General features: G+C 39.1%; 1 protein-coding gene across 1 annotated transcript; it reads left to right on the top strand.

Moving 5' to 3' along the window:
* The first annotated feature begins 45,481 nt into the window (after positions 1-45,481).
* On the top strand, positions 45,482-103,563 carry ST8SIA4 (ST8 alpha-N-acetyl-neuraminide alpha-2,8-sialyltransferase 4). The gene is made up of 5 exons (XM_032206125.1): positions 45,482-45,610; positions 50,100-50,231; positions 60,195-60,452; positions 71,139-71,432; positions 102,781-103,563. The coding sequence occupies exons 1-5, from the start codon at positions 45,498-45,500 to the stop codon at positions 103,061-103,063; spliced, it is 1,080 nt and encodes a 359-aa protein (XP_032062016.1). The 5' UTR covers positions 45,482-45,497; the 3' UTR covers positions 103,064-103,563.
* The last annotated feature ends 40,616 nt before the right edge of the window (positions 103,564-144,179 follow it).

The raw sequence follows: 144,179 nt of genomic DNA, 5'->3' as shown, positions 1-144,179 counted from the left end.
ATGGACCAAGATCACATTGGTGTGCCAGGTTTCAAGGCAGAGAAAGGCATTTGGGTGATATAAAACTGTTGTCATAACTAATGAAAATATCTGTCTTAGTATAAGCAGGAGATCAGTTGAGATAAAATACTGAATGCTGCTTGCATGCAGTACAGACACACTCAAAATCTGTGCTGCAGTGTAGTGCAGAGAAGCTCCAGGTAGATTTGAATGGTTTAGCATATTTTCCAACAGCCTTCCAACTCCCCGGTGTTATCTCCAACTTACCTCCAGCTTAAGTTTGCATTGCTTCTGGTACCTAATGACTGCATCTGAAGTCTGTTCAGATATCCTTCACAACCAGGCAACATACAATGTAGGCCTCCTCATTTAAATTATACTCAAGTGTTGGTTTTGCTCCTAAGGCTAATGACATCAGCAATAAATTCTCTTCATCTCTTTCCCTTCTACCATCTTTTTCCAGCCTCTGCAGTCTTTGACAGATATTTCTAGGAAACTTTTAGAAGACCAGCAAGCTTTATGCTGAAACTGGCCAGCTTTTTCTACTACCAGTAATGCTATAGCCACAGCTACTTCTTTTAAAGTCCCAACTTCGCAGAGTGAAAAGTTCTGGAAGACAAAAATGACCACCATTTCGTAATTTGTTTAGAAAACAATTTTGAACTACTTACTGAGACAAAAACCATTAGTGACATCCACCCTTCTTTATCCTAGTGACATCCACCCTTCTTTATCCTAGAAGATTGCTGCAAAAGCATTTCTTAGAGTTTCTGTAATCTCCTTTACTTCTGAAAATCATAAAAGAATTAATCAGTCGTTCAGACCTTGAAGGATAGCATAAAGGAATTTAAGGCTTTACTTCTGTTCAGAGAATAAATCTGGCTTAGATGCTGCCAGGTGGGCATTTAAGGGTCTGACTGATATGAAAAAATGGTAATGCATTACAATTTTTAAAGTACAGAATTAGGTACTGTATCCTCTCCTAAGCAGGCAGCCCTGCTTGGAAAGATATAGCAGAGGTGAAGAAACTCAAGAAATTATGGCTATGTTTATGTACTTTAAACAGGGCAAGGGAAAGTTCCCAGGCAATGGAACACAAACCTGTCTACTTTTAAACTGCTCTAACAATCCATTTTTTTTTTTTATTCCTTTATTTATTCTGGGCTCTTATCAAGAGGGCTTTGCCCTCATCTTTCTGCAAGTGTTTTAGAAGTTAGTGTGGGGTAGGAGTCCATTTTTAGTCGGCAGCTATGACACTCATCTTATTAAAGAGAGTTAAATGGTGCAGCAAGTTTTTCAGTGCTAGTTGGCCTCTGCTAAGAAATGGTCTTGTGGTTAGCTTACTAATACAGCTAATAAGTCTCCAGCATATCCTTGAATATCCAGCAGCAGAGCACAGATGGGACTCTTATTGTACCTTCTAAGATATTTGCAAGAGAGTACAATAGTACAAAATGCTCTTCCTAGGGGAGAATTTTCCCTGGAATTGCAGCAATATCTATAATCACAGAAAGGAAATTGCACCTCTTTCTGTCAATGACTTGAACTAAATAAACATTCAGTTCTTGAAAATTGGTCTGGTGGCTTGTTGTGACTGGGTGCAAAATTTTGGCACAACCACAAAGAGTTGTTCACAGCTGAATTACATTCACCTTTTTATACAAGAAACAGGGCTATAGACAGGGAACAAGTACTTTGTGTACAAATGTTTTTGGTTTGGGTGCATTTGAGAGTTCAGATATGCCTGAGTCCTTTAAGAGAGGTGAGGCCAGAGATGAAAGTTGGAAGATTCCAGAGATGATGGCAGAAACAGAAGAACCAAAATACCTCAACATAAATTGCCAAGCAGAGAAGCAGACTGATGGTGGCTGGTGCTGGAAATTTAAGCTTGAAATTTAAACATGGTAAGAGGGAATGGACATAGCCAGATAGCCAGATTTGATTAAAGATTATCTTATTTTTTTAATAAGAGAAAGCCGCATCTGGACAACTTGATGGATGTAGTTACAGCTGATGGAAGACTAGAAGGGATTTTGTTGAAAGTACAGACTAGATAGAATTAGTATTCATTTTGTAATTACTTTTTTTTTTTTTTTTATGTGTAGCATTTAATTTTCAGAACCTGGCAATCAATATAGTGGGTTTGGGCTAACTGGGGGAAACTAAGGCAAGGTAGATGAATCATTACAGTTCCAGAGACACTGCAATAGCTACAGATGAGTCTTCTACACTGGAGATGGGTTTGTTACTACCCTGCTACTGAGCAGCAGTATCCAGTGCTGTATTTAGTATTCCTGACAATGCCTATTTGAAAATGTATGCTAAACTTTGTGCATGGCCTTTTTGGACTAGAATTTATGTTTTCTTTAGATGATTGAAGTTTGTTCACAGGATTTATAGATGCATTTTTACATATGTATTCCTTGGTATGTTTCCCAGTTGCATCTTCTCAATAATGGAATAGCACGCCCTGCTGTGCTGTTGAATACAATTATTTTCTCCTGTTTTCTGATCTTGAAATTGAGTTCAGCAACATAGAGCTGTATTACTCTTTATGTGCACTAGTTAATCCATGGTAAAAAAAACAGGAAGTCTTCTTTTCTTTTATTTGTACATACTTAAAAAATATTACATTGGCCCCCATTTGTGTGCCTTCCAATTTGTAGTATATTTAACATTACTATGCATGTGTACTGCTGTTTTGTTGTGCTTTTTTTTTTCTCTCTTTTTTTTTTTTTCTTCTCTTCCATTTCTTGCTGTTCTTGTAAAGCTGAGATTCTCAAGGATGTTTGATATTGTGATCAGTGACAGACAAATAAATAGCCTTTGGAGGATGTGTGCATAGCTAATTTTCCTGAAGCAATGCAGAAGTTTGTGACACAGGAAGGAAATTAGCATTTCCAGAGCCAATAACACTTTAGCTTGGTTATAACAGTAATACCTAAATAATTAGAAACTATTAATATTTGTGAAAAGGTGGTTGTGGGAGCAAAGCTGATTTTTTTTTTTAATATACATTCTGGGTCTTCAGTGATGTAATCCTAGGCTAGTGCTGCATTGTGGTGTTTTCACTCAGCTGAGCAGCTGAGCTCCACCACAACTGCTCTCGCACTCCCCCTCCTCAGATGGAAAGGGGAAGAAAATACGATGAGAAGGGCTCAAGGGTTGAGATGAGGACAAAGAGATCACTTAACAATCATGGGCAAAACAGACTCAGGACAGGGAGATTACTATAATTTATTGCGTATTGCTATCAAACTAGAGCAGTGAGAAACAAACAAACAAAAATACTAAACACACCTTCCCCACAACCATGTTCTCCTCCTTCTTTCCCTGAGCAGTGAGGACTGTAGTCAGTCCCTGACGCTTCATCTCCACCATTCCCTCACAGTCCCTCTCTGCCTCTGCTCCCTGTGGGGTCCCTCTCAGGGATGCCGTCCTTCCCCAACTGAACCTGAGGGGGCTGCACGCAGGCAGCAGCTCTTCAAGCACTGCTCCCTCACGGATCTGTCACACGGGGTCCATACATCCATCCCCCAGGAGCAAACTGCTCCAGCACAGGTCCCCCACGGGTGGGCGGCAGCTCCCCCCAGACCCCCTGCTCCTGCGGGGACTCTCCATGGGCCGCAGCCTCCTCCAGGACACATCCACCTGCTCCACCGGGGGCTCCTCCACCCATGGGGGGGCTGCAGCGTGGAGATCTGCTCCATGTGGGACCCATGGGCTGCAGGGGGACAGCCTGCTCCACCAGGGGCCTCTCCCTGCACAGCCCGCAGGGGAACTGCTGCTGCCTGCCTGCAGCACCTCCTGCCCTCCTGCGGCACTGACCTTCGGGTCTTCAGGGATGCTTCTCACTTGTCTCTCCCAGCTGCTGTTGCCCAGCATTTTTTTTTTCCTTTCTTAAATCTGCTCTCACAGAAGCACAAACAAATGGCTTAATGGCTCATCTCTGGCAGCAGCGAGTCCCTTTTGGAGCTGTCTGAAACTGGCCCTTATCTAACATGGAGCAGCTTCTAGATCCTTCTCACAGAGGCCACTCCTACAACCCCCACTACCAAAACCTTGCCACATAAACTCAATACATGCATTTAGTTGCTTATATCCTGCTAGTTTCAGTACACAGTCAGAATTAAGCTCGGACTTTAGATATTTTCTAAATGGTGGTCTCTTCAGTTAGTAACCATGCTGTTAACATTGCTCTTACCACTTAGTGATTGATTAATGGTCTTTAAACTGGAAGAGAAATGGAAGAAAAATGTTTTACTGGAAGAAAAACCATCAGTAGCTAAACAAAACTCTCTGTCCCAAAATAGGATACATGCAAATGCATTTATTAATTTGTACAGAAAATCTCATCCTTGTGAAATGGAATTTCTTTCTAATAATGATCATGGAAAACAGGAAAAGAGAAAATCTCATTAGAATGAAATCTGAGTTCTCTTACACACAAATAATTGTGTATTCAGGATCAGAATTTGTCAAGAAATTTCCATAATCCAAATATTTTTAAGTCTGGCGTATAAGAAATATGTACAAATATATAGTTAACTTAGGAAATTATAGGTAAAAATGACTTTTCCAGTTTTAAATTATTTTTCATATAGTAAAAAACTAGAATAGTTAATGAAAGATCTGAGTTTCAATAATAATAATAATAATAATAATAACACGCTACATCTCTCTTGAATGATATAACAAGCAGTTCAATGATTAAGACAGTCCTATAGAATATGAAGATTTAGGATAAAATGTAATTTTAAAACAAATAAACAACAACAAACACCACTGAAAACAGGGATGCTCTGACCCCAAGATTAATTTTTCACATGCCTGGTAAGGTATCCACTGTCAGGAGGATTTTGAAAAGAATTATGTTCAGTACTAGGTAAACTAAGCCAGAATTTTCAGGTGGATTAGGGAGTTCTGTATTAATAGTTTGCAACTATCCTCTCTGGCTGCCAGGTAACTAAGAGACCTTGTAGCTGCATGGTAATGTTGAGGTATCTTTGAATGCCATATTTCTGTCTCTGCACCTATGTAGTAGTGCTGTTACTAGGAAAAAAAAAATATGCAATCCAATGATTTAAAGCCTTGGAGAACCATTGAATTAACTTTTAAAAATCTATCATTACCTGTCAGCTTCCGTACAAATAGTAATTTCTGGAAAATAAGCAAACAGAAATGTACATTGTTAAAAACAGACAGACAACAACAACAACAACAACAACAACAAACAACAACAAATCTTTCTTACTTTGGTTGAAAAATTAAAGTACACTTGAACATGAAAATATATATTTGAGACAAAATAAATTAAATTGATCTGGATGGTGCTTTAAAAGCAACCTTAAAATATTAACTTGAATTGAACCTCTTTTTTAAAGGGAAAATAACACCCCCCAAAAATGCTAATAATATTGGTAAACGTGTACTTATCTTTGTTATAATTCAATAAGTGTTAAGCTCACAAGACATTTTCAGTCTTGGGGAAAGCATGAACAATGGGATGGAATACAATGTGAATCTTCAATGTAAACTAATGTAAAGTCTGTGCTTCTGTTTGTTTGTTTGTTTTGTTTTTGTTTGCTTGTTTGTTTGTTTTAATTAACTTTGGACCTTGAAAAACAATTGAAAGAATTTTTCACCAGTTTTGTAAAACTGCAATATTATAAAGCCTGATAACCAATTTACTTAATACAAAACTCTGATTTCATGTGATTATTTAAAATGTGTTATAGTTTTTCATCAGAACTTTAAAGTATCATTCTACAACCAAAGATTGCTCACTTCTGTGATCTGTATGACATGGCTGAGCAGCAGGCGTGACTCCCTTTACAACAGAGCAATGAATTCTCCTTCATACTTTTGAAACTGGCACACTCCATACACTTCAGTGAAATAAAACTGCTGTTCTAAGAAATATAGAAAAGAGCATTTCTAAGAGAATGGGGTCAGAAGTTGAGTTAAAATTTACTCAGAGTGTTTCATACAAAAAAATAAATAAATAAATAAATAAAAATAAAAAGCTACATCTCAGCTATATAAAATGTTCAATCTAAGTTACAAAAGCTAGTGGCAGACCCAAAATAAGATCTGGCTTCTTATTGTGGAACTTACTGGCAAAATGAAAGTATCAAAGTATAAAATGATGATCTCAGACACATTGATTGCTTCCTGTGCTGCTTTTGAACACATGCTCCCCTGATTCTGTTACGCAGATTTCTGCATGGGAGCTTAGTTTCAGCAGGAGCTTTTGTCAAACAGACTAATAAGTTTAGAGCCGTGTCCCAAACAGGAAGAGTGTCTGCTTTAACTCCTCAGGGAGAGGAGGGTAATCCAACAAGATCTCACTTTCTTGGTGAGAACATAAAACAGGAAAACAGGTACTTTACTACCAAAAGAAAACTACAGTAGCACCGTAGTTCTGAAAAATGCTAGTTCTTCCTCTGTGCTGAGGAATAGCTGGAGGTACTGTTCTAAGACATTCACAATCAAATTCTGCTTAGCAGCTGAATGCTAAGTTCTTGGGTGACTCTTGCTGGGTTTCACTTATTGAAACTGACCTACTGTAAGAAGTTGTCCTCAGATAAGCTCATTAAAGTTCCTGGTATAAAGACTATCAGTGTTTCCATGAAACAGAGCAGAATCTTCCTAAGAATGACCACAAGTCCACAAATTTTATTGTTTAACAGTCAGTGACTGAAAATATCACTGGTGCATCTGATAGGCATCTGGAAAGACAGATGCATATCAGAAGCATAGCTTTTTTGAAAGCCCTAAGCCAAAATGACCTTCTAGTTACCTTGTAGTCTCAGGACTTCCTTCACTTGCGTCATTCTTGCTTAATTCTTTCTTACTTTTTTTTTTTTTTTTTTCCTTTCTTTTTCCTGAATTTAACAGAACTATATCAATGCACATCAGCAAGAAAATTGGTTTTCTGAAAAGCTGAGAAAATGAAATTGTCTCAGTATTTTGTTCCTTACTGCAATGGTACAAGCATTTACATTACTGTTTTGGGTCAATTAACAAGGGAACAGGAGTTGTGCTGAATGAGAGGTGAACAATTGTTTACATCAACACTTTTCTTATAATTACAGCTTCCTTAGATGCTTCTCAGAGAAGATTACACCAAGAAAGGATGCCAAGTTGAAAAATATTTCTGCTTGCTAGAGTTAAAGATCTCAGCTAACAATGAACCAGCTAGCATAGGAAAAATATCAAAAGTAAACCTGACTATTTCTGAAATGACATATTATTTATAAAGGATACCTTTCAATAGACTACTAGCATAGGTTTTCCCAAAGCTAGGTAGAAAATGTTAACAAAAGCAATTCTTGTTTTGTTATGTTCTGTTTTGGTTTCCTCAGAGTCTCTATTTAACCTGAATTTAATTTCATTTTTGTACAATTCTCTCAATTTCAATCAAAAGCTTCCCAAAGGGACATTTTTTAAGTGCCTAGTGTTACCTTTAGATTAAAGTTAACTTTAGAATATTTTCAAATTTTATATTAATATCATTTTATGTTGATACAATTTTGATTTAAATTTTATCTTAAGCTATTTTGCTGTGAACATTACACTGGTTTATTTTATCACAAATAGGTGGCACTTAGTTACAAAAAAAAAAAAAAAAAAGAAGCTGTTTCTTTGGGTCACACATGTAAAATAACAAGAACATAATATAATATTTACACTATCATATTGCTATGTGGTCACTGGACATAAACATAATGATCCTTTAAAGCATAACGATAAAATATTTTGAAATAAAAGACAAATTGCAATGTGAAAATTGAGGTTTTTCACATTCCCTTTTAAGAGACATTCTTAAATATTTATTAGCTCTGTAATTAAAAAAAAGGTGAAATATCAAGTAAAATATCTGGCACAAGATGGAAATTCTGAATTTTTAATATTTTTATTTTTAATTGAGCAAAATTCAATTTTTTAAAATAATATTCTAAATTTAGAAGTAAAAAAAAAAAAATCAGACAGCATGAAATGTGCTGTAAAAATAAATTAATAACCTTGTAAAGTAGCTTTTATGACTAGAGCACTTACTCCAATCTTATACATATATAACGGATGTGGAAGCAAGTTGTCGTCCTTCTTTTTCTTCCTATTTTTGTTTTGTTTTGTTTTGTTTTGTTTTTCATATGAATTATGATTTTCCATTTTACAATCGATCCTTTATGACACAACAACCTTTTTGTATTGAATTATTTTTGGCTATGATTCAGTTTTTGAATGTTTTTGAATATGGTCTAAAACTACTTTTAAAATAGAAAATGTACTATGATATCATATTTTAAAGATGACAACAGTGGCGAGTAAATCTTGATATTTACCAAGACAATATGGTCAAATCTTTTTATTTGCCTAGGCTTCCAGCTATGAAACTAGTCACTGATTTAGTGGTGGAACATTTATTATTTTTTAAATAGAGTACCTTGAAATGGTTTTATGGATTATATCTTGTTGCTTTGCAGGAAATTTATTTTTTTCCTAAACAAATATATTTTAATTTAAAGCAAATGTTAACTTTCTTTTCTTTCTTCCACTGTTAAATATTTTCAACTAAATTTGTCAGTAAATCCTTTGTTTAAGTAAAAATTAATTTTATTTTACAGTTGTGGACAAGAAATATAACTTCCTTGCGCTTCTTTGGCTGCATCACTATAGATTTATATATAATGTGTGAGTTCTTTTGTTTATGCATTCTAATATCTCAAATTTATTAAAAGAATTATAATAAAAGAAATGCTCCAAGAAAGCATTTTTCTTGGAGCTAAGTATTCAGTAAAATAAGTAATATGAATCACAATTGTACAGTGCAAATGTGGTTGATCAAATGCCACTTCTCAAGCTGGCCTGTCTTTTCTGAAATAGGTATTTTAGTTGCATTAAACTTGCTTATAAAACAAACCAAAAAAAAATGTTAACATTAATGAGATTTCAGAATGAAATACTTGAAAGTAAGTATTGACTATGGAAACTTAGCATGACTGAGTTCACATATTGTATTTTCCACAAGCCTTCCTACTTCCTTCAGTGTTCATAGTGGATACCGTTCATTCAATGACCTCCTGTTCAAACTATGCTCTGTGGACAGTGTCAATAACCTTCTCTTGAAATTGCTGTGCTATTTTTCCTTAGGATTTCACAGAATCACAGAATTGTAGGGGTTGGAAGGGTCCTCAAGAGATCATGGGATTCAACCCCCCTGCCAAAGCAGGTTCCCTAGAGCTGGTTGCCCAGGTCCAAATGGGCCTTAAATATCTTCAAGAACCTTCAGCAACCTCCCTGGGCAGCCTGTTCCAGTGCTCCATTGCCTTCAACATGAAAAAGTTCTTTCACATGTTGGTGCAGAACTTCCCGCGCTGCATTTTGTGGCCATTGTCCCTTGTCCTGTTCCCACAAACAGGGACAACCTCTGTGTTCCCACAAAAAGAGGTTGCCCAAATACCTCTGTATCCTACGCTTAAGATATTTGTAAGCATTAACAAGGTCCCCTATCATTAATAAGATTCAAATGTTAATTAATCATTTTCATATCATAAATTTCAGGTGAGAGAATGACATTAAACCCATTTTGCAAAGATATCAACATCTGGCCACTAAAATACATTTGGTCCTGGATGAGGTGCTAGGAGCAGGGGCTTTTGCATATTATTGTGTTCATATATTCAAAGTACAACTCCTGTTGACTTCAGCTGCTTCTGTAAGTGCTTGGCACTGTACAGATCATAATCCATGCATATTGGGTTTAAAATCCTATATTATGAACCCTTGGTCTCCTTCCTTTTCTCCTCTTACAATACAAGCAAACAGACAAAGAAAAAACAAGGTACCTCCTCTCCTGGCTTGCACATTATCTTGAGCACTTAGCCTGTGTCAAAACCTCCAAGGGATGATGCTAGCTGGCTATAACACAGGATAGTTCTTCAGCTCATGACAAAACCCTGGAAATTTGTACATATTTTATACTGAAATATTCACAAGACCTTTACCACAGTTAATCAGGAAATATGGCTGGGCTTGAAGGAAGGAATCCAAAGACAAAGGGAAAAGGATCTAGATTTCCAGGGCAGTGTTCACTTATTTTAACAACAACTTAGCCTTTTTCTTGCTTCATTCTAACAATAAATATTCTAGTCTGTTCATTCCATTGTTCTGTGAGACCAGGACACATAGAATGAGATGGGAAAAAAAGGTCAGGCAGTAAAAAAAACAATCAAAAAAAAAAAAAAAAAAAAAAAAAACTATTTAACTGTCTAAAAGCAATTGGAACTAAATAAAAGTACAAGCAACTTGATGGTGATACTTCCTAGTATTAAAGTGCTTAGCTCTACAAACAGTAGTATTCTCACAATAATGATAATATTCTATCAACATTTTTTGTGTGTGTGTGACAATGGATATTGTCTCATGTGACCACTGTGGGTTGGAAAGACAGTGAAATGGCTTCTGGATGCAAGTAACATTGACATTTTTCTGCCTGATGATGTTTTTTCACTAACCTAACTGGTAGATAACATAACTTCTGACTACCATAAGCTCTGGTAGCTTCATCATTTGATTAATTTTCTTTCAGATGTAGGGAAGTAGTTATATTCTAATGGACATCAACAAAAGATAATGTATATCTCACACTACACAGCTAAAACAAGCAAACAAAGAAACAAACAAAAAAACAGGCTGCTCTTATAAAATGATTCAGAAGGCATTTTGCAATATCTTTTGATATCTATAGTTTTAATTTACATACATAAAATGAAGAGTGGAGAAAACTATATAATTTTTTTTTTTTAAATGTCATGTTAAATGTCATAAAATATCATAAATCATTAGTCTTTTCAGGTTTCTTGCTGGTAAACTGAAATTATTGAAGGAGCTTTTGTTCAAAAATCTTTGCCATGTAACCAAACATTATGGGCTTTGATTTCTTTATCAAGAAATCACCCCAAAGAGATTTGGTTGAATAGAAATTAAATCAAAAGTCTTTTAAAAATATATTTTTTATCCCTTTTGAAATACATGGTACACCGGAACTGCAGGGATTTACTCTCATAGTTGATGCCCCTCTTTCTTTGTTGTCTTTGCCACAAAGAACAGTTCATTACAAGGCCCTTGCATTCCATAAGCAATGAAATCAGTAGCTTATTTTTTAACCTGTGAATGTGTGAGAACTGGAAAGGAAATAATATAATAAAATAGACAGAAAATGGTTGCATTGTACTCATTTTAGAATAGGAATGGAATCAGACTTGAGCACAGGCTATGAGATTTTAATCTGCTTCCACAGAAGAAAAGAAATCAGTACGCAACTATAAAAGGTGCTATAAGCATAAGAATGGTGTTAATATTTAACTCTATGGGGGAGAGGGGGATATGTTTTCTTGATACTTTACTTAGCTTAAACAATTCCTTCATCACAAACCTGCAATTAATGACAGTCTTATCTACCCTGCTTTGGAAGCTGTAAGCCTGATCACAGCTTCAAATTGGCATTTCTATCGTTGCACAGAATTGTAGAATCAGAGACTCACAGAACAGTTGAGGTTGGACGAGAACTCTGGGCATAATCTGGTGCAACCCCTAGCTCTAGCAGGCCCTCCTACAGCAAGTTGCCCAAGACCATGTCCTTTTGAGTACCTACAAGGGGAAGACTGCACATCCTGTCTGGGCAAACTGTGCCAGTGCTCTGTCACTCACACAGGAAAGTGCTTCCTGATGTTCAGATGGAACCTCCTGTCTTCCAGTTTGTGCCCATTGCCTCTTATCCTGTTACTGTGCACCACTGAAAAGAGCCTGGCACCGTTGTCTTTGCACTTTCCCTTCAAGTCTGTATACACACTGATGAGATCCCACCCTGAGCATTCTTTTCTCCAGGATGAACAGTCCCACCTCTCATCTTTCCCTTATAGGAAAGATGCTCTGTTCAATTTGTCATCTTTGTGGCCCTTCTTTGGACTGTCTCCAGTATGTCCATGTACTGGCAGGCCCAGAACTGGATACAGTTCTGCAGGTGCAGTCTCAGTAGATTTTGGATGCCTAAACTCAAATGAAAAGAAGGCAAACATAAAAACTCTTAAGAGTCCTCTAACACAAGAAATATATGTATTTCTGCTTTTTTTTTTTAACCACTACAGCACATCACAAGTTGTCTGTTCCCATTTTGGAGTTGGCACGTTTTTTTGAGAAAGAGAGAAAGAGAGAAAGAGAGAAAGAAAGAGAGAAAGAGAGAAAGAGAGAAAGAGAGAAAGAGAGAAAGAAATAGAGAGAGAAGGAAGGAAGGAAGGAAGGAAGGAAGGAAGGAAGGAAGGAAGGAAGGAAGGAAGGAAGGAAGGAAGGAAGGAAGGAAGGAAGGAAGGAAGGAAGGAAAGTTAGCCATATATATACATATATACTTATATATATGTGTGTATTTGTGTATGTACATAAATATATAGCCATAGTAGTATATAGTATTCAAGCTTCAGGATTGGTCTGGAAATAGGAAAAAGTCCTGCATAGTAGTGAGCTGAAAGTGCAGAAAACTGGTACTTGATGGAAAATGACATTCCAGCATCCTGCATAGGTACCAATAACCAGGACAGATATAACCATAAATAGGGAGAAGAGATTTTGTTGTATTTGTTTTGAAGAACTGACATTTTATATGTTATTTTACAAAGAAAACTATACATATTTTTCCCTGGAGTAAACTCATCCTAATAAGGATAATCCTTCATTTGATGTTACAGTTTTACTTATCTTCTTATATTTTGCACTGTCATAGCTTTCTGCAGTGTCTACAGCAGGGATCGTAATTTTTGTTGTTGTTGATTCTAGCTAGAGTGTACTTTTGCATTAGCATCACCTGTTTATTTTTAATATAATTCTTGCACATAAATACTTTGTTGTTTAGGTAGTAAGATGAATGGTGGAGTACTTTGGCTGCAAAATAAAATGTGCAAGGTATATGCAAATGTGTATCATCTGGAAGGATAAGATTCTCTCTGTGCTTTATTTGGGTAGACAATCAACACCTGGAGAGGTAACCTGACTTGAAGGTAGCACCTAAGAAATCAGTATTGACATTGCTCAGTAAGATTGTCCAATGAACTGAACATACATGTAGAGCTGTACAGTATGCTTTTCATACCTCCCTGGCCCCTTTCATTTACGTTTCCTGTTCTTGGCTGTTTTATTGCCCATGTGTGCTTAGAAAGGCTTAGGCTGATTGTAACAATGTTCCATCTCTCTTTGACAGATATAAAGTCCTCCTCGACTTCACCTTTACAGGAATAGAAGAGAGGCTGACTGGGCTACAGTGCCCTTGTGAGGTCCCTCTTGGAGCGCTGCATCCAGGTCTGGAGATCCCAGAACAAGAAAGATGTGGACCTGGTAGAGCAGGTCTAGAGGAGGCCTGCAAGAATGATCAGAGGGCTGTAGAACCTCTTCTGTGAAGAAAAGGTGAGAGAGCTGGGGATGTTCAGACTGAAGAAGAGAAGGCTCCAGGGAGACCTCATTGCAGCCTTTCAGTACTTAAAGGGGGCTTAAAAAAAAAAAAAAAAAAAATGCTAGCACAAGGGGAACAGTTATAAACTAAAAGAAGGGAGATTTTTACTAGATGTTAGGATGAAATTCTTTAGTCAGAGTATGGTGAGACAATAGAACGAGTTGCTCAGAGAAGCCATGGATGCCCCATCCCTGGAAGTGTTCAAGGCCAGGTTGTATGGGGCTTTGAGCAACCTGATCTAGTAGGTGGCGTGCCTGCCCATGGCAGGTGTTTGGATCTCTATGATCTTAAAGGTGCCTCCCAACCCAAGCCATTCTATGATTCTATCATTTCTGAATATCATTTTTGCCTAAAAGATATCTACCTCAATCCTGCTCAACCAAGGGAAATCATTCCTTTCTTCAGACCCCAAGCTGTTGATAGCTAGAAAGCAGTCTGAAGGAACATTTTATTTTAGGCTTTCCTGTTATCAGTGCAGTTAGTGTGTTGGCTGCTGTTGAGTCCATTAAGCTCTGTGCTTATCAGCTTCTGAAAAGTAATGATATCTTCAGTATTTCATTGTTCTTCTGTGGAAGCACAGAGACCAGAATTTTTATTGCTGTCTTACACAGGATACAGATCTACATTTATTTCCTTACAGGATGTTTCAAACCTAAAAGACATTATAATGACGGGCATGTAGAACATTGCTTCAGCTTTATTGTAAACAGAAGAATTGGCCAACAAGACAATCCAGAGTGAGCTGTGCTCTGCAGAGTTGTACTTTTCATTTGTGAATATTCCAGGCTGCAATCACAGAGTCACAGAATCATCTAGGTTGGAAGAGACCTCCAAGATCACAAAATCCAACCTCTAAGCTCTACTAAGCTCTACATCTAAATGTCTTTTAAAGACCTCCAGGGATGGTGACTCCACCACTTCCCTAGGCAGCCCATTCCAATGCCTAACAACCCTTTCAGTAAAGAAGTTCTTCCTAATATCCAACCTAAACTTCCCCTGGTGCAACAGTAACCCATTCTCACTCATCTTTTCACCAGGCATGTGGGAGAATAGACCAACCCCCACCTTGCTACAGCCTCCTTTAAGGTACCTGTAGAGTGCGGTAAGGTTGCCCCTGAGTCTCCTTTTCTCCAGGCTGAATAATCCCAGCTCCCTCAGCCGTTCGTCATAAAACTCATTCTCCAGACCCCTCACCAGCTTCATTGCCCTTTTCTGGACTCTCTCGAACACTTACATGTCCTTCTTGCACTGAGGGGCCAAAACTGAACACAGCACTCGAGGAATAACCTCAGCAGAGCCAAGTACAGGGGGACAATCACTTCCCTAGACCTGCTGGCCACACTGGTTCTTATGCAAGCCAGAATGCTGTTGGCCTTCTTGGCTACCTGAGCATGCTGCTGGCTCATATTCAGCCAACTATCCACCAATACTCCCAGGTCCTTCTCTGCCAGGCAGCTTTCTAACCACTCATCTCCCAGCCTGTAGCTCTGCTTGAGGTTATTGCACCCCAGGTGCAGGACCCAGCACTTGGCCTTGTTGAACTTCATACAGTTGACTTCAGCCCACCGGTCCAGCATATGCAGATCCTCCTGCAGAGCCTTCCTACCTTTGCGCAGATTGACACATGGCCCTAACTTGGTGCTGTCTGCAAACTTACTGAGGGTGCACTCAATCCCCTCATCCATATCATCAATAAAGATATTAAAGAGAACTGGCCCCCTGGGGGACTATACTAGTGACCGGCCTCCAACTGGATTTGACTCCATTCACCACAACTCTTTGGGCCTGTCTACCCAGCCAGTTTCTAACCCAATGAAGTGTACACCAGTCCAAGCCAAGAACAGCCAGTTTCTTGAGGAGAATGCTGTGGGAAAAAAGCCTTACTGAAGTCAAGGTAGACCACATTCACAGCCTTTCCTTCATCCACCAAGCATGTCACTTTGTCATAGAAGGAGATCAGGTTCGTCAAGCAGACTGTCTGACCTGTCTTTCATAAACCCATGCTGACTGGGCATGATAACATTCTTGCCCTGCAAGCACTATGTGATGACACTCAAGATAATCTGTTCCATGAGCTTCCCTGGCACCGAGGTCAAACTAACAGGCCTATAGTTTCCCGGGTGTACCTTCCGACCCTTCTTGTAGATGGGCATCACATTTGCTATCTGCCAGTTGACTGGGATGTCCAACCAAGCATTTCTCTAAGGTTATACTTCATTAGAGACGGGATTGCTGAAAGGATGAGGCGTGAAGGTATCAGAATGAAGGGATAAGATATTAAAATATCTTCTACTACCAGAACAGAATCAAAGCTGTATTCACCACACTTAAAAAGGGCTGTGGGAGGATCAAGGAAGCAAGACACCATTGAGTTTGGTTTCCATACTAGAAAAATTGATTGAAATATTAAGGGAGGTGTGTGTGTGTGTGTGTGTGTTGGGGGGGGGAGGGGAGTTGAATTTATTGATACTAATTGGTACATAAAAATGTGATACAATTGACTTCTTTTACAGGGTAAAATTATACTCTATAAATCTATGACCAGTCTTTTGAAGGAGTCTATGAGTATGCAATTAAGGATGATCCAGACAATTTACTGCTCCTATATTAAAGCAAATCTTAACATATTCAACACTAAATACACTTAGGAAAAAACTTACCTGTCATAGGATAAAAAGATGATCTTCATATATATTAACAACTGATTGGGAGTCATAAATGGCATGTCTGATCATTCTAAGAAATGTACAGTGAACCTTTACAAAAGGAGTTTCCCTGTGGTCTCTACCATATGTCTCTGACATTTCAACCTACTCTTTAGAGCCGATAAGACCTTTAGTGGAAGTGAGAAGTGAGCCAAGTGTGGCTGGTTGACCTCATCTGGCTGAAAAACACCCACACAGCCACTCATTTATTCCCTGCACCCCTGCTCCATAGGAGGAGTGACAGAATAGGAAAAAGAGTGAAAATAATTATGGATCAAAATACAGACAGGGAGACTGCTTGCCAATTACTGTAGATGGCCAAATGGGCTCAACTTTAAGCAAGTTTATTGCCAGTTCACATATTTAATTGCTGACATTGGTATTTGGAAACAAAAAGACAAACCCTAAAACACATAGGGAGGAAAATTAGATTCATGAAGATTATACAAACTAGATTTAATAGGAAAACAAGACGTACCTGTAAGTGACACAAAAGAACCACTGAATGTGAGTAATTTTAAAAACAGCAGGGAAACACCTGTCAATCATCCCATAGGAACTAGGAAGGACTCCTCTAAAAAGGTGATGCAGGCCACAGCCCAGCTGAAGTACCTCTATGCAAATGCATGGGAAACAAGCAGGAGGAATTGGAAGCCACAGCGCAATTAGAAAACTATGATCTAATTGTTTTTATGGAAATGTGGTGGGACAAATGACATAGCTGGAATATTGGAATGGAGGGCTACAAGTTTTACAGGAAAGACAAGCAGGGAAGAAAGGATGTAGACATTGACCTCTATGTTAAGAAATGAATAGATTGTGAAAATTTGTTTCTGAAAAACAGCCAAGAGCAGGTTGAGAACCTGTGGATAAAAATTAAGGACCAAACCAACAAAGGACACCTTGTAGTTGGGGTCTACTACAGGCCACCTGATCAAGGTGAGCCTATGGATGGGCATTCTTGCTCCAACTACAGGAAGCACCATGCTCACAGGCTCTCATCCTCCTAGGGGATTTCAACCACCCAGATGTCTGCTGGGAAAGCCACGTGGCAGGTGATAAGCAATCCAGGAGATGCCTGTAGTGCATTGAGGACAATATCCTCATCCAGGTGTTATACATGTTAATGAGAGGAGAAGATTACTGGACCTGGTACTCACCAGTGCAGAAGAGCTCATTAAAGTGGTTAAGACTGAAGGAAGCATGGGTTGCAGTGACCATGCCCTGGCTGAGTTTGTGATCTTGAGGGATATGGGCCTGGCTAAGAGCAAAGTCATGACTCCGAACTTCAGAAGACCCTGCTTCCAGCTGTTCAAAGAATTAGTGGATGAGATCTCATGTGACACAGTCCTTGGGGAAGGAGAATCTGATCAAAGCTGGCAACTCTTTAAGGGAATTTTTCTTAGACCACAAGAGCTCTCTATTCACATATGTAATGAATCAAACAGGGAGGGTAGGAAACTGGCGTGGCTGAACAAGGTCCCGCAGGTCAAACTGAGGCAAAAGAAATAAATGCACAGATGGTGGAAATAGGGCCATGTGCCCTGGGAAGAGTACAGAAATGCTGTCCATATGGGCAAGGATGGGATCAGGAAAGCCAAGGTACTGACAGAACTAAAGTTGGCGAGGAATGCAAAGAATAACAAGAATAATGCACACGTTCTACATGTACACTGGCTGCAAAAGAAAGATTAAGAAGAGCTTGACATCTCTGACAAATGAAGATGGAGAACTGGTAACAGATGTGGAGAAGGCTGAGGTACTTAACAACTTCTTTGCCTTGGTCTTCATTAGTGATCAGGCCGTTGTGAATTGTATGAAGTTTAACAAGACCAAGCGCAAGGTGCTGCACCTGGGTCTAGGCAGTCCCAGACAGGAATACAGGCTGGGAGAACACACTGAGAGCAGCCTTGTGGAGAGAAACTTGGTTGTTCTGGTAGACAAAAGGCTCAACATGAGCCAGCAGTGTGCGTTTGCAGCCCAGAAGGCCAACTGCATCCTGGGCTGCATCAAAAGAGGTGTGACCAGCAGCTCAAAAGAGGTGATTATGCCCCTCTACTCCACTCTTTTGAGGCTCCACATGGAGTACTTTGTCCAGGTTTGGGGCCCCCAACACAAGAAAGATGTGGAATTGTTCAAACAAGTCCAGAGGAGTGCAACAAAGATGATCAGAGGGCTGGAGCACCTCCCCTTTGAAGTAAGGCTGAGACAGCTGGGGATGTTTAGCTTGGAGAAGAGCAGGCTCTGGGGAGACCTCACTGCTGCCTTTCAATACTTAAAGGGGACATACAAAAGGGATTGAGGGTCTCTTTACTCAGGTGGATAATGATAGGACAAGGGGGAATGGTCTTAAACTAAAAGAGGGAAGGTTTAGGTTAGACATTAGGAGAAAATTCTTCACTCAGAGAGTGGTGAGGCACTAGAACACCATCCCTGGAGGTGTTCAAGGCCAGGTTTGATGGGACCTTGGTCAACCTGATTTAGTGGGTGGCATCCCTGCCTACAGCAGGGGGAATGGAACTGTATGACCTTCAGTGTCCCTTCCAACCCAAATCATTCTATGATTCATTCTTTGATTCAAAATACCTCCCACATTGCCAGGCTCACTGTCACTCCAGACTTCATTCTTCTAACCATTATCATCACAAATTACAGTCTGTCCCTTCAACAAGCGGTGCAAATGGTTTAGAGTCAGGATACAGCAGTTTCTCTCTGACACTCTGTTTTGCAGTTTTCCCCCAGTATGTTGTGTGTTCTCAACCCTGATGGGAGGGTACCTTCCTCGCCATGGAGCACCTCCTCTGCTGGCCTCAGTGCTCCTGCCATTTTTTCTCAACACAAATTTCTTCCCATCTCTTTTCCTTCTCCATTGTTTTTTTGACTAAACTGGCTGCTGCTAGACTAAGGAACAGGCTAATAAAGCAAACATTGTGTCTGGGGTCTGCTTCTCAAGGGAAGCTTGTTGGTGAGACCTTTTTGCTTCACTCGTTGAGGCGATCAGCTCTGGTGCATGCTGCAGTGGGGAATTTCAGAGCTGATGAACTACTAAACTCTCTGATAGTCTTAGTACACATTGAAAACGTAATCTTTCTAACATGTAGTATTTTTCTTTGGCAATTAGATCCCTGTTGTGTCTTTTGAATTCCCAAATTAATTTCCACAAGTTAACATGGAATCAGTAATTAAATTGAGAATGCGTACTTTTACTTCCATCTTGAACTTTTAGCTTTTTTTGACCAAAAAAGTTAATGACTAGGTAAATTGAAAATAAATTCCATTATGGTATTTACTTTTTCATAGCCCTGCTAGAGTGCAGTCACTGCTGAGTATATGAATCGTTTCAACTTGTTGTGTTTATTCGGTATTATAGTGTACTTTTTCCATTGAGAGATGTTAAGGTTATTATTAATAAATACGCAGTTTCAGAGTGGTGACCAATCTGCTTGAATTTTGGTAGCAGTAACATGCAGAGTTATGACAGCAGTGAAATGTAAATTTTGATTTATAATTCAAGGTTGCATTCTCTAACCTCTAAAGGTTGGCAGAGATATTAACTTCATTGCTGAGAGAAAGTGTGAGCATGTATAATGTGCATGTAATAGAACAAAAGCTCCAGTCCAAAAGTATATGAAGCCCATGTATTCTTTTCAGCCATTTGATATTTGTTTCATAACTGTCAGACTTTTCCTTCAGTAAATGGCAGGCAGTAAGACCGAAGATGACATGCTGCAGGTATCAACAATATTCTTATTAAACTGCTTACTCACCTCTGCATGTACTTCAACTATGCAAGCAGTGTAGTTAAAATACATACATATTTGTCTGTGTGCAATTATTATTTTTTTCCCCTCTTTGTATTACAATACGATTATAGCAACACTAAAACACTAAAACAAACAGCAAATTGTTTTTTAACACTGTTATTTAATTGAAGGTTTTCTATGATATGCATATGATTTGTCAGCATCATTTATCAGCATTCTCCGTCATTTATCAGCAGTCCTGGCTATCAGGGGAGGTCCCAGGCAACTGGCGGCTAACAAATATGACATCCATCTACAAGAAGGGTTGGAAGGTACACCCAGGAAACTATAGACCTGTTAGTTTGACCTCAGTGCTAGGGAAGCTCATGGAACAGATTGAGTGTCATCACGTGGCACTTGCAGGGCAAGCAGACAATCAGGCCCAGTCAGCATGGGTTTATGAAAGGCAGGTCCTGCTTGACTAACCTTATCTCCTTCTATGACGAAGTGACATGCTTGGTGGATGAGGGAAAGGCTGTGGATGTGGTCTACCTTGACTTCAGTAAGACTTTTGACACCGTTCCCCACAACATTCTCTTTAATATCATTATTGATGATATGGATGAGGGGATTGAGTGCACCCTCAGTAAGTTTGCAGACAGCACCAAGTTAGGGCCATGTGTCAATCTGCGCAAAGGTAGGAAGGCTCTGCAGGAGGATCTGCATATGCTGGACCGGTGGGCTGAAGTCAACTGTATGAAGTTCAACAAGGCCAAGTGCTGGGTCCTGCACCTGGGGTGCAATAACCTCAAGCAGAGCTACAGGCTGGGAGATGAGTGGTTAGAAAGCTGCCTGGCAGAGAAGGACCTGGGAGTATTGGTGGATAGTTGGCTGAATATGAGCCAGCAGCATGCTCAGGTAGCCAAGAAGGCCAACAGCATTCTGGCTTGCATAAGAACCAGTGTGGCCAGCAGGTCTAGGGAAGTGATTGTCCCCCTGTACTTGGCTCTGCTGAGGTTATTCCTCGAGTGCTGTGTTCAGTTTTGGCCCCTCAGTGCAAGAAGGACATGTAAGTGTTCGAGAGAGTCCAGAAAAGGGCAATGAAGCTGGTGAGGGGTCTGGAGAATGAGTTTTATGACGAACGGCTGAGGGAGCTGGGATTATTCAGCCTGGAGAAAAGGAGACTCAGGGGCAACCTTACCGCACTCTACAGGTACCTTAAAGGAGGCTGTAGCAAGGTGGGGGTTGGTCTATTCTCCCACATGCCTGGTGAAAAGATGAGTGAGAATGGGTTACTGTTGCACCAGGGGAAGTTTAGGTTGGATATTAGGAAGAACTTCTTTACTGAAAGGGTTGTTAGGCATTGGAATGGGCTGCCTAGGGAAGTGGTGGAGTCACCATCCCTGGAGGTCTTTAAAAGACATTTAGATGTAGAGCTTAGTGATATGGTTTAGTGGAGGACTTGTTAGTATTAGGTCAGAGGCTGGACTTTGTGATCTTGGAGGTCTCTTCCAACCTAGATGATTCTGTGATTCTGTGATATTTCTATGAGCATGCATTGCCCATGTATGTTTTCATATAAAATATTTAGTTCTGGGATGAACTGGGAACATCTATTTTCTCTGTGGGGGCAGTGATATTCTGAGACAAGGCCTGACATCATGTGCACTGCTGTTACACCTCCATCATCTTGGCTGTGGCAGTTTACGTTACATTTCTGCAGTATATTCACCACGGTTATTCTCCTCGGTCTTGCCATTGGCCTACCATAGTTTGAGTTTGAAAGACTTTTTAAAAGTTGATAATTTATCACTTAATTACAGTTGTTCAGTTCATACCATCATCACTTTATGGCTTAGACCCAGCTAAAAACCCTTAAGTTCTTAGGCCTTGAATAATTTTTCTGCTTTGGAAATCATAATAAACATTATCTCTGATAGAAAACTGTCTTACCTCACAAGTAGATAGTGATTTAACTATTTTTTGTTAGTATTTAGTTCTGATTTCATATCTCTCCATATTCACTTGTTCTAAGAACTATGGCATGATATTCCTTCAATTTTTGTTTTCTGCCTGCATGTTTTCTGTTTCAACAGACATTGATTTTATGTTCCTCAAATCTATTTGTGGAGTCTGCTTCTCCTATAGTAACTAATTTATTGAAAATCTTTTGTTATTAGGGCTCATCAATCTAGCAAATAAAATACCATTAAAAAAAAAAAAAAAATTCTCTGTACCTTTTCTTAAGATGGGCATTTGACCTTCCTCTTCTACCTTAGGAACTTTAAAAATTATATCTTTTTCTCTCTGCACCCCAATCCACCCACCCCCCCAAAAAAAATTGTATTCATCTCCATACTTTTATTTTATAAAATTGTATTTTGATATTTGGAAATTTAATTTGTGCTATGTTTAGAAATTCTGTTTCTGGATAATAGACTGAAATATTCTATTCTATATAACTGAATGTTTTCAGTCAAAACTTTTGTTTACTTGTTTGTTTGTTTGTTTGTTTTGACCCCCAAAGGATTTTCAGCTACTTGGATTCCCTTATGAAAACTGTTTCTTAATGCAGATTATATTAGTACTTTGGCAACAAAACACTACTTATGTTTGGCTTAATACAAAGGAAAATTCAATTTGAAGATTACTGTCACTGAAAGTACCTGTGCTGTGCATTATCTTTTTCAATATGAATATGAATTTTCCAAACTGGACTACAACTTTCATGGGACAGCAGAAACAGACTTTCAGTCTGTATCACAGTGACTAGGGAAAATAGAGTATGGTGTAGTGTAGGAGCCACCATCTGTCATCAAATTTTAACCGTGCAGGAAAATAATGCAGTGACCTCTGAAAAATAAAGATCCCCATCAGACACTACAGCAACATTTCCAAAACAGAACTTTCTAAATTTTCACTGAAAGGTTTGTTTTCCATATACAGGAGACAGTGAGGAGGGGGGCAGAGGGGGGGGGGGGGGGGGCATAGGGGTAGTGAAACTTTTTTCAAATATGCCTTCCCAGAAATATCTTTTTGATGCATTATGGCAGTTACTACTCACATACCCCTGAGCTGCAGACATGGTTATCTTTAATGTTCAATATGCATGTCATGCTCCTATCAGTAACTTTCAATGAAAGCGTAAGGAGAGTATTAACTGGAATGCATTGACTTTATGACATGTTGTTATATAAAGGTAAAGCAATTAAATTGTGCCATGACAGTGCATCCTGTCAAATTGCAACTCTCAAGCAGATGTTTTACTGCATTCAATCTTTTTATACTTCATTGTCATGGAAGTAAATGAAGTTTTTAAAATGAGAATTGTATAAGATACATAAAAAGGATTATTACAATTTTTAAAATATCACTTTATAGACAGTTAGCTTGGTAAGTGATGGCATAATAATGACAAATCACCATTTTTCTAGAGTGCTCATTAGTGGCAAGACTCTCTACAAACCTTAATTTCCCTGTTACTAGAGGGGAGAAAAAAAAAGGAAAAAAAAAAAAAAAAAAAAAAAAAAGAGGCTGGTAAGTATCTGCCATATTTCAAAGGGAGCTACCAGCAGCAGAATAGCACAGGTATTTATATGTTTTTAATACAACCCAATGCTAATGGCTTTTGTGTGGTGACTATGTGTTTCCATTTTTTAACTGTGTGCAAGTGTATAGGACAAATTCCATCAGAGACAAAAGAGTCAGATCCCTGCCTTGAACAGGAAAAGGAGATACAAAAGACTATTTTGGGTAAGCTAGATGCATTTGGATTGGCTGGGGTTGATATTTAAAGATCTGACTACATCTCACATTCAGAGTAGGTCATGTAGAGACAAACTTTGTAGCGGTAGGGATGGTAACCAGAAGAGACTGGCTCTAGAAGCTGAATCAATCTGTTTGTAAGTTTGCTGTGGTTGTCTTATATGCTTATATGCTTCTGGTCCTGACTCTGTGTCACTCTCACAGTGTTTCAGTAATGTTATAATTCCAGAAATAAATTCAGAAAAGTTGGAATTATTTTCACATAAATGAGAGACAAAATAGTTCCAAAAATAGGTGTTATTCCTTCTTTAGCGGGTATGCCATTTGAGTGCTTATTATAATAACAGCTAGGAATAATTGAGACTCTGATGAATTCTAAAAGGATTGGCCTATTTTACTTATATCTTAGCCAAAGTGATAGTTTTTTAACTCTACAGCAAGAGATTTTTTTTTCTTTCACTGAAAATAGACTTCATGGTTTAAATGTCATTGCTAACTTTATTTCTGACACTCAGATAAGGTTTAAAACAACCCTTTTGTTCCATTTGTCAATGTGTATGCATGTTGTCGTATTTTCAGATTTACACAAAGGAAAGAAAAAACTTACAGTAGTACATGAAAGAAGGAGTAACTTACAGGACATATGGCATCAGAAATAATTTTTATTATAAAAAAAATAGAAATTGAACTTAATTTGAAATTTACATAGCAGTTGAAGTTTACTAGTGAACCCAAGGGTATATAATACTTTTTTTTTTTTTTTTTTCCTTCTGTTTTCTTTTTGAACATCAAGAACTCAGTACTATCTGGATGGATACCTACCAGAAGTCTCATCAGTCCAGTGATTCTGTGATAGAAAAAATGATATAGGGTTTCTTCTTGCAGTTATTAGACAACTGAGGATGACAAATGGAATGAGAGACCTTTCTCCTTTGCCTGTTTTACTACTTCAAAGTGTACTGTCAGAATGTCGTTTACAGGTGTCCATAATCTTTGTGTGTATCAGTATAATTTATAATTTTAAGTTTCAATTTATCAACATGTCAATTTATCATTATCAGTCGAAAAAAAATAGTACATGGATAGAAGACATTTAGGTATTTATATTTGAAACTTTTAAATAGTTTTTATTTAGATAGCTTAAAATAATTTAACCATTCAATAAACAAACTTTTATTTTTTTTATAATCTTAACTGAAAAGAACATCCTTGTTCAGAAAATTGTCACACAAGTGATTCTCTAAATTAGGGCTAGAAAGCAGAAAAGCAAAAAATTATGCAATCAGTCAATTCTAACATATTAAATATAAACAACATACTACTTAACAAGAAAACAAAATGCTTTAGGAATTGATTTAAAAAAATGGATACATGGAATAGAAATGCAACAGGATTTAAATCTTACTTTTAGCAGAAGATTCCAAACATTTAAATGTTCAAACATTATTTTTGAACTCTATTTGAAGCTGGGGCTACTAGGCACCTCCTCTACACTTTAAAATTAACTCAAAGCTTAGGAACATTTAACAGACGGGGTTGTAGTGCATTCACATACTAGGAAGTAAGTTATTTCTTTTGATTTTTAAGGTCTGACACAACACTTATCCTTGGAGCATCCTTTCTTGGAAATTGTTCAAATGAAATGATGTGTTGGATTTGAGAAACATCTTATCTCAGCAACATGTCCAGTGTACTTTTGCATTTTTTATCTTTTGAAGCTACAGTTAGATTAATACAAATATAATATGTGATCATATAAAAAGCTATAGCATTTGTATTGAGTTTCCTCATTAGCAGAAGTTTTGCTGAAATTAAGATAGCAACAGCATAACTACAGAACATTACTCACACTTCAGCCTTTAACCTACGTCCCAAACTCCACATCATGTCCCAGTAAGGTGAACAGAGTTGATCAGTAGATGCTTAAGATAAAATCCAAATTGAATATGAATGGATTCTGCCCTTTGAGAATCACATGCTAGGAGCCAGTTTCTGTAGTGCTGCCTCTGTGCTGCTCTTGTTTGGTGCTTTGACTTCTCAGTGGATTAATTCAACACCTTGTTAAAATTTTCCTTGTAGGTAAGATAGGATCTCATGTGAGAGTGAGCGTGTGAGAGTGACTCTTATCCTTTAAATACTTACAAAGTGCAGCCTCTGAAAATAATATGTGATGACTGCAGTCGCCTGTCTACTTTAATGTAGTTTAGTTTTCAAACACAAAACTTGATTATGGATTTTAACAGACTCAAAAATCTTCCTGTATCTGGCACTGCTCCTTAATCTGTATTTATTTCTATAAATATTAGTCCACATATGCACCCTATTTCTAATTTTATATTATGAATATAACTATGCCATTTCAGAAGCCTCTCCATCTGTTCTTAAATGTACCCAAAAAGTAGAATGAATCTGAAGAAAATATAGAAACATGCAAATAATAACTGTAAGAACTAGGCGGTATCATAAACAGGGGGCTTTAGTCTGAAATCCTTCCAATATTTTCATGATCAAAAAGAAGGCATTATCCAAAACATAAGCAAATTATTATGAATGTGATTTCTGAAATAACACAAGGGAAATACAGTCCTGCAGTACATACTGCAGTGTAGTGGTTGGTGTTATCTCCTTCTATGCTCTTGCTATTTTACAACCCAGCCACAGATCTTGAGGAATTCATGTGCAAGACATTGTCTCCTGAAGATGATTTTAGTCTGATTTTTCCTGCTGCCTCCAAAGTGTGGTGGAGTCCTCTCTGAAGATGTACCTCATGTACCACTTAGAACTGTAAGGGAAGACAGCAGCTAGCATACCGATCATAGTCCAACCATAAACAGCAAAAAATTCTTGATATTGATATGTGAATCAATCCATATAACATGCTTGCAAGCACTGGTTAGTATTCAAAATCTAACTCTAGTGTCTGATAAATGTTTTAATGTTTGTAAATACGCTGTTAATCTTATGCCTAGAGATAAGTAAGTGCTTCCATAAAGCCAGTCATCAGAAAACCTTTTTTAAAAAAATTCTTTAATAGGCATTGCTTGTGTGCAGGGGAGCAGTATTTTTTATTTTATTTTTTTTTTGCCTTATTATTTTTGCCTTAAGTGTTTTTTGCCCTTATTATTTTATTTTAAATCATTTGTCATTAGTCTAAAATTCCTTCAGATTCTCCCCTGAGAACCCTAAAACAGAAGGTGAGAACATGGACTCAGTCAGGGTATCATTCTGTCAGTATTCATTGTCAGCTTTTGTAGATTCAGTTACTGCTCAGATAAAAAAAAAAAAACAATTTGATCAAATGTTGAACAATGGTAAATCTGTGCTTTCATATATATAAAAATCTTACTTAGTGGGAGAATGGATTATATTTTTCAGATGGGCCAAATGTAACTTAGTTACATTAATTTAGCATAGGATATTTCCTAAAATAGAAGTTCTTTACAAATTGTACATTGTCCTCAATCCTTTATGAGGCAAACTGATTTGCTAAAGGTAAAAATGATTTGAATGGACTCTGTTCTAGCAAATCGAGTTTATTTTGCCTAAAACGTTAAAACATTCTGAAGTACTGTGTAATAAAACAGCTCAGCCTACAACCAAATAGTAAAATGCATCTGGAAAAAGAACTTAAAATCTTTTCTCTAAGTACCCCGACTGAGTCAGGAATTTCTGAAAATGGACTCATGTACATGCATACTACCATCTTAGGACAACACATATGCTTTAAATTAAGGAGAAGGTGTTTTGTTTGTTTGTTTGTTTGTTTTGATTATTTTTTTCCTTTAAATATTTTGGAAAATGAATATCTCAATTTTCTGTTTTTGACTGAGCATTGTCTATTGGATGGTCTTGCTTCAAATGCCAAAATATATATTTCAAAACATGTGTGTTTGTTTTTTTTTTTGTTTAGCCTGATGTAATATATGAGCTAATTTTATAACGTACACTTGTATGTCTGAAAATTATATGTTAAAGAGTCTGACAAACAACAGAATCTGCATCAACACATATTGTTTCTTTCATCAGAAATTTTGTTTATTTATTTATTTATTTTAATGTAAAAAGCACATTGTCATTGTTGCTGCTGTTATTGATCGTGTGATCTATTGTCTCTTGTCCTGCACACCTTGGCATGTTCCTATAAGAAAACATTTATTGCAGACAGCTTATTTCAGTCAGTGATTTATTGATGTATATTTCTTCTGTGATATATGTTTTAAATAGGTGCAGATTTATAAATTTTAAAATTTAAATGTTTTTAAATAGGTTCATTTTTTTTTTCTTTTTCTGTATGCTAACAAAAACGCTTGTGAAATAGAGTTTTCACTGACTCCAAAGGTTTTCCTTGAGCTTTGCAGGGAACACCTCCTTTCTAATATGTCCTTTTATGTTATATCTAATGTGGCCACTGAGTATTTTCTGGCTGGAATATTCACAGACATATGACCTAGCTTTATTACAGGCCTGTCAAAACATGGGCCTGCAGTTTCACAGGGCATTGTGCTATTTGTCCCAAACCATCCTTTCAAGCATGAATCAAAGAGTTATTAAATTCTGAATAACATGAACTAACAGCTTTTCCTGATCCTGGTGGAATACATCATAGCTTCTTGAATCTTTCAGATGAGGAGAATTTCACACATCTGATTTCTCTATGCTGTGATTTGCTTAGAGAAGAAAACAAAAGCTTTACAGAGACTCAGACTGAGAGGTAGGAAGGATTGTGGAGGCTTTACTTCACTTTTGCTGATTTATTACTTTTTTATTAATAATGATTATTATTATTATTTACTTTCTCAAGCCATGTAATAAAAACATGACATACAAAAGTCAAGGGGAAAAAAATCTAATTGTCTGGTCCCTATCAGATGCCTAGTGGCATCAGATGTTACCAGTTGTTACCAGTGTTACTGAAAACTACTGGTTTTAACATCTGCTCTTACACACCTCCTTAGCTGAACAGTCCAGAAGCTTGGAAAGAAAGTCATCCAAAAGGCTGCCATATTGGCAGCCATGTGTTCAAGGATGTCAGTAAGTTTAAAAGATCAAGGAGATGAATTTACATATCCACCTTCCAATTTATTTATTTATTTATTTATTTATTTATTTATAGGAAAACAAAACAAAACAAAACACAGGAGAAGCCCAGATATTCACTTCAGCTGTTGCTGTGAAACCTCAACTCCCATTTCAACTTCATTTATACATCTGAGAAGACCAACTGTATAAAGGCTTCAACTGGGAGCTCTAGTTTTAAATTGTTTTCACATCTCAGATACAGATTCCCTGAGGAAGGACATCATCACCATGTGTTCAGAGCGACTTGTCACTGCATGAAAAGTCAGAGCAGCCTGGGGCTACAGGTGAGGACTGATTGCCTACAGAAAAGGAAGTGGAGTAGAAATGGAGCGGCTGGAAGGAGAGGTATTCAGTACAGCAGAGTTAATTGTGATTGTAGGGGACCGGCTGACGTGGCTGTGCTTCAGTTAATGTTCTTTAAAGACCTGAGACAGAAATCAGAGATCAGCTTTAGTTAATATGGAATTGGAACATGCTGATGTAGTAGTTTTCAACTGCAAAGTCATGAAGAATTGAAACTACGGAGGAGTAAGTCTTCCAGTCTTGATTGACTAAAATGAGTCTTTCTTAAGAGAAAGATAATAGTAGCTGTAATATGGAACAACCCCTTACAACAGAAAGATTAATGCCCCAAGACTTACTGTACCAAGGACAAAAAAAAAATGGAGATAAGAATAAACTGTACTTTAATACAGTGATTGCAAATTCAAATTGCCTAAAATAATAAAACCTTAATCCAGAATGTAAATAAAGAAGATGAAGATACATACTGTGATAACAAGCAGAAGACAGGGCATTACCTGGCAACCGGTAAAAAAGATGCAAGAATTGCGGCAGGGTTTGCATGAGCTGTTCAGCACCCATAGAGCATGTACAGTGTGTGTAAAGAGAACATCTGCAGAGCAAGCTTAAATGTAAGATTTTTACTTCTACTTTCCTCTCCTGGTGAATATAAGAATGAGATGTGCTTCAACAGAGCACTGTACTGCTAAGCAAAGTTATTCAGCATGGTTTTAAAATCTTTAAAAGCTTTACCTTATGAAAATGCTACTTTCCTTGAAGAGTAAGGGATCAAATCCATCTTTCAGGAGTTTGAACACATTTCCCAGTGTTAAGGGAGTGCTCAGTAAGGTAGAATCTAAAGCTGAATGTAAGTTAGTGACACACAATCCAATCAGAAAAACTTCCAGTGTCATAAAGCAGACAAAGCAAAATAAACAGGCAGTGCTGTGGAGGTGAGGCAGGGTGAGAGGGGAGAGAGGGATGGTGTGGAAGAATGAGGAAACAACACAAAATCAAACAGATAAAATGTTCTTTATACAAACCCAAAAACACTGGTGGTCTTCAGGAAAAGATGTATCCTTCGGGGAAAAAAAAAAAAAAAAAAATCATTTGTGTGGTGTAGAATCTTTCAGCAAAGAAACAAGTCTTTGAACATATAACAGCACAAGATTCCATTTCCTCAATTTGTTTTTTGGGCAATAAAACAGAATAGCACAGATTCTCAGATTAAAAATTAACCTAACAAGGAAAAGGGATTTTTTGAAGCAAGCCTGAGCTCATTTGTCACCAACTTGCTTGCTGACTGTCAAAGTTGCTTACCAATAAGCACATATTTTTCTTCATTCTCAGTTCTAAAATCATCACCCTAGTAATGCTGCATTGTGAGATGCACCCCTCAAATCTTCATAATCCGAGATGCTGACAGAAATGCTTGGAGGAGTTTTAGATTCAAACTACATCCTGCACTAAGTTTTCCAGGGAAACTCTGAGAAAGGTGCTGCTTTGCAATGGTGTGATCAAAACGAGGTAATACATCACAGGTGCTGGGGGTCAATACTCTCAAATGGAGGAAGACTCTTGTATCATACTATAAAATCTGCAAGCTATCTATTTTTGGGGAAGCCAGCACCACCTGGAACTCATCAAAAACTACTATTATTGCCAAAAGGGCTTCCCAAGCTCCTCCTTGAAACTGAGAACAGAATATGCCTGTGCTCCATATCAGACTTCGGACTGGTAGAAACTGGCCCCAGAACAAATTCAGCTGCCAGGGGAGGACTGACATAGCACACTACAGCTCTGTTCTGTGTCCTTTTCTCTTTGCTTTGCATGCTCTTTTTTGTTTTGTTTTGTTTTGCTTTGTTTTGTTTTTTGAGGCAAGGAGGTGGAGAGGAAGCACAGACCTAGACATGGCACATCTGTGATATGCATTGTGGAAATTCTCAACAGGGAGCACACAACTAGACAACAGTACTTCACAGAAGCTGAGCAAAAGCATTTCAAATGATTTGTTTATGGCACAAATCTATATTAATTATCTACTTTTGTCTAGCCTAGGCCCAAGAGAGACTTTACCCCTATTCAACTATTCAATCAGCTGAAATAGACATATAAAAACCATTTGTCAAAATGCTGCCCAGATAGGTGGTAATTTCCTGTTTAAGCACTTTGAATGTACATTTGTCTCTCTCTGTAATTAGAGTATTTTTACATTCTGTGGTTTACTGCACTTCGTGTGTGTGTGTCTGTGTGTGTGCATATATATATCTATGTATATGTTCTTTTTCTTCAGACAATAATCTTTTTCAGGAAGGGCTGAAACAGGGATTTCAAAATCAAACATTCCTTTAGCATTAATGTTAAAGTTCACAGTCTGTTATAAGCTTGGTAAATCAAATTTTCTTTCCATAACATTTCTCTGAACTATAAAAATATTTACTATGCTCTTTACTTCCATCAAACATAGTTATATTTGGTTTTGTGACATAATTTGTTTTTAAGAGCACTAAAACTTAAAGTATTCTAAGCAAAACTAAAAACTCCTCTGCATTTTATTTAATGCAAATCATATTTTTAAAAGTCAAGAGAAAAAGTCTCTGAAGTTGATACAGTGCTTACATTTTCTTCAGATGAAGAAGTCTTAAAATTGAAAAGCTTTTAAAGGACTTCTATAACTGTGACCAGTTAAGATTTTGTATGCTTTTCCTGAGTCATCAAAATATGGGAAAAAAAAAAATAAATCCTCTACACCATCTTTGAGCAGGTTACAACTAATAGTATTAGATTATTAATGCAATTTCTATGGGATATGTTTGTGTTTTTTGACTTTTATTTTTATTTTTTTCAGCCTGAGAGATAATATTTAATGAAATGTACTTTAGTTAAATTAGTTATCTTTCATGACATGTTTTTGTTATATTTAGTGGGTTCATATTTTGAATATAGGGCTCGAAGGCAGGAGAGCTGAAGTGATATCCTAACCCTGCTGAAGTCAATGAACATTTTAGCATTTTCTTCAGCAGAGTCAGAAACTAAACCTTAGATTTGCTTCATGCATTACCACTGATCTGGGTGGCAAAAGGAAAATTGCATTACATTGTGTGTTTTTCCTGCCCCAGTCAGCATCAGTCTCTCCTATGTGAACTGTAATTTTTGAATATTTGCCTATCCTTTGGGAATTTAAATACCTAATACCCTGATTTTCTATTGCTGGAATGCTAAATTCCAGTGTGCAGAGAAATAAAATAGAAAGGGGAAGGAAAAAAAAAATTAAAAAAAAATAAAAAATGAGAGAGGCTATTATGATATTAATGCCCTTTAGAGAGAGAAACTTGCCCTTCCTAAGCCACTGCTTAAAAATCTTACTTAGAGTGTGATAGACCAGCAGTTTTGCCCTTCCTTAAGCATGAGGCTATGGAGTTTCTCTTCCTTCTTCTCCCACTCAAACTTTGAAACTGTCATCAAAAACTACCTTGAAAAAAATAAACTCAATCACAGCAACACAAGCTGAGACTACAGCTTCACCAACAGGTTACCACAGGAAAAGATGTACTGCGAACTTGCATTGTCTGTTGGATGTTATACAGTAACTGTTTGCACAGGCACTCTTATCACCAGTGAATACAAGATCATTTTGAGGTAGCTTACCTGTCAAGAAAAAGGGGTTGCTCATTCAACTGCACATACAAGCCAGAAAACCTTCTCAGATGGAGGATTTGAGTCCAAATCTTTTGTATGCTGGGTGAGTGCAGAACAGATGAAATTACTTGTAGTTGTAACCTCACCCACCAACCAGAAATTCAGTTTTGTATATACCAAGTTTCCTTTTGTTGAAACTTATAAAGATGCCACAAAGTGTTGTTGAATTAGTTTTCCAATTAGAGGGGGGAAAAAACGGAGAAAAATTCACAACAAGCCATAGTCTTGATCTCAGCAAATGCCTCAAAGTGTTGCTGTCAAACAGAGATAAGTAAGAAAATATAGCTTAAGGCATATGGGAAGCTCTTTTGTGTGATTTTTTTTTTTTTTCCTAACACAAAGCAAGAAAAGTCAGGCAATTTTGTAGTATCTATACATTTTAACCACCATTAAATTAAGCAAAATTAAAAATAGCGATAATAAAAATGGGAATTAGTTTCTAAAGAATGAATGGCTCCTGCTGTGGTTTGAATTCAAACAAAAGCTTCCATCTCTACCTCCAAATCTACAGTGCCTAGGTGGATATCCTGTTGGGAACTATTAGTAAAATGATGGTTCTCACTAGGAGATCATTCATAGTTATTAAAATATAGTAGAACCTTACAAATCCATGTACCATATAGCTTCTCAGAAAGAGATTTTTTTTTTCCATTTCTCAGACATGGAAAATTCATACAGCAATCTCTCATTTATATATTCTCTACGATTTGTTTTGGAAACATATTGCTCTGCATGTAGTAATGAGTTAAGGAATATTATAAATCAATGAAAATAAAGCATAGCTTTTCAAATGAATGAAAAATTTATTTAATACTATATAAAATTTATTTAATACTATATCTCCCTTGCTTTTCTAATTGTGATTACCCACTTGCAAAACCAAACCAACCAAACAAACAAAACCCCAAAACAAACAAACAGACCAAATAATTTCCACCAAGCATCCTCTACATTAATAGATGTAAAGCTAGAATTATTATCTGTTTCAGGTAGTTCCTTAAACTTGATTTCTGCTGTGACAACAGAGGAGTTGATAGTCAGCTGAATATGAGCCAGCAGTGTGCTCAGGTGGCCAAGAAGGCCAACGGCATCCTGGCTTGCATAAGAAACAGTGTGACCAGCAGGGCTAGGGAGGTGATCGTCCCCCTGTACTCGGCTCTGGTGAGGCCGCACCTCGAGTACTGTGTTCAGTTTTGGGCCCCTCGCTACAAGAAGGACATCGAGGTGCTTGAGCGGGTCCAGAGAAGGGCGACAAAGCTGGTGAGGGGTCTGCAGAACAAGTCCTACGAGGAGCGGCTGAGGGAGCTGGGCTTGTTCAGCCTGGAGAAAAGGAGGCTCAGGGGCGACCTTATTGCTCTCTACAGGTACCTCAAAGGAGGCTGTAGTGAGGTGGGGGCTGGTCTGTTCTCCCATGTGCCTGGTGACAGGATGAGGGGGAATGGGCTAAAGTTGCACCAGGGGAGTTTTAGGTTAGATGTTAGGAAGAACTTCTTTACTGAAAGGGTTGTGAGGCATTGGAACAGGCTGCCCGGGGAAGTGGTGGAGTCACCATCCCTGGAAGTCTTTAAAAGACGTTTAGATGTAGAGCTTAGGGATATGGTTTAGTGGGGATTGTTAGTGTTAGGTCAGAGGTTGGATTCGATGATCTTGAGGTCTCTTCCAAGCTAGAAATTCTGTGATTCTGTGAGTATTCTGGTTGCTGGCTTTTGAACATGTCTTAATTACAATTAAGATAATTTGGGTTCTTCTCACATGGGTCTTCCTGTCCCATGTCATTTTAGCCTCTACTGAGATCATTTATCTGAGGACATTGAGTTGACTCAGTTCAGCTGAGTTAGAGATGATCTGGAGACAGTTTGGACCCAGGCTTTATTGTATGCATGAGCAGGGCTACCCCAATGCTAAGGTTTGTCAGTGATCCTTCTTCAACTTCTCTTCTGCAATATGAACAGGTCAATTAGCATCATAAGAAGGTGTTTGCAGTCTTTTTAAAGTATCACTAATTTCCCATGACTCCTAAGGAAAGTCTCAGAGGGGCTGGACTAATGAAGGTTTTACTGATTAACTCTCACAGTCTGACCTGGGAATACTTAAACCCTGGGCCTAGGTTTAGCGTTGACAGAAAATGTGTCCCGTTCCCTTTATGAAGAAAGGAGTTGGAGGTTAGTGTAATCAGAGATGGGAGTTCTTACTGGAGTTGTAAAAATTTACATTTAAATTGTGTTTATTATTTACAGGTTGCTAATCTGCAAGCATGCACATATGACCAGATTTTTTTTTGACTTTCATTCATTTAACAAAAAAGAAAATTTTAAGTAAACAGCAGTCTCCTTGCTGATCCAAAGCAGAATATTATCAAACTGGTGAAGTGAACTTGGGGTTTGAGCACAGGTGCAGGTACCTTCAAGCAAAGCAGACAACTGTTAGTCTTCCTTTTAAAAATTATTTTTTTCTTTGGCTAGCACAGGAAGGATGAATAAAGGCAAAAGACAGACAAAACCATAAGTATTTCTTACCTCAGTTTCTTCAATATGAATGAGTTAATCATCCTCCTGCATTAAGGTGGTTTCTTGTCCCTTCTCTAGTCTCTGCTTTTGTTCTTCCTTCTTTTTCATTGAACTAGATACATAACAGTTTCCTTCTCTGACAGTTCCAGAATGATTAATCTCTCCATCCCCATCCTTCTTCTGTATCTATTTCCTTTCTCCCATTTTCTTCTATTAGTTTCCAAGTGTTCTCTAATCCTTATTTCTGCTTCCTTTTTTTTTTCTGTTCATCCCAATTATAAAAAATACAGGATGATCATTTTCCCTGAAGGCAGACTGTCTTGAGTCTCACTGAAAACAAAATATGGGTAGTAGTGCTCATCATTATTGAATTTCATGCATATAGCCTCTAGGAATATGATGGTCATTTTGATTTAAAGCAGTGTGTTTTTAGCCTTCCTGAAAGGCATAGTAGCTGACAGACACTTTGAATTAGTAGAAAATTTGCATATTTATACGAAGGTCTATGGGACATTCGCAACATCCCATGTCACAAAGGAAATGAGGAGATCATGACAACTGACAATGTCCTGTTTTAGGTTGACCTCTCTCTGCATGATCACTCTTCTTGAATATTAATCTAGTTTATATTTCACAACTGTAAGAAACTGTGTCTGGATCAGGGAAGTCTGCAATGCAATAACTACAGTAGTGTGTACCCCTAAATTAAACATCCTTCCTTGCTCTTACACTGCAAATTCAGCTGGGGACCTTCTGCATGGGTTAAATACATGACTGCAGAAATAATGTAAAGCAGAGAATATGTCTTAATTGGGATTTAGTTCTAACACTATCTAAGGACCTACTGTAGCATTTTTTCTAGAAAGAAGTTATCTTCCTATCACACACACAAAGACACTGCTCAGAGATTCATGTAAGCTTATTGCAACTGTCTCTACACTATTGATCCTGCAGTTGTTTTGTAAAGCAATTGCAAACAGTAAGTCGTCATTGCATGTTAGTCACAAGAACAAAAGTAGCAATGAATTTGAATACAGATTCTGACCTGCTTTTAGTGTCTTTGAACATCATGAGAAATTTAAGCATCCCTAACCCAAACTTTGAATCTTAGACAGTGGAATAAATGCAGTTTACAATACCAAAATGCTTACTGGTTCATCTTTAATTCTACAGCACATAGGAAAGCTATTGCATTATAAAACTGATGTATTTGAAATGCTGCTATTTGCAATACTAGTAATGCTTAAAATGTGATATAAGACTATGTTTCTAGTATAATAGCAAGTAGATTACATTTCAAAGAGAAAGACATCTTAACAAAAGCATGTATGGATAGTGACAAATAGAGGCACAGAAGATATTCATAGTTTGTCTGTAAGAGTATTTCTTTTGCACAGTATTAGTGTTTTGTGCACATTATCTTAAGCAAACAATGGGGATGTCTGGTATCTTTGCTTTAGCCATGAATGGAAATATTTAAGGATATTGATGTTTGCATGAAAACAGATCTAAGTACCAGTTTTACTTAAAAGTATGATAAAGAATCATTTGGTGTTTTAAATGATGTTTCTTTTATACAACAAAACTTGAATAGTTGATACTATTAAGCATGTTGCATAAAGCAGAGTTTAAATTTGTTAAGCAAAAGCAAGAATAAAGCGTATTCCTGAAATAGAAGCATGGACATGACCTTGCTACAATATTAAGTATTCTGTAGGAAGCTATTAAACAAGAATCAGATACGTATACTTACTGTAATTTGAGGAGATTTACATTAGAGTCACACACACACACACACACACACAGAGTAGTTAGAAGGGACCTGAAAATGTTGCATCATCTGTACTTCCATCATGAGTTAAGAATCCAGATATTTGTGTAACTTGGTCCAAAAGACATCCAATGACAAAAATGTTATAGCTTTCCCAGGCAATCTCTTTTAGTATATCTCTATCCTCAGTGTTAATGAGGACAGAATTAATTCAGAAGATATTTTCTGGGCACCCATATTCAACATGAGATAGTCTTAATGCAAAAAAGGCTTTATATGGTAATATGTTTCAGTGAATGTAAATGTCTCAAGTCTTGAGCTACTTTTTTCAACATGAAATGCAGCCTTTTCAAGAACTCTTTGCCGTAGGAACTAATTAGCAGTCTGAAATTTGAAATGCTTAAATGCATGATTATTTGTATTATTCACATTTTTGCTCCTCCAGTAGTCTTCATGAAAGAAATTTTTCTGTCATCACCAGCTGCCATGAAATAGGATTTACTGAACATGTTTCTGGGTCCACAGAGCTAAACCACTCTTTTAATTCATATAAAATAAACCATACTATTTGATATAAACTCTATTCATTATTTAAATATCATTAGATTGTATGAGAAAGAGGAAAGCATTTCAAGGCATAATTTAGATAGCTTGTTAGAGTTATGAAGTGCTGTTGATGATACATTAAAGAAAGGTAATTAAAGGAATTGGTGAAGTGCTAGACATGAATGTTTAAATTCTTTATATGGTAAACTCATTTTGTATTGTAATAAACTTTGTCATTGCAAATGAAATGCACCACCTGGCCCAATTATGTTACATATATATAATATATCTGTACGCTATATACCTCTGCCTGCTACTTAATATATGTAAGAGCTGAAGGATAAAGGTATATTAGGAGGGTATCACAATATCATAGAATAACCTGAGTTGGAAGGGAACCACAAGGATCATCGAGGCCAACTCCAGGCTCCACACAAAACCATACAAAAAATCAGACCATACATCTGAAAGAATTGTCCAAATGCTTCTTGAACTCTTTCAGGCTCGGTGCCATGACCACTGTCCCAGTGCCTGACCACCCTCTGGGTGCAGAACCTTTCTCTAACCCCCAGCCTGATCCTCCTCTGTCCCAGCTCCATGCCATTCCTTCGGGTCCTGTCGCTGTCCCCAGAGAGCAGAGCTCAGCGCCTGCCCCTCTGTTCCCCTCATGAGGAAGCTGCAGGCCACCATGAGGCCTCCCCGCAGTGTCCTCTGCTCTGGGCTGAACAAGGGCATCCACTCCATCTTTCCCTCTGAACCTTCTCCAACTCTGTAGCCTTCTTTGGGACACTCTCTAATAGTTTTGTGTCCCTCTTATATTGTGGCGCACAAAATAGCACCCAGTACTTGAGGTGAGGCTGCAACAGTGCATACCAGAGCAGGAAGTATCACTTCTTTTGACCAGCTAGCTATGACATGTTTGATGCACCTCAGGGTGTGGTTGGCCCTTTTGGCTGCCAGGACACACTGCTGACTCATGTTCAACTTGCCGTCAACCAAAACCCACAGATTACTTCCTGTGGGGCTGATCTCCAGCCTCTCATTCCCCAGTCTGTATGTATAACCAGGGTTTCCCTTTCCAAGGTTCAGAATCCAGCACTTGCTCTTGTTAAAATTCACGTTTGGTGATTTCCCATCCCTTTAGACTGTCAAGATCTCTCTGCAAGGCCTCTCTACCCTTGATGGAGTCAACAGCTCCTCCTAATTTAGTATCATCTGCAAACTGAGTATGCATTTTAGTCCTGTATCCCGATCATTTATAAAAACATTGAAGAGTACAGTCCCCAAAACGGAACCCTGGGGAACCCCATTCATGACTGGCTGCCAGCCTGATGTAACCTCATTTACTGTAATCTTTGAGCCCAACCCATCAACCAATTGTTCACATATCATATTATGCACTTGTCCAGCTGCATGCCAGACATTTTGTCCAGAAGGATACTGTAAGAAACAGTATAAAAATTTTGCTGAATTCCAAAAAGATAGCATTTACCAGTTTCCTTTGGTCAACTAGATGGGCAGCTTACCATAAAATGAAATTAAATTGTTAAACAGTACTTGTCTCTCATGAACCTGTGTTGGCTGCGGCCAATGACTGTGTTGTCTTTCAAGTGTTTTTCCATAACTCACAGAATAATCTTCTCCATCACTTTACCGGGCACTGAAGTGAGACTGACAAGTCTGTAATTACCAGGGTCTTCTTTCTTGCCTTTCTTGAAAACTGTGACTACATTAGTCAACTTCCATTCAACTGGGACCTCTCCAGATTTCCAAGATCATTATCACAGAATCACAGAATCACAGAATTTCTAGCTTGGAAGAGACCTCAAGATCGAGTCCAACCTCTGACCTAACACTAACAGTCCCCACTAAACCATATCCCTAAGCTCTACATCTAAACGTCTTTTGAAGACTTCCAGGGATGGTGACTCCACCACTTCCCCGGGCAGCCTGTTCCAATGCCTCACAACCCTTTCAGTAAAGAAGTTCTTCCTAACATCTAACCTAAAACTCCCCTGGTGCAACTTTAGCCCATTCCCCCTCGTCCTGTCACCAGGCACATGGGAGAACAGGCCAACCCCCACCTCACTACAGCCTCCTTTGAGGTATCTGTAGAGAGCAATAAGGTCACCCCTGAGCCTCCTTTTCTCCAGGCTGAATAAGCCCAGCTCCCTCAGCCGCTCCTCATAGGACTTGTTCTGCAGACCCCTCACCAGCTTTGTCGCCCTTCTCTGGACCCGCTCAAGCACCTCGATGTCCTTCTTGTAGCGAGGGGCCCAAAACTGAACACAGTACTCGAGGTGCGGCCTCACCAGAGCCGAGTACAGGGGGACGATCACCTCCCTAGCCCTGCTGGTCACACTGTTTCTTATACAAGCCAGGATGCCGTTGGCCTTCTTGGCCACCTGAGCACACTGCTGGCTCATATTCAGCCGACTATCCACCATCACTCCCAGGTCCTTCTCTGCCTGGCAGCTCTCCAACCACTCATCTCCCAGCCTGTAGCTCTGCTTGGGGTTATTGCACCCCAGGTGCAGGACCCGGCACTTGGCCTTGTTAAACTTCATGCAGTTGACCTCAGCCCATCGGTGCAGCCTATCCTTTATAATTGAGAAAGGTCTCATGATGACATCAAACAGCTCTTTCAATGCTGTGGGATGAATTCCAGTGGGCCCCATGGATTTACGTGCATCCAGCTGGAGCAGCATATCCCACACAAGTTCAGAGTTGGCTGGGAGCTTATTGTTCCTGTGGTCACAGTCCTCCAACTCAGGGCTCTGGGAATCCCAGGGTCCATCATAGATGTTAAAACAGAGGTGAAGAAGGAATTAAACATCTCTGCTTTGTCTATATCTCTATTTGTGAGATGACTAACCTCGTCAAATAACAGACCAATATTATCTCTGGTGCTCCTTTTACTGCTAACATACTTTAAAAAAAGCCATTTTTTGTTGTCCCCCATCATACTGGCCAGCTTCAACTCTCGTTTAGCTTTGGCCTTGCAAATTTTCTCCCAACAATGTCAACAGCATCATTGTAGTCCTCTTGTGCAGCCTGATCTTGCTTTCAAAATTCATACTCTTTCCTGTTTGTGGTGGTTTTACTCAGATGGGCAGCCAAACTCCACCACAGCTGCTCTTTCACTCCCTCCCTTCAAAGAGAAAGGGGGAGAAGACAGGATGAAAAGAGCTCAAGGGTTGAGATAAGGACAGGGAGATCACTCAACAATTATAGTCATGGGTAAAACAGACTCAGCATAGCGAGATTTACATAATGTATTGCCAATTACTAAAAAGCTAGAAAAGTGGGAAATGAAAGAAATAAAAAACATCTTCCCCCCATCCACCCTCTTCCAAATGCTTCCCTCAGGCAGCACAGGGGAATGGGGGAAGAGGGCTTGAGGTCAATCCCTTGTGCTTCGTCTCTGCTTGGTCTCCACTGCTCCTTCACAGTCACTCCCTGCCCCTGCTCCACATGGGGTCCCTCCCACGGGATGCTGTCCTTCCCGAACTGAGCCTGTGGGGGCTGCCCACAGGCAGCAGCTCTTCATGAACTGCTTCCACATGACTCTGTACCACGGGGTCCATTCCCTAGGAGCTTTTTGCTCCAGCATGGGTCCTCCACAGATAGCTGTGGGGGCAGCTCCCCCCAGATCCCCTGCTCCTTCGTGGGCTCCTCTCCACGGGCTGCAGCTCCAGCCCAGGGCCTGCTCCTGCAGGGGCTCTCCATGGGCTGCAGCCTCCTCCAGGCCACATCCACCTGCTCCACCGGGGGCTCCTCCACCCATGGGGGGGCTGCAGCGTGGAGATCTGCTCCATGTGGGACCCATGGGCTGCAGGGGGACAGCCTGCTCCACCAGGGGCCTCTCCATGCACAGGCTGCAGGGGAACTGCTGTTGCCTGCCTGCAGCACCTCCTGCCCTCCTGCTGCACTCACCTGGGGGTCTGCAAGGCTGGGTCTCACTACTCACACCTCGCTCTCCCAGCTCCTGTTGCCCAGCAGGTTTTTTTTATATTTATTTTTTTTCCCTTAAATCTGCTTCCACAGATGCACAAACAACATCACTTATTTATCCTGCTCAAAGCAGCAGCAGGTCCCCGTTGGAACTGGCTGCAACTGGCCCTTATCTAATATGGGGCAGCTTCTGGATTCTTTTCACAGAGGCCACCCCGGAACTTCCCAGTACCAAAGCCTTGCCACATAAACCCAATACATTTTTCCACCCAGCATTCCAGGATGAGATCCCATTCAGGCAACTGGCCATCTGTCCCATTTGCTTGACTTCTGACACAATGGAATTGCCTACTCCTGTGCTCTTAAAAAGTGATCAGCATCTACAGACCCGAATACATTTAGGGGGCCTTACTAGTTTCTTGAGCAACCTACAGTCTGTTCTCCCAAAATCTAGTAGCTCTTTGACAATTTTCTCATACAGTCAAAGACATTAAACTCAACAGTTCCATGATCACTGTGGCCAAAACAGCTAACAATCATGAATTCCACTATGCTTACAAACAACTAACTGTGTTTAAAAACAGAGCAAGGAGGGCATCCTTCCTTGTCATCTCCCTTAGCACCTATATCAAAAAGTTATTCATCATACTTACAGAACTCATTATTAAAGTATGCCTTGGGAAAGACTGATGGAAGATCTCATCAATAAATATCTGGAGGGAGGGTGTCAAGAGGATGGAACCAGATTCTTTTCAGTTGTATCCAGTGAGAGGACAAGAAGCAATGGGCAAAAACTGAAGCACAGGAGGTTCCAGCTGAATATGAGGGGACATTTCTTTACTGTGAGAGTGACAGAGCACTGGAACAGGTTGGCAACAGAGGCTGTGAAGTCTCCTTCTCTGGAGGGAAGGATAACCTTCTGTTCACAACCTGCCTTCTCTTCTCTTCACAACCTGCCTGGATGCCATCCCACACAACGTGCTCTAGGTGATCCTGGTCAGCAGTGGGGTTGGACTAGATGATCTTCAGAGGTCCCTTCTAACCCCAGCCATTCTGTAATTCTGTGAAAGTTTTTTTTTTTTTTTTTTTTCTCAATATCTATTCTCACTAAAGTATAAACAAATAGTTTTACCTTTTAATAAGTGAATAAAAGTATTGGATACTTGATGGTTCATGGCTTATAGCCAGAATATTAGACAGATTCCTCAGGAGTGCTGGGAGGATCACACAGTACTCATAATGGTATTTAAAAGCACATATATATTAGTAAGTAAATAAATAAATAAAACATACAACAACAACAACAACAACAACAACAACAAAAAGAGCAAGAGAACATACCAAAACCACAATTAAAAAAACAGTCCTCTTTCCTGGATGAGACTGTTGTGGCTCCCTGGATGTAGAGTCAGTCTGAAGTCAACATTTTTGGCCTCTTCAAATGGTGGAGATGGGTTATAGGAAGGCTGGTTGCAAGCAGGTGAAGCGCAGACAGAAAAGTGCACTGCTGATCAGAGATTTTCCTCGTGGCACCCATCCCCATTAGTTTTAAATCCTCTTGGACGCAAGTAGGCCAACCTTTGTGTGGGGTGAAGATCAGTGTGGGGTGAAGTCAGGGGAGCCAGGTCTTAACCTTAAGGGGGCAGAATGTGCAGCTGAAAGCATGGAAGCAGAAGGCATGTTACTTTCTGAATATGCACATGGCCTGGCACAAAACCAAGAATGGCTGTGGCTAATGGTGATATTGTAAGCTGCCATTGGTGGTTGTGGTACTGAGTAAAACCACCGCTGAAGATGAGAGAATTTGGGATCTTCTGTATGCATTGTGGTATCTGTTGCTGATGAGCCAATCTAACTACAAAAACAATGTAAAAATAATGTAAAGTATGAAAAAGAGTATTACAAGTATTCAACAAGGCTGACAGGACTGATGTAACCCTAGCTTTCATGCCTAACAAGAGATACAGTTTTTACAACTGTGTCAAGATAGGATTTTGCATTGAACCTATTTGTTTTTCTAGAAATTTTCTAATGCCAATCATACCAAGTGAAATTTGAAGTTCACACTACTAAAAGATAGAAAGGGTTTTTCCTCCTTTTGCTGCTAATGCTGTTGAGGTCACTTTCTGAGACTAGGTTATCAGAGCTACAGCAGAGAAGAGCACAGAAAACATAGCTTCATCTGGCTTGTATGAAAGGAAGTTGCAAAGTTTCCTTTCCACTGAAGCTGAATTAAACCTTTCATACTAAAGAAATTGATTTTTAAGGCATCAAAACTACTACCAGCCCTGACATTCTCAAGGACTTCCCAAAACATTTCTTCACTTTAAATGCCTGTGAGTGAATATTCTCTTGGGTAAGAAAAATCCCTACTAATCTCCAAATTTGCTTGCTTCTTGCTGTGAAATATCTGATCTTAAACAGTTCTGGAGACAGCATTTCAGACTACATACACACAGGGAAGGTTCTGTCATCCCACATGTGGGTAGCTCCCTTAAGTTAAGAGGAGAAGGGTCACACTATATTTGTCACAAAACCTTCCTGGATCCTTGTGGGAGAAGAGTGAATGTTTCTATTGAAGCTTGCTCCATAAATGCAGACTTAAGTGCTGTAGGCAGATCCCTGTCACACCGAATAAGGATGGTGCAGGACAGCCCAGTCACTTTTAAAAGGGTGAAATGATACTGAGAAAAAGGGGATATAGCTCACGATTTCTCTTTCACGTTGCATTATGCATTTGAAAGTCCTTTTTTTTTTTTTTTTTTTTTTTTTTTTTTGAGGGGTTGAGTTTCAGAGAAATCGTCCCAGCAAAAGCTGGCAAGTCACAACAATGTGGATGATGGCTGAAAATGGTCTGAAAAGGGTCGCCGGGGCGCAGGGGGCCAGGCTCCCGGACCAGCCTCCACGGTCACTGCTGCACGCCTCCCCTATCCTCCTGCCCACGCCGCAGCCCGTCCTGGTGCTGCGAGGCTGGGAAAAACCTCCCGCGTGCATCGGGAGAGAGGAGTTAAAAAAAGAAACAAAGAAACCCAGAGCAAAACAGCAGCAGAACACAAAACCCCCATCCTCAGGAGAAAAGGAAGCGTACACTTTCTTTGCGATTGCATCGCGAGCGGCGGCGGCGGTTGTGCTGAAACTTTCCGAAACACAGCGGCGGACGGGGTGCAACGCGCTCCAGGGCAGAAAGTCGTTCCCTCCCAAATACAGAGGGGCTACGGCGGGAGAGGTGGGGGCGGGCGGCCGGCCCGGTCCCGGGGGATGCTCCCCGTGAGCCGAGACCCCCCCAGGTCCCAATCCCGCGGCGCCACCTTCGGGAGCCGGGGTCCAGGGTCTGAGTCTGGGGTCCAGGGTGTGGGGTCTGAGGTGTGGGGTCCGTGGTGTGGGTGCCCCCCTGCCGTGTCCCGCCGGCGGCGCTGGGTGCCCGCCCCCGTGCGGCGCCCATTGGTCGCGCTCCGCCCGCCGCCACCGCCCCGCCGCGGGGAGGGAGGCGCCAGCGTCGCCCCCGGGCCGCCGCCGCGATCGTAGCGGGGCCGCTGCGGAGCCGGAGCCGAGCGAGGAGGAGGAGGAAGAGAAAGAAGAGGAGGAGGAAGAAGAAGAAGAGGAGGAGGAGGAGGAGGAGGAGCGGAGAGGTGGCACACGGACTTGTCCCCACCGGGCCGAGGGAAGCGAGCCGCCGCCTGCCAGCTTGGCTGGCGGGCAGGGGAGGGAAGGGGGAAAGAAAAGACAAACTAAACGCCAAACAACCCCCGGCGTCTGATCCCGCCTGCGTTTTGTCTTTTTCTTTTTATTATTATTATTTTCTTTTTTTTTTTTTTTTTAATTTTTCTGAAAAGAAAAATATTACTGTCTTTTTGTCAAATTGTGCCGCGCGTGGAGTTGTTTTCCGCACACCCCTGACAAACAAAGGAAAAAGGGGGAGGGGGACCGCGCTTCGCAGAAGACATGCGTTCAGTCAGGAAGAGGTGGACTGTGTGCACCATAAGTCTCCTCCTCATCTTCTACAAGACGAAAGAAATAGCGCGGACCGAGGAGCGCCAGGAGGCACCGCTCGCCGGGTAAATGCGGTCCCCGAGGGGGCGGCGGGGCGGTGTCGCTGCCTTGGGTCCTCCCCCGGCGCCCCCCGGCCGCCCACCGCAGACCCGCGGTGCTGCCGCCGCTGGGCCGGGGGCGAGGTGGACGGGGGGTGGCCGGGGGGCAGCCCGGAGGGTGCTTACCTGGCCGCGGCTGCTCCCCGACGGCCGGGAGGGGAGGTGGTGGTGGGCTGAGGGCTGCGGCCGCCGGGTCCCGTTTGCAGCCCCTTGGAGCCCTCCCGAGGCGAGCGCCTCCCTCCCCGAAGTTTGCCTGGGAGCCGCGCGTAACTTGGGCGCTCCTGGGGGCATCCCCTCGGCTCCTGGGACCCCTCTGCTGGAAGCCCCGCTCCCACGCCGAGACCCTGGGTTGTGGTTCCCCCGCCCCGCCTCCTGCTCGTCTTCGGCTGAAAAGAAAAGGCGAAAAGTCCCTTGCCGTTCTCTGTTTGCACCTCAGCTTTCTGTTTCTTTGTTCCTCATCGCGTCTGCGTACGTGCATGCTTGTGTTTTCTCCCTTTTATCCCAACTTACAGCTATCCTGTAAAGAAGTTGAATTTTTAGCCAAGGGTCTTTCTTCTCTGGGAGATGTGATTTTTTGTTTTGGTAGGAAGGATGCATAAATTCTGTGGCAGCATAGCGAGCCTTGGCAAAGGCGGGGAGGGGTCTCACGCTTTGCATTTGCTTGCGGGGAGATGCTGCTGCTGCGGGGAGATGCGTTCACCGCGGGTTTTTGTCCTTTGATGTAAGCCCTTACCTTAATTTGACGAGAAGGAATAAAGGGGTTGTAAGTGCCCAGGAGAAGAAGCTGGGGCAACCCCAGCTTCCTTATCCCCCCGCACACACCCCTTTGGCACCATGGTCCTCAGAAATAAAGCAGTAGGTGTGTCCCTGTTCCCTGCTCCTTGTACAGGCACAACGGTGTGGGAGGGGGATGTGGGCACAGCTGGACACAGCTGGACACATCTGGGGACAATGGCCCAGTGCCCCCCCAGAGCAGCAGGCTGGTTGTGTCTCTCTGTGTGTACAATTATTGATGTGGTGCTTGCTTCCCTTGGCGTTAAAGGTTTTCATAACTTGCTGGTAACTTTCCCTATTCTTAAGCTTGGGTGGAAGCCCAGTTTCTTCTGCAGTGCTGTGGTATCCACATACTTGCAAGATGTACAAACATGTAAAATGTTCGGTTTATAGGTGCACAAAAATACATGTGAGAATGAATCTGTGAGGGAGAATCAGCATTAACCAGAGATACCCATGTTTCTTAGTACCTACTCCTTCCTGTCAAACTAGAGGTAGTTGCTAAAATGATTCAGAAATTAGTCACTAGGTAGAATCCATACATATTTGCATAAAAAGCCCCCTACGTCTTATGCTACATTTAATTTGATGTGATTTAAAAGGTACTAAAGAGACCTGATGCCTTAATATTAAATGAAAGAAAATAGGTGTATTTAGTTATAGGTATGTATGTTTTTAACAGCAGTTTAAGATAGAGCCGTAATGTACTTGTGCCCAGATGTTTAGTGCTATGCCTACTTTGGTAAGACTTCTTGTGCAGAACAGGGCTGCTTGCTTTGGCTGAGGACGTTGCAGTATGGTCTCTTTTCCCATCCCATTGTCCCATCCCTTACTGTAGGAGGCAGAAAACAAAAGGCAAGTGTACTGCTACCATCTGCCACTGCTGTCGATGTTACACTTGCCCTTCTCCCGAAGGAAGAGCTCACAGGAATGCTTGGTTATTTTTGACTGGCCACATGAGAAAACAAAGTGATTTTTCCTTGGGATGTTTTACTTCCAGAAGTACCAGTAGCACAGCACTCTGAAGGTGCAAGGTGTCCCAAGGTTGGGGTTATTGGTGACAATGCAGGTGAATCCCAGGTGTTCTAAAATGTACTGTTGTGTGATTCCTGAGTATACGGTGATACACCTTAAATCAGCAGTATTTTCACAGAAAAACTTGCAAGGACAATAATTGCAAGAGCATGCCATTCTTCAACTAGTCAGTAATGCCCTTTTAAAGGTTACGCAAGTAATGAAACACATGCATTATATGGAAGCAGCGTTTTTTAAACTGTGTTAACTTATTCTGATTTAGAATATGCATTTTAAAACTTTAAGGCAGTTATTTATATTTAATGAGCTGTATTAAGGAGAAGAGAGAGTCTTATTGTATTGGTCTGATTGGTCACCAAAGCAAGGTAATTCAGTCAGGGTTGACACCATCTGCCAGAAGTTGCCATCATTCTACAGCAGTTGTTTCATTAACATCCACCAGAGAGGATTTGCTGTGATTCTGGAAGACAAAATGAAGCCCAAATTTATTGCACAACTTTTTACACAGTGAAAAATTTTCTGGAGTAAATAGAGCTTTTTATGCATTAGTCTATTCAATATTATTTTAAGTTAAAATTAAATGAAACTACTAATAAGTAAAAAGGAGGAAAGTGAGCACGTTTGTATTCATATTTAAACTTTAACACAAAGTGCCTAGGACCTTATTTTGGCTCATGAGAATGTAATTCAACATTGTGTTACCGTACCATACATGTATAGCTTGCTGCACATGTTAATGTGAGTGTAGAAGACAACCACATTTCAGATGCTGTCGTACTTCATGTGTTGTCTGCGTCATTTGTTGTTACATTGTGTCACCTATGTCTGTTAAAGTGTCTACTGGATAAGGTTTAAGGCAGCATAAACAGGAGACATCTCTGAAATACTTCCAGACTGTGCACTTTACCAGGATGTATTTTGGTAATTTTTCTCTAGGTGTAAACATTTTGTCTTACTGCAGGAAAATACATCCACAGCCATTATGGAAAATTTTAATGAACAGAAAAATAAAAGATAACAGCAACAACAACAACAACAACAATAATAATAATACTTACATTCTGATTATTGAATTTAGAGCATTGCGCATCATTCTTCCATCTGTTAAGTTAGTGTGATTAGGACGATTTGCATACACATCTTGTACGTACAGAATTGCTTATAGTGGTAGGTTTTTCGGTAGGTGGCACTCTTACCTATGAGTCAGTGCGTGTCAGCGCTGCAGATTGTTGGCATAGTGGGGATGAGGGAGGGAGAGCAGTGCAAGTGATGCTGGGCTGTTTTTGATGAAGTGTGAAATACTGGTTTATTAGTTACAGTGGCTTTTTGCAGTCATAGCAGTTTTTACAAACGACAACCTGTTACAAGTTTTGCCAAGTTAGCTTAATAAATGTCCCATTGAAGTTCAAGTTCGGTCTGCTATATAATTTGCTAAATACTAGTACTTAGAACAGATATGTACTGCAGTAATGTAGCTGTAGCTTCCATTAAGGCCCAGGATCCAATTGTTTTATGAACTTAAGGCCATATGAAAACGGTGATTCTATAGATGGCTAACAGTCTCACATCTTTTATCTTACATTTTGTTATTGAATGGTTGGCGGTCAGAAGTTTTGTTTGCAAGCAAAGTTTTTATTATTGATGGTATTTGAGACAATGCTTATTTAACAGATAAAGAGATTTCTGTATATCGAGATACATAGTCCTTCTCAAGTGCAAGACATTGTACATGGTAGAATGTTACATTTAGGGTATCTGATATATTTATTACAAAACATTTTATGTAAGTATACATAATAGCTGTTTTTGAACTCAATTAAATGTTGCCTAAAATGAAACAGTGTGGAAGATGATGAAAATATATGGAGATAAAAAGAAATTATAGACCTTATGTCTTGCGGTGTTTTAGAGTCTCTGCTACATCTGTGTGACCCTGTTGCCGGATATCTTGTAACTGGTAACATTTTTGCTACTCCATCAGATGTTCAGTGGTCATCAGCAATAGCTTGCTACATTTTTTATTTTTTAAAGTAACTATCAAAATTTACGAGTATGATGAGATTGGTGAAGAGAAGACTAACGCAATTGAGGTTGTTTGGGTATGTGCATACAGAAGTTTAATGGCATCATAGGGTAATTTTGTGGGCTTTATGTCATTAAACTCCAGATTCCCGTGCATTAAAGTCTGTTAGTATCAACAGAAAGGAAAGGGAGGCTCCTCGGCAATTGTATATAACATGACCAATTGCTGGGGGAAGGATTGAAAGTTAACACTTAATTCTTAGTTTAACACTGGAAATTTGGAATGCAGAAGTGCAGAATCTGCCCTACATACATGCTGAAATTCAGTCCAGTTTCACAATTTGGAGCTTATGTGTTGTTTTTGTTTTTGTTTTTCTTCAGGTCTGTTTCATTACAAATTAAAACATATTAAGGCTCTTAAATTGCATATACAAATATTAGTTACAGATGTCCCATAGATTTCTTGTAGGTACAGCTTATTTGCTCTAGCAAGCAGAATATGCAAGAAGGGGAGATAATTGCTTCTGTTTGTTGTGAATAAATGAAAATATCACTGGTGATTGTGAAGTAAATTACTTAAAACCAAAGTTAACCTTAACTGTGTTTTATCTGTATTGCATTGCAGAGATGGTGAGCTGAGTTTGAGTAGATCAATGATCAATAGCTCTGATAAAATAATCCGAAAGGGTGGCTCTGCTATCTTCCAGCATTCTGTAGAAGGTTGGAAAATCAATTCTTCTTTAGTACTGGAGATAAGGTAAGTTTCTTAAATAACACACAGCTCATTTTGTATTACTATTGCCTATAATTTGTGTGGTCTAGAAAACAGTAATTTGATTTACAGTTGAAGGTGGATGTTTTATGACTGTACTTACTTAGGGTGCAATGTTAAATGCAACTAGATGATAGTGGACACCAAAGTAAAGTCATCCTTTATAAGAGCGAATAAAATGTTTTCAGATGGCTGTGTCAATAAGACCTTGAGGACAGTGTCTGCATTATGTGTGCTGTATAGAACCCTTTTGCAGTTAGTGGTGAGAAACTGGCACTTCTAGGACATGATTTTCTCTCATCCTAAACGCCTAAAATAGGGCAGATGGGAGTGATCTGAAAGTACCTAATTTTCTTCCCTAACTACAAAGAGCGCTGAGGTAGATGACTTAGATGTAGCCATCAAAAGCTCAGACATCAGGTGCTGTGAATTCAGCCTCACGAGCATCTGGTCTAACTCACAAGGTCAGACACTGGCAACACCGACATCTCATGCAGTTTTCATTTCTCTTGGAGTCAAAGATGTGAAAGCCTTTGACTTATGCTGAGGGTAGGAACACAGCAGAAGAATTACGGCGGTAGTTCTGATGCGTTGTAATAGAGTGGGTCTATCCACACTGGGACCTGAGGGGAGAGAAAGCAGAAGCCTTCTCGTGTTGTCATCATACCTTCCTTGTCTTGATCAGTAAGGTGGCCAGTGGGAGAAGTGCGTGGGGCAGGGGTCAGCAGTGTGAAGGGCTAGGAGTGAGACATGGTAGAAAAGAGACATTTTTAGTTCCAATTGGTTAGCTGAGTAGACTTGATTTTTGGGGTATTAGGATGATGAATAGGAATTTGAGCTAATTAAGATGTAGTTTCAATGTCTTTTTCTATGTCTTTTCTCTTTCTATTTTTTTCTTTCTACTTTTTTTTTTTTTTTTTTTTTTTTTTTAAATTAATGACATCTTGGCGAACCCCTTAAGCAGGCAGTGTTTCCATTTACAAAAGCAGGGCTTCTCTGAATGAAAAACTTGAAGTGTTTTTTTTTTTTTATGACTACCATTTATGTTCTAATTCTAAAACAGGTAGAACATAGATTAGAACAGAAATTACTAATGTGTAAAGGGTAGTAAAAAGAGCAAGTGGAATACTTCCCATTCTGGAAGTCTTGTGCTGTGATGGAAGAAAGGTATCCCCACTGGGACAGCAGAGGAACAGAGTCAAGGATGGAAAAAGTAAGGTGAATAGGCAGTGAGTTTTGCTCATCTTGGTAATCTGGAGCCTGTAGCTGTGCCTCAGCTGTCTGTCAAGAGCTCTGTGGTGCCCTGTGGTGTCTCTATCCCCTGGACTAAGGAACCCTTGGACACCTCACTGCTTCTCAGGTGCTTAGGGTTCCTGTTGGTGGAGTTTCTGGCAGTCACCCTAAAATGCAGCTGAGGTGTGATCCCAGGCCTCAGGACTGGAGTTTTTCCCAAAAATGTCTGGTTGATGTAACCTATATTGGTCGTGAGGTAATGGTCAAGTTCTGCTCCAAAGGTAGCCTGAGAAAGATATGCATGTTTTGTATACCAATAACAATATTTAAAAATTATATGCATGTAACTGACAGTTTAAGTTGGAGAAATAGTGAGAACTTCAGAAGAACACTGTTGAAATTTCAAATCACACGTTATAATTCTGACAATTAGAGGAAAATATCACATTGGTTTACTTATGAAGTAAACTGATCTGGAACCCACTGAGAGACTGTAAGTAGATACAGGTAATAATTCTTCTCAGTCATTCCTCTCTTCCATTTTTTTTTTAAATTATCTTATTTGAGAACCATTTAAAACAAATACACCTTGCTGCTCAAGTCAAACAAACAAGTAAAAATAATACAACAGATTATTGAGTGAAATTAAGAGAGAAAATGAAGCTTTAGTTATGCTCATTTTTCACCGGTTATGGAAGCAAAATATATTATTTAGAAAAAGGGGCAAACAGTAGAGAGGACTTAGATTTTATTTTATTTTTTTAAGCCTGTGCCTACATGAGTATCATCTCAGTCCACCAAAAACATGAGTTTCAAAAACAATACTCTTTTCCTTCCTGTTGGAGGGTGGGAAAGTTATTTTATTTTATAAATAATTAATGTATTCTGAAGAAGCCTATGATGTGATTACATGGTGCTTTTTAAAAATGGTACAGTGAAGGATGCTTTCTGTCTCAGTAGTTCAGAGAAGAAAAACATATATCCTGAACATTGGTTTAAGCAGCAAAGGTTCCATCAGTGTAAAGATTTTCTCTGAAACAAGAGAGCATAAAGCTGAAGTTATTTAGAGATGAAATAACAATCATCATTAATGGGGCAGAGAGCCTGTGTTTTCACTGAACCAGTAAAATATTTTAGATTAATGTGAGATAGGGACAAAATTTGGAATACAGTAAATAAATGGAATCAGGGCTATCAGCCAGTCCTGTTTTATTTGCTAACATATGTAGCATATTCAGTTACGGTATTTATCTGTGAGGGAGGGAACTTTTGGTGTGATTTTACTTGAGGAACCCTTCCTTGTGAAATATGTTCCACACTAGGCACTGACTAAACAACATTAATTCTTCTTTCACTTTTACAGGAGATTTGCTCTTTTTTTGGAAGAAAGGAGACCTTTCTTCTGTGTCTCAGCAGTGAGGAACATCTTAGCCGTAAATATTTTTATACTTACAGACTTATCAGGACTAACTTCAAATGTAGCTAGCAACCTCCTAGAGTGCTCTCATGGTTCAGCTAACTGTTCTGCCCTCCAGAGTACGTTGCGTGCACTGTGTAGACCATGAAGATGATTCACATTCTATTATAGCAACTGTTAACGTGAGCGGTGATAGTCTTGTGGTGTGAGATTCACCTTAGCAAGTAATGGTAGGAGAGAAATGTGGAAAAAAAAAAAAAAAAGAAAAAAAAAGCTAGCATCTTTTGAATAACATATAAAAAGTTATCACTTCTTAGCAGTGGAGACATAATTTGTGAAACTTAGTATGTAACCTGAAGACATTTCATAAAACTTGTAATCACCCATAGATTGCAGCCACTTTGTGTCTTATATCAGCTTGACACCCACAACAACTATTTTAAAACATGGAAAATATTTGTTAGTGAGTTTTGCTTTGTGCAAGGGCTGTTTCTTAATGGTATGTCTGGACATAGTTGTCTGCTAGCAGAAATGTTAGACTTTGTTATTATTCTGTGGTGTTTTCCCTGTTGACCATGGGCTCTGTTTTTTGCTCAGGGTACTGACCAGTTTCTGTCAACAGAAAAGATCCTATGAATTCTTGTCCAGGTCAGACTCAGTGAGAATCAGTTAGTGAAAAAGCTTTTTTTATCAGGACTCTATGGGAGCATGACAAGTCTCCCCTGAGTTTCTAATGCAACAGGATGTTCCTGGGATTTTGCAGCCAGAAAAGACTGGGGAGTATAGCAGCTGTTTTGGGAGGACAGCAGCCCATTTTGGAGATGCTAACCAAGCATTAGAAAAAATGCTAGGCTTTCTGTGATTGAGATGGGAATGGTGGATATCATTAATTACTAGAGACTGTTGCTGCTTTGCCAGTCATGATTGCTCTAGTGGGAGAGTGATTTTTCCACTTGATGTTACCTTCTGATTGCTGATAACGTATTTGAAAAATAATTAGTAATTCCTGTGCCTAAGGGAAGAAGACTGCTTGCTCGGCCTCCTTTCTGTTAGAATGATTTCAGTCACATGGAAGAGAGAGAACCCACCTTCTGCAAGATTTTATGTCCTAAGTCCTTCCTACTTTCTGTAGCAATATGAAGGCTTTCCTGTTACAGAAAGTAGGAAATTTCTGTGGCATTAGGGGTTGTGCTTTCAAAGGGGAGAAATGTGTTTGAGATGGTACAAACCTGCCTGATGGTATAAGCCTACTAAATAGGACTGATGCTAGCACATCTGTGAGCTGTGTGAACCAAACTACAGCTTGAGCTTTCAGTGCTCGACTTTCTTCTTCCAATTATTTTTGATTAAATGTGGGAATATATTTGTGTTGGAAGGAACAGATAGATATTGTGAATTGCAGGAAAGCAAAACGAAAAACCAATGTGTGCTTAGGGTGTATTCATCTCTTTGCAATGCGATAGAGAACTCGATGAGTGGAAATTTCCTGTCAGAAATGTGTGAGAACTTGTAAGATGCAAACAGGGTAACTAAAATTAAAAAAAAGAAAAAAAAAAAAAAAAAAAGAAGCAAACAAACAAAAAACACAAGAAAAAGCACATGTGACTTGCCCATTAGAAGGGTTTTGATTATTATCATTTTTTGTCTTTCAAATGAATAGGAAACAGCAATGATAAGTTGCTGAAGTGCAAGCAGTAAAGACTGAACTGGCAATGGAGCAGTGAAATTGCTTGAAGCATTTTGATGAACATCTTAGGGCCAGCTGTGCTGTTTCCTTCAGATCCTCTGCATCTCTAAGATGTGCAAACTGGGGCTTTCCAATCTGGTATAGTCACAATAAACCTTAAAGGTTTTTTCCTCCTCAGTTCCTTATGTCAATGAAAACTAAGTGTTCTCTGTCAGTTGTGGTGGTTAACTCCATCAACTCCTTTCTTCTGACTCCAGCTTCCTTTGACTCATTAAAAGCTGGCATATGGCTGGTCTTCATATGGTAAGCAGCAGTAGTGTCATGCTGTGTTTTTCTTTTTTTTTTTCTGGAAATCACTGAAGATTTGTAGCTTGATTAGTAAATGCTTCAGCTACGGAAGTGACCTTTCTGGTCAAGGGAGAGCGTGGGTGCCCTAAAGGGCATGAGGAACTGAGATGGAGTCAGACAGCAACTGCCTGTACCACACCTCCATAAGTGCTGTATTACAATACAGCACTTATGGAGGTGTGGTCCTCCAGGGGCTGGTGATTGCCCAGAACATTCCCCTGGTTACTTGCAGTTATGCGTGTTTTTTAACAAACCAAAATCTTTGAAAATTTTCAAAGTTAAATGGAAGGAAAAGTCTGCAGTGACTTCAGTGGGACATGGGAATGTCCTGAGGATGTGACGTCACTGGACTATTGCTAGTTAAATATCACAAACATTTTGTATGGTTTGTTGTACAAAAACAAACAAACAAACAAAAGAGCCCAAAAAATCTAAAACTTGAAAAGCCTAGGTTCAATTTAAGAGAGATATGAAATCAGCACTTTAACAGACTGTTTAGTTACTATCAAAACAATATTTAGAAATTGAAATAATTATTTATGGTTAGTTGCCTTACAAAGCAAATAAAATCATTTGGATACATGTAGTTTGTTTAGTTAGCATGTGAAAAATCTTCCATGCAGTTGCGTTCAAGAATCAGAACTGCACTGTTAAAGCTGGTTAAAAAAACTAACTGTTCTTAGCTTGTTAGGGGGCTCATTGTGATCAGTATGCATTGAGAGAACATAAAAAAGGATGTCCAGGACAGGAAAGATAATTAATCAAACCGAACTATTCATTTTTTCCTTTTACAAATACAGTTTGGCTTTATGTATCAGTTTCATTTTCAGTGCTGAAGGCAAGCAGAGTTGCAGAGCACTACTCCTTTGGGACAGGATTATTTTTAGCGTTCTTGAATAAAAACAACAAAACAAGAAAGAACTTGGACATAACACAAAGTCACAGCCTGCCCCTGTAGATTGCTCCAGCTCCTGTTTGCCTCCTGAGGTGACAGGGGGTCTGCGAGTGCACCTGACTATGGTCTGACCAAGGAGGAATGTGTAATTCTCTTTAGCGTAACTGAAAGGGAGTTCTAAGAAAATGTGTTCAAGGGAAGCAGCATTTCATTGGCAAAAAAGTATACTTTACTTAGGTCATAGTTCTCGGTGATACCAATGGCTGAGAGCTGCTTTCTGTTCTCCATGTGGGGAATGTGAAACAACATCAGGACTTGCAAGGGTTAGAATATAATCTTTGGAAAACCAAGTTGTTTAAAAGGCCTGAGTAAATCAGTTGGAGAGAGTCTGCAGGAGAGCAATGAGAAGGTCAAAGACAGATACGTGTCCTTGAAAAAACAAAAAGTTTTTTGTTTGTTTGTTTGTTTTTTAAGTTGGGTGGTTTCCTAGCCTCAGTTAAATGAAGGCTGTTGCCAATAGTAAGGAATAATTATCTGTCACATACAAAGTGAAAGGAAAAAGAACAGCTGCAGTTGTGGCAAGGAAGCACTAAGAATATTGTGCTCCAATAAGGATAGGGAAGCTGTGAAATAGGTGCCATGTTTGCTGAGTCTCCACCACTGGAGAGGCTGTTAGGAATATGTTAGGTAAACATGGGCCTGCCTGAAGTTGATAAATTCATATCTTCAGCAAGGCAGGGTGTAGACTGGGTAGTTGTTCAGTCCTTCTCTGTTTCCATAATGTGGTGGGTGGTGAGCTAGCCAGGCTTCCTGGATGCTGAGGTTGCTGGTCAGAGGCTTTCCCAAATGGCTGGAGCTCCTGGCCAGATGAGCCCTGGTACTCCAGCATCAAGGCATTCCAGAACTGCCTTGTACAGAAGTAAGGATTTTCTCAGGAAAAGTGGAGACGGAGTTGTGGCCTACTCTGGCCTGTACTGAGAGGCTGTATGTCATTGCTCTTGAAAACTGCTTGGAAATCTATTTGCAATCCTAGAAGCTAAATGTTTCAGTGATTCTTTTTTTTTTTCTTTTTCTGTTAACCACACAGTTCGGAGACAAATGAACGTGAGGCAGCCATTGCCTCATGTAGTTCAAAGAATACAAAATCAAACTAGAAAAATGCACGTAGGTAGAATGATGTCACCACTTTGACCCAGAATAATACACTTTATATTGTTTGGAAAGCTATTTCAAGAAAATGCTGTTAACATGTACTTTATTGGATAACCAGTAGTTGTATTCAGTATTTAAATATTACGAACATCTGGTTTTGGTCATGAAAGAAAAATCCCAGGCCAACCACAGGTTGTGACACCATGTTTCTGTGAGTCACATAAACATGTTGCAAACAGCTGCTGGGATCCAGCATGAGCCACATCTGCCTCACCTGCCCACAAAGGGCTCAGGCCACGCCCCAGGTATTGTTTTATTAATCAAAATAAAACTGTAAGGCTACCTTGGATAAAACAGGATTTTTTTACACATTCTAGCTTAATGTTGCAGAGGCTCCATTTATTTAGCACTTTTTCTTCAAGGTTCACTAAAAATCATGCTGTTTTTTTCCTTCCTCTAATTGAGCTTGCTTTTGAATTTTATACGCAGCAGGATGTGAATTAACACTTATTTTAAGTTATTTTGTTATATCCATTTAATCAGAATAACCTTGTTGCGCTATTAACAGAATAGATATTTAAACATGTTTTTATTATTAACCATAATCAAGACTGATTGAGACACCCATGTATGTTTCATACTTTTAGGTTTTGTTATATCCCATAGTTGTTGTTTTTTTTTTCTCAACACTTACATGAAAACGGGAAGTACTGCTATCTCCATGGTACAGATGAGTCAGTAGCACAGAGGAACTTAAAAACAATAACACAGGCATCTGCATTTATAATCATATTTCTTCTAGTATTAAAAGATACTTGGATACAGCCAGGTAATTATGAATTTTAATGCTAGCATTGTTACAAATCTCTTATTGACACTGTTTCTTATGTTCACTGTAAAATCTGTGCACTCAATTGAATGTGCTAATGACAACTTCAGGTTAAAAATATAGGAGATGATATTGAGATTCTATGACTTTTGCTCACCTCAAAATCTTACTGAAAAAGAAATTCATTAGACATTTTGGAAACTGCATCCCTGTTTAATGAGTGGTAATTAATAATTCTCATCACTTAAAATACTCTTAGATCAGGCAAGTCATTACTTTTTTTTTTTTTTTTCTTTTTTTCATTTTGTAGCCATTTCTATATCTGTTGCAGAGTACCCACAAAATGAACTTATCAAACCCATGGGAATTTTAATTTCATTAAACTTACAGGCTGAAGTGAGGTCATTACGTTGCTTTACAGAACACTTTGCATGGCCTTTTACACCATTTGCTAAAAGTTTTTGGTACTCGGGATTTTAATATTCTCCACCCTTCTCCATTATTCTGAGTTCCATGTATGCCTTAGTGAAAGCTGTCTTTGCTCTGATGCTGATTCATTCATGACAGCTGTAAAAGATAGCTCAGGCCTTTTTTTTTTTTCTCCCTTGTCCTCGTGTAGGAAGTGAGAGGAAACACTTAAAAAAATATATTTTTATCGTGTTTCATTTCCCTTATGGCTTTTAAGGTCAATTCCAGAGTGAGTGCTTTCTGGAACTGCAAGGGTTAGACTTATTCTTCCCTCTCAAGGCAATGACACAAGAGCTGGCTGGTGGGCATGGTGTGTTCCTATAGTTCATCCCTTTTTGCATGAGATTATTTCCCCTTTATGTCTCTCAGTGGGTGTTGCAACTGCTGGAGTGGCATCTCTAGTTATCTTTTCCTGTTTTGATCTGCTCTAAGGAAGTTCTGCTCTAAAAATTGATTACGTAAAAATAGCATTGTGTTACTTAACAAATTTTCTATTCTAAATCCCATTTTACCTGCTGACAGGAGTGGAAAGTGTAAAGTTACTTCTCTTTTTCTTGTCTAGTTAGTGTTGCAGAGAAAAAAAAAATGCTATTTGTATTAACACATAGTGATACCCTGCCTGAGTTCAACATGACCTGTCTATTACATATGTTTAGTGGACTTAAGTGTGTGCTTAAGATCCGGTGTGATTCTCATGCCTGCTCACAAACGTTCATGCTTTGCAGAGCAGAGGTGGGCACAGGTGCATGAGGCTGTGCTCATTTGCAATCCTGAGCTAACAGTGGCTCCTGCAGCTCTGGCCTGGGGACTTTCACAGCATTTTATCCCAGGGACAGACATGTACTGCAGCCTGCAGGAGGCTGCCAGTGCAGGTATCAGTCTGTAAGTAGCTGCAGTCATTAAAAAAGTCTTTTTGAACTGGTGTACTTAAGGTGCTTCAGCTTTTACCACCCCGTAAGCAGGTACAAATTACCATGATTTAACTTTCTCAGCTGGCATTGAAGTATGCGCACTTAACCTGTTGTTTGCTGTGCACTGGGACTATACAAATGCTTAATTATAGTGCAGTTGATCTGTGGTAGCTTGTTAAACCCTGTTATCTTGATCATGTGTGTCTGAACCCTGTTAATAGTTTAAACATTTAATGGCAGAGAAGCAAGCTAGAGGATCGAGCTAAACTGATTTAAAATAATGATTGAGTTCTCAAGAAGTGTTTCTATGAGTTCAGGTAACAGCATGAATAGACCTTGAGCTGCAGTAGTTTAATTTGCAGCATGTTTTTAAGCTGATTTTGCTTAAATCAGTGTAAAGACAGTAGGTGTTCTTATTTCAAGTTAATTAGAATAACTCTGGCTGAAGTTCAGTTAATTAGTAGTAAGTTTATGTTAAACTCAGTGTGTTATAAACTCAGTGTGTTATAAACTCAGTGTCTTTATAGTGTAATAATGAATTATAAGAAAGCAGGACCATTACTGAACCAAGCTGATTTGAGAGACATGAGATTACAGTGAAACATCTATTTCCAAACTCATAAATACATCATATTTTTAATTGTCATGTTTCTATGAAAAGAAACTGCTCTAGTCTTTTTGGAAATAGGTGAATATTCCAAAGCTTTGTAAAACATTAAAATAGTATATATTGTCTAATTTTTAAAGTCATCTTCCCTTGGTCTCCAAGTGCTTTCATCTCTATGGAGGGATTGAAATTTTTCACTGCAGTATTTACACGTGATGTTGTAATCAAGATTTTAATCCTGGAACACCTTTTCTCTAACTCCATTCTAGAACATGAGGAGTGACCATAGTCTGTCTGATGATACCTTCTACATTGTGTTATATGCTCTGTACAGTCTTTGTTACTATTAGATTAGCAGTGAATTCTGTTTCTTATCTGTGCATTTTTTTTTGTCAACCCAGGAAGAGTATACTTCGATTCTTGGATGCTGAAAGAGATGTCTCAGTGGTCAAAAGCAGCTTCAAGCCAGGAGATGTAATCCATTATGTACTGGACAGACGTCGCACCCTAAACATTTCTCAGGATTTGCACAGCCTTCTCCCTGAGGTTTCCCCAATGAAGAATCGCCGATTTAAAACCTGTGCAGTTGTTGGAAATTCTGGCATCCTTCTGGACAGTGGGTGTGGAAAAGAGATTGATAGCCATGATTTTGTTATAAGGTGAGTTTTCTTCAGCTTTTGATGATGCAACCTGCTCTGCTTCTTGGGCAAAATCTAGGAGAAATGCATTAACTTGAGATACTTTCAGATAATCCCTGAAATGTATATTGAGCAATTAATGCTAAACTGTATCCTTCACTGTGGAATTCCCCAAATTTGAATATATTCCTGTATTTTTTTTACAGAAGGATTATTTTTACAGTGAAAGTAAAACAACAGGCACACGTGGGTAGAGGAGAGAGATTCATGCTACTTATTTTTGCTGCTTGTTGTTTTTTTATTACAAACAAAATAATCATTCTTATGGAAGCCATGGTGAAATAAATGCAAAATGTTCTCTATCAAAAAAAATATATATTTCTTAGCCAATTGAGATGGCTTAGTAAATTACTACGTTACAACTATGCATCATTAGGTAAAATTTCAGTTTGATCTATTGATGCTGACCAGACGGCTGCCATTAAGGTAACTGGAAGCCACACATGTTAAGTGTTTTTATATTGCTCTAGAAATGTAAGTTTGGGAAAAAATAGTAGATATGCTTCACTTTTTATTCATGTATCTGTCAAGTTTGCACAGTGCAATACCAGTGGACTTCACAACTTCACATGTTAATAAGAAATGAATAGGAGTAACTGGTTTCAGTTAGAGGAGGTTAGGCAAAAGATAGGTCCCCTTGATTTTGGAGCAGAAGTTTCCATTAGTTTGCTATGAGAAGGGTGGAAGGGCAGTGTTAGAATACAATACAGAAAAGTAATCTGTAATAACAACTACTTCTTCTCACATGAAAGAAAGATGGTGGTAAATATATACATATATGTGTATATATATACGTATATACATATATATACATATATACACATATTTACCACCATCTTTCATCATAAGTATATATATATCAAAATATGATATGTATATATATATCAAAAAGATACCAAAAAGAAAAATTACAGTTTTTCACTACTTAAATCAAAATAGGTTATACACTTGAAAGCTGTATTTGATTTGAAAAGTATACTAGCAACTGAAACAATAGCAAGCTACTCATTCATTTTTTTAATGTTTTTTTGCTTGTACCAGAACTGGTCTTTCAAATTAGCATAATTATTGCAGAAGGAAGCCACAAATATACATGTATACCACATTTTTTAATATCTTTTACCCTATGGCATGGTTTTGTACTTTCTTATAAGTTAAATGTAATTCATTTGACAGAACTTCAGAGAAGTTAATACATTTGATTTTGTAGAGGAAAATTTATTTGAGAAGGTAAACTCAGGAATGCCATTCAGAAAGTATCAATTCAAGCATGTTCTTTTACCTAAATCATGAGTTAAATTTCATTGAAGTTAGATGCATTTTCTTCCCCATGTTTAAGTTGACATGAAGCTAGGTAGTGATATCTTGGGAGCTTTTAATTAATTTAAACCATATGGAGTAAAGGTAAGATTCTGTAAGATCTGTGTATGAATAATAAAACTTAATAGGAACATTAGAAAGTTACAGCTGCAGGTCATGCTTTTATACTTGAAAGATAAAGCATTGGGTGTGTGAGTAGGTAAAGCAATCAGTATAAGAAGTAGTTAGTCTTGAGGATAATAGCACATCTTTGATACTGCAATCCGTAGACAGTTCTAATACAGATAACGTTTTGGATTTACAAATAATACTTTGAACATCACAAAGTTCACCAATTCGCCATGGTCAACCTATATAATTATTTATGTATATTTGGATGGTATACATGTATGACTTAACTGTTCAAAGTAAAGAGCATGAAATTTATTTGTATTCCAACTTGAAGAGAAAGGCAAAGCATCCTTCAAAGTTATAGTTTCCCGTATTCCTCTTTGTCGTGGTTTAACCCGACCGGCAGCTAAACACCACGCAGCCGTTCGCTCACCCTCCCCCCTCCCTCTCTGGGACGGGGGAGAGAAATGGAAAGTGAAGCCCGTGAGTTGAGATAAAGACAGTTTAATAAGACAGGAAAAAAAAAATAACAAAAATAATAATAACAATAATAATAATGATGATACAATGGTGATAATACGAAAGTAATAATAGTATGTACAAACAAGTGATGCACAATGCAATTGCTCACCACCCGCTGACCGATGCCCAGCCTAACCCCGAGCAGTCCGGCCCCCTCCCCCCGGCTAGCCACCCCTATATATTGTTTAGCATGACGTCAGATGGTATGGAATACCCCTTTGGCTAGTTTGGGTCACCTGTCCTGGGTCTGTCCCCTCCCAGCTCTTACTGCACCCCCCAGCCTGCCCGTTGGCAGGACAGAGCAAAGGCTGAGATGTCCTTGGCTTAGTATAAGCACTGCTCTGCAACAATTAAAGCATCGGGGTGTTATCAGCACTCTTCTCATTCTAAGCCAAAACACAGCATTCCACCAGCTACTAGGAAGAAAATTAATTCTGTGCTAACTGAAACCAGGACACTCTTCTGTTCAGAAAAAAAGTTGTATGTATCATATGAAACCAAATGATCTAATAGTACCAGTGCCCTTCATAACCGTTTACCGTTGGCTTTTAGGATTCTGATATTAAATTGTAGCATGGCACACAGTTACTCTTTTTGCTTTCACCTGATTTTTCTAGGATTAAAATGTACTTATTCTACTTACCACCTGACATTGTTCTGAAAAACAGTTAATGTACATACGAAGAAAATCATCAGTGCAGCCAGGTGTGTAGAATGATAAACAACATTTATATAAAACTTCATGATGCTGACTACATTATGCCTAAGTGCGATTAAAAGTATGCTGTGAAAAGTATGCTATTTGTTAAAGATATAGTCCAGATGATTTTGATAGTATTTTATGTTCTTCTCTAATAAAATCTGAAGCATAAGTACATGTGTTTGAGAGAGAGTTTTTTCTTAGAACAAGAGCTCTAATGCTAGATCCAACATGATTAATCCCATTGATTTCATGATTAAACTGATGTTGAAGGTCTGTGATATTGAAAAGGACATGGTAGACATCCAGAAGTAGTTGCAATAAGGTACAATAAACCCCAGTATCCTAAATTTTAATGTTTCTATAAAGGTGATATGAAGATATTAGTTATAACTAATCAAGACAGAGAATATATTCTTTTCCAAGAGTAAAGAAGGTAGTCAGTACCTAATATTCTGGCAGATGCTATCAGGCTTAAATTAGTGTCTTGAAAGTCATCCAAAGTTGCTAATTGGCCATTGTTCTTTGAGACATTCCAACTTTCTGTTTAACAATGCTTATAAAAGAACAGTGATCCAACGAAGACACAAGATAATTAGAATACTTCAATAAGAAGATTTAAAAATAGACATCTAAACTAGAGGCAAATAATAAGCATGCCTGCAATCCAACAAATTTACAAGTAACACAATGCAAGTCTTCTTTAGATATTTCTGAAAGTGCATAAATAAGTAATTTTTGCAAGTCAGGTAATATCTTGTCAACATAAGCAGATTTACTGTATTTACTGAAGATTTTAAAGTGGCCTCTTTTTAGTCACTTGGTCACATAGGGTTTTATTTTGTTCTCATGGCATCAAAAATCAAGAGTCTAGGGACGTCTTCTGACAGGATAAAATGGATTAGTTCCACAAGTTTAGTAAAGTCATGCTTCCTTTGACAGTAGAAAATGTGAACCATCAAGTTAAAATAGGAAACAGACTTTGCTGTAAAAATAAATAAATAAATAAATAAAATAAAAAAACAGTGATGACTATAAACTACTTTCCTGTTTCTCATAACTATTTCCTTTTACTGTTTTTTTTTTTTTTTTTTTTTTTTTTTTTGGATGTAGATAGATGTTGATACTATACCCAGAAAAAGCTCTGAAGCATTCTAAAATCTGACTTCATAATGTAAATTAGAATTAAAATATAAGATAATTAACCTGTCTACACAAAATGTATGAAAGGCACCGTTCTTTTGCAGCAGCTGTTTTTCACATGGTGTTGTTTTCAGCTGCTTCTTGTTTCAGCAGCTTCTTCTTTACCTGTTGGTTCAGATATATGGTGCTCATTCTATCTGAGATTTAAATAAGATTTACCCTCCCATCATCTCCACTTTCTCATGCCAGAACTCTCAAGCCAGGGCTCTGCCATCTGTGTTACCTATTACAGAACAGATGAGCTAGTTATGGTAAGTGGTACATTTTGTAATGCAGTAGTTAAGTAGAACTTTCTGAAAAATAAAATTGTTCTAGATATGTGATGTAAAACCATGATACTAAACATTGCCAAGTAATAATTTTCAGATTATTGGAATTACTTCTAACAGCCAAGAAGTACCATAATAAATTCAGAAATACAGTTCAGCTTTTGGTTCTGATTCAAATGATGCCAAAGATCAGAGGAAACATATTCTCCCTGCTCCTTCCTTCATCTCCATTCCTTTCCCTCCTTTTTTTTTTTTTTTTTTTTTTTTAATTTGGTGTTCTTGACAGGAACTTTGCAAAGGCAGACATGAAATAGAGTTACAGGGTGGGGTTTTTTTTTTTTTTTTTTTTTTTTACTTAAAAAATAAAAAGGGTAAATAAGTAGTGGAATCCTGTGTTTTTGTTTTATGACAATACTTCTGGAAAAGTCCCTTTCATTTTAGTTAGCCTATGTGGAGAACACAGCTGAAATATCTAACACATGTGGACTGAAGTTGCTTGACTGCTGTAGAGCTGTTTGACAAGGAACAGCCACAAGAAGATATTAGTATTTAATTGCTTCTTAATATGTTTGTTGTTTGATCCTGTGCACTGAGGAAGATAACCCATCCCACTTCCTTCCTGATGTCTTCTTTTTGTGAGCGAGCAATTGTGATGTGAGCAGCCACAGTTAGCAGCTCTGTTCAAGAAGAAAAAGGAAGAGAGAAAAAGAAGAAAAGGACTGACCTGCTAACTGTACTCTGGGATGTGTTTTTTCATTTCAGGAGAATAGCTTAAAATTCTCTACATCTCTGCTAATCTTAATATCTAAGTGAAGAGTGGCAGTACCTTCTTTTTTCTGTGTTGTTCCTTAAATTTATAGGAAAAAAAAAAACAGTTGTAAATTTGTCAGAAGCATAAGATTGAGGGTATTAATTTAGTTACATTTTGAAACTAATTTTTTGCTGTTGTTGTTACATGTAAGTAACAGCTTTTATATCCAAATATTTATTTAATGTTCCTTACTTGGAGCATTACCATTGTGCCAGTGCAGTCAAAGACAAAGAAAGCAGATCTGTTGAAAGAGAAGTTGCCAGTTAAACAGACTTAGTTCAAAACATGACTCTTCCTTGAATAATGTCATTACTATCTCATTAGACTGTTTTCAGCTCTTAAATGTGTCAGCTCCTTTTTGGCCTCTAGTTTCCTTTGTTAGCATCAAAGTGCTAAACGAATATGGCCTTCAAATGTTCTTATTCAGTGCTTTAAGTGGCCTCCCATAGACATGAGTAGCCTCCACCTCAGGAGAACCCTGCTAACCCTACTGTAACTTCCATGCTGCACCAGGAAGCCTGTTGTGGGGACAGAACACCAATGCAGAGATGTATTCTTATGTGCTGACAGAGCAAAGTGTTTGACTCCATAACACCTGTTGCTACCTACTGTTAGACCACAATACTGGATACATTCTGTAATCACAGAATCATAGAATGGTTTGGGTTGGAAGGGACCTTAAATATCATCCACTTCCAACCCCCTGCCATAGGCAGGGACACCTCCCACCAGACCAGGTTGCTCAAAACCCCATCTCAACCTGGCCTTGAACACCTCCAGGGATGAGGCATCCACAGGTTCTCTGGGCAACTTGTTCTAGTGCCTCACCATGCTCTGAGTGAAGAATTTCCTCCTGACTTCAAATTTAAATCTACCCTCTTTTAGTTTAAAACCATCCCCCTTGTCTTATCACTACACTCCCTCACAAAGATTCCTTCCCCAGCTTTCCTGCAGGCCCCCTTAGGTTCTGGAAGGCCGTTGTAAGGTCTCCCCAGAGCCTTCTCTTTTCCAGGATGAACAACCCCAACTCCTTCAGCTTGCCTTCACAGTAGAAGTGCTCCAGCCCTCTGATCATCCCTGTGGCCCTCCTCTGGACCCACTCTAACAGATCCACATCTTTCTAATTCTGGGGGCCCCAGACCTGGATGTAGCACTCCAAGTGGAGCCTCACAGTGGCAGAGCAGAGGGGGACAATCACCTCCCTCCCGTGCTGCCCTCACTCCTCTGTTGATGCAGTCCAGGATGCAGTTGGCCTTCTGGGCTGCAGTTGCACAATGATGGCTCAAGCAGTGTGCATAAGCATTTAACATTCCAACTTTGGAACAACAATTTTTTTATTTTTTATTTTAAGGAAGTTAACTATTAATTAGGTAATATAGGAGGTGATTTAAGGATCTGAGTTTAGAACGGTAATTCAATAAGAAATTACTTTTATAAACCCATATACACATGCATATACTTATACACATGTATGAGCATGTACACATGCTCATACGTTATCCAAATGTCTCTTGAACACTGACAGGCTTGGCACATCAACCACCACCCTAGGAAGCCTGTTCCAGTGTTTGATCAATCTCATGGTGAAGAAGTTTTTCCTAATTTCCAGCCTGATTGTGCCCTGGTGCAGTTTTGTGCCATTCCCTTGTATTCTATAACTATGAACATTTCCCATTTAGGTTTTGTCCTAAATCCCTCTCTCAGCTTTTCTTTTTGTCTCATTAGACCAATGTCTGAACACTTCTGAAGAAGAGCGCTTAGAAGAAATAGGGAAGCAATTAGTCATTATATTAGTGAAAGGTAAAAATGATGTAGCTAGAGCTTCTGTTTATATGTATATATAAATGCTTATATATATATATAATATATATTATGTATATATATTATATTATCCATAGCCTGTTAGTTTTAAAGAATACACTTACAATTAATTTTATGGGAAAACAAAACAAAATAACAACAACAGTGAAAAAGGAAAAGGATCTCAAGAAAATCATTATTTTGCAAAGTTGTTTTTGCTGGGGCAAGCAGCATTTCATCATTTTCTCTGTAAACAGTCAATAGCTTGGGCTCAGGAGAAGGAGTCCTACAAGCCATCATATAATGTGATGGATATGCTCAATGCTCATGTTTACAGCTATTTTTGTAATTGCCCAAGTCAGGTCTTCAGTGCTATGTGTGGCTATTAATTTCAACATGTTCCTATGATCTCAGTATGAGTAACTTTGCAGTAAGTTTGTTCTGCTTAGCTGTGACCTGTAGTCTGCTTTCTTGGGTTGGCTTAGGTGAAGGCAATGCCAAAGTATTTTCAGAATGAAAGGGTATGTATGTCATGGAAAATAATGGTATATTGCAGAAAATTGTGTTTTGGGGTCAAATTTTAAGCAGTATTGTAGTTTCAAAGTGTCAATAACCCAGCATGTGAAAAGCGGAAACTCAGTAAATGACAGTCTTCTATACTTCCTGCTGGATTTGGTATAGCAATGACAACTTAATACTAATAAAAATAATTAAAAAAAAAAAAAAAAAAAAAGGTTTTATTTATTCTGTACAAATTCCCAGGCACTTAATGGCAAAACTGTGCTGCAAAGCCCCCCTCACCTACTCATCTCTCTTGTGAATATACTTGGTGTTTTGTGCCTTACCACAAATGAGCTGGAATTAAAGAATATAAGCAGGGTAGGGCATTACATTAACTCAGAGCTGCTGAGTTAATAAACTTCTTTACTTACTTAATAGAAAATAAGTATATGTTTATGTGTGTCCATGTATAGGATTATTATTTTTTTTTTTAATGAAAGAGTCCTGGGAATTGGCAATGTGAGATTATTGATATCTACTAGCAATTTAAATAAAAATTGCCACAATTGTATGAAGCTATAGTATAGCATAAAGGTATATTGGAGATCAAAGCTCAGAAACAGGTAACAAAAACTATCAACATATACTCAGGTGTACAAGCAAATACACAATAGCCAGTGTTATTAGCACTGAAACAATCCTTTCTATGAAATTTTCTAGCACTCATCTGGAAATATGTATAATCTGGTACTAGCAGTTTAGGATGAGTGTTAAAGTTACACAAACCCTTGAATACATATGGAAACACATCTGACGTAACAGTTCTGTTTACTCCCTACTGAAGAATTACTGGAACTAATATTTTCCAACTCTGTAGATAAATATGAAGTAAATATTGAATTCTGATGCTTCTAATTTAATGAGCACTAGAATTATTCATTGAAGGAAGTAAACTCTAAGAAAATTAGGAGTGGCTTAATGAAAGTAATGCTCTTATTTCTTGGTCAACTACAACTGATATGGTAGTGTTTATTTTCTTAACACAGCTAGAAAGTACTGTAAAGCTTATCTTGTATTTGCGTTCTACTGAATTAACAATGTCAGCACTGGCAGGGTAACAGCAGCTAGTTACTTCTTTGCAAACAAAGCCTTACAAAGTTCACATGTACTTTATTACCACATCATTTTAAACTTCCGTACTACTACAAATACGTATTTGTATACTTGAATTTTTGAAAGATCATATGCTAAGAGGTGCTCAGTATTTGGAATAGAAAATGTCTTATTTTTATATTTTTAAAATGTCTTAATACCTGATTAATTCTGTAATCAGGTATTCAACGTGAGACACTGAAGCTTGAAAAATATGGTGCATAAGATTGGAAAAAAAAAAAAAGTTTTTAAACAACCCCATTGTTATAGAGTACATTTGCTATTTGCTTTCTTTTATTTTCTACCTGAAAAATCTGAATATACAGCATGTTAAGAATGTATGCTGCTAGATACATGCTGTAAACCTTTCTAAAATACAGTAGTTGATATTAAACATACTACTGTTGAAACAGTAATGACATGCATTGCAGGTAGACCTTGTGTTTGATATTTTTTTTAGGCTCTATTTGAATTTACAGTGAAACACTGCTTTAAAACTGCACATGCTTTTAAACTGGAAAGAAAAAAAAAAAAAAAAGATTTAGGCACTAATTCTGTTGACAGGTAAGAAAAGAGCTGTCCAAAGAAATAATCATATTAGAATCATATGGCCTATGTTATTTGTGCACACTATAAATATAATGCACAGCTTTTTAAACAAGATTATATTTGTGCATAGGTTCTTCTCAAAGTTGAACAAAGAGAGAGCTTTGCAATGTTAAGCTCTGTCTCATGTTTGTAAGTAATAGATGTTGTCACCTGCATGTAACTGACTGTGCTGAAAAAAAATCCTGCTGGGCAAGAATCCTATGTTGAACAGTCCATCCTTAGAAGAGACATTTTAAAGAGCCACAGTAATTCATTGAATTTCATGGGTTGATTTTAAGTTTTCTGTCTGATTATTTTTAGATTTTATGAAACACAAAACTTTTGAGAACTCTAGATTAAAGGTTCACATGTTAATGTTTTCACAACAATTTTCAAAGCTAGTAAAAATTTTTGTTTTGTTTTGTGTGTGTGTGTGCCCTAACAATCATTTTCTAGAAGACTCTTAGCAGCCTGTAATACATGCAGAGGGTTTGTGGAACAGATATGTAAAAATACAGAAGAACATAAATCCATTTGCTAAGAAAACTTACATCTGCTCATATGTCATCAGAAACTTGAACAGCTTTATCTCCTCAGCATATGTAGGGTTTATAGTGTTAAGAACATTTATTTCTGAAGAAGACTGGACCACTTTACGTCGCAATTACAGAATAAAAATGTTGTTCTGAGGAATTAGCATTATCATCCACAGCTAGATGGTGTTAGTATCACCCTGCTGACTTGAGTTATTTTTATATCAGATGAAGATTGGCCATTAGAAGATGCTGAAGATGCTAAAGGATTAAGCTTAAGTAAAAAGTTCACAGTGCCAGAAAAGAATTGCAGAACAAAAAAAAAAAACCACTGTACTTGGTAGCATGCAGATGTTTCAAAAGACCTAGATCTAATATCGCTTCTTAGCATCCTTTAACCTAACAGTTTGCTAAATTGTGAAAATAGTATGCCAAGATTCAGATTTGGTGGATATCAGCTATAGGTGAATTCACTGAAGATGTTCTGGAAGTGATTTGTTTTGGTTGGGTCAAGCTCATCACAAAAATCACAATTAGTTTCTGAATTACATTTTGCAACCTGCCTCCAGTGCTGCTTATGGAGAAGTGAAATGAAATAAAAGCTAAATTTCAAAACATCCTCAGTTGCAGTGATAATCTAAAATAGAAAACAAACAACAACATAAACTTTATCGCGGGCTAAAATTAATTTGTAAATGATATTTAAATACTCTATTGTACAAAAATGCAACGACTAACCTGTATAAATTATACCTTAATTGGCTGATTTGGTTTCCTTTAAGACTGTGAGCAATTGGTAACAAGACGACCAATGAATGCTAATGACAGGTAACAGGTGTTAGAAGGCATACTCCAGCTGGCGATGCATGTTAAAGCATGATTACATGGCTTTCAGTTGTACAGAAAGCTGTCTTCATCACAGAATTACTTACATTCAATGTTTAAAAAAAAAAGTCTAAAGAGCGTTCAAGGTGGTAAAATGCTATATGCTATCACACCTATTACCACTGGTAGCTTTCCTTCATGTAGATTGAAATGGACTTGCCTGTTCATTTTCAGCTTTTCTTTCAAGCATACATTTTTCTGAGTTAATATTTCATATTTATTTTCATTTTCCATTGATTTCTTCCTCTTCAGGTGCAATCTAGCTCCTGTGGTGGAGTTTGCTGCAGATGTGGGAACTAAATCTGATTTTATTACCATGAACCCATCAGTTGTACAAAGAGCATTTGGAGGCTTTCGGAATGAGAGTGACAGAGAAAAATTTGTGCATAGACTATCCATGCTGAATGACAGTGTCCTTTGGATCCCTGCTTTCATGGTCAAAGGCGGAGAGAAGCATGTGGAGTGGGTTAATGCATTAATCCTTAAGAATAAATTGAAAGTGCGAACCGCCTATCCATCACTGAGACTTATTCATGCTGTCAGAGGGTAAGTGTCTGGAAAAGACTGGTCTGTCCTTGGCACAGTGAAACTCGTAACTAGAATTCTTAGCAGTCAGGAAAAAGAGCAAGTAAAATGTTAAAAGGATTAACATATTTCCATTATCGATTTAATGGATAGCATTAATGAAGAAACAAGCTTGTTTGCTAATAAATGTCCACTCATCTGGCCTGTTCTAATACAAACAACTGAAATGCATTAGCACAACAGCTTTTCGCTTCTGCTTTTATGTACAATATATCTTTATGATCATTACAGTGAGAAATTGATGAAAATTAAACTGTATTCAAAGGATATGTGGTAATCTTAGCAAATCAAAAGACAATGAAAGTGCTGCATGTCTTCTTTTGGGCAAGGCTATGGAGATAAAAAATAAATTTAGGTAGCATAGGGGGGTAAAGTAACAACCATATAAGTAACGAAGTCTGGCAGATGTGAAAATTAGACCCTTCCCAAAATGTCTAGGATTTTGTAGCACACTTTCTATTTTTGAATTTAGCCGGATGCTTGGTCAATTCAAGAACAGTGACCAGAATCACTGAAAACATTAATGTGATAAGTTGTTGAAAAAAGGTATATATATGTCCATGCTTCATGCAAATACTTGTTTTTTCAAGCTCATAATCAAACAAGACTTTTAGTTGAAGTCTCCAATGTCTTTGCCACTCCAAATAAGAGTATGTAGAGCCATTTACACAAAACATTCAGAAGATAATGGTATTGTAATATCTGTTATGCGAATTATGACATTATGCTACTACTCAGATTTTTTTCCTTGAACTATCCTTTGTGGGTTTGGGGAAATGTCTTACCATATTGGTTTGTACAACAATTAATAGTTATGTGTCTGACTGAAAAGCTTGCTCTGTTACAACATGAGAGATAAGAACAGAGGGAGTTGATCTGATGACCCAATACAGTATGAGAATATGAGAATGAAGCTCATAAATATGTTGTTCTTGAGAATATTAAGGCTTTTGGATGTGCTCTTCTCCTCCTACCATGTTCCAGATAGATAAATGTGGCATTCTTCGTGTGGTATAATTCTAGCTGGGGAAAAAAAAAAAAAAAAGAAGGCTGTCCCTTTTGGAATTTGTCTCCTATGATTTCTTGCTGTGTTGTTCAGTTTGCTGGTGGATAGTTGTATTGTTGTACAGTTGCAATTTAGCTATTTATGGGCCTTTACTGTGTTGAATTTTTGTATATTCAGGGTTCCCATAGCACATGGATAAGTGCAGTAGTTTTTACAAGTGTGTATAAATCTGAAGAAATTAAGTTCACTTTCAGTTTAAAAACAGTTGTTCTCATTTCCGTCTTCTAGATCTATGCAAAATTATAAAATGTGAGTGTTAATTCAGAATATTTAGTTTTTCAATTCACCAACCTGAAACTCCTGTACAGGGGCTCAACTTAGAGAATTAGCATCTTTATTTTCTCTTTGAAAGAAAAGCAACAGAAGCTGTCATCAGAATTGCTGATGAAAATTTAGACTGTAATGTATGTCAAATTATAACTAGCAATGTCATCTGATATAACTACGCATTTTTGTCACATTGTTGAATCTGTCCTCTAATCCTTAGCCCCTCCACTTTCAAACCTTCTTGTTTTATCACATTGCTTTTGTTGTTGTTGTTCTTTTGGGAGATAACTCAATATAACCATATATTCTTTGCTGTTCTTTTTGTAGTTGTTGTTGTTGTTTTGTTGTTGTTTGTTTGTTTGTTTTTGTAATTTGAAAAAGAACAAAATAAGTCAAAAATTACATGTGAAATTTATCTTTAGTCTAACAACTTTAAAAAGTGTGATGCATGAGGCAAGTATGCCTTTATGAGTCAAATTTGGATATGATACAGCTAGCAACAATGCATTTGGAACACCAGCCCATAATAATGAGGTTTGTATTACAGAAAAGTTAAATTTAGGGATCAAGTATTGTCTCTTTCAAGGATGCGTTACACCTCTTTAAGATCTCGTTCATTTATATCTTAAATGGAATACCATGGCAGTATGAGAAATAGATAAGCAAAAAATATTTTTAAATTAAACTGTGCCTGATCTAAAAAATAATACTTTCCACAAATAATAGTATGATTGAATCTTTCCACTTTGAATGGTAAGACTTGTCAAGACTTAAGCGAGTTATGAGTGTAACTAGTTTGAAACTAGAGTGCAGCTAACTCCACTGCTATTTAAAGCAAAGTGTGCAACTTAGCTACTTAATCTTAGTTTTAAGGAAAATCTTCATAAAGCTGTATTCTAGGTGTAGATATCTGTTGTACTTATGTTTATTTCAAATCTACTGTAAAGTGATAACTTATGAGCCTTTGAAGAGACACTTCCTAAAATGAAACTCCTATAGAATATTCCTTGTCATATGAATCTGAACTATTTGTGTACTTTTTTTGTTGTTGTTGATAGTTTTGCAAGGTGTGTGTTTTTAAGCATAAGTCTTTGCAACCATGTTAAGTAAACAGTGATGATCTGGTGAGGGCCCGTGCAAAACAACAACAACAACAACAAAATAAAATAAACAGAATGTGAAGACTGCTTTTAGTTGGATGAGAAAACAGGAAATCTACCCTCAAAAGTGCATGTTAAAACACATAGCAAGACCTGTGCAGAGCATCTAATCTCCTTAATAGGGTGTCTGAGCACATGTACAAGATTGAAAACGCAAGGTTTATGCTACATCTTAAGGTGTCTTAAGCCATAATATGGTGATGGAATTTGAGTTATTGAGAAAAAAAATGATAAGGAAATATGAGCTGCAGGAGGTATTTTCTGTAGATTGCCTTCCTTTACATGAGGAAATTATTGGCATATACACCTGCAACCTTTGTTTTGTGGATTGTGAGCATTCTCAAATACTTCTATCTTCGTGTCTGAAAGTATGAATGAACGAATTAATGAATGATTTTTATTAAAATATAAAAATGCTTAGAGTGGACAGACAGGAATGTAGCATTTGTAATCACTGTCCTCCATTAATATTTGTAACGTCCCCAAGTTCCTTTCAATCTTTATTCAAATAAAAATCCACTTTTGTTTCCCTTTTCTTGTCTTGATACTGTCAAAGCATTCCGTCTTTATTTGAGAATAAATTATTACTTAATGCAGGGTATTCATTTGAAGCTAGTTAGTGCTACTTTAATTTATACTTTAAAGATAAGAGAATCACTCAAGAAAGTCAGTGTAGCTCATGTTGCTTCCTATATTGTAAAATCTTTCCAAAGTCATAACAACTAAAACACAATGAAAGTTTTCTTCAACTATTCCAAAGACAACACCAGGAGGCTCAACTGAACTAGTGTCTTTAATTTGAAAGCATTTGCTTATGAAGATGAATAAAAGGTCAAATTTTGAGGGCTGCACCACATCTATATCATTTACCTGGGTGAAATGAGGCTTATATTTGAAACTTAAACGTATTTCATTACAACTACAAGTGTTCATAATCTAAAAATACAAAATGTGTTTCAGGCCTAACAATTGCCTAAGATGAGACAATATCTATTGTTTAGAATAGATAGAAATAAAACTTCTTTCTTTTTTTTTTCCCTGAAAAACAAATTGCTCATGTAAATTTAATTGATATTTGAGACAATATCTATTGTTTAGAATAGATAGAATTAAAACTTCTTTCTTTTTTTTTTTCCCTGAAAAACAAATTGCTCATGTAAATTTAATTGATATCAAGAATTCTTTGAGTTAATTCACCTAAAATTTTATGAAAAATATGGAAATGTAATGTATTTTGGGCTAAATGATTTCATAATGCTCATAGTAATTTCAATTTGACATAATGTAGTAACAGAGATGAGTGATGCTGAAGAGACCAAGCTGATATCCATAAGATTTGGAAAGGATTCTCTCTATTCTTTTTATTTGTACCACCCTGCCATATTGTTCAAGCAATTTTTTTTTATTATTTTATTTTTTTCCTTCATCTATCTTTAAAGCATAAGCTTCTTCCAAACATAGGACACTAATTTTCTTAGACTGGTGTTCCAATCTAGAATCACTACATTCTGCGTACAGTTTTAAATAATAACAGAGCATTTTTGCTGCAATCAGATATTGCACTGAAATTCTGTCTCTTATTTTTCCTTCACTTTTAATAAAAGCAACTTTCTGAGTTGCACCTAGTGTTTGGGAATTGCTTTTGATCACATTGTAGCATTAAAATGCGTATTTTGATAACATTTTAAAAAACTTTTTTCTGTCCATTTGTGCAGGTTTTGGGTCATAAAAAAGGTAATGTGGTGTTTGAAAAATAAATTGCTTTTTGGCAGATTCCATGCCTTATTAAACATCTGTGAGTGATAGCTACTCCTTTAAAATCTCAGAGGGATTCAAAGTTTTGAGAATAGATTATGTAAATACTAAGTCTAACATGGTAACTTTTTTAACCAGTACCATAAATTTTAAATGGCTGATGGATTCAGATTTTAGACTTCAGTAGAGACCAAGAGGATCAAGTAGTTTCATGTGATAATTTATTTTCTCTGTTTTTCTTTTACACTTGGGCACAAATTTTGTATTTCAAGTTAGAACATGGAATTTGGAACGTGATTTGGGGGCAGATGGGTGATTTTCTCATGAAGTGTTTCTAAGGGTGTTTTTTTATGGAATTTTTAATTTAATTGTGCACGTTATTGACAAAATAATTGAGGTAGTCAGTACCTAACAGAGTGTAAGATGGAAGTAGAATCTATAGATGAAGAGTTCAGTTGATTAAAAGGATTCTATGTTCCCTGATGACACTTCTAGGAAGGCTAATTATAAAGTAATTACGATGTACAAACCACATTACCTTTTTTTTTTTTTTTTTTTTTTTTTTTAGTTGAATTTAGTAACAAATTTCAAAAACCTTGTTTTATTAATAGATCTGAGATTTCAAACTGAATCCTTTCATTAGGATTATTTTTAATGATATATTATTCCATGTAAGTGATACTTTTTGAGGTGTGGAGTGTGTCTACTCTCAGTAGCAGAGCTCTACTGGAAGATGCGTTAAACTGCAAGCAAATGGGAACTGAGTTTACTGGGATCAGAATCCAGTTGTTCTATGTTACATTCAGTAGTAGCAGACAAACAAATCTGAAAGATCTGAGCAGATACCTTCTGCTATGGATCGTGCTCTGCAGTTCCCCAGAGGGAGTAAGGAGAACTCTTGAGGCTAGACATGATGTTAAAATAATAGGTGGAGGCCAAGGTTAACTCCCAGAGCCCACGTCTGCCTATCCTGGTGCATACTGGAAGACATAGCCTAAAGATGGAGAAACCCCCTCACCCAGTGCCCAGTGCCGTCTTGTCTTCTGTAGTGTTCTGAGAAGTTTTTTCTCATGTTTCCTCCCCTGATTCCTCAAAACAAAGTTCTCACACACATCTTAATGTGTGAGAATGTTTTCTTTTTCTTTTTTTTTTTTTTTTTCCTGTTGGAGTCATCCCATGAGCTATTAGTCACTCGGCAGCAGTAAATTGTTGCAGTTGCTTCACATAAAATTCCTTGGCCTTTTGGGTATGGAACAATCATATGGACATCCTGTGGGATTTGCCTGGGCTCTGCTTGCTTCCTCCTTGCTACTGCCTGTATGAGAGTGGTGGTATTGGACTTGATCCTACATTAAACACAGCAGAATTCCCACTGAAAACTCTGTGCTGTGCCTGTGTAAAGAGTATGCTGTGCCTATTTATGGTCTCTTTTCAGTGCAGAGTCTTTTTCCTTTTGTTAGTGAAACCAAACAGCTGGTGTTTGAGTAGAGTGACCTTTTACACAGCTTCACCGCAGCTCCAGAGTCCTTCACTCTGGGAAATACAGAAGTACTCTGAGAAACTGAAACATGCAGAAATCGAATAGTTCTCCAGCAGCTTTGTGCTAATAAAGAAACAATTGCTGGGAGCAATCAATATTGTAAAACACCTTTCTTTCTTGTAGAAAGGAGATTTGTTTTTCATTGCTAAAATATATTCCTTAAAAAAAAGATGTTTTCATGTACATGAATGACAATCACTGCAGAAAACAAAAAAAAAAAAAGAAAAGCAAGGCTATTAGGCTGAAAATAAAATAATATATCTCTCATATCATGTCAGACAAATATTCAAAATATTTGGGGAAAAAACAAAACAACAAAAACAAACAAACAAAAAACACACGGTTGCCCACTCTCCAGTGTAGTACACTCCCATTTTCCATAAATGTGAGTGTTAAAATAGTTATGTGTTACAGGTACCCTTCTGGCCATGAATAATCTGTCAGTAGAGCTGGCTTTGTTCACTAGGTTTTTCAAACAAATAGGATGCCAGTCACTTCAGATTTTCAGAACTTGCCTATTGTCTGAACTCTTTCCTAGTTCTCTGAATTCTTGTGAGAGGAGTAGGTGGCACTTCCCTTCCTGAAGCTGCAAAGCTGCTCTTGGCCCAGCAGCTGATGACCAGGAGAGCAGGACCATGGCAGACCAAAAGACTCCTCTGGTGTAGAGGTTCTCAGCATGTTCTTCACTTTCCTTTGCACAAGGTTCTCATGTTTGGGGAATGTTTAGTAAGATCTGTCAAGAGATATGACACTTCTGGGGAGAAAAAAGTCATATTTTTAATGGGAGCAAACCCAATTAAAGTAGTGGAGGACACAAGAGGGAAATTGAACATGTCTGTTTTTTATACGGTATATTTTTTGTAGTCACTAAAGTAGACCCTGAAGAGTTTGGTCATGACTGTAGGGAGAGAAGTTTTATTCTTATTTTCATTAATCTGCTGATAATAAGATCCTGGTTTTGTTTGTTTGTTTGTTTTTGTGCTTGTTTTTCTTTGCTGCATCAGCTGCTTTGTTCCTAATTATCAGCAATGAATGTACTTAGGACTTGTAAAATTTACTCTCCTAAGGTTAAATTTCAGTTTCAAGTAGAGGAAAGCAATGAAATTAGTTATAGGAAAAATAGTAAAGGAATTGATTTTTGTCAAGTTTTTGACGTTTAGTTTGTTTACTGTGTGCAACAGCACTGTGCCTGATGTCAGTGACTTAGCAACTAAGTAGGGAATAAATTACACGTAGTTTATTCATACAGCATAAACTGTATGAATAGTATATGTTTAAATTGTACAGCAATTTTGCCACTGTTCTTTTTCTTTTTTTTTTTTTTTTTAATCTTTGTGTGCAAAAAAAAAAAATCTCTTAATTTCTGTGTTTCTGAAAAATATACAAATATGTTAAATTAATTAACTCTAATTTCTCCATATCCTGTAAAAGTAATTGTAGATGTTCAGTGGAAAAGCAAACCAGAAACTGTTTTTATTTCTACAGAGAGCCACCTTAGACAGGTACTGTTAATAGGATGAGGAATAGCTTTTCTGTTTTTATGATACATCAGTTGAACTGTCTGTAAATTCTGTATGATACACGTGTGGATGAGAAGATTCTATCAGTTTTACTTCCTATTTTAAAGGAAGGTGAAAACTTACAACAATTCTACTTTTGATTTCAGTGGAATGCTTAGAGTTTTCAAAGATGTGTGTATTTATCTTTCATCTTAGTGAACTTTTATGATGAGTAGCAGTTGTGTGGAGTATCTTACCAGTAACTGATCTTTTCCTATGATTAGTTAATTACTGATGTAAAGTGGAAATAAGCAAACAAATATAGCTTTAAATGATCTGGATAAAAATGGCCTTGCTTCTGAACTTTTCAGTAAAACCGAAGAGCATTGTTATGATATGATAAATTCTACTAGTTCTAAACATATTAATATCTTTTACCAAATTGATCCCTCATCTGAAGGAAAAAAAAAAAAAAAAAAAAAAAAAGTAAGTAGGCTAAGTGATTTTCTCTCTTGATCTATGTTACATGTGTTGTGTTTTTTTTTTTTTGTTTTGTTTTGGGGGGACAGAAGAGAGATAGAGAAGATAGAAATGGATATACATACTTGTGATTGCTCCTCTTGTTGTTCTGTGACACTTCTGACTGTCACACTGACTTTAAACAGAGCTAGAAAAATAGCAGTGCAAGCTATATTTTTCTACATGGATGACTGTGATAGATGACAGGTGATGATGGCAGGCCCTGAAGGTTACCTTTTACTCCAACTCAAATAATTGGATTGTTTATGAAAGTGAATAAACAGTTCAGTCCGTCAGTTAAATAATATGCTAGGATAAGCCTTATAATGGTGTCATTGTAAGAATTAGCAGTTTGGCCTAATGTCTTTCATAGTGTCCCCTTTTAATTCACTCAAGCTTCTTCAAGAACATCTTAATGGGTTGTCTGAAGTCTTTGGGTTCCTTTTTATGCATTGAGAAAGACTTCAATTTAGGCTTTTTATACCTAAAGTTAACAAATGTCAAGGCTAATAGCTACCTTCCTCCCATAGATAGTTTGCGGGGAAGTAGTCTATGTCTTCCTTTTACACAAGCTGTTCAGGATTTAGAGTACTTCCATTATATACAAGAAAAGCTCTTGTTCCTTCCACTTTGTGAGATTTACTAAGTCTGGCTGGGATGGAGCTTTCTTCATAGCAGCACTGTGCCAAAATGCAGGTGCCATTTTTTAGATTTGTGGCTAAAACAGTGCTGATGATACACCTGTATTTTGGCTATTGCTGAACACAGCTTGCAAAGCATCTAGGTCTTTCCATATCTGACCCCAAAAGGAGTAGTCAGGGGTGGACAAGAGGCCAGGAGGAGACAGCCAGGACAGATGACCTGGGATGACCAAAGGCATATTCATAATGTCACACTTGGCCAAATAAAATTAAAATAAATCAGAAAAAGAAGGGGTTTTTGTCGTCCAAGACAGCTGGTGGTGAAAGCCTGATGGGCTGGGCCTCATCAGTCTGCTTGTGGAAGGTGCTGAGATACTGCCTTTGCATTGCCTTTTTTTTTTTTTTTTTTTTTTTGCCTCTTCATGTTGTAAGCTGTCTTTATCTTGACCCGTGAGTTGTCATGCCCTCTTCCTCTTCCTGCCCTTTCCTCCATCCCACTGGGGAGAGAGCAAACACCTATATGAGTGCTTGGCTGCTGGTCACCACATGAGGGAAGGAATGTATTTGAGTATGTGCTAAATCAGCCAAGTATAGGCTTTTTGGTGACTCGAGGAAGTCTTCTGGCCTGTTTGGCTTTGCATCAGAGAATTAAGAGACTTTGCATGTTACAGGGTGAGATAATGAGTAACATTACTTTTTTAAGGCACTCATGAAATTAGAAGGCAAGGCGGTTAGGTCACTACTGTAATGTGTACAGCGGTTTTGAGCACAGAACATATTTTGAACAAACATGACTGGTCAGGTGGTAGTTCTGTGCTTTCTTAGAGTTAGAAGACACACCGTAGCTGAGTTAGAAACTGGGTGCTTGAGTTTCAGGGGGAGTGAGATTTAAATCTCTTGTGAGGCCTCATTTCCTTCCCACGCTAGACTGAAGATTCTGCCTTGCTGTACATCTGTCTTAAGCACCACTTTCAGCAGAGGCTGGTTCCTCGAGATACTGTTTTTAGGGCTCCTGCTGTCCTCATGCTCCTATGTAGACATGAGGACACATTCATATACGTGTGGGAGATTAAGTTCTGTGGGGATTCATATTATAGACATAATGGGATGAGTTTGCTGCACTGAAGTAAATTTTTTTGAGGTTTCTCCTTCAGACTTCAGGAAGTGAAATTACGGGCCACAAGAAAAGTTGAGTACAACCTGTATTTGTGAAATGTAAAACAAACAAACTAAAAAACACCACCTTTTATTTTTACATTGTTTTTCAATATTTCCATATTGAAATGTTTGATGTACCTCATGAGCATTTTGGAGACATCTTATTTGCATTTTTCTTTCTGTTTTTTAGTGGGCACAAGAGTCATTATTTACGTTCTTTGAAGCATGCATTTAGTGAAATACTCAAAGAAAATTGACTTTGAGAAAGTTATTGCTAGATCTTGTATTTCTTTTTAAACTTAGTTGTGCTTTATTGGCTAGCAGTGGGATAGAGCAGAATTTCCAATCCGAATGAGTAATAGTTCCCTCTTACAAGTCAAAAAGACATGCAAAATGATCTAAGACCCTACCAAGAGTAAGAGCAACTACTGTTTTCAGAATGTTTATGAGGCTCATGAGTTTTTTGGTTTTTTTATTTTTATTTTTTTTTCCTTCTTCATTTCAATGTAAATGTGGGTACACTCACCAGAGGTGCAAAGAGGAAGGAGAGGAAATAGTGGGCATATCAGAGTCATACTGAAACCAACAGGTGGCATGTCTTAGTCTTATGTCAAAATCTTTGACATGTAACATGCAGAAATGTGTAATATGCATAAGGCCTGAGAGGATAGTATCCTTGTGATTGTTCCAGGGTGCTACAATGTAAAATTCATCTGTGGGCTTTGCAGACTGTTTGAATGGCCCTTTTCACCTTTAATCTATAAGGGACAGAAGATCACTATGGAACACAGACCATGAAACATAGCTCTTGATGACAGAAAGCTTTCAGAAAATAATCTTGAGTGTATTTTTTGTTTATTTGCTTGATATTTTATGTTTTAGTTCCTTTTGCAGAGCTAGGAGTCCTTTAAAAATGACACAGGCAAAAAACTTCAAGGCTGATAAAGACAGGATCCAGGAAGAACATTTCTTTCAAAGTGTGTTCTCCTTTCTCAATAGTGATGTACACCCACTGGGAAGCTGCATGGCCACATGAAACCTCACAAGCATAGCTGTGAGCCTTGCAGTGGAAACTGTGTGCTTGCTGTAGGGGATGGGTGTAAGCTGGTGCAGGGTTTGACCTGTAGACCATTGATAACCATTGAGATTTCTGCTGCTTGCAAGGTGTTGTTGTGTGATTTTTATTATTATTTTTTTTTTTTTTTTAAGTAGAGACACTGATGAGCTTTAGTTAGTGGAGTTATCTGAGTCCCCAGGGATGTTTCACAGCAGGAACAAATCCACAGGGATGATGCTGACTGGCTGTTGAGTCAATTAAGAGGTGAACTGCATGAATTCTGGGAAGGGAGTTTGCGGGTATGTGGGTAAATGAAAATTTGGCTGATGCATTTGGAAATCTCAGTTCTGTGATGTTGTTGGTAGTGAACATCTGTCCTTTTCCTACTGAATCCACCTAGAGAGCAGTTGGCTTCTCACTGACAAGGGTAATGCAGAAGGGCAATGTTGTAGATTGCAGGATTTGCTTGACCATCTTCTGGTTTTAGCTTATGTGATTGCCAAGCATTTGTTGCTGTTTTGTTACCATGATTGTCCTCTGAAACAGGTGAAAGAGAAGAGGAAATCTGTCTTTCTGGTTTTGTTTTCAATTTCTTTAACTTGTCTGTAATATGCAAAGCAAGTTCAGGCAAAAATATCTGGGAAATATGCCAAAGAGTAAACACACTTTGTTCCTGTAACACTGATGTTTTGAAATTGAGTAGCTTGCATTCAGACTGAAGATCTCCCTTCAAATTGTTGTTAATTTACATGGCTGAAGGTAACTTAGTAAAGCCATGGACATTATACCATGGCTAGCTAAATAGTAAGTAAGGGAGTTCATTTTTTTCTTAAATATTTTAACGAAGAAAGAGACAAGTACTTCCTTTCTTTGTAAAAGAAATGTTAAAAATGCATTCATGCTGCTACTTTTTTTTTTATGTAATCTTGCAGTTAAGTGAACTAATTGATTTGTTTTTGGTTTTTTTTTTTTCAATATATTTACTTTTTTCTTTATAACAGCAGAAATAAAAGTAGAAAACTACTCACCTAAATACCTTTATTGATGCATTTAAAAATGTAAGAAACACACAAAAATAAAGTAAGTTAAACAAAAGAGAGGACATATCGCCTTTTTTTTTTTTTTTTTTTTTTTTTTTTGCATGTACTAACCAGTCACGACAAAGTGGTTGCTGTTATTTTTTTTTCCATATTTCTCTATACTCCTTTCTGAAATATGTAGATGAAAAGATAAATTAATGAAGAAAGCTGTCACATCAGCAAAACTTGGAAGCTAAAGATGGGAAATCTTTCTGAAGGAAAAACATACAGTAATCTCCCTACCTGAAAACCACAGGAATTTATGTCAAAAATTACTTGAAAAAATAGTAGTGAAATCTGCAGCCTTCCTCATAGGTATCACATGTTTATTTCTGAGCTAGTGTAGCAGTGACCAAGACCAGTTTTTTCGCAGCATGTCTTTGTGAAACCAGTTAGTGGGCTTGGCAGAGCTCCAATCATATCATATTGCTGCTAATTGACATTATGGTTGGTATTGTTTGCAGTGACTCTAGAGCTTAATAGAATGTGAAAACTGAACAGCAGTCTGTCTTTATAGGTGTTTCTTTGGCATGGCAGCATGTGGACTCCTCTCTATTAGTAAAGTGTGTTTTTCATATTTGATGACCTTTGTAAGGAGGTGAATCTCTCAGTTCTCCTGAGTTGTGCAGTAGGTTGTAGTGCAACCAATTGTTTCTATTTGATCGTGTTGTTGAAAATGTGCTTTTGTGAATTTTTTGTTTGTTTGTTTTGTTTTGTTTTGTTTTTTGGCTGTATGTAGTTTCGTAGAATCTTGATCCTAAGGAGTAAGGAGTAATTTATACCTCCTTATTTTACTGAAGTAGTTTACTTTATTTGTATGAAGCCTGTCTGTTTTGGTTGATTAATGCAATGACAGCTGTGGGATTTACTATGGTAAAATCAATAGTTTTTATATCTGATTAATCTGTTCTGGTTCACTGCATTGACCAAATCTAAGTACCTGCAGTCAATATTTTATATAATAATCTCTAAAAGGGAGACTCCAAACTGAATTGATTAAATCAAATGATGTCAGATATGATTTTTTCTATATAATTGAAGTAAGTCTAACAAATAATGTAACATTGAACATGTTCAAAGAACATGTTCTTTTACTGTATCTATCATGAGCTGCTGAACATTGAGTTCAGCCTTTCAGGGGAGATGATCATAAGCCAAAAGCAGTTTTAAGCTGTTCATCAGTCCAGTGAGCAAAGTGCATCCTGAAGATGTGCTCATGTTCACAGTTAGCATTTCTCAACATGAGTTTCAGTATGCAGGAGCATTTCATTAATGTCACTGATACATGGCACAGTCCTCACGTTGTGATCATGTACGTAAATTATAGATTGGACACAGAATATAATGTTCTACAGCAGAGAACTGAATTTCCCATAGTTGTGTCTTTTTGTCTTTTTTAGGCTAGATTTAATATTTGATATTAGAGGTGCAAAAACAATCAGGAATATGGGACCTGTGGAATATTTGTTGTGGTGAACTAAAAATTTAATCCAGATTTTTCCTGAAGTGATGATGACAAAACTCAGTAATTCATGTAGGTCCTTCCACTGTTGCGTTCCTTATATTTACATCAGTAGGAAAAATTAGATCTAATGGTGAAAGGTAAAACTAGCACATATTGTTAATTTTATGCCAATCTGGTGACATGTTGCAATTTTCAGAGGAAAAATGTTAATCAATTCTAAGTTGTAGTAATACTTTCATAAAATTATAAGAATTCTTTTTAAATAAACATTTTATAAATGTAAACTGTTTCAAACCACTTAGCTAAATCCCCCAGTCTGCTGCTCATTACTATTATTGTAACTTTTTAGTAAGACTACATTGTTCTTTTTCCCTTGCTTAGCTGAATTGTCATTTTCATTGAAAAAAAAAAAAAATTGTCATTTTCATTGAAAAAAAAAAAAAAAAGTATTTCCCTGTTCTTCATTTGATATAACTTTCCCAGAGAAGCATTGCCTGTGGTTACAGAATCTTATGCACTCGGTCCCATTCTTGTATTGTTGGAAACCCATCTCTTTTCCCAGTCTGTTTGGCCATGTTTGACATGAGAGATAGCTTTGCATGCAGTTACTTTAAATGAATGATTTGTCATGACCTCACTACTTCCCAGAAGAAGCCAGGGCCCTAGAGAACAATTTAAACAAGTACCTAAGTTCAAGATTAACCCGTGGTTATGTTGTACTATATTACTGTTTAAGTGATACGGGCATATATTATTTAAGTTGTAACTAACTTTCAAAATTAAAATAAAACATTTTCCTACTTCTTTATAGCTGAAATATGATCATGCAACAGGAAAATTATCATCCTCTATGTAGTAAAACAATCTTCTAATAGATTGACATGAGTTTATTAGAAGTTTTATCATTACTGTGAATTATAGAGGTCAAATTTGTTTCTTGGCCGTAGTTGTAGTTTCTTTGCTAATTGTGGTGGTTTCCTCAAAGGGGGAGGGGGGAGAAGGGGGGGAATATGATGTGAAATAAAAGGGCTCACATGTTGATAAGGACAGAGAGGGAAAACAAATAAAGACCTTACAGAAGCAAACAAGTTTTCTCTACGTATCATAGAATATCTTAGGTTGGAAGGGACCTTAAAGAACATTTAGTTCCAACCCCCCTGCCATGGGCAGGGATGCCATACTTCCCATCAGTAAATCTACAGTTCATCTAAAGTTCATCTACATCTAAAGTTCATCTACATCTAAAGTTCATCTACAATAAATCTAAAGTTCATCTACATCCTGGGAAGCAGGGCCTCAATACATGCAGCAGTTATTTGGGAGGACAGACGTTCTCATAACGAGAGTCTCCCCTTCTGTTTCCCATTCCCCACCTCTTATTGCTGGGTGTGACACCAGACTGTATGGAATATCTCTTTGGTTTAGGTCAGCTGCCCTGGTGATGACCCCTCCCCAGCTCTTGCCCATCTCCATCCTACTGGCTTTGAGGGGGGAGGTTTGAAAGGAGTCCTGGTGCTGTGCCAGCACTGCTCAGCAATAGACAACACACCAGTGTGATACCAGTGCTGTTCTAGCTGCAGGTGCAGAGCACAGCTCTGTATAGTCTACTGTGGGGAATATTAACTCTAAACCCAGTACACTGATCCATGCCACTGTCAAGGATTCCTACCAAGAAATTGTTTCAATAGCTTTTCTGAGGCTTGAATAACTACTTTGAGGCATATAAATAAAGACCATATTCAGGAAGTGAATATGGCTGGTAGAAAACTTATTTATTACTCTTCTTGATCTCTGCTGTTGAAATTGCCTCAGTGGGCCATGTGAAATCAGATACACTCTAAGGTTCTAACTTCTCAGTTTTAGCCCCAACAGTGGGTGGGGTACCAGCCTTCAGATTGTGTTGTCCAACCTTCAGCTGGAGGTGGACTTCTCACACTGGAAAGCAGCCCCACAAAGAGGGATCTGGGGGGTTGTGGTTGACAGCAAGTTGAATATGGGCCAGCAGTGTGCCCTGGCAGCTGGGAGGGCCAACCATATCCTGGGGTGCATCAAGCATGGCATCGCTAGTCAGTCAAGGGAAGGGATTGTCCTGTTCTACACTGCACTCTACTCACAGTACCTTGAGTACTGTGTGCAGTTCTGGGCGCCACAGTACCAAAAGGATGTAAAACTGTTGGAGAGTGTCCAGAGAAGGTGGTGAAGGGCCTAGAGGGGAAGACGTATGAGGAGTGGCTGAGGTCACTTAGCCTGTTCAGCCCAGAAAAGAAGAGGCTGAGAGGAGACCTCATTGCAGTCTACAGCTTCCTCACGAGGGGGAGTAGAGGGGCAGGCACCGATCTATTCTCCTTAATCACCAGTGATAGGACCCATGGGAATGGAATCAAGTTTAGGCAGGGGAAGTTTAGGCTAGACATCAGGCAGAGGTTCTTCACCAAGAGGGTGGCTGTACACTGGAACAGGCTCTCCAGGGAAGCAGTCACTGCACCAAGCCTGTCTGAATTTAAGAAGCATTTGGACTGTGAACTTAGCCACGTGGTCTAAAAGTTTGGGTAGACCTGTGTGGTGCCAGGAGTTAGACTCAATGATCCTTATGGGTCCCTTCCAACTCTGATACTACATAACAAATTTCTGTCTAAGAAGCCAGCCCACCATCACATTTGGTCTGGATCACCCCTTTCAGCCCATAACATGTGCCAGCAGCAGGGAGTAGCATAGTATCTCTTGTACCACACCGGTATGGGAAGGGAGCCCTAGAAGAGGGCTCCTGTGTGACCACACATGAGTACTGCATCCAGTTCTCTGGCCCCCAGAAAAAGAAGGACATGGACCCTGCTAGTGTGGGTCCAGAGAAAGGCTACAAAAATTATCGGAGGTCTGGATCACCTCTCCTGTAAAAGCTGGGAAAAAGGTGGCTCCAGGGAGACCTTACTGCAGCCTTTCAGTATTCACAAGGGTTTTATAAGAAAGATGGGGATAAACTTTTTACCAGGGCCTATACTGATAGGACAAAGAATAATGGTTAAGATTAAAGACTAAAAGAGGGTAGATTTAGGCTAAGGATGAAGTTCTTCGTTGTGTTGCTGGTGAAGCGCAGGAACAGGTTGCCCAGAGAAGTTGTGGATCCCCATCCCTGGAAGTGTTTAAGGCTAGGTTGGATAGGGCTTTGGTTAACCTATGTCTGGGAAGTGTCCCTGCGCATGGCAGGAGGGCTGGACAACATGATCTTTGAAGATTTCTTCCAACCCAAACCATTCCATGATTCTGCAATTGTAAGAGGAGTGGAGAGGGAAGGGACATTGTCCAACAGTCTTACTAGTTGGGGAAAAGTTGTCTTCAACATTGCTTTTCTTTCAGTGTAGGAAAGTGTTCTCATTCAAAACCTGTATGATTGTGAGTCAGTGTATGAGTTTAGGCTATACACCGATATCTTGAAAATCCCAGAGAAACAAAATACCTGTCTTATGTGATTGCCTTATTTTGCTGTTAGAAAATGCTGTTTTTTTGTTTGTTTGTTTACATACTTTACGTATTTTGCCTATGTTTTTCATACTTTCACTCTCTGTTTAGCATTTTTTTCACCTCTATATGTGTTTCTGTGTATGAAAGTTTGATATACCAAAAGCATTTTTTTTTTTTTTTTTGTATGAGAAGAATCATCTTGTGTAATGTCCAGCATTGTTTCAAGTAACTATCCAAATCATTTAACAGTTTTAAATGGAAAATATGCCTTTAGGTTTGTCTCTATGTACCGAGCTCTGCAACTTCTGTGGTCTATTTCTAAATTCTGGAATTTTACTAATTCAGTCATTCGGTAAGTAGGCAAATTTTGAAAAAATTATATATTCCCATAAAATAGGTAGCTGTATTTTGCTGAACAGAAAATTAATTGTGAAGGCAAAGGTATTTCATTCTGTAAGACCAATTAAATTCTCTTATGCCATTTACAATATGATCATGATTCTTTTTCTTCCTCCCTTTCATCCTTTTGGTTCATCATTTCTGTTTATTCCAAATTAATCCCAATGATCTTTTAGAGAAAGATATATGTAAAATTTAAAATGCATATGAGAAGGAAAAACAACAAGAACAACAAAAAAAGTCAACTCCTTAAAAATACTTATATTTCTTGTCAAATTTACTTAAAATGGATTTGCTTTCTTTTGCCTACTTCCATAACTGCCTTGTTAGGATTGGGCCCAGTGTGCTTTCCAGAATGGAAACCCAATACTACATCTCCTACTGAGATTTTTCACTAGCACTGTTAGCATGCTTAATGTTTCTAACCATTATTTCCTTGTGTGTGTTGAATTGGTGATTGAGAATAGGGACATAATGGTGTTCAACCAGTTACAATGAGTTTAGAGATTCCCTAGGGTATGTTAAATCACAAAGGAAAACTGCAGAGCTTAGCGCTAATTAAAGTTGCTGGTCTGATGAAGTGTATTAGAGCAGAGACATTCTCTAGTTGAAGCACATTAGCAAATCTGTGTGGGCAAAGTAGCACATATCTCTTCTGTTGTGGTTAGCATATTCACCAGTCATGAGCATTACCATTAACTCAAATTCTCTGAATGTCTTGCTGTCTCCACTCATGAGTAACAGAGGACTGTTGCTGTTACCGCTATATATTATGTAGGTCTATAAGACTGTGTGATAGAAATGTCCTTCCAGCCAGCAAACTGTCTCACTTAGAAAAGCTTTGCTGGGTATTTTGCTTCTTCTTCCTTGGTCATGAAAGAGAATCATGTAGTGAAAGCTTGGGTTTTCAGAGACCTGAAGGGCCTACAAAAGATTGAGCTGAACTGCCTTTAAGATTATACACGAGTTGTTTATGAAGTTCCAACCAAATATTTCTGTTTGATTGAATTGCATGAGATTTGGAGATACTTATTTAACAGGGGACATAGTGTAGCTCACATTTTCCTATCATTAATGAAATTGTGTCATGAAGAAAGATTCCTGTTAGGCGATGTGGATCAAATGCAAAGCCCTACTGAAAAAAAGATCAGAAAACTTCCAAATACCTGAGATTGCAACTTTTCCTCCAACATGGCCTTTGTAAGATTAGAATTTTGTGCAAAAGCACAAAGTAACTTGATAAGGAAGTCTTAAAAATAGTATGTCAATGTTACAGGATGTGTATGCACATCCTACCAGTAAGGCTATGAGAAGATGGTTATTGTGAAGTGAATATAGGGAATGTATAGACATGTAATTAGTTGGAAGTAGGTCAAGCCCAGTCTGCCAATATCACTAAGCTATAAACAGTTAAATTATTCAAGCTTATATAGTTATCTTTACTTCCAACTTCTGCAATTGGGATCGTCTTTATCACATTTAAAATATCCTTATTGCATTGCTTTTATTTTGGTCTAAATTGTCTTGAAAAATAAGTAGCTGTTTCCTAGATGATGTTCTCCTTCAGAAATGCAGTTCCACTCTCACATACATCTGCACATAGTTATTCCTTTTTGTTCTTTTTTTTTTTTTTTCTGTTATTTACTTACTTTGTGCTTCACAGTGGCAACCAAAGCATGACAATACCAAGTAAGACCTAGTTTTTGTGCTAACATAGTTGCAACCATTCCTTCTTAATGAGTACCAAACCCAGTTTAGATTTGGCACCTTTTCTCATGATCTCTATTCTTGACAGATTTGTCGACTTTGAGGAGAATAAAAAAGACATCACCTTCGTTATTAGGAAAGAGATATTATAGATATTATATATAGATAGATATAGATATTATGGATATATCTATCTATATAAATATGGATGGATGGATGGATGGATGGATGGATGGATGGATGGATGGATACATAGATACATAGATAGATGATAGATGGATATGTTGCTTTTTCTAGTACAGTAGGCTAGTTTTAGCATGAAACTTCGAAGAACAGCCTAAACATGCTAATTACAATCTTCAAGAAATATTTTGGAAACTGTTCCTGCCACCATTTAAGCCAATATTTAGCTGTTATTGGATGTCCATACATGAGTGGTTTTAGTTTGAATCAGGGCATTTTTGAAGTAAATGTCCTGATCCTTTACTGTTCTTTATGTTATGGAAGGGTCTTAAAGCACATTATTTTCAGGTGAAAATAAACTGGGCTATTCCTGTGGCACAGGAAGTATGTCCCAGCTGCAAATGGACACTCAGTTTGTGGTGCCAGGTGGAAAAAATATGTTATGTACATGGTGTGGACATCCCATACTCAGTACCAACTGTCCCACCCTACAGAGCAAATCCTAATTGTCCACACTGCTTGCTAATGTAGACCTGATTCCAGATGATGTATAATAATAATGTAAACTGATTCCAGAGGGACCAGAAATCCAGGTAACTGAATAACGAAGTATTTATTCCTCTGTTAGTATCTGGCTTCAGAGATTCTCTGTATATCGTGGAATACTCACAGAAGAGTTTAAACTATTTTATCAAAAAATCCCATGTAGCTGTAGCATTTTCAGACTAAAGTCAGTTCAAAACATCTGACAGGCCAGTAGCATGTAAATAACATTCAAATTCAAAGTAGATAATTTTCCTCATATATAATCTCCTTTGCAACCCTTATCTTTAAACAAGTTATCTTTAAACACTGTTATGTCTGTATGTCAATCACTTGACCCAGCCACATGAAAGTTGCTTGTATGAAGGTGGACCTTTGCTGATATTGTCCCTTAAGAGAAATCAGTATGCATCTATATTTTTGAAGAGGTCTACTGGTGTATCTACAAAATAGTTTTAGAAATTTGTTTTTTTGTTGAGTACCTGTACTCAGCTGGTGTCTAAATAATGTGAATGATAGTATCCATATAAATAGCCAGAAAAGTTATCTTGCCTGTTTGATCATTAGTATACTGCTCATGGAAAGAAAGCAAAGCATTATCAGTCACATTGTAGCTGTCTTTTGAAAAAAAAGACATCAGTTTCTTACTTTGACATGTTTAGCATTTTGGAAGCTGCATCAATTCTCTTTCAACAAAAGCACTTGGAGGCGTCTCCTGTTAGTGCTACAAGTAACTTTCAGTCACAAAAGAAAAATATACGGGCCTCTGCTAGTATCTCTGCAATCCTGTTTTCACATAGCCCAGAGACTGAAATTTAGAGAAAGATGTTTCTTTACAGACTGGTTCTTTATGAACCTGCTAGACCAGGTTAGTACACTATCACTTTTATAGTGATGACAGCTATTCTCACCAGATAAATCTGAAGTGAACTATGTGTTAAATCGTAGTTTTCTTTCTTATACAAAGTCTTTTCAAAGATAAGTACAATTATTATTTTTTTTAAATATACATAGATAAGTATTCCAACTATTTCTGTAGATTAAGTGCAGAATTAATTGGATTGTGTAGTATTGAATAGCAATAAATATATGTTGTTTATTACTTAAATAGTGGGTTCACTTTCATTTATTTTTTGTTCTGTAAGCTTTGCAGATACTGTTTCATGAAGTCCTTTCTTCCAGGGTTTACTATTTGCTGCTGGAACAAACCAAGTGACATTCAACTTCTTCAAGAAGGAGAGTGTTTCTAACAGAAACTTTGAAATTTCTTTGGAATTATAGAGAATATTAAAAAAAAAAGAAATCTTACTTGCCTAAGAGTCACTTGTTTTCTTACTCTAGTAGGTTTTGAATGTCTTTATTATCTGTCTGGATATGTAGTCATTAGGTTCTTCAATTTCTAAATAGTTTAGAATTTTATTCCTATTATTTATTCCATAGAACTTTAAGATGACTTCCATTAACCAATTTCATAGACTCAGCATTGCCCATACTAGTGTGAAAATAAGAGTATTTACTAAAGTTTCATGGCTAAGTAAGGAAATTAACTGTCTTCAGCTGAAGTATGTTTTGTAGAAACAGGCTTGTGTAAAGGCACAACTTTCAAGTTTAGAACAGGCTTGGATAAAGACTTAGAACAACTTGGATTTTTCTAAAATTTAGAATTTTGTTATAAAATTTAACTTTTTTTTTTTTTTTTTTTTTTTTGCTCCACATTCTGGAATACCTAAATCTTGTCACATATTGGGGAAGCAAGTTTAAGCCTTCATGTCCTTTGCAAGTTGTCTGCACTCCCATGCTGTATTACAAAGGGAGAATGAAGGAGATCCTCTTTCATCTGCTTCAGTAACTTCTGAAAGAAAATAGGAGTGCATCTCATGACAGCAGTGGTCAGATTGTCAGGTGCTTAGTCTTGCTTAGCCTTGCAGAGGTATGGACAGTGTGACCTTCTCCCAGCCTTGTAAGAAAACCTTGGCCTTGTAGGTACGCTTTGAGGATGCCCTTTGCCTGTTAAAAATCAGGTTCCATCTCTATGTGCTGCTCTTTTCTTTCAGAAGTTACTGAAGCAGGTGGAAGATGATGGCCTTCACTCTCCCTTTGTACTACAGCATGGAGTGCAGAGCACTTCCAAAGGACATGAAGACTTAAACTTATTTCTCCAAGATGTGACAAGACTGAGGCTCATATTTTCTGTAGTCATGCTGTGGCATGTATCTGTTGGAGGGTTTTTCTGAAGAAAAGGTTGTTGTCTCTCTGCCCTGTTTTAAAATCAAAACAATATGTGGGCAATTTTGAAAGTCCTTGTTCATGAAGAATGGGTCAAAAACTCTGCAACATGGGATCTTAGTATACTAAGACTAATGATGATTTAACATAAAAAGCTGTTGTCATTGATTCAAGGACTGAAGAAGGGGTCTTTTCCTTTGGTTGGATGTTCTTATCAAATATCTGAAGAGATTTGTGCATTCTATGATTTTCTTCTAAATGTAGGTCAATATTTCTTTTTTGTAGATGAAAACTGAAGAAGCTTGTGCGGGTTCTGTTGAAAGTATTGTGATGGCTTGGAAATATTATGGAAATGGGTCAAAGACATTCTCCGTCTTAAAAGTATCTTGTTAATTAGCCATGAAGTCTCTCTACTTCAGCTATAAGCTTTACTGCCCCATCTTTCCAAATAATATGTATTAGATGGCTTATGGCTGTGGAGGATTCTAGCCATTACACCAAAATCTTTTTATGTATGAGCAACAGATTCATATGCTTAACTGTTCTTAACTTCGACCACCGTTTCTTTATTCACTGGCAACAGAAGTGCAGTGTTATGCTGTATCTTGATATTTCTTTATCCTTAGCTGATCCTTTCTTATTGAGGTGATTTGCCATAAATTGACTAAAGCACTCTGGCAGCAGATCATTCTAGAACAATGGTGCAAAGTAGAATAGTCTCCTGTACAGGGAATTTGGACTATTTTATTTTGAGATAGGTAAAAGTAAGCTTCAATATGTTCTCAATTATTTTGCCAGAGACAGTAAAGCCTGCACACAGTGGTTAAGATTCTGCAGAATGGTTTTTAACACTGAAGGCAGCCTGCTGGCCATGCCCACATTTAGCTGTGGTGATGCAACATACTGTGTTCAACATTAATGTCATTAGTTCTTTTCACTCTCTTTATCAGGAAGATTGCCAGGCAGAGTCCAGGCTCTTGAGTGTTCTTAGAAATCTGCTTCATATGCAAGAATTTGAATTTACTTGCCAATGTAAGTGAAAGAATAATAGGAAAACAAAAATGAGCCCTTAATTTTGATGTAGTGAATTAAGCTTACAAAACAGCAAGTGACAGTTTTGGTGAGTGTTTCAGATTTTCATTAAGTGCTATGTTCTTTTGCTGAAACAGTTCTTGTGTATACCATTTCAAAATAGAGTACATTGAAAACTATAAAATAGGTCTTATGCAAACCTTCAGCAGTGTTTCCATGCTGACTGTCACACTCACAACAGTATTATTTACACTAATTCTTTCACATTTTTGTAATGCAGTCTTCTGCCTAAGGCATATCTCAGTAAGGAATGGGAAAATACATATTTTTAATTAATAGAATCATATAAACTGAGAGGGTTAGATGAAGGGTTGTGGAATTTTAGTGAAATTTTAGGCTTTGACCACAGAAAGTTTAAGGTCAGACAAGTGATTCAACTTCTCTTTTTTTGGGAATAAATATGTAACTGACTACATTTACAAACATAAATTCCTAGTAAACTGTCTGCTGCTCTCGTGACAAGATACCTCTTTCTTCAGTATAATTTGCTATTTGCACCATGTTATCCAGCATGCCATAGAATCATAGAATATCCCGAGTTGGTAGGGACCCACCAAGGATCATCAAGTCCAATGCCATGCTGGATCTAAGACCATAAAAGTGTCTGTTCAAGTTGAGCTCTCCCTAGCTTGTGGTCATATTGATGCCAGGTGCCAACACATAAAAGTAACAGCAGAGATGCCAAGTTGTGTTCAGCAGTTTAACAGATCCCTGAGAAGGAGCTTCATCTGCAATGTTGTATTTGTGGATGTTACCAATTTGACACTTTTTAATAGGTTGGCTATTGTCATCCAAAACATCCTCTAACAATGAATTTCATAGTTCAGTTGTGCATTGTATGAAAAAGTACTTTCATCTGCCTACTTTAGATGTACCATTGAATATCTCCATTGGGTCCATAGCTTTTATGTAGTAGTACTTGTTTTAAAGTTAAAAAAAAGAAAAGCCTGTTCACCTTCTTTACACACTACATAAGTTTGAAACTTTCTTAGTTTTCTCTTTTTTATACTACTCTGCTTTCTGTCTCTTCATGCATAAGTTACTTTTTTCTCCCGTTACCCCATGTCATGTTTTTTCTTTTTTTTTTTGAGGATATTTTTTGAGAGAGCATAAGTGAGACAATATACAAGCTCTAGCTTCTTCATGTGCCGTATCAAATTTCTGAGATTGTTAATTTGAAATACTCCCTCCATTTAGTGGCTGTAGAAGGAATTTCTGTGACAGGCAAATGTGTATGAATAGGTTCACAAAGGGATCAGCCTGACACTCAATGAACAGAGCTTGATATGTAATCTTGCAGAGCTATTCAGTGTTATAAATATATATGTTTCCTCAGATTCAGTCCTTTCCAGAAAAGTAATTAAAAGTGCAGTGGAATATACCCAGACTGATTCTGATCCCATTTATACTGAGCAACCCTGTGGAATTTGGTATGTAGACTCAACAAGTAAAAACATTAAATATGCTAAACTGAAAGTAGCCCACCGGGTCAGATTTTCCCTGTTGACTGAGTACAGCCTTCAGAAAGAACATATCATGTTTTAATCTATTCAGAAGTCACTTATTCCACATGAGCAGAGTAAACAATTGTTATCTGAATTCTCCAGTTTATGTCATGAAGATTGGCATCAGTTCTTCTATATATTACTCATTTGTGGCAAGATCGTTTATCAACTATCTTTAAAGTGGATGCCTATATTTTTTGTGTGCTTATTCAAACTTATTTTTTGTCAATAGCTGTGGGGAGTCATTACCAGGTAGTAACACATTATTCAATTAACATTTCACGTGAAATCATGCTGATAATAGCGCATTCAATTTTTATAATTGTTAAAGGTATCTTGCTAGATGTGGAAGCCTGGTGGTTTTGACTGCAATTAAGCTATAGGTGATATTTTCATATTGCAGAAACAGGTTCAGTATTTTTAAAGGACAAAATATTGAGGTTCCATAAAAACATGAGTGCAAGTGTCAAAGCAATCTTGTACCAGTGATTACTGGGTATATAAAAGTGATGCATGTCACATACAGTGTGGACTTTTACATCCTTAATTGCTTTTCTTGCAGTTTTGTACTGTAGACGGAGTTTTGCTGCTCATACTCCTTTCCTTCATGGTTCTACTCATTTTTCCAGATCATTACAAATGATACCAATTTACTGCTGACACAAGGCTTAAGACCAATGTACAGTAAACCTGATTTGTAACTTGCACTGCATTGTAACTGTTTCAGAACCCAGTGGCAAAGAACTGGGTTGGAGTGTTGTACTTGTGATTGGAGGTAATCATTTTGCCAGGTGGTTTACTGCCTGATCAAAGAAGGAATTATTTATATTATATTCTGTTCACACTCTACGTTTCATTTGGTTTTACTTTCTTTCAATTATTTTTATTCAAGGTTGAGTTAAACAGTTTGAGCTCAGCTGAGGTTAAGAAAATATGACTTTCTGATGATTGAAAGAAATAATAAATTTAAAAACAACAACAATAACAAAACAAGTGTATACACACACACACACACTCAAAAGCAGATTTAGAAAGCCAGATCTTAGGTATTCTGAGAGTTTGTTGACTGCAATGGTAAAAAAAAAAATCCTTAAGCTTCTATTTTTCTAATGTAATTTGCTTGATTCTGATAGAGATACAGCAAGTGTGGGATGGCAACATTTTGGTAAAGAGTCATCCAATTTCTGCTTCTTTATGTGGAGTGGAAAGACTTCTTTCAGTTTCTGGGATAAGAAGAATTGACATGCAAGCATCTCAAATGACAGACACATAATAGTAAAGGTATTGGTAGTTTGCCTTGTTGGCTCACATGCAGCTTTTGACCAGTTCTAACCTCTGCATGCACCTCTGAAGAAGTAAATGAATTATTGAATTGTATCTTATTTTTTTTTTTCCTTGAATCTAGCAAGCTCTGTTTTTATTTTCAGTCCTATCCTCAACTTTTTGCCCCTGCTATCTCCATTCATTTCAGCAATGTTTCCTATTCCACAATGTCAGACCATTGTGTTACTTTCACATAGTAACAGGACACATCCTTGCAAAATCTCTCAATATGCAACTTTCTATTGATCGAGTACTACTGCTGTCTGCTGATGATTATAGTTTTATTCTTATAGAAATACAAAAATAAGCTTCCACAAGAAAATGTCAAAATCTTTTCTAAGAGTAGCAATTAGAATTTGTTTGTTGTCAGTGTGAATAGGAATAGAAATGATCTTATGTGACAAAGGCGAGTCACATAAAAGGAACTTGCTTTATGAAGGGACAACTGCACACTTTTATTAAGTTTAGCTGGTAAAATAACAGTGCATTTTATAAACATTCTACATTTTGTATATGAGGGGAGGGCACTGTGTGTCATACACCTCAATGACAGCAAGGCATTAGGCACTGTCTTCCAGAATACTCTTGCATTCAGTTTAGGATATTATACTGTGGATGACTGGACAACTAGCTGGGTGAAAACCTAGCTGGATGACTGGAGGCACGGACCAGCAGGACACTTAAGAAATTCAGCAAGAACAAATGTGGAGTCCTACAACAGGGAAGGGGTAACCCTTGTAACAATGCAGGCTGGGGGCTGACCAAGTGGCTGAGATCAGCTCTCCTGGAAAAGACCTGGGCATCTTGGCAGGCAGCAAAAACGTGTAAGGCAAGAGAGAATACAGTAAGTAATGAGAAGCCTTTTCTTGTGAGGACAGACTGGCAGTGGCTTTGGGGATGGGCAGGCAAACTCTGCAGTCTTTTTCTAAGCTACCTATCTTCAAGTCATCAAAGCTACAGAAATGAAGTGCTTTTACACATTGGCACATTTCTCTAAATTAAGTAGTCTGCTTTACAGCATGGCCACACAACGGAGGTTTTTTAGCACAATTATCAGAACAAGTCACTGGAGTACTGCAGTGATGCAGTATGTGACTCCAGCCAGATACATATGGGCTTAATAGTGGACTCCAACTTCTAACACGGCAAGATTCACCTATTCCTTTGTAGATTTAAATTACTTCTCTATCCTACCTGAAAATCAGGAATTGCCTTGTCATTAGTGAAGATCTGGAGACAAGTTGTGAGAAACAAATGATCCTCTTTTGGATCTGTGGTGCTGTGTGCTTTTGGATCTGTGTGCTTCCCTCACCTTCTAATCTTAGTTGCACAGAGAATTAGTGCATATCAGATAAACAGGTAAGAAGAATATATTATGGCTTATCTTTAAGTTTAGGCTTAAACTGATGTTATAACAAAACTTTAGAAACTGAAAGCAGGTGCAAAAAAAGCATTTACAACATCAGTTATCTCTAAAATTCAGCCTTAACAAAGCTTCATATTTGAGTAGCTAAGTGACTAAGCTTGAGTGACTTAAAAGATAACACATATTTCAGTACCAAAATCACAAAGGCTACTCACACCACACAGTCCATTTTATCAACTCAAGAAGAAGTTGGGAGCCAGGAGTTTGCAAAGATCAAACGTGCTGCAGGAAGCTGGAGCTCTGAATGCCTCTAACCATTTCATTCATTGAGTTACTTGTATTCTTTTGTTCTGGGGCAGGGTTTATGCCGGGTTGCAAACTTTCAACAGTAAGCACAACCAGTACCATATTTTGAATTCAGAATTTGGAAATCAATAAGTTAAATGTCCTTTATCTATGATTTTGGACTATGAAAAGCAGAAGAAAGGATTTGCATTTAAATTCTAAAATTGTGAGAAGCTCTTTATTACATCTTTAATCCTTATTCCTGTACAGAAACTCTCACTAAGTAGTTGTTGTGGCCTTTTAAGATATTTAGATATACCTTTTTACTGCTAATTTTCTTCATCACAGCCATTTTCCTATTCCTGTAAAGTTGAAGTTCAGCTTAGACGATAGCAGTATTTTACTAAATGCAACAAGTTTGATTACTGTTTGGCTAAAGACACTCATGTACATTCATGTAGATAGTTGACTGCATGTGATTAGAGTGGGCACCAAATTACTTCTGAAGAGGGAAATGCTAGTTTCTACAAAAAGTAAATAATTGCGTTTCAGTTTCAGTCTGTTTTATATCCGTGATGCAAATTGCCAAAAGTGGTCAGCATTGTTTTTTCAATAACATCTCTACAAGCAAACATTAAAATAAAAATAAAAATAAATTAAAAAAAAAAATGAAAAAAATAATCACAGAATAATTTAGGTTGGAAAAGACCCTTATAATCATCAAGTCCAACCATCAGTCTAACACTGCCAAGTCTAAACCATGTCCTTCTATGTGTCACATCCAAAGATTTCTTATATATTGCCAGGGATGGGAACTATCCTGGGCAGCCCATTCCAATGCACAACCACCCCTCCCATGAAGAAATTCTTCGTAATATCCAATCTAAACCTCCCCTGTTGCAACCTGAATCTGTTTACTTACATCCTATTGCTTGTCACCTGAGAAAAGAGACCCACACCCATATCTCTGCAATCTCCTTTCAGGTAGTTTTAGAGAGCAACAAGGTCTTCCCCCAGCCTCCTTTTCTCCAGATGTTCATAAGTTTCCCCCTGTTCATAAGTCTTGTTTTCTAGTCTCTTCACCAACTTTGTTGCTCTTCTCTGAATGTATTCCAGAAACTCAGTGTCCTTCTTGTAGTAAGAGCCCCAAAACCGAACACACTATTTGAGGTACAGTCTCAACACAGCCAAGTACAGAGGGACAATAACTTCCCTAGTCCTGCTGGCTAGACTATTCCTGATATAAGCCAGGATGCTGTTGGCCTTCTTGGTGACCTGGGCACACTGCTGGCTCATCTTCAGCCAGCAGTTGATCAAGAGTCACTAGAATCTCCCCTTTGATTGTCTTGTTTTAAAAGGATGGATAATTTTCTCAGAGTAGGAAGCAAACTGCTTAATATCTCCAGAACTTCTGTCTGAAAACTCAGGTTTAGGAAAACATTGGAAAACTGGTGTATAGTACATGAGTCATTTGTATATGTAACTATTCCCATTGCATTTGCTTTTCGAATATGATTTCTACCATCCTGTTGTGGTTTTTTTTTTTTTTTTTTTTTTTTTTTACAACCAAACAAAATTCTGAGTCATTCCCTCTGTGGACTTTGGAAAGGCAATCAGTCAGCCTAGAATTGCTTTCTGCTTATAGAATCCTTCAGTTTTCTAAAAAGAATTTGACTACAATAGAAAAAAAAAATCTCTTTCACACATATATATGTCTGTGATTTGAAAAACATCAGCCTTTAGGGCCTGTGTATTTTTGGAAAAGAGGGAAACTGAAGAGGCCAGGTTCAATGGGATGATTATTTTTAATGTTGCATAGCACCTGATGCTTTTAAGACACTTAAACATTCGATTAAAGACATATTTTTTGGTATCTTTTCTCATTCAAATGAGTGGATGTTATCAAGTATCATCCTGCTTTATCCCTAAGTGCCTTTAAATTAATCTGGTTGTATACTCTAAACTGCAAACTTATTGTAACCCTGTTTAACAAATGGCTAACTCTGGTCCAGTGCGGCTAATCTCCCTTGCCACCTTGTCTAGGCTGTGGTAGAAATAATTAACAATCTACAGTTACCTCAGAAAACAGCAATACAGTGCAATGGTTTAGGTTTGTGTGGCAATGCTATGTAAGGTCCTGATTTGTTTCCCTACTTGCAGCTGCTTGTTTCCACAGTTTGACCAGGTTTAGGTTTCTATATGCCTTTCAGTGTTTCTGTAAAGTGTTAATAAACTCTATATTGAATCAGACCTGGGAAAAGCATTTTACCAGTACTTCCAGACTGCTATTATTTACTATGTATATTTACTATATATATTGCCAAACCAGGCTAGCAGTATTTCACTGAAGTTTTATTTTTAAAGACTGGGGGTGAAAAACAATGTTGGTGACAAATTTTGAAGGTACCAATGTGAGTTACATGCTGCAATCCTGTTCAGTTCTCACATTTGTTCTGTATCTACCCACTGTTTGTGTCTTTGAAAACTCCCTGTGGCTTCTAAATTCGCAATCAGACATGTTATTACTGGATCAGAAAAACAAACAAACAAACAAGCAGTCCCATAGCTTCAGTAGGATTGTGTGCATAAATAAATACAAACCATTTTTCAATTATTAATGTAAGATTTTGACATTTTCAAAGACTGCCATTAGCAAACAGGAAGCTTTGAGTAGTTACTCAGAAGCAAAGTAAGTAAAGCTTCATTTGTATTAAGTTCTGTAATGTGTTACATTTCGTATTTTTATTTTTTTTTTTCTTTTTAGTCAAATAATCTGTGAAATAATCACTTGGCAAGAGTAGGGGTGATTTGATAAGGTGAACTGGCTGCTGCAGGAGATTAAAGCTTATAGCAAGAGGCTGTGTTGCCTGACCTCTGGAGTGAGGAGGTTAACTGCAATTTTCTAGCATTTGCAGAAATTGTGAGTTCTTATTAGGTTTAAAGCCTGAACTGAGAACTTCATTTAGACAGCTTTTCTTCAGCACTGTCACTTTTCTTCTAGGTGGTGTAAAGGCATGCCAAATCCAGTGTCACCATTCATGATCTCAGCTTAGAGAGAATAAACTTTTTGTTTGTTTTATATTTAAAATAAATGTAAAAAGATGAATAGATAAAAATAAGTTTAGAATCACAGAATGGTTTGAGTTGAAAAAGACCATTAAAGATCACCTTGTATAAACTCCCTGCCATGGGCAGGGACAGCTCCTACTAGACCAGGCTTCTCAAAGCCCCATCCAACCAAGCCTTGAACACCTCCAGTGATGGGGCATCCACAGCTTCTCTGTGCAACCTGTTCTAGTGCCTCACCACCACCATAGTAAAGAACTTCTTCCTAATATGTAATTTAAATCTAGCCTCTTTTAATTTAAAACCATTACTTATTTTCCTGTCAGTATCATCCCTAGTAAAAATCTCTCCCCATCTGTTTTTTTATAAGCCCCTTTTAAGTACTGAAAGGCTGCAATGAAGCCTCTCCAGAACCTTCTCTTCTTGAGGCTGAACACTCCCAGCTCCATCAGCCTGTCTTCACAGTAGAGGTGCTCCAGCTATCTGATCATCCTTGTGGCCCTCCCCTGGACTTGCTCCAGCAGGTCCATGTCTTTCTCTTGTTGCTGCCTCAACCTGCTAGCTAGCTACAGGTTTTTTTTGATGCAGCCCAGGATACTCTTGGTTTACATTGCTAGTTCATGTTCAGTTTTTCATCCACCAGCACCCCTGGGTCCTTATCCTCTGGGCTGCTCTCAATTCATTCTTCACCCAGCCTGCATTTGTGTTTAGGATTGTCCTGACCCAGACACAGCACCTTGTACCTGGCCTTGTTGAGCTTCGTAAGTTTCACACAGGCCCACCTCTCAAGCCTGTTAAGGGCCCTCTGGATGGCATTCCTTCCCTCCAGTGTGTTGACACTCCAATGTGTCATGTTGGTGTCATCCACAGTCAACACTTTTACATTACTGACATGATTAATTCACACTAAGTTGTATGAGATATTTTAACGTATTTTTTTTCTTTGCAGCTATTGGCTGACGAACAAGGTCCACATCAAACGACCCAGCACTGGTCTCCTCATGTACACGCTTGCCACCAGATTTTGTGATGAAATTCACCTGTATGGATTTTGGCCATTCCCGAAGGATTTACATGGAAAACCAGTCAAATATCATTATTATGATGATCTGAAGTATCGGTACTTTTCTAATGCCAGTCCTCACAGGATGCCATTAGAGTTTAAAACGTTATATGTATTACATAACAGAGGAGCACTTAAATTAACAACAGGGAAATGTGTACAGCAATAAAGCACATGCAAAGTACAGTAAGAAGTACAGAAGATGCACTTCATCATAAAGATGTTGTGGAATGGCAATGGGATCCCAGTGAGGATATGTGTCAATACCCGCTAAGCCATTGGAAAAAGGAATTTTATCAGAAGTACATAACCAGCTATTATACCTGTAAAGTGCTATAAAACTAAGCTATCTTGACTGCAAGGGTTCAAGTAAGTGCCACTTTCACTAAGAACAAAGCTTGAATGTATACTCAGTAGTGTTTACAGAATCCAGTGATACATTCATCATGAATTAAAGAAGAAAAATATAGCCTGCTTACTGCTGACTTGCCACTGTGGTCAGACAGCCCACAGAAGAAATCCCCCATGGATTGAATATTCTCTTGAGCAAATAAACCAGGCTTTTGCAGGAAAAGAGAAAAAAATCATGATGGGATTGAGTAGAGAAAGTGAAGTCCATAAGATCAAACAAATAAGTAAATGCCTTCAGTCAGGGGACTGTTTCTGATCTTGTATTATAACCTCAGCTTTTGTTGCTGTTTTTCTTATTGCTGTTGGTTGAATTTTGTTGTTTTTGAGTATTTGAATCCTTAAACTGTTTTAAGAATGTTATGAATAATTAAAAGTAAATATCTTATTGAATTGTCTTGGGAAAAAAAAAAAAAGAAAAAAAAAAAAAAGAGGTGGGAGGGTGGAGGGAAATATCAAATACTTTGTCAATTGTTGTTGTGTTGTATCCTGCTGTCACACAACCTTTAACCTCCCAATTGTTTTTCTAGCTACAGCTGTCAATACATGGAACCACTCAGAGATAGGTCATTTTGAGCCATTTTTTAATGAGAAGTGTTTCTGTTGTGTTCAGATTTGAAGACACACTTACAAAAAGGTGCCCTTATTTTTGGTACCAAAGATTGCTCTTATAGTGTACACTATTTTTCCTTTCCTTGAAGAAATAGAGTAGATTTAGTATGATGTTTCTTTGCTGCTGAAGGGAACATGTTTTTTAAGTTTTGAGTGAAGCATCTCAAAGCAAAGACTCTTGACTTACTTTGCCTATAGAATTTAATTCTTCAGAAAAATCTGCAGGAGTAAAGAAGTTATTTCACACATTCAAATATAAATATGATTTTTTTATTCCTAATTGAAAGGAAAACATAAAGTCTAAAGGAACTCAGGTGACATAGTGGAACATGTTTAAAGAAAAAAAAATGGTTTAGCCAATTAAATGCAAAATAAATGAACTGCAGATCAAGCAGTTCTTTTAAAGCTTAAATTTCTAATGGTGTTGGATGATATCTCTAATATACCTCTTTTCTGTGAGCTTGATGTTCTGATATGTAATTGCCTGAAATAACATAGAGCTGCATTATCTTACATTGATTTTTCTGAGCATCTTGTTTATTCATGAAAATGAGAATTCTTTTCCTCTCTTCTTTCAGAAAAGAGAAGAAGGAATTACATTAGGGTAGGGTAGGGTGGAGTGTCAGTGCAACTTGTACAAAGATACAAAATGTGTGTGCATAATGATATGTGTTATCTCTAATGGAGCAGGTAAAGGAAGAACACTGTGGTTCCACCATTTTCATGTCAGTCTAGGATAAGAAGGAGACATGCAGGTACAATGTGTGGATATTTTCTTGCTGTGTTTTCAACTCTAGTTTAGGTCCTCATTTCCAAATATTATATTCAGTGCATCTCTTGAACTTTGAGCTAGTCTGAGCACTTTCATATGTAGCACAATACTCAAAAATATTTACTAGCTAAAAATATCACTTGTTACCTATTTTTCCTCTTAAGTTCACATGTGTTTCATTATGCATGGCCAGAGGTCTGTGATTATGCAAGTGCAGTAGGGTAAACCACTGCCTTGTAAACGTGTTTGCCAGAAGTTGATGGGAAACAGAAAGTCATTATGCTGTACCTAGGACACAGTAGCATCTTTTCTTATTCACCTGTCTCTCCTACACAGGACAGTTTACTTCAGCTTATGTGATCACCACTGAAACCAAGACAGCACTAGGTAGTAGGTAGTACAGACCAGAATGCATTTAATTCTTGTTGATCAACCACATAGTGTTCTATGTATGCTGTATAAACCTGTAGTTTAGGACAAGGGTATTTCCTTGATGAAGGGTGGGTGCATTCCTCTTCCTTCTGTTAGGGTTTTGCTGCTGTCAATTTTTTAAAACATATTTTATATACATTGACTGACTTTCCCTTGTTGAATTCACAGATAACAGTCTCACAGAAGCTCAGAAAAGCACCTGATGAGCTTTACCTTTTACTCTGAGAACATCTTTTGTTCTTCACTTTAGTGTTAGGCCAAAAAGGGAATTCAAGTAGACTAAAACACAAACTGACAGTTTATTGTTGTTGCTGTTGTTTTTGTTTTGTTGGTTTGTTGTTTTGTTTTGTTTTATTTGTTTGTTTAACCTCAGGGCAGGTTTTAGTCACAGAGAATCACACAGAATGGCCAAGGGTGGAAGGGTTCTCATCTGGTCCAACCACCCTGCTCAAGCAGGGCCACCTAGTGCAGGTTGCCCAGGACCATGTCCAAATGGCTTTTGAACACCTCCAAGGAGGGAGACTGCACACACTTTCTGGGTCACCTGTCCCAGTGCTCTGTCACCGTCACAATAGGCTTGTTCTTTCCCAAGTGCAGGACTTTGCATTCTTCTTGTTGAACTTCATGATGTTCGTGTCAGCCCATTTATCCAGCTTGTCCAGGTTTTTCTGGATAGCAGCATGACCCTCTGGCATATCATCCACTCCAAAGATTGCCTTTGCAAGTCAGCAGATGAAGAAAAATTTGTCCTGAGCCTGTTTTGCAAGAGTCACATTTGATTCTTTGTGAATGAAACTTTAATACACAAGCCATGGAGTCCAAATTTCCACCTTGTGATTAATGTCTGATAGGGTGATTCAGGGCAAGGTTTCTCAAAGCTGCTTTGACACATGCTGTGACAGTAGCACCTGCTTCCAAGGCAACAGTAGCTTGTCTATACCTTCTCAAAATTGGGCCTTAACCTGCAGACTTCATATTTCACACTTCATATTTTACACTTCTGGCACCACGAGCTGCGGTCTTGTGGCTTTTTATCCTCACCCCCAATGCTTCTTGAAGCACCATCCACTCAAACTGACACCCAGGTGTGTCTCCACACAGAAAGCATAGTAACTCCTCACTAACCCATCTCTTGTCTCACCTGCCTCAGCTTTGTCCTGAGTTGGACTTGTAAGGAGGTGAGTGCCAGGTTTCAGAACATCATCTGAGGCAATTAGCAGTTGTAATCTTTGACCATGCAGGTTTTTACAAGTGCAAAGAGACTTTTTAGGCTATTGCTCTTGTATGAATTAATATATATATACGTGTATATGCATGTGTCCAGATGGAACCCGAAGCTTCTGGGGGTCCCTGGCATGTATGCAGTTTGGTATGCTGCAAAGTGTCCATTTTGAGGTGCTTTGTGACCATCGGTTATAGTAGAGTGACCTGAGGTTGGATATGCTCAGATGTTTTCCTGTTAGCCCTCTCATTGCTGGGAGGCTGTGACAGTGGACTCATTGCACACATCCTCTCACACCCTTCCCTTAAACATCATGGCTCTATATTGCCCTGGAAGTCTTTGTGTATTTGTATCCAGGCAGCCCAGGTCCTGAAAGAGACCAGTTAACTTCCCCTGTGTGACCCTTTCCCTACAGATGACTGGGGAAGGAGAGGGATGCCTTAGATGAATAGGGACTTTACAGCAGAATAAGTTCCACCTTTTGGTCCTTCTCAGTGCAGCAGTCACCAGGTTAAGCCTCCGTAGCTGCCTTGGATGATTTCTCTTTTTCATAAACATTCATATATCGTGTGTTGCCTACAGCACATATCAGATAAGCAGGCTTTATTATGATTATTACTTTTATCATCCAACACTATCAACAGCTAATATGAAGTATATAGGATAAAAATAAGGATCCCTAATACTGTGACAATATCTGCGCTGTTGAGGATCATCTGTGGAACACCTAAAGACTGAGTGTTCCTCAAATTCATCCTCACATAAATCGTATCAATTGCCAGCTATGGTTCCTAAATGTATGTTAAAAATAAGAACCGGGAGCTACATCAGGACAGCAGTGTATATTTTTCAAATTGCTATGTTAATGTTTCTGTGGCAGAGAGTTTTTCTCTTATATTTCATAAAAATAATAGATAAATACCTTTGATTGTTACATTTTCAGCTTTGGGACAATTCTTTCTCCCACAGCTCTAAGCCACTCTCCAGACACAAGATCTACTGAGCCTTTCAAACTTTGGCCAGTTTACACAATCTAATGTCTAATAAAAACTGTACCATTATTTTGTTAAACAATAAAATCAAGACATTGATGACTTGAGGACAGCACCTTTTTTTTCTTTTTTTTTTCTTTTTCTTTTTCTTTTTCTTTTTCTTTTTCTTTTTCTTTTTCTTTTTCTTTTTCTTTTTCTTTTTCTTTTTCTTTTTCTTTTTCTTTTTCTTTTTCTTTTTCTTTTTCTTTTCTTTTCTTTTCTTTTCTTTTCTTTTATTTTCTTTTCTTTTCTTTTAATTTCATTGCAATTTGAAGAAAAAGAGCTGTGGGTTCAGTACCTTTTATTTGTGTTTTTGATCTGGAAAAGTGCTGAGCACTCCTTACAGTGACTTTCCTGGGTGAGACATGTCCAGGATTTAGATGGGGATCTAGATTAGCATATTTCAGGATATGACTCTGAAATTGCACATTATTTATTTTTAAGAGCACTGTTACTTTGTGTAGGGAAAAGCACAATTCTTCTAAATGTAGATAAAACAGATGAAGAGCGTTTACAGAGAGCATCATTCCTGCACAGTACTATTGCTACTGAGCATATGTAATACAATTTCTGTGGTTTAAAGTATTGATATGTATTCTGTCAGGATTGTCATGTCTGACACTTTAATATTATTTCAAGTATAGCTATTGGGGATTGTTTTTTTTATTTGTACAACTGTAAAATAAAGATTTTTTTTTCATTTTTTTTTCTGCTATATTCTATTCCATATTCCTTTCTAACACAGTTGTGATAGTATTTTTCAATTACATGCTAATTGTAAAGATATGTGGAAGGAGAGAGTGTCTGCTCGTTTAAGGGTGTCTGTTCAAGGACTTTCTCAACACAAAAGGGGATATTAAGAAAAGGAGGAAGCTATAAACAAGAACACAGACAGACACAAACCTGACCGACAAGTAACAGAGGTATTAACCAGGACCGAGTCCAGTCAGTCACACTGCTGGTAAGGATACATGGAGTGTGAGAACGTTTCTTCCATTACGGTTATCTGATTGAAGACCTCCTCAAGTGGAAAAGGGGGAAGCAATAAAGTACACAGAGACACAAATATGGTAAACAAACGTAATGGCAACAAAGACAAGACGGTCACTCACACTAACGTATGGACTGTCAAGAAACTGCACATGAACTGGGACTTAGTGACTGATGAGGATGCAGACCTGAGGGTCCAGGATATCAGAGGGGGTCACTGGGACTGTGCCAGGTGATGAGGCAATGAGCAGGGGAAAGGGCCAGGGGGCAGAAAAATGGGGAACAGACAGAAAGGGTAGGAAAGGGGCCGGTCGCGTGTGAGCTGTAGCCGGTCAGCACGTTTGTCTGGCCGAGCCCTGCACCTGATTGCCACAGCCTATCTTGTCTCCCCATTAAAACCTCTCTCAGCAACCTCTCTGAGTGATCTTAGTCTCTGTCCTGTGGGGGGGGAGGGAGCAGCAGGGACCCGGTGGCAGCTCCTGGGGACTGGGGTGAGTGGGCTGGCTGCTGGCTACTAGAGTCAGACTGCAGGCATCGGGCGGGTGGGGGTCCCATGCTGGTGCTCGGGGCTGCGAATGTGGGTGTCCATGGATTGAGTGTGTGGGCACTGGTGAATTCAGCCAGCTCCAGTTACAAATCATAGATTCACTTAGGCTGGAAAAGATCTCCAAGATCAAGTCCAACTGTTAACCTAGCACTACGAAGTCTACCACTAAACCATGTCCCTAAGTAGTACATCTACATGTCTTTTGAATACTTCCAGGGATGAAGACTAAACTACTTCCCTGGGCAGCCTGTTCCAATACCTCACAACCCTTTTGGTGAAGAAATTTTTCCTAAAATCCAACTGAAACCTCCCCTGGTGTAACTTGAGGCCATTTCCTCTTATCCCTTTTTGCTTGGGAGGAGAGACTGACCCCTACATCACTAGGACTTCCCTTGAGAGACAAATATAGACAAATTTTTCCCTGGCCCCCATCTGTGCTCAGCAGCAGGGGCCCAGCACCAAGACCAGCCACTGCTCACAGAGCTGCTTTGAGGATTTCTGCTTCATGACAAGCCCCACTGGCAGCACTGTAACAAAAGCTCCTACAGAGTTTCCACTCCAAGAGGTGGTGGGTGGTAGGTCTCTGTGTGGCCCACCAAACCCCAGGGAGCCCTGCACTTACAGGGCCAAAAGCAAAGCATATCATGGTGCTACTGGGGTCATGCTGACCTGCCTCCCATGTTGGCTGAGGGGGCAGCTACAACTCTGCATCCTGGCCATCTCCCAGCCCTCCTGCTCCCAGGGGCAACAGTGGGGCCAGCCCAGGGGGCAAGGAGAACAATCTACTGCTTCCTCCTGCAGTGCAAAGAAGGTGACACTTGCTTTGTTTTAGTCTGTACTCACAGCTCCAGGAGTACCAAAGTGGTACAGACCCACAGGACAGGAAGTGAAGTGATTTCAAGATAAGTTTAGTTAAGAAGTTTGACATTGGACAGATTGATCACTCTTTTCAAAACTCCCATCACAGAGTTCTTAAACTCCCATGGTGAGCATCTTCTTGTTGATAAAGGTCAGCGAGCATGGTTGCCATCATGAAAGTAGCCCTTCTCCTCTACCCATGTTTCCTAAGCTGTGTGTCTCTATGGGAGCACCTAAGCTGCATCTTCTGCACCACAGACCTCTCCATGCAGTCTCTGGGGCTCATCACCTTCCTGCCTGCCCCAGAGACCAGGAGCCTGTATTTGCAGCTCCTCTAACACACTAAGGGTCTTTCCTACCCCCTCAGAGCTGGCAGGCAGGCAGTATCTCCAAACTTTTGTTTTCAGACATAGAAGCAGATGTGCTGAAGCACAGTGTGAAGATGTTGCTCTAAACCTGGGAGAGAAATAACACTTATGGGCTGTGTTTTCCTTTCTCACTGTGGCTTGGGGGTAACTAGCCCTGGCTCAGGATGGTGCCAAGGCTGTTTTCTTCCTGCCAGGGAGAGCAATTTAAGCTGCCTTTTCTGTTTCTACTTTGCACCAGGTACTGACCTCCTCTGAGAGTCCCCTGGGACACAAGTTAAAGCAAGACCTGCCTGTCCACCCTCCCAGGCCACAGCACAGTCTCTTAAGACTGGAAGAACAAGCTGATTGGCTGCTAATTGCATGTAATTAAAAAGCCAGTAAGCCACTTTGAATCTAGCTCTTTTTAAGCCATGTGAGTTGAGCACTGTTATTCTTAGAGAGTGTAGGAATCAGAATTAAAGAGCAGCCCAAGGGACTGGTGGCAGCTCAGTTAACATCATTTAATGGAGCAGCATTAAAGGCTATGGTTACCCCATGGAGAACACGGTGCCTTGGCCTGTCGTCATGTTTGCACCCACTTTAATTTGTCTTAGGGGACACCCTATTAATACATGGTGTTGCTAATCCTGGTAAAAGAGATCCTAGAAGATTTGGGTTTACATCTCCAACCTGTAAATACTCAAGAGCCAGGTCTGATATCATTATGATATCTTACAAATAAGACCTCTCACTTCACAATGGTTGACCCTGAAATGTGTATTGTCAAATGCTTCTTATTAAACTCTTGGCCTTCTGTAAAGGGATGTAGAGTTACTGAAAACGAACAGATGAGGAAGTCCGCGATCAATATGAATGCATTCAGTCAGCTGAGAGTAACTGAGAGTAAAGCTTCTTGACATCTCACTGCTCTGAGCTGTGATAAGTCCTGTAGGTGAATTGTAAATACTGAATTGTGGCAAAATACTGTAAGTGTTAAAATAAACCACAGATACATGCCACCTTCAGGAAACACCCTACAGCTTCCTTGGGAAGAGATGTGTTGCAAATTTACACCATCCACCCCCACTCAGTAACTTAAAGGTCAATTATGAGTTTAGGAGGAAAGAGATTTGGCTTTGTCTAAAGCTATACTGGAAGCCAAATAAGCTTCTGGAGTCTCAGCTGGATGAATAGGGCAGGATGTCCCCCTTAGAATATAAAAAAATCATTTTTCTTCCTTTTGTATTACTAGTGTTGGGATTGCTCAGCATATCACCTTGCAAAGGAATGCCTTCCCTCCCACTATTAGCATGAGTAAAATGCATCGTGATCCATTCATCCCCATATGATTTTGGGAAGTTCTTGCTTTTTTTCTTTTTATATTTTTCCATGTAATGGTTCAAAAAACTGTCTCACTACTGCTACTACATAGCCTTGTGAACAGACAAGGCTGCCCAACTGGCATGTCTGCCAGCAGGCAGAACAAGTGTCCTCCTCTGTCCTAACTTTTGCACTTTATAGGCATTTCGAGTCTGGCTGGTGTTACATGAATGGAGAAGTGTCTGCCCTCATGAGGCCCTACATGGAGTGCTGCATCCAGGTCTGGGGTTCTCAACACAAGAAAGATGTGGACCTGTTAAACTGGGTCCAGAGGAGGGCCGTGAGGATGATCAGAGAGATGGAGCACTTCTCCTATGAAGACAAGCTGAGAAAGCTGGGGATGTTCATCCTGGAGAAGAGAAGACACCGGAGAGACCTTATTGCAGCCTTCTCAGTACTTAAAAGAAGCTTTTAAAAAAGATAGAGAGAAATTTATTACACAGGCAGATGGTGATAGGACAAGGGGGAACAGTTTTAAACCAAAAAAAAACGGAGATTTAGATTACATGTTAAGAGGAAATTCTTCACTCAGAGGGAGGTGACTCACTGGCACAGGTTGCCCAGAGAAGCTGTGGATGTCCCATCCCTGAAGGTGTTCCAGACGAGCCTGGATGGGGCTTTGAGCAACCTGATCTAGTGAGTGGCATCCCTGCCCATGGCAGGGGGTTGGAACTGGAATATCTTTAAGGTCCATTCTAACCCAAACCATTCTGTGATTCTATAATGACAAGTAGTGACTAAAACTAGAATAGGGTTGTCAGAGCAAGTGACTCAGCTTCAAAAGAGGTAATTAAGAAACAGGAGTCAGTAAAGGTAAAATTTTCTAGTTATCACTTTTAAAATTTTGTTAGGAGAACTAACAGCTTTTAAGCAGCTCCATCAGTCCTTCATTTGTTTCTCTGTCTTTCCCCTTACAATTTGCATATTATCCAGATGAGTATATCTCTCAGAAGTGAGAACTGGGATACATTAAAGCCTCTTGCCCAAGGGCAAGGAAAATGTTGTTCAGGAAAAGTGTCTCTGAACAAGACTCAGTGGAGGAAGGGGAGGGAGTTTCTGAAGTTTCTGATCATACGGTGGTTTACAACAAACAAAAATCCACACCATGTTTACATCAGAAATCTTGAAGTAGGATAAAATTGTTTATCAATACATTGTATTTAGTTTTCAAATACACATTATCAATATTCATCTGGCAAGGTATTCCTTTTCTATGGGAGCTTACTAGTACATTTGGATGTGATTCCCAGGAAACGTATCTATTTTGTCTCTCCTTCAGAAAGACTTCGCACTGGGTCAGCACTGATAGCCGGCCCAGTGGTGTGGCTGTGGATGGTCTCAGTACTCTGGAAGCAAACGCACTGTCAGCTGCTGGGCTTGTGATGGTGCCACTGAGTGTATGCAATGTACAATATTCTTCAGTGTAGAATGCCAGGCATAAACCCTTTACAGAATGGGTCCCAGATACCTGCCAGGGCAGCCTGCTCATCATGAATGCCATATGAGTGTCGGGGATCACAGCCTGGCTGCAGAGAGCTCTGCCTGCGAGCAGTGGCAGCACTCACGGCCTGAGCAGCAGCAGCACACATGGCCTGCTCGCTGCCGGCACGGCAGGCCCTGCTGTGGGACCGGCACCTGTGGGTGTGCAGCTGCCAGTGCACCACAGACGCCATGGCTCTGAGTGGCAGCAAGTGGTGAAAAGATGTGCTTTCTTATTTTTCTGAGACTATATTGCTACACAGTCTCATTTAAGGCACCACATATGTGGGAAAAAAGGTGCTGGTATTCCTAGGGGAAAGGGCAGACCTTGGGTCTCACATGGAGCAACAGCAGTGCACCGTGTGCTCAGCCCTGTGTCTACCTTCAGGAAGGCATGTGTCATGTGTTATCCTTGGCTTGCCACTTGGTGCCTACCAAGCCACTCTCGTGTTCCCCATCCTGAGTAAGACAGGAAGGGAAAAGTGCAGTGAAAAAATGTTTAGGTCAATATAAGGACAGGGAGATCACTCACCAGTTACAATCACAGGCGAAACAGAATTGGCTTGGGGAAAAATAATTTAATTTATTGCAAATTAATAACAGAGTAGAAAAGTGATAATAAATAATTGATGATGATGATGATGATGATGATGATGATGATGATGATGATGATGATGATGATGACGACGACGACGACGACGACGACGACGACAATCTTCCCAACCCCACTTCTTCCCAGGCTTAACTTCACTCCTGAGTCTTCTACCTCATCTCCCCCAACCCTGAGTGGCACAAGTGGAGGGGGAATGGAGGTTGTAATCAGTTCATAAAGCCCCATCTCTGCTGCTCCTTCCTCTTCACTCTGTTCCCCTGCTCCATATCCAGGACCCTTATGTTTCTGGCTTAGTGAGACGAACATGTGTGTGGACTAGGTGAACAAAGGACCTTTGAGGAAATCTTTCATTTTTTTTCAGACAGGGCAGAGGTCTGTGCCTGAACAGAGATCAGAACAAGAGCAGTGGAACAATGAACAGGAACAGCGAGAACTGAAGTATCTACCAAACTGTTCTGGTTTCTAATCATTCCTACCTGCTGCACAACAGGAATCTAAAGTCATTTTTAAGTGTGTAAATGGGTGCAGCCAGAGGGCAAAAGTCAATGAGGTGCATATACAGATGGACAACCTGAGAATTCCAGAAAAGATAAACAGCCATACTGACTGGGCAACTACAAGGTTAAAAATAAACATAACACATCTACATTTGCATCTGCCTTTGTCTTTCTCTCAGGGCCTACTTTTCTATTTTCCTCTCTTCTTCAAAAATTCTTATCCTCAGCAGTGTGTTCAAGGATGCCTTCACTATTATCCTGAAAGACTACAGGGTGTGCTTTGCCAAACCTATGTCTCAGCAGCAGTACCACCATAAGCAGCCCTCTGTTTTCATCCCATATCTACTCCTGTCTTCCTTCTCAGAAGAGTTCTGCTGCTAATAAATAAATAAATAAATCCAAAATTTGAAGTTAATTTGAATTAAAAACAAACAAACAAACAAACAAAATAACATCATCATCATCATCAACAACAACAAAAACAGCTCTCTGTGTTTCATCCAGTCTCCCCATGACCATAGCTTCTCTTATGAACAGAGCCAACAAGGGAGGGGCATTAGCTGTTAAAGTATGAGGCAGAAAGACTCTTTCCTTTCCTCCCCACTAAGTCTGTGCTGAGGCATGCAGCCGAACATTTCTGGCACCACAATGACACCTCGTCTGTCCTCCTTGCTCTCCAAACCCAGAGATGCTCGAGCGACATGCATTGAGCTATTCCTCCCCACTGGTCTGCATAGAAAGTAAGTGTCAGTATTTGGGCTTTAGGTGCTCCCAGGCCGCTCTCTGCAATGTGTGCCTGCCCATTCAGGTGGGAGTACTCCCTGGGCTAGATCCACATGTCATGCCTCATCTGGCAGCCCCACAAGCTTCAGGGTGAGCTGCTTGTGGCATTGATGGGGAAGCTGCTTCATCAGGCTAGAGGTTGCAATGCCAGAGGTTCCACTTCTGGCACTGCCAAATAACATGACTGCTTCTCTCTTTACTGCCTTCCTTCCCTACCATCACAAAAGTTTGTGTTTCTTTCAAGCTGACTCCTTGTTTGTGTCAAGTCTTTTTTGTGATTCCTCGGTTGCTGTTTAATCCAGCTAGTGGTCATCTTTCTCATTAGTATTATCACTGTGGGGCCTCTCAACACCTGGGGATTCTCAGCAGAGTTTTGTGTTTCCCGTTCACACACACTGTTCAAATTACATCTCTTTTTAATCAGGTCTTATTATCCATGCCATTTTGCTAAGTATGTGCGTCTTCACAACACTCTGTTCCTCTTGCAGAGCATCTAATCCATAGTGGCACACTCTCCAGCACTGATTTACGTATTGCTCCTCCCCAGCATACTCTTCAAAGTGCATGCCATCAGCTTTCCCATGAGTAGCACTAAAAATTCTTTCTGACTCACACTTCATGCTGCTTCTTTTCCAATTGTAATCTGCAAGTCTGTGGCAGCAATTTTCTTGCATACTGCTACCTATCTCATTGCTTGACGTGATGCATTTGAAGACTCCTTCTCCATACCATTGCAAAATTTTCTTTACTGTTCGTTTACCTTATTATAGTTCTCTGCTTGGAGTTGCCTGTTTAATCATTTCCTAGGAACACAATGTGCTCCCTCATTCCCCTTCCACCACCAAGGCTAGTGTTTGATTCTGTGCTTTTTTATTGTTTATTTATTTTCATTACATTTGTGAGCTGAGTCCTTCCCTTTTGGGCAAAGTGTACACTGTCCTGGGAATGTGTGCTTTGATTCATTTCAGAACTTCTAGCAAATCCTACAGATTATTATTAAGAATATATCAGATTATTTTGTTTATTCTACTTTATCTGCTTTTCAGAGCACAGTTCATTATCTCTGAACTAGCAGTTGTTTTTCTGCCCTCTCAATTTGCTGTCCATACTAAAATGAGTGTTTTAGTTTTTGTACATCTCTGTATCAAATATCCTCCTCTGAAAGTATTTTCCTATAGCACCAGTTAGAGTTATGAAATTGCCAATTAATCCATCTACATATATAACCTGGAATGACCAAAAAGCAGCTGTCCTGATTCCTGATGGAATGTTCAGGCCTGGAAGGAGCTGTCCTACCCCTTGCAAAACTTCAGCTTTAACCTGGGTCTTGCCAGGTCATACATGGTGCCTGTTGCATTAGGGTATTGGAAACATCCATTTACCAGGGATTATATCTCAAAGGCTCAGATCTTAAGAATAGTTCAAATGATGAATTCAAATCAAACTAAATCCAATATACCTAGTATTCTTTACAATGTTGTGGAGGCAGTAGCCTGCTTTTCTTCTCTGTGTGGCTGCTCACAGCAAGAGGATCCCAGAACAAACTGTACCCAAAAAGAAGAACATTACATCTTCAGAGCTTTCTTCAGAGCTTTGGCTATTGTCCTGCAAGTCTTTACAATGCCACTGCCATAAATGCAACCTCCTGTGTACTGGCCCACCATTAATACTGGGCTGTTAAACAAGCACTGCCAAAAAGCAGACATCCTGCCCAGGGCTTTCTACAGATGCTCAACATCTTTTACTAGATTTAAGAGACAATCTCACATGCTACCTCCACCTAGATACATGAGAACTGCCTGGATTTCCAGGCTAAGATCTTTTCCTGGTTGCAAACTCCATCAGAGTAAGAGTTGAATTTAGCCATGACAGTATATCAGACACTGGCTTACTTTTCCTCATGGGAAACAGACAAACTGTCCATAAAGAGAAAGCATCTTTCCAAACTCAATGAAGCTATTTACATCCTCAGATTCTTCACTGTTCCTTCTCTTCCTCTTCGTTTCTCATCCCTGGCTGCATAAGAGCTCTTGCCAGGAGACTAATGGAGAACACAGTGGTACTTTTCCATTGACATTGTAGAGTCAAAAGTTGCTGCTGGAAACATCTTTATGGTGGCATGAAAGGGTTTTAAGCACAACCCTTAGCACCACCCTCAGGAGAGCTCTTGCTGGGACATGCTGTTCTTGGAGTATTTTCCTGCTACAGGTGTCTCTGCACATTTCCTTGCAGATTCAGGAAAGGCTGAGCTGGCTAACTTTAGGCATCGCTAGAGGACAGTCATGATCAGACAGTCTTTTCTTCACTCTGGTATTTGGCAAGCCCCAAAGTATAAGACAATAACAGTGAGAGGAATTTGTTTACAGATACTAAATAAAGCACTGAAGTCTGACTTTATGGAGAAATTACATGACCTGGAGAGCAGGCTGATTACAGCCAATGGGGATATCTCAGTGGTTAGTGCACACTACACAAAGATGTACAGGCACTGACAGAATGAGAGCAGGATGCATACACCTCCCTGGCCATACAGTCACAGCATCTACTGGCTGGAAGGGCCTCTGAAGGTCACCAAATCCAACAATTTGCTAAGAATGCCCACATAACTATTCTGTTGTGAAGAATGGACTCTTTTTTTTAAATAAATGTATTGGCCAAATACAAAGTCCTGCACCCTCGGAGGAATAGCCCCTTGCACCAGAATATTCTGAGGGCCACCCAGCTGCAAGATGTTTACAGAAAAGGACATTGACCAGGAGTTGCTGGGTCCCACTCTGCCCCCTATCCAAGCGGGAACCCGATCACTTTGTCCATCGCAGCCCAAGAGCCAGCAAGAACTGACCACAAGAAGCTGCCAGGAAAAGTGACTGTGTCCTTCAGTAACTCCATGGGGGAAGCTGGCTGCAATTTCTTTGAGTAGTCACTGCTCTTGCACAGCCTCTTGACCTGGATGTGATGCTCTGGGGCTTGGACCTGTGCTGTCTAAGGTCATCTCTCCTTGGAGCACAGTACCATGGACCCAGGCCTTCTGTTCGTGGAGGGTTTCTTTCCCCTAATTTGAGCACCATGGGATATGAAGCACCCCAGGGATATGAAGGGCATCTCTGCTCTTGTTTGAGCATTCTTGAGACCAGCCGAGTGGTCTTGCAGGACCTCTTTTCCTCACTTGAACAATGTGGCACTTGGTCTTTTGCTCCTGCAGGCACTCTTTCCCCAAAACAGAGCACCGTGATGGCTGGGCCTCCAGTCCTTCAAGGACTTTTCCCATCAGGTGGGTGCCATAGGTCCTGGTGCTATGGCTTTGCAGGGCCTCTTTCCCTGACTCAAGCACTATGGCACCCAGTCCTCTGCTCTTGCAGGGCTTCTAAGCTGCCATTCAAGGCCTGTGGGCCTGGCCAGCCCACTGGTCTTTGAGGGCTTCCTTCACCTCGCTTGATCGGCCTGGGGCCTGGCCCTTGTGACCTCTTTGCCTGGCTTTGAGGGCTATGTTGCCTGTTCTGCTGCCACTGCAGGTCCCATATGCCCTGATCCAAGTGCCACAGGGATAGGACATGTGGTCTTGCACCACCTCAGTGCCCTGAGGTGAGAGGGCCCCATGGGGCTGGGCTCTCTGCTCTTGCAGCACCTCTGTGCACTGCTTTGTCTGCATGGGGCTGCCTCCTGTGCTCTCTAGGCACCCACATTGGGACCAGGAGACCTGGCAAGACCCACAGGCAGTACCGCATGGTGCTCAGCTCCAGGGGAGGAGGCACAGAGTGAGCAGAAGGCCAGGCCCCATGGTGTTTGCTCAGGACAAAGAGAAAGGTGATTGTGCTGTCACCCTCCAGCATAGGTTTTCTGTATACTTTTCAGGATCTAGCCTTGGTGCTGGCATTTCGTTTCCCCCACTTCAACAGGACCCTCTGTGGCAGATGGGTGCTCTCATTTCCTTCCCTCCTATTGCAGCCATGGATATCCTTGGCTTTCTTTGAGGCAAGGGCACACTTTTACCGTCTTGCTGCATTGGCCTGAAGATGTGAACCACGGCAAGGGCAACTGCATGGGGCCCTGAGAAGGTATGTCCAGGGCCTCACTTTCCAGCTGGAAGCATTGGAGCTGAGCACAAGCAGTGTGATGGCTGCAGTGGACAGCAGTACTGTGTAGCACCAGACACATGTGTGTTGACCAGAGTGCTGCCAGAGTGTGTGCTATAGGCAAGGAGAGCCTGTTGTGATGTCTACCGCTAAGGGACAATGACATCCCCGAGCTATCGCTTGTGACCACATGGCCCTCGCTGCTTATATCTGGGTGCAGTCTCACCTTGCTGGCTTGTGCCTGCACTCCGGCTGAGTGCTAACACAAGGATAAAGGATCACCTTGGTGCTGGTGTCATGCTCTGGGAGTTGCTGACAGCAGCTGTTAGTGCCCTTTCCAGAGTCATTGTATCTTCCCTGGCCCTGCCAGGCTCAGGCAGCCAGGGCACCTATGAGGCGTGCTCGCAGCAGCAATGAGCGGTGTGGGGCCACCTCTTCTGGGACAGCTGGGAGGATTTGCTTCCTGAGGGACCCTGACCCTGATCACACAGGGTAGCAAAGCAATAAAATTACAAGAAAAAGTCTCAGTGTTGCCAACAACACATTGGTTATTGCCATCCCCACCCCTGCTGCCTTTCCCCCCTCTTCCTGTTGCTGTGCCCACGGCCTCCTCACATGCCCACTGCACCCGGAGTCTGATGGGGTTGGTCTGGTGGGAGAGGGTAATGATGTCTTTTGCCAGGAGGGCTGGGGTGTTTGTCTCAGTGCTTCTTTCCCCAGGTGCCCAGCACCACTGCTGTGCTCCCCCTGAAAGTGCGTGCTGCCCAGCTGCAGGCCTGCAAGTGATGTGGTGGCTGCAGTGGACAGTGGCATTGTTGTAGCCCCAGATGTGTGTGAGATTACCAGAAGGCCAACCTGTGCCCCATCCCCATCACCCCTGGCCTGGGCTCCTGCTCATCACCCCTCTTTTGCCCCATGGTGTAGGGATGCAAGACACGGACTCCTGATGGCTCTCGAACAGATGTTTATTGCCCTTTTTCACTACTACATATACTTTTCCCATAGCCCCACGTGCTGTTCACATGCCTGAATCTGTCATACAATTGGTCAGGGACCCTCAGACACGTGCCTCGAGCCAGCCAGCAATTGGCCACTGCCCCAAAGCTCATCTTTAACACTGTAGCCAATTTTCTTTATCTCGACCTTGCTCAAGTTTTTACTTCTACTGCTTGTTTCCTCATTATCTTGAATCCAGGGACATGTGAAACTGTGCCAAGCCACCTGCAAATTCCTTACCCACACCAGGGGGCCTTGGGGTTCTGCTCTCCTGTCAGCCTGCCCTGCTGGGCACATCGTGGCACTGGTGGTGCCCAGATACCCCCAGAGCGCAGTCATGGCCTGGTGCTGCTTCTCTCTGCAGCAAGCCAGGGTTGTGCCCTGCCCAGACAGGAACAGCATGGAATTCACTGAGGGGAAAGGCAGGTGCACCTCTGTTGTTCCTCTGGACCTGAGGAGGAACAGCCCCAGGCACCAGGACATGCTGGGGCTGCCCAGCTGCAAAGGAGTTTTGCAGAAAAGGAGCCAGTGCTCCTTGTTGACACCAAGTAGAACATGGACTAGCAATGCGCCCTTGCTGCAAAGAACTCTAACAGTGTTCTTGGCTGCACTGGAGAACAGTAGGTCAAGGGAGGGAGTATAGAGCAAACTGGAGCCAGCAGGTCAACAGAGGTGAAAGTCTCTGAGAGAGGTGCTCAGCTTCACTGCTGGCTGAGGGAAAAGATGCAGCCATGCCTGGGCAAGACACTAGGACTCCAGGAGCCAGGTTGGGCCACAGCAGCCAAGCAACAGCGGCCTGGGATTTAGTGGCTGGAGGGGGTGGCCGTGATCCTGATTACTATAAAATGCTGAAGGTGGTTCACAGTACAGCAAAACTTACCCTATGAGGGATAGAATTAACCTCTATATAAAATTCAAAGCTCAAAATAAAATGAAAAAATAGCTTGTAGAAATCTGACAAAATATTGCAAAAACCCTACACTATGCTTTAAAGACTCTTAAATCAATCAAGAAAAAAATCTATCCCTTTACCAGCCATGTTGCAGAAGCAAATACACAACCCCACCCTTACAAAAGAAACTAGAAAAAAAAATCTCCTTTCCATAATGTATTTGTTATTTTTATTCTATAATTTCAGACTCAGCCTTCAAACACCGTTGGAGCTTGTGTGTATTTGAGTATTCTATGACAGTCAATATTTTGCTGATGTGTGTTCTTTTACATAGCACAGATGCAAGATTTTGCTGAATCCTGCTTATGGTAGTACTGTGCTATTGATTAGATTATTTTAAATGACTGTCAGTACTTATTGGAAAACTGGTGCCTTTTGATTACCTACCACAGCAAAAATGTAAGCATATAAATGATTATTAGTAACTGCGACCATGAAAAAATCTTGCACTATATTGAAGATCTACTTACACTGACAATAGTTAGCTGTGCTTTCTCCTGCGTCCTTTAGCAGCAAACCGGTGAGCCTTACCTTTCTGTACTTGGTTTATGCATTCTTATCCTCTTTTTGTCTTTTACAACTCAACACGAATATATCCCTAAGTCATGTAGATGTTTCTGCCATTTTATTATTGCCAAACCTTAAAGACATTTGAGCTGATTTGTTGTGATTTAACCTGGCAGGCAACTAGGTGTCACACAGCCCTTCACTCACTAACCCAACACCTCCCACTGTGGGATAGGGGAAAGAATCAGAAAAAAAAAAAATGTTAAAACTTATGGGTTGAGATAAAGACAGTTTAACAGGATAGAAAATGAAGGACAATAATAATGATGATAACAATAATAATAATGTATATTATTATTAATTATTAATGTGTGTGTATATACATGCTTATTATAATATATATATATCATTTATATTATTTATATATTATTTATATTATATATAAAACATGTGGTGCACAGTGCAATTCCTGCCAACTGACAACCAGCTGTGGTTTTCCATGGCAAGGTTCCATGCCCCATGTTAGATAAGGGCCAGTTTCAGGTGGCTCCAAAGGAACCCTCTGCTGCCTAGAGCTGAGCCAATACATATAGTTGTTGCACCTCTGTGAGTGCAGACTTAAGAAAGTTAAAAAAAAAAAAAAAAAAAAAAAGCTGAGCAACAGCAGCTGGAAGAGAGTGTTCCAGGCAGGCAGCATCAGTTCCCCTGCGGCCTGTGCAGGGAGAGGCATACTGGGTATGCAGGGTACCACAGGTGGCTGGGGCAACGGCCTCTCTGGCCAACATGTCTGCAGCCAGGAGGCAACATGTTCGGAGGCTAGGTTTTACTCTCTAGTTCTTTTCTTGTTTCCTCACTGACTTGGATTTTTATTTTTAGACAAGCACAAGACAATTTGTTGTGTGGAAGCAAAGACATGCCAGTGGGAAAACCACCAGCACCTTGAACCTCCTGAACTGCTAGAGAGGGAACTGGATTTGCTGGAGTTCATGGAGAGTGAAAGGAAAAGAATTGGTTAAGAATAAGAAAGAGAAATCAAGGCACAGAAGAATTGATGCTGGGAGGGAGAAGAAAGGAGAATTGTCGTATTCTTACTGTAGGGTCACACACACATACATATGAAAATTGTGGCAACATATAGAGGTTCTCATGCTGCCAGAGGTTTTCAGGGTGTATGTTCAACTGTAGGCAGAGCAGGCTGTCCCCCTGCAGCCCATGGGTCCCACATGGAGCAGATCTCCACGCTGCAGCCCCCCCATGGGTGGAGGAGCCCCCGGTGGAGCAGGTGGATGTGGCCTGGAGGAGGCTGCGGCCCATGGAGAGGCCCCACAGGAGCAGGCCCCGGGCTGGAGCTGCAGCCCGTGGAGAGGAGCCTACGCAGGAGCAGGGGGTCTGGGGGGAGCTGCTGCCCACCCATGGGGGACCCGAGCTGGAGCAGTTTGCTCCTGGGGGATGGATCGACCTCGTGGGATGGAGCCATGTGGGAGCAGTGCTTGAAGAGCTGCTGCCTGTGGGCAGCCCCCGCAGGCTCAGTTTTGGAAGGACGGGATCCCATGGGAGGGCCCCAAGGGGAGCATGGGCAGAGAGGGACCGTGAGGGAGCAATAGAGGAGAAGTGCTATGGATGTGCAGACTTCAACACCCGTTCCCTGTTTCCCTGTACGGCTTGGTGGAAGAGATTGGATAATGAGGGAAAGGCACTTTTGGTTTCTTTCCTTTGTTTCTCACTTCTCTAACTTGTTAATAGGCAATACATTTTTCTAGTCTTCCTGTGTTGAGTCTGTTTTGCCCATAACAATAAGTGTTGAGCAATCTCCCCTATCCTTATCTCAACCCTTTAACCCTTTTTATTGTATTTTCTCCTCCTTTCCCTTTAGGAGGGAGAGAGTGGTTGTTGTGGTGCGCAGCTCCCTACCTGAGCAAAACCATCACAAGCCCGTACCCCTGAATCCCAGTCAATCCTTCCAGTTTGTATTGTTCCGCATGATGTCATATTGGTATGGGACATCCCAATGGCCAGTTCTGGTCAGCTGTGCTGGTTGTGTCCCCTCCCACTTTCTTGTTCCCTCCCCCCCCCAGCTTCCTCATTGGCAGTGCAGCATGAGAAACTGAAAAGTCCTTGACTTAAGCACTGGTCTGCAACAACTAAACCAGCAGTGTGTTATCAGCATTATTCTCATCCTAAATCCAACACAGAACACTATATCAGCCACTGAGAAGACAATTAATTTTATCCTAGCTGAAACCAGGACAATATCCACCCCTTATTCCATACCATTTACATTATGCTTCAGTCCCATACTTTCTGTTACATCCCAAGTCATCACCACCTCTCTTGTCTTTGATATATATGCACAGATATCATATAGTCCCTCTCAAATGCCCAGTGAGTTGATTTAGTCTATGACTTGGGCTCCAACTTTCATAGCAGTTCTTTGGGGTAGAAGAGATGCTGTGTGGTATTGGATTCTTGCATGCTGATGCCAGCTCTAGTTCCACCATTGCTACACTTCTGTTTTTTCTCCAGTGCACTTTGCTCAATTCCATCAAAATTCATTCTTCATTAATCTGTGTGATTCTTACTGTAGTACCACTATGTGACGTATAGCAACCTTATTAGTCATGAAATATAGCATTATATACCAATTTGCATCACACAAGTCAAATCCTTGGCTATTCTCACCCCAAATTACATCCCCTTGAGGTACACATTGGACTTTACCACCTTTCCGTATTATGCACCAAAAAGATTTTGGACCATTTTCTTCCTTTTCTCAAAAATTTTCATATTGTACATAAGGGAATATTACAGTGTGAGCAAGTCTTGCTGATCACTCCTTGGTTCTCCAGCTGATGAACTAGCTTATGAATGGGAATTGGAGAATGTCTGTTGGTGTGATACTGCCACCAGTGCACCGTTGGAGCAATTGGCAGCTCTTGTTCTTCAACCCTCAGCAACCTCACAACAGAAGGGTCCTCCCCACAGCAAGGTAGAAAGCTGTTTGGTCATCTCTATTTCCAAGGCAACTATGCCAAAAGCCCACTGGTACCTGTTTAGGTTTTTGTACATACCCTCTCCTGAGGCAGTCTATGCCAAGGATGCTCAGAGCCTCTGAGCCAGTCATAATAGGGTATTTCCAGGTAAGCTCATTTCAGCCTCCAATACAGTTATCTATTAGGATCCCCCTGTCACAGTCCAATAAACCTTTCCTCCACCTGGCTGCAGGCAGGACCCCTCTAGTCCTGGTCATTGCATTCAAACTCATTACTCACTTTTTGTAAATGTGAATCAAATGCCCCTTCATTAAAGTCAGAAATAAGATCAACCCATCTACTCTGTCTGGAGAACTGCACATTGGAAACTGGAACAACAATTTCTTTGGAAGGACCCCCTTTTTTTCCATTGTTTTTCCTTGCATCCTTGCACCTCTAAGGTCAAGGTAGATTTTCCATCCCACTTCCTCATGTCCTCCCTGTGGTCCTGCAGATAAAACTAGAGGGTGACCTGTGGTGTGTACCTGCTATATCCTCGCTTTTGGGCAGAGGAATGCTTACTTCTAATAGCTGAGACAGAGGTTTGTAGAGGTGAGGGGAAAGACTTATTCTCTCTCTCTTTAACCTGCTAAACTAGTTTCACCACAGACAAAATGCAGACCTACAAGAAAGAAGAGAGACTTTCTTCATACTGCTGGAGTTGGCCAACCAATTCATCCACCACGTCTCCATTTTCCAATGAGTTGGCGTACACTGATGGTGTGCTCTGTACAAACTTCTGCCATGTGGGTCACATGCACTTGACTGCATCTGGATCTTTGGGTAACTGTTCATGGATAACTGCACTTTAAAGGTATCTGAAATGATTTAAGCACATTCTCTAAGCCTTAAGAAACCTGATTAGCAATACAAAAGACTGCTTCTCAAAGGAGTATTGCCATGGAAAGTGTAATTTCCACTTCCAGTTTAGTCGTCCCTTTATGGCAGTTAGATTATAATGGTGCTATCCAAGTGTACAGATAGCTAGACAGCACAGTAGAGAGGCTGTGATCTCAAGGAAAAAGAATAATTCTTTTCTGTAGACCAAAATGTATTTAAAGTGTTATGGAAACATAAAATGGCAAAGATGGAACAAAAAGAATCTGCTCTAAAGGAGATAGTATTCAAGTCTTAATGTTCTTTGATGGTTTTAGAGTAAACAGGAAACATGTCTCCTTGAATACAGTAGTAATTTATGCCTAGATCAAACCTGGAATATGCTTTTGTTGGTCAGATTTTGTGCACACTTACGCTGGGCGATACCTGAAGAAATGCCATTTATATAATGCCTGCAGAATCATACCCATTGACATTTTCTCTTCCCTTTATCCATTGTAAACACACGCACACACACACCAAAACTGACATGACATGTATATAACTGACATTTATTTCTGTCTGGCGATCTACTGAAACATGGCAAGAATCCAGATGGTTCACTGACAGAGCGAGAGCTTTGTGCACAAAGTTAGCTTGCTCTTTCCTGTTCCATCTCAGATGCTTCCTGCTACTGAGATGTTTTGGCTGGTAACACGTCTGGGCCTTCACAGCCCACTGCCTGTTTGTGATGCCTGCTGTGTTCTGCAGCACAGTTGGAGGAGTCACGGTGCAAACTGTTGCCATTCGCAGTAGGTCTCCCTCCAGCCCTGATGGAGTAGCACTATTAAACACCAGCCAGCCAGCCAGGCTGGCAGCAAAGTGCTGTTTTTTTTTGTTTGTTTTTTTTTTTTTTTTTTTTTTTTTGTTGTTGTTGTTTTGTTTGTTTGTTTGTTTTTGTAATTGGTTGGAAACAGAGTGTTTATCAATATGGTGATAGGTGCAATATAAGTATAAATAAAAATAAAAAATACATAGACATATACATGTAAATAAACGCATCAGATATTACATGTACCTCAAAGATTCTGCTGCTTTTAAAGTTTATGCCTAGAGTTAGATGAGAAGTTTTGTCTCATCCTTTTCCTCTACAGATGAGCAGCTCTTGAACCATCCTGTGCTGAAGAGCCAGGGGGCATCTTAGGACTCATCTCCTTTCTGAGAGGCAGCGTGAAGGTTGAATTTCTATCCTAGAGTGGAAAATGTGGACACATCCAAAATACAAGTCCCATAAAGCTCAGGCAAACATTATAAAAGAAGTTATTTCCAGTCAGGAATGGCAAAGTGCTCCAAATGCCAAAAGTACATTTATAGGCATTTCCAAATATAATTTAAAAAAAATAAAAATAAAACAAATAAGAAAAAAAAAATCATCTCAGCTCAGCTCTCAGCTCTTTGTCTGATCCACAGAAAAATGCCTAGAGTGGCATAGAAAAATCATAGAATGGCTCAGGTTAGAAGTTAGATGACCTTAAAGATCATCTAACTACAATGCCCCTGCCATAGGCAAGGATGGCTCCCACTAGATCAGATTGGCCAAGGCCCCATCCAACCTGGTCTTGAACACCTCCAGGAATGGGGCATCCACAACATCTCTTGCAAACCTGTTCCAGTGCCTCACTACCCCTATAGTGAAGAGTTTCCTGCTAATGTCTAGTCTAAATCTATCCTCTCTTAGTTTAAGACCATTCCCCCTCATCCTATCATTATCTACCCGAGAGTCCTTCTCCATCTTTTCCATAAGACCCTTTTAAATACTGAAATGCCGCAGTGAGGTCTCCCCAGAGTCTTCTCTTCTCCAGGCTGAACTGTGCTAGCTATCCCAACATTTCTTCAAAGGAGAGGTGCTCCAGCCCTCTCATCATCTTCATAGCCCTCCTCTGGACTAATTCTAACAAATCTTTCTTGTGCTGGGGGCCTGTAGTGGGTTTACCTGGCAAGGTTTTGGTAACGGGGGGCCGTAGGGGTGGTTTCTGTGAGAAGGATCTAGAAGCTGCCCCATGTTTGGTAAGGACCCCATTGTTGGCCCGAGCCAAGCCAATAAGCGATGTTGTTTTGCGCCTCTGTGAGAGCATATTTAAGACAAAGAAAAAAATGCTGCACCACACAGCAGCTGGGAGAGTGAAAGGAGTGAAGAACGGCCTTGCAGGCACCAAGGTCAGTGAAGAAGGAGGGGGAGAGGTGCTCCAGGCACCAGAGCAGAAGTCCCCTGCAGCCTGTGGTGAGGACCATGGTGAAGCAGGATGTCCCCCTGCAGCCCATGGAGCACCACGGTGGAGCAGGTGGCCCTGCACCGACAGAGGCTGCCGCCTGTGGAAGACCCCTGCTGGAGCAGATTCCGGGCCGGACCTGTAGCCCGTGGAGAGGAGACCATGCAGGAGCAGGTGACCTGGCAGGAGCTGCTGCCCGAGGGGGAGCCAGGTTGGAGCAGTTTTCTCCTGAGGGATGGACCCCATGGTACGGACCCATATCTGGAGCAGTTCTGGAAGAGCTGCTGCCTGTGGGAAGCCCACGCCGGATAAGTTCATCAAGGGCTGTATCCCGTGGGTGGGACCCTACAGCACAGGGGACGAGAGTGACTGAGAAGGAGAGGCAGAGAAGTGCTGTAGACTGACCATAACCCCTCGTTCCCTCGTTCCCCTGCGTTGCTCTGGGGGAGGAGGTGGAAGAGGGTGGATGGGGGGGGAAGGTGCTTTTGGTTTCTTTCCTTTGTTTCTCACTTCTCTAGCTTGTTAGTAATAAGCAATAAATCTTACTATCTCCTTATGCTGAGTCTGTTTTGCCCGTTACAATAATTACTGCATTTTCTCATCCTTGTTTCAACCTTTGAGCCCTTTTCACATATTTTCTCCCCATTCTTCTTTGAGGAGGGGGAGTGAGAGAGCAGCTGTGGTGGAGCTCGGCTGCCCACTCGAGTGGAACCACAACAGGGCCCCACACGTGGACGCAATACTTCAGGTGGGGCCTCATGAGGGTAGACTAGAGGGGGACAATCACCTCCCTCCTCAACAAAGAGGGTCACACCTCTTTGTTTGCAGCCCAGGACGCAGTTGGCCTTCTGGGATGCAAGTGCACACTACTGGCTCATGTCGAGCCTTTCATCCACCTTAACTCCAATGTCCTTCTTTGCAGGGCTGCTCTCAATGAGTTCTTCTCCCAGCCTACTTCTGGCTGGGATTGCTCGGACCCAGATGCAGCACCTTACATTTGGGCTTGTTGAACATCATTAGGTTCACATGGGCCCACTTCTCCAGCCTGTCCAGGTCCCTTTAGATGGCATCCCTTCCTTCGTTGGTATTAACTGCATCACTGAGCTTGGTGTCATCTGCAAACTTGCTGAGGGTGCACTCAATCCCATTGTCTATGTCATTGGTAAAGATATTGAAAAGCACTTGTCCCAAGACAGACCCCTGAGGGACACCACTCTTCACCGGCCTCCACGTGGAGATAGAACCATTGACTGCTACTCTCTGGGTGTGGCCATCGAGCCAATTCCTTGTCCACCATATGGTCAACCCTTCAAATCCATATCTTTCAGATTTAGAGATTAGGATGTCGTATGGAACTGTGTCCAAGGCCTTACAGAAGTCCAGGTAGAAAACATCAGTCAGTCTTCCCATGTTGACTGATGCAGCATCATAGAAAGACACCAGATTAGTCAGGCATGATTTACCATGAAGCCATGCTGGTTGTTTCAGATCACCTCCTTGTCCTGCATGTGCCTTAACATTGTTCCAGGAGGATCTATTCCAAGATCTTTCCAGGCACAGAGGTGAGGCTCAACAGTCTGTAGTTCCCCAGATCTTCCTTTCTACCCTTTTTAAAAACAGAAGTGATGTTTCCATTTTTCCAGTCACTGGGGACTTCACCTGACTGTCATGGTTTTTCAAATGTGATGGAGACTGTCTTAGCTTTAAACTCACAAAATGTTTCAATAAAACAGAAAGGCTGGAGTGGGCTGTTTTAGTGGATGTTAGTGAGTAGGTAGATACAGTCTTGGTTTGCTGGTACATACCTATTCTCAAATAGTACCTAAACAAACAAACAAAAGAATATGCATGTACTAGGTGTGCTGTCCACGTAATGCTACTCAGACTTCTGTCTTGTCTGAGTAAACATTATTCTCAGAGGCTTCTGTTGCTTTCAGAGACTGACAACTGCTATTAAATTCAACTAACCTGCCTGCCTTGCTATCAGCTTTCTCAGATGTAGGTTCATGACTCAGCATCTGTTGGAGCATACAAAACCTTATCTCCATCCAATGCTTTGCTGGGCTAACAAAAAAACAGCCTTGGGTCCAATAACTTCAACAACAGTGACTGAGCAGTTAGTTCCCACATTATTTTCCTGTATAATCCCCTGATAAAAGAAAGCAACAGTGAAACTGAAGGTTAATGCCATTATAATAGAAAAAACAACATACAAAAAAAAAAAGAGCAGATGCCTTCAGGTGTTCTGTTCCACTCCTAATGAATATACAGGATTGACACTTTCCTCTCTGGGATAGTCCCTTTGCTCTCTAAGTTTTCTGTCCTTACTCCTGCTGAATCCTTGGCAAATGCAAGCTGACTCCTAAATCTGTGTGCAAAGAGAGAATATTTGAAGAATGAGGCATCATTATGTAGTGATGCATCAGCCTGGAAGAAGAATAGCTGCTGTAGTATGGTACTCCATGTGGATGAATTGCTTCTTATAGAAGAAGAATGGAGTAGCCTGGGCACTGCATCATGGTAATGCTCTCTATTCTGCTTCTACAGGGCATAGAAGAGTGCTCTGTAATATACAAACAGCATTCAGTGCTGTAATAGTTCTAACTCTGTTCATCAGACAATTCACCCTATGAGTTGTTAGAGTGTCTAAAGCTTGATTTTACATTAAGCAGTGTCCTGAGGTAACCTCCGCTCCTTATATGACAGCAGTATCACTGCGTGTGCACCTTTCACTTTTCTGCTTCCACAGTTTTCCAGAGTCCTCTCACTGAGCTGCTTCCCCCTACAACAATCCCATATCCCTCCAATACCCACTGCTGCAATACGGGACAGAAGACTGTTTTTTTGAAGGCAGGAGAAGCTGAAGTCAGGCAAATAAACGTGTCTATAATTCCAGTTTACAGCTATGCAAGGGCTGATATAACCATTCTAATAAACCTGTACCCTAATTAGGGAACTGGCTGTTGCTGCTGAGGAAGTACAGAATGTAGCTTCTCTCCCCTGCAGTAGCATAAGAGGTGCCCACTGTCCCTCTGTCCTATAACTTATTTTCAAAAAGTTTTAGGAACTTAATGACAGCTAGTATTCCAGCAAATGTGGCTAAATTTGGTCAAGAGTTTATTACGGAATCACTGAATTACTGTTGTTGTTAGAGACCTTTTGATCATCCACTCCAAACTCTGCTGCTCAAACTGGATCAGCCAAAGCAGGTTGCCAAGGACCCCGTCCAGTTGGATTTTGAAAGTGGTGAAGTCTCCATAACCTCTCAGCAGTCAGTTTCCTTGTTTCACCAACCTCACAGTAAAAAAAAAAAAAAAAAAAAAAAAAAAAAGTGTTTTCTTGTGTTCATATGGAATTTCCTGTTTTTAATTTGTGCTCATTGCCTCTTGTCCAGTCAGTACTGAGAAGTGTCTGGCTCCCTCTTCTTCATTGCCACCCATCGGGTATTTATACACATTGATGAGACCCCTCTAAGCCTTCTCTTCTTCAGGCTGAACAGTCCTTTCCTCATGTGAGAGGATGCTCTAGTCCCTTAACCATTGTAATGGCCCTGTGCTGAACTCTCTTGTCAAGTTATTAAGATGAACTGACAGACAAGCAATGGTGTCATATAATCCTTACTGACTTAGCAAAACAGGTTGAAGTGAGCTGTAGGTAAGGGCAGAGATATGTGACTAGATGGAAATCAGGTGCCTGAAGAGAAGCTAAGTGTTTATTTTGTCAATAAAAGTAAATCCTTGTTCAGTCTGTACTAGTACTCCCAGTGTTTCAAACCCCCCTCACTGGTGAGTATCAGTTGAGAAAGAAAGGCAGGTGAGTAGAAATCCAGTCCATACTCTCTACCTGTCATTTTTAGTGGCTTCTTATTCTGAGCATATGAAGAAGTTTGGAAAGATGATGTGAAAATACTGATAAAAAAATTCCAAGACTCCGGTTAATCCCTAGACTAGATTATAGTCATGTAACCACAATACGCTTGAGCTCATATTTAGCTGACTATGTCAAAGCAATGAGCCCTAGACACACTTATGTATTGGTTAATTCCAATATTTTAAACAGGATTTCATATAGGAAAATAGGAAATGTATTTAAAACATATGGTTGTCTTCTGATCTTTGTTTATAGAGCTAAATAGAGGAATAAATCTGGGAGATGGTTTGCAGACAAAAGTGTTTGCTGAAAGAAGACGATGATTTTGGATTTGCTCCAATTTCCTGTTGAAACCAGTAGTAAGAAAAAGAGAACTTTGTGGTTGGAAAACAAGTGGTTCTCTAAAAGTCGGAAAGATTGTTCTTGTCTGTATCCTGTTTATTTGTGGTATAGCCCATAACGCTAGAATATATGTTTGCAATCATTTGGCATAGAAACAGTTCTAATAGAGAATATCCTGTTCTGTTCTGTTCTGTTCTATTTTCTCTATTCTTCTTTATTCTATTCTATTTCCTAGCAATTACTTGATTTTTTTTTAATTAGTATACTAGCAAAGTGTTACTAAATTCCAGTTTCAGTTCAGTTGCTGCCTTAATGAAAGTCAACTGAAGCACAGAAAAGGAGTAGCAGAGTTAAGACAAATGTCCTTCTGTTTTTATATTGTGCACATCTAAGTGGGGCCTAGACAGTAAGCAGATGATCTAATCTGATATAGGAATACTTCTAGTGAATTAAAATTTATGATGTAAAGTTCAAGGATGGTGCTCTGACTTCATTGTGTGGATAGTTTTTGTTTGTTTGTTTTAATGGAGGTGTTTTTCTCTTCAATGTGTTCTTGCTTCCTTTCTGACTTGATATTTTTAATAGAACATGTAAGGTCTATATCCAATAAATACCAGCCATCATGGAGAGGAAAGTTAGCAGAAACCCTGCAGACCAGGATAACCTGTTTGCAGCCAATCTTCTGTTACAGGACAGTCACTCTATTCTCACCTATGTAGGTTCTCAGCTCCAACTAGTGGGGAGAGCTCAGCACCAATAAAATTGTGTAACCTGAGGGGAAGCTGTCAGTAACAGTGAGTAATGCCCTGTTAGCTCCCATACAGACAGCTCCTACTTCCAGGTCAAAACTTGGAAAGAAAGGTTAGACATGCAGCTATTGAGAAAGAAATAGGAGAAGTTCTATGGGAAATGACCCTTGTGTTATTTATAACAGTCTTTGGACTTCACAGGAGATGACAGTATCCTCTGGCAGAACACCATATGGCAGAATTATTGCTCTGAAATGTCTCCGGTTGATGGTAGTGCTGTTTTGTTTAGCTGATGAAGAGAAGTGTAGAGATTCTAATGTAAGACAATTCTTCCTGAGTTGCCTTGACAAGCTAGTAAATATTTTATGGAGTAGAATATATAAAACACGCAGATATAAAACACGCAGATACATATTTACTTAATTTACAAAGTGTAGACATTTTGTTGACTGTCTAGATTAGTTAAACGTGTTTGAGTCAGTAAAGATGATCAATATGAATTTTAAGCAAACTTCTAAATTGCAAAAGGCAAAAACTGTTGCTTTGGAATGCAGAATGCATTGTAAATCATTGGGTTATTTTTGATTATCAGCCTACGTATGAGGCCAGCTTACTTTCTGATAATGATGCAGGCAGGATTGCTGTCCTACAATTTTTTATGCTCACATAAGAAAGAAGTCTGTTACACTTCTGTTGCTTGACTTAGGTGAAGTCCCCAGGTTCACCTGTGTCACTGTCCTGGCTAATACTGGAGTAAAACATAGAAAATATGGACATAGAATTGGCTTAGGTTTTACCTGTTTGAAAGTGTGTCGTGTCTGATGAAAGTACGTTTTCTTCAGTACTTAATCAAAGGAGTTTTCAGAGCATGCTTTCACATGCACATAAATTCCCAAACACGTAATGCAGAAATCTGAAAAACATGTAATTTGTTTTTAGATTTGATTTGGTCTAACAGTGTGTTTACAGCTTTTCTCTGCTGGTTTCTAGGATAAATTGAAATATTTCCTGCCAGTGGAAATTTATAGTCCATAGACAGTGAAATTAGAGCACAGTCACTGTTGTGGTCACTTTATTGCAGTTAGGGTAGAGCGTGGATGGGAAGCAGATGCAGCAAGAGCATGGTAACTGAGTACTGGTATTTTGACATGTGTCTGAAGTAGCTAATATGTGAATAAATTAGTTTTATTGAAGAACAGAGATTTTGCCACTTTAGGAAAGGCATTCTGGAGTAAAGATTGAAAATACAGGCAGAAATAAGCAAATGAAAGGAAACTTAGTTGAAAAAAGCCATCAGTAACAGTGAGGTAACTGGCAAACTATGAGGACTATAAAAATAATGTGTGTGAGAGAGAGACAGTGGGTGTTTAGAAATCTGATGTTAATGGAGTGACCTTGTAGCTGTAGTAGTGTAAGTAGAGTGTGATCAGATGTGCAAATGTGCTCTTCCAGCAGCAGGGGCAGCCTGGCTGCATGAGCCTCTTGGCAGCTGTGAGGAAAGGGGCAGGGTTAGGGTTGCTCATCATGGTCACTTTTTGTTTGAGGGCGTTGCTGGGGTACAGAGGGAATGGCGGGGGTGTGGCTCTTTTAAGTGCTTCCAACAAATGTTTTCTGTGTGAATTTGTTTTTGGAATAGTGTCACAACAAAGCTGTTCATGTTATTAATGGAATGGGTCCTTGTTCTCTTGGCTGCACAAATTTCTCAACAATAAATATTGAGGAGGAAGAATATGCTTAGCCTCTTAAGAACTGCCAGTTACAGACGGTGACTTTGAGGATAACAGACCAATACATTCTCATTTGGGTAAATTCATGAGGCATCCATAGGCTGATAATCAGTTAAATTTAGTGTTACCTTCTTGGCATTGACTGCAGCTTCTACGTCACTGATTCATTGATTTGATTTTGAGCTGGAGTGCTCAGGCTGTTTGAATCATAAGCTACTTAAATGAGGTTCATTAGCACAGAAGCTTCATAAACATTCCTGTTCATACCTTCAGTTTACGGGTCCTTTAACACAGTAGTTATTGTGATGCTACACAAATGTATTGAAATGAAAAAACATGAAAAAACAAAGTTTTCTATGCAATACCTAGTGTGGACAAAGGGCAACCATGATTCTGTTCACATATTACCACATGCCAATCATTCCTTTCTTAAAACAAACTAACAAAAACACTACCTTTTAGGTTAATGAGCAAGTTCTGGAGCAGGCAAGTATGCATCACAGGTGACGGCCATCAAGCTTTCTCTTACCTTAGAAGATATCTTGCAGCAAGCCAAGAATTAGAGATAGCTGGTAGCTAGATGGTTTTAGTATGTTATGTGTGACAAACACACATTTGTGGGTTGGTTTGGTGGTTTTGTTTGTTTGTTTGTTTTAATATACCACTGTGAATAGCCAGTAGGATGCAGAAATAATCCAGGAGATAACATTTTCTATATACAGTTACACAGGGAAAATACCAGGAGCAAAAAGTGGAAAAAAAGCTTTGAAAGGAATGAGTGTCTAGAAGTGAAGGCAGACAAATTCAAAAGCAGAATCAATACCATTGTAGCAGGGAGGGTGGTTAAAGACTCTGACATACACTAGAGATAGGTGTGGTGGCCTGGAAGAATGAAACCATTCTGGAAGAAGTACCCTGTTGAATCTAGTAGAAAGAAAAGGACTAACACAGTGTGTAATAGGTTTAAGTCTGAAGCAAGGCTTTTAGATTTGTTTTTAAAAAAACTTTTTTTTTTTTTTCCTACTCTGTTTTACAGAAACAAGTCTTTTACTTTAAAGTAGAAAAATGTTCTGTTTGGAACAATATGAACGTGAGAAGCTACAGACCAGGGAAAAAGGGTATATAAAGCTATAAAGCTGGAATGTACTTTGTGAACCTCATGGGTTAAGAAGAAGCAGGTAACAACCCCTCAGTGCTGCACATCCCCTTAGTGCAGCAGGAGGGGCCGGTGTGGCAGTGCCTGCAGACCATGGCAGTCGTGTCACCAGAAGAGTCATGGCAGTTCAGTCACCTTTGCCTGTCAATTCAGCTAGGATAAGAAAGGGTTCCTGGTGAGTGCAGCAGATGCAGCTGCTGCCTCATTGAGGAAGAGGGATCTTTAGGATCATGGAACCATATTATTTTGAAAATTCCTGTTAGTCCTTTTAACTACCCTGTGGTGGCTTTTGTCTTGCAATAAGCCCAATGATTTCTGCTTATTAGAAGGCAAAAATTACCTCGTTCATCACCAGGAACTTTTGTTTGTTTTCTCAGGACTCTGAACAAGGGTGTAAGCAAAACTGAAATGTAAGGAATTTATGCACCACTGTCTTTGTCCACTTCTGTCAAAGGACTTAAGGAGCAAAGTGGTGACTTCTCCCTTTATTGTGGTCTTTTCTGGAACATGAATTTTAAATAACAAAGAGCTATTAAGCCTTGTATAGAAACAATTCAGAAAACTCCAGTAACCAGAAGCCTTTCTGCATACTTTGGGAAACAGTTCAGTGCTTATGGAACGAAGTTTCATACACAGACTTGAAGTACAGGAAATGATTCTGCAGCAATTTTACATTACTGCTGCACTGCCAGAAGCTTTGAGGTGGAAAGGAGATTAATGATTTTTTCTTGAGGATTGCTTGGATGTCTATAGCAGTGTGACAGGCTATAAATGTGAGTGGAAATCAGTCTCCCTTCTCTAAATACATTCGTAACTGATCCTAAAGATCTTAAATACTGAATCTGATAAGTTAAATGAAAAAAATATTTTGCTTGATGACAATGACATCTTTGGCTACAGGCATTTAAAACCAAACCAAAAGCCTGAATCAATGGGCTAGAAATTTTGAGGTAACAATATAAAGAAGGAGTGTCTCCAAGTAATAACTATTAAAACATATTTCAGTCCACCTTAACCTGTTGAATTTACCAGCCAGGCCACTTCCAACTCAATACAAAAAATAGTAAATTACATTGTGATGGCTGTTTGATGAGCTCTCCATTCTGCTCTTGTCTGTCTTACTCCCACAGTGGGTGAGGAGCAAAAAAGAAAAAAAAAAAAAAAGCTGGCCTATTTCAGTGCTGAAAGTAATCTTGTGATCAGCAGGTCATAGAACCATAAAATACCCTGAGATGGAAGGGACCCACAACGATCACTGAGTCCTTGGGTGGTCCACAGGACTACCCAAAAATCAGGCCATGTGTCTGAGAGTCTTGTCCAGATGCTTCCTGAACTCCGGCAGGCTCAGTGCCGTGACCACTGCCCTGGGGAGCCTGTCCCAGTGCCTGACCATCTCTGGGTGTTTCCTAATACCAAGCCTGATCCTCTCCTGTCCCAGCACTATGCCACTCTCTTGGGTCCTGTCGCTTTCCCCAGAGGGCAGAGGGCAGCAAAAAGGTTCTTCAGCATCAATGAAATCCAAAGAGTCTTATTTAAGAATCATTATTACGCTAGATCTCACTACTAAAGAAAAGGAACAATAATACAGTTAGACTACAGGGTGAAAAAAAATCTCAGTAATAGTAACAACACAGTTTATGTTATAATACAATCACTTAGTTTCTGCTTTTTCTCTGTTCCCTCTTCTCCTTCAGGTCCTTAAGTGAATATAGTCATTCTCATGGTTCATGGTATGTTAAGGGGAGTTATGAGCTTCTGGAGTTGTTTGCCATGATAAGTGCAGTGTTCTCGTTGGTGGCTACTTCTTTCTCACCCTAAAATCCACTTGGGGACATTTTTATATTTACTAATGTACCTCTACATCTTGCTATTTCTTCACTAGCCTGCAGCTTCTGTTTATACCCAAATTTACTATATGTATATTTTAGATGCCGGTGTATGTTGGACACTTTTTTTTATTTTTTATTTTTTACACATAAAATCATTTTTTTTATAGCTCCAGGTCTGCTTTTTTTTTTTTTTTTTTTTTTTTTTTTTTTTTTTTTTTTTTTTTACCTAATTACTGGTGAGTGATTTGAGATGGTGGTTCTCCACGAGCAAGTCTGTGCCCCAACACTCACCCCATTGTCCTATGCCACATTTTGTGTCTCATGCCTGTGAGGCTTTTGGTGTGGTTCCAGGCCTGACCTTCTCAGCACAAAGTCAGAATATTATCTCATGTTATATCTGATGACTGCTGCTTGCTATCTACAGAAAAATCACTACTGTGCCATAGAAGGATACATATGTGTTACAACAAATTAGCCATAGACATTTGGTCAGTTAGAAATTGCTGTTGCCACAAAACCAGACAATGCAAAGAAGAAGGAAGAAAAGATCAGAGCTAGCTAGTGACCTCAGTCTTGTGGCCCTGAAGACTAGTTGCAAAGCTCATGGCATATTACTAGCAATGTCAATAGGGTTTTACTGGGCTGTTTGTTTACGCACAAGCATAACAGCAGCCTGTGAAATCCCATCTTTCAAGTACCACTGACCAAACACTTCTGTCTTCTGAACTGGTTTCTGGAGTGGTTTCTCTTCCTACTTATTTATTTATTTATTTATTTATTTATTTATTTATTTTAAACCACAAATTTCATCTTAGAACTAGAAAAACAACCTGAATGCCTCTCAATTCTTTATTTGTTGAAATCAGGTTGGGGTAGGGAGGGAAAGGAAGTACAGCATTTGAATTTAGTTGCAGATTTGTAATAAGTCTGCTTCAGGAAAAATTTATGGACTAAAGATATTGTGATATTGATGATTATTTTTTACATGTAATACCTTTGTGTTGCATTAATCTTTGGTTAAGAGAGCACAGAATAAATGCTTTTGACTTTGTCAGACACTTGTAATCATAAAATATGTCATTTTTGATTGAACAACCACACTAAGAAGACTATTGAAGCTAAAAGCATGCTGAAGATACAGAAATAAAAGAGAAAATAGAACCAGAAATGAAGAGATATAGTGTTTCTTAACTAGGGATATCACAACTTTGTAGTCCATATACTGTTCTCACACACACACACACACACAAAACAGTTTGGGAATCATTACAGAGTGCTGAGGAATTCAATTCAATTTCTGCTTAATTAGCATATGTATACATATTAATACAAAGGTGTTTTTTGTTTTTGTTTTTGTTTTTGTTTTTGTTTTTTTCCTCTTCCAGTGTCTCAACCAGCACTGGGATATAAAAAAGAAAAGGGTAAGCAATTCAATTATTTCTCTCTGGCCAAGTCCTTGCCCTTTCTTTTAAAGCAAAAGGTCAAAGTCTTCAAGTAATGTTCTGCTTTTTGTGAGCTTACATAGGTATATAAGTATATATACATAGGTGTAAACTAGATTTACTAGAGAGCACAAGCCATTACTGTAAGATATATTTTGCAAAGTATCACTATCAAATTTATCATATTGCCTGAGAAATGACAGAGCATCTCTTCAAATGTAATATTTGATACTGGAAAGTCAATAAAATCTTAATCAATCTTTTTCAAGCTCCCAGATATTAGGCAATGATTAGCTGGTCAAAGATGATTTTCAATTTTCAGGCTCTTTAATGTCAAAATAATGTAAGCCTATCTAAAAGATTTGCTGAGTGAAAAAGCAATATAGCCACCTGTTTACTTCGCAAATATATGTGAAAGAAGAAATGCTAGCTGGCTCACTTCTCTCTTAATTGTATAAAGTAAGGAATCAGTGCAACCTTTCTAGCATTCTCCAGACTTACGGTCCAATCCTGGTTTTTGACGGGTTCCTCATGCTTTTAAAACAAATTCTCTTTTGTACATGGCCAGATAGCAGATAAAAACAGCAATGTTTTATTATCACTTACTGAGAATAAATGTCTATAATGTAAAGCCTATTTATCTTCATTCAGGTGTAAATTTGCAGACACATCAGTCCCTTGGTTTATGTATTTCCAATCCTTTCCTCTTTTCTTTCGGATGTTATCACTTCACATGTATACTTGTCTAGAACAGTGAATGGGCACATTAATTTTCCCCAGAAAAATACATCAATCATAGCAAGACTTCCACGAGGTTTAGAAGAATCATATAGCCCTTAACAAAGTATATTCCACTTCGATCATGTAGAATAAAGTGAAAGGTTGTGCTAAATTGGTATTAGAAAACATTTTGATGGTGAAGCAGATGTGGAATTACTCCAAATATTCAACACAAAGTATTCTCAAATGACCAGCCATACAAGCCTAATATTCAAGATGAAACTGTTTCAAAGGGTATGCTTTTCAGAACTTGATTGGTAAGACATTCTGATTTATTTTATTTTATTTATTTATTTATTTATTTTTCTGGAGGCTCCTTCTGTTTTGCTTAAAATATCGTCAGAAAATATCTTCTATCATGGTGATAGAAGAAAGCTGACACAAGTTTTGTTCAAAAGGACTGGAGATGACTAAAAGTATTTCAGAAGAGTCTATATATTAATTTATTTATAAATGATGAAATTACCATGTTGAGTAGATCCCATTACTGAAAGGGACTTAAGTTACTCTGGGAAAATGCAGAAATATATGTACAGACATATATTCTGTACTGCTTATGTATAAAAACAATTTTTCGATAAAGGTAATTGGTATTTGGAAACTATGTACCTCAGGGATGGTGGAATTAGTCTTAACAATAACAGAGGATAGGAAAGAAACAAGAAATGATATTTCCTTAACTGAAGTTATCAGTGCTCACCTATAGTTACCATTGCTTATATCTACTTTATTTATCTATGTAAGAAAATGAATTATCTTCATGTAGGTTTAGAACTGCAAACCCATTTCAGATCATCCCTCTCATTTGTTTTCTGTTGTATTTCTACCCACATAGTTAATCACAATTTCAAATATCAGTGACAGAAACAGAAATATATATATATATTCTATATTTCTATATAATATTATATATAATATATAACTATATTATATATTATATATTATAATATTAATTAATATTCAATAATTATAATATTAATTAATATTATATATAACTATATTTCTATATAATATTATATATTATATATTATATATATATATATATATATTCAGCTGGATTTTACCTGGTGAAATTTATTTACTAGAAAGTATAAGATGTCATGACAGGGAAAACTGGGTGGTTATAAATATGCAAGATCACTCTTCCAAACAACCTTCATCTCTGGTGGAAGTTATGCCTTTTGGACATTCCTGCCTGGTTTCTGTGAGGGACATAACAGAAGTTTTCCCAACAGAGACACATATCAGCTTGCTGAGAAGTGCACATAGTTGCAATTTTTACAGTAAAATATTTTCATGCTGTTGCATAGAATACTTCCTCCTGTATTATTAATTCATTTTTGGGGCAGTGCAGCTACCCTTCTTCAGGACTGTAAGCATACATTCTGTCTATTTAAGCATATTTTAGGTAAAACCTATTTAATAAATATCATATATTTTTTTGTTTGTTTGTTTTTCATTATTTTAAGACAACTTTTAATACAAGTTGTGTAAAAAGCAATTGGCTAATATATTCAAAAGTTTCAAGTCTATTGGAAAGGGAGCTCCTTACTGAAATGCTGTTTAAAATAAAGCTTGGTTTTAAAAGACTGTAAAACACTAGCTTTTCATTCCTCTGAGTATTTAAAAATCAAACAACAAACTACAAATCAGTACTTAATAACAAAGGTCTGTATGTATGCATCTGTGTGTCTTATTGTGATTGTGAAATCTCATTTTATATAGGAGCGAGTAAAGGGAAATAGGGGGGTGAGGGAAGGTGTATGTTTGATGTTCAAGGATCAGAGCAAGCCCTAAATGCCAAAGACAAAAATAAAGTCTTTATTTGTCACATATATTCTTAACATTTATCATTGAGAAGGCTGTAACTACTCCTTTTACTCTGATTATCTTAAAAAAAAAAAAAAAAAAAAAGGGTTCTTAATGGCTTTCTCATCTAAAATGATATTTCATGTTTGTGTTCCACAAGCTTTGTCCTTGGAAAGCAGATAACATTCATACTGTCATTTTCCTAACTCATTATCTTATATCACTAAATGAATGTGATCATAATTGGCCTGCATATATTCTTTCCCCAAAACTATTCAGCTGCTTAATACCATTTTTCTGTAAATGTGTTTTGTCAGTTTTTCTATAAAATATGCATGGAATGTTTATGCAAATTTTCAGAGGGCAATAACTTTCAAATATATGTAATTTAATGGGATGGCTGCAACTCTGGCATTTTAAGTTTGACTGATAAAATAAACAAACTGCAAAGTCAGATTGTCCATCTTTGTGTTCCCTGATCCATGGAGCAGCCCCTCAGAAATATCAAAGTATTCTTGGAGCTCAGCTGAGTTGACCTGAAGTGGCCTTGGGAGACCTGTCAGTCACTGAACTGTTAGAAGGAAGAAATCCTATGATCTGTGGTCATTCTGCCTGCAGAAAACAGCATGGGAAGCACCATAGAAAACCCAGCACCTGCAAAATTTTTTCTGGTATCAGCAAAATACAGTAGAGAGGTATATCTTCCTTTTTAATAGAGCTGTTTACAAAGACTGACAAAGTCCCTGATCGCTCTATGCAGAACATGAATTACTTTGCATTACTGATCTCCTGGCTGTTGTAAGGTAGTTGGCAGTGTCTGTGGCTAGTGGTGAGATGCCTACAGCAGAGGTTCTGTGGGCAATTCTCATCTTGATGAGAAAGTCACCTTGCACGTGTTTTAGCTTGTTAATTTTCCCTTTTTCCTTGTGTTTCCTTGTTAATTTTCCCTGTTTTTCCTTGTGTTTCAAAAACAGGTAGCAGTGTGCAGTTAGAAAAGGACATCTGTGTAATTCTATTGTACACAGCTTGGCACTGTTAATCTTATTTGAGAGAGCTAGTGTCTTCTGAAAAGTGCCTGGATGAGGACTATAGGACTAAACATTGCTGGCATCAAATACCCTCATGCTAACCCATTGTTAGGCAGATGTGTATGTAATTGGTTTGTATACCACAGGCATTCATATAGTTTTAAAAATAATCATAACTGCTAGTGAGAATCAAAGGAATACATAACTCTTTGATGCTTCTTGTTGCTAGAGTGAAAACTGTTAATTTTTAGCAATGGGTTTTAAAGAATCTACATTCCTCCTGACTGAAAATTTAACTGAAATAATATACAGGGAAAAAAAAATATCTGAAAGGTTAATAAGCTGTTATCTTGTGTTTTAAGTTATTCTGGTAAGCATGATGCAAGATAAGTGATATGATGCAGTCACAGCCCCTATCATACCACCACACCCTTTTCCTTTCCCTGCCAGTAACAGACAGAAGAGGAAGTTAAATCTGGTTTTGCTGTTAAGTTACAGCCAGCGAAAAGAGCTTTACTGCCAGACAGGATGTCTCTTGCATCCTGTTAATTTCAGAGGCTACTGTGCTGGACAGACACAGGGAACAGTAGCACAGTAGTACTTGGGAGTAGTGTGGAATAGCCTGAACACCAGTGACGACTGTGAATATTGGTAGAGAAACTGTCCAATTGAATGGGACCATTTCATTCTGTATTATGTTCTGATACAGGAATGGATCAAAACATAATACCATCATGATTTTCAAGGTGTTTTAGGTGTTTTGTATGTCTTTTTGTTTGCAGTTTAGCAGATATTCTGAGATGAAATTCGTTAAAAAAAAAAAAAAAAAAAAAAAAAAAGTGGAAAACAGTATGCAAATCACATTAATGAAAAGTATTGAACGGGCATTTAATTTATGACCAGTTGCTCAGAGTTAAGATGGCTCATTGGGAAGTTCTCAATAACCCTTCACATCCCTGTGACTCACCTTCAGGCTGTCCGGTTGTTCTAGCAGAGGCTTTTAGTTCTGTGTTGATCCCATTTTTCAGGCCCCCATTTATATTATTCCACATTGTATGCTGCAAGACACCATGAGGGATGAATGTGTTCTGCTTGAAGTCTGTGGTTAGCATCCCAGAAAAATGGCTGTGATTAGACAAATCAAACTCTTTTAACAAAAGCAGCCATAGCCCAGCTGAAGTGCTGCAGATGATGCCACCCTATTAAAACACTGTCTTCATTATAATCAGTGGCTATAATAGATTTTATATAGTGCACACAGGACACACAATGAACTGCCTCTTGCAGACTGAATCTTCAGGAGGTGACAAATAGGGGGTGGGCTGTTTGTGGGGATTTTATTTTATATTTTTACTTGTTACTTCTGTACTCTAAATTATAAAACTGCTAATGATTCTCAAACTAAATTATTATAGAATGACCCTTAAACACAGTTTGACAGAAGTACAGCTTTTGTGCTAAGTACATCACAGTGCCTGAAGGGACAGAACCTGAATAGCCACTCACCATTTCACAGCTGAATGTGTAGCAAAGAGATTAAACTCCATGTTTTAAGTGCAAAAATCCATGTTGCACTTGAACTCACTGACCAGCTTAGTGGTAGAAAGGCATTTTGGAAACATTTTGATGTCACAGCTTTGCAGCACGGTAGTCCAAATGTAGTAGCCTCTGACAGGGCTGACCAGTTACCCTGAAAGGACGTGGCAGTCAGTGGATTGTGGATATGGCCAGTTGGCATGGGCAGCAAAAAAGGGGAAAACTTCTGGTTTAGAAGAGTTTCAGAAAAATAAAGATGACAATTAATTTAACAAAATAGGTAAAATGATGGCAGGAAAATGTTTGTTGTGAAGATATGTTTACTTCTCATTAGAAAGTTGCTGGTTAGATGTCTGAAATAATTTTTGATTATACCAAGATAAAGTTCTCTCCTCATGTTCTC

Source organism: Aythya fuligula, chromosome Z, assembly GCF_009819795.1.
Source record: "Aythya fuligula isolate bAytFul2 chromosome Z, bAytFul2.pri, whole genome shotgun sequence".
NCBI classification, from domain to species: domain Eukaryota; kingdom Metazoa; phylum Chordata; class Aves; order Anseriformes; family Anatidae; genus Aythya; species Aythya fuligula.
This window is presented reverse-complemented; position numbering and strand designations above follow the sequence as displayed.

Coding starts and splice junctions, on each gene's coding strand:
- ST8SIA4 (XM_032206125.1), top strand. CDS start 45,498: ATGCGTTCAGTCAGGAAGAGGTGGACTGTGTGCACCATAAGTCTCCTC. Junction 50,232..60,194: donor TCTTTAGTACTGGAGATAAG/GTAAGTTTCTTA, acceptor TTGTCAACCCAG/GAAGAGTATACTTCGATTCT. Junction 60,453..71,138: donor AGCCATGATTTTGTTATAAG/GTGAGTTTTCTT, acceptor CTTCCTCTTCAG/GTGCAATCTAGCTCCTGTGG.